Below are 108,609 nucleotides of genomic sequence, written 5' to 3' on the forward strand. Positions count from 1 at the left end.
TATTCTTTGGAAGGAGGTCAGATCTTGCGTGGAGATCTGAAGCGCTACAGTTTGAGAGCAGGCCACCGAAGATGTTTGTTTTATGTTCCAGACTCAATCATGTTCCCTGTTTAAGTGATGTGTGGCCTCACTGGTGATGGAGCTTGCTGGCATGGGTGGGGGCCTGCTGGGAACCCTCACCCTCCGCTCAGCCCTGCTCACTTCATTTCCAAGCTCCTCCAGCACTGCTGCTCCTCCTGCTCTCAGGAGCACGTCCCTTCCTTTGCTGTCTTGGTCCCAAGATGCAGTATTTGCACATTTGATTTGTATACGTATTTCAGAGGAGCTGGAATAAACTGAGCAACGTGGCCAAGTGCAAAGACAGCGGAATGGTCTTATCAACCTGGAGAGCGTTGGCAGAAAGGGGATTGCCAGGGGAATGGTTACCAGTGGAAATCAGCTCCCATGTTTTCCAACCTGGTGCAGCCTGAACTGTGCCCACGGGCCAAGTCCCTGTGTGTTGAGACACCAGCATGCAGCCAGCCAGTGCTGGGGTCAGCAGAAGGGGATCTGTCTTGCTCTGAGCTGAAGGGAGAACATGGACAAGGGGTGCTCAGAGCAGGGCTTGCGTAGTTCCCCTGTGCCGCCTCTGCTCCCGATGACTTGCAAGGGGCTGTGGCTCTGGGGCGGTGACCCCAGAGGGGACGTGCAGGAAGGGCAGGTGATGACCCAGGTGCAGGGCAGAGGAGCAAGCTGTACGGAATGGTTTGAGAACAGGCTGCAGGTAGAGGCAGCTCTCAGGATGTGGCCCTGGGTGCTGCCCACAGACCAGTGTGCGATGTGTCCCTCAGTAGCCTCCTGTGTGGCGTGCCTGTAGCCAAGGGGCTTGCTCAGGGACAAGTCCTGTCCAGCTTCTGGTCATGGCTGCTGCTTGACTTGTAGTTTGGGAGCAGCTCAAAGATCCTGCCTCTTCCAGGCTGCAGAAGACAAATGCTGGGAGGCTCTCTCCCCTTTCCGCATGCTGTGTCCCTTGCCTTGTCCCTCTGGCTTCCCAGGCAGGTGGTCCCTGCTCCCCATCAGGATGCTCTGTGAGATTTCCAGCAGGTTTTTGAGTACATGCTGTGGCAGATACTCCTCTGAATATTCTCTCAATTTGTTTTTCCTACTCAAGGAGCCCAAGGAGCTGGATTTCCATGGCTCTCGCCAGGCGACACTCCCTTCGCGGTTCCTGTGTGTCAGCCTGGACCTGGGACTGTCATCCATCTAGTCCCTGTCGCGGTGGCAGTGAGGGTGCCTGGGCTGGAGCTGGCTGAGGTTGTGGCTGGGGAAGGGTGGGCACCCACCTTGGTGCTTGAACTGGGTCTTTAACCAGCTGCTGTTGGAGCCCTGGGGCAGTGACTGGGTGATCCATAGACTACAATGAGCTGAGATGTCAGAGAATGGGTGGCTGCAGCCAGGAGGAGGGGTTGTGAAGAGCCCTCAGTGTCTGTTCTAGGCTCCTCTCCACCCCGGGGGGGAAGCACTGCCATGGAGGCTTGTGATGGCATTAATTTGATATAATTTGTTTCATTGAGCACTACAAAGCTATGGGGCACCTTTATCTTCCAGCTCACTGGCTCCAGGTCCAAGGAGAGAACACGGCCCCTGCTCTGCTTTCCCTGGCATCCCATGGCCAGGGACAGGTCCTTATGGGAAGCTGTCTCTGTAGACCTGGGAGGTGACTCCAAGCCCTTCTGTCCACCTTGGTGGGGGTCTCCAGGCAGAAGTGCCCAGGCTGAGTAGATGAGCGTGTGGGCCCAGGTTGACTGTGGTGGGTCAGGACCATCTGCAAGTAGAAGGAAAAAGAGGATGGGGGTTGTTTGGGGACCAAAGGCTCCCGTCTAACTCACTGTCCCATTTAACAATGGTGGGACAAACACACCCGTGGGGCAGCCCTGCAGCCGGGCACTGGGGCTGTGCACCCCAGCCCTGGGAGCAGTGCACAGCGCTGCGTTTCACTCCTGAATGCTGCTCTGGCTGCGTCCCTGTTTGCACCTGGAGCCACCTCCCGCCCTCCGAAACGCAGCAGTCCTGCCAGCTCGGAGCGGGTCAGAGCAGGGTCAGTGGGACGGATGTGAGTCTTGGCCTCTCCCTCACAGTGACTCACCTTTTCAGCTCAGAAGGGAGAGCCCAGGGGAATTCTCCACAACCTAAATATAGAGCAGGGTTTCGTGGCACCTCTGACACGCCGCGGTGCAGAAAGGCCACTCGGGTGGCAGGGACCTGGAGAGAGGCCGAGGAAGTGCAGGGTGGTCAGGGAGCAGCTCCCGCAGCGGGGTTTTGCTCCGGCTGGTGCACGGAGCAGGTCTGGGGAGCTGCAGGCCAGCCAGCACATGCTGCCTGCAGAGAGTTGCTGCTGTTCTGACCACACCATGAGCACGGGCTGCTCATGCTTTTGGGGTGTACAGCCTTCCGCAGTGCCCACCACCATGGTGTCGGGCTCCTTCCACCAGCTCACACCGTTCAGGCTGGCCGTGCTGTGGCCTCAAGCTCACGTGTGCCAAACAGAGGCACCACGGCCGGGGAGCAGCGGAATTCTCTGCAGCCCAGCATCTCTGGGCTTCCAGTGTCTCCTTCTCCTAAGAGGTGCCAGTGCAGCTGGGAGAGGGAGAAGGTGTCAGGACAGGGCTGTCTGTCCATCTGTATCAAACAGGAGCAGGCAGGCTGGGTAAGGGCAGCACCAGGGGACAGGCAAGGGCTTCCAGACTGCCTGGCAGGCAGGCGGCTGCCACGCTGAGCTCCACCGGCACCAGCGTGGTACACGCCATCGGCCCAAGAGTGCGTCACACACAGTATTAGAGACGTGTCCTTCAGTGCAGGCAGGTGGGCCACTACCCAGCCCCTCGGGGCACTGGCTCCTTGCCCAGCCCACATAGGGACCCACTCCAAGGGCCAGTGTGCCCGCCGGTACTGCACCAAGCTGAGATGCAAGAACTCAATGAGTTTTTAAAATTAGTTTTAGTTTCTGCAATTTTTTTTAATTTCCCCTCTAGGCAGGGAGGGCAAGAGTCTTGCAGGCTCCTCCAAGCCGGCTTATGTCACATCAATTCAGTCATATCACAGAAGCAATAAAGCTATCAAACAAACTTGGCTGGCCTCTTTCTTCTGCTGCCTTTGGCTTTTTTGGGGGGAAGCAGAGGGATTCACCCACTTGGGCTGTCTTGAGCCTGGTTCCACTGCTGACTCCTCCAGCACAGTAACCCAGAGGCAGCTGCCAGGAGCTGCAGCTGGCCAATGCCACTGGGCTGGCACTGGGGCAGGAGAGGGCTGTGGTCCTCTCTGCAGGTGACCTGAGGGGTAGAAGAGGGGCTCACAGGTTGGGTGCATGTCATACTGGGGGCAGACAGCTTGTCCTGCCTGTGACACTGCCTGCTCTCTCGGGGACTCCCAGTCAGCACAGTGGCTTCCCACCAAAGGTCACAGCAGCAACTGGGCTGGGTGCAGTCCCGACAAAGGCAGGTGTCTAGCCAAGTGACCTTCTCACCACAGCGTCCAGGAAGGAAGCTGTTTAGGAAGCCAGGCGCCGAGGCTGTGACCGACTGACACCTGCCAGGTCCCATTGGGAGGAACATAACCCCATGGGGCTTCCAGAACCATGGGATGAATCAGGAACAGTCCTGTTGTCTGGGGGAATGGCGTGGCTGCTTCCAGGTAGGTGACCTGTCTCCCAGACCTGCCAGCTCCTAAACACAAGAGGTGACTGGCTTCCTGCCAGCACCGATGGAACACTGCAGAGGCAATTGCCCAACCCTCCCTGGTGTGTGGCTGTGACTTCCACATCCTCCCACAAAGGAGATGTTGGAGCTGCTCAAACCCACCTTCCTGCTTTTCTCTCTTCCCAGCCCTTAAAGAGCAGAGCCACCACTTACATGGGGCTGGGCCAGCCCCAGGGGTGACCCATGCCTTGTCCTGGCCTTGGGAGAGGTGTGGAGGGGGAGAGCGCAGAGCCTGGGGCCAGGGCACATGGGGACAGCCCGTGGGAAGTTCAGCAGAGACAGGGACACTTGTTCTGGAGCAGGTGTCCCTGAAGGAGCCCCATCACTGCTGAGATGGAGACAGTGCAACCAGTCGGTCCATCTGTGTCACAGCTGTCCCCAACACGTTTTGTCACACTCAGCCGTGGCCTTGCACAGGCACGGCATCTGGCTGGACCACGTCACCCCCATCCCACCTCACGCAAGGGTGTCCCCTTCAGGGACAGATGTGACAATGAGCTCTGGCCCCATAGGGCTCATTCCAGACCAGGCAAGGTACAGCCCAGCCCTGGGGGTGCAGGAGCACTGGCTAACACAGGATGTGTCTTGGGAGGCTCTAAGCCAGCAGCAGCCAGGGACCATGTCACCCCTCTGTCTGGAGACCTCTGGGGCCTGGGACCCTGCCCTGTACCTCAGCACCCTTTGAACCCAACCCACACTCAGCACCTCCCAAGGCAGAGCGACACTCACGTGTTGGAAAGTATTGGGGGGGATAGGGAGGAGGTGTTGCTGGCAGGACATCAGTGTGGCTGATGGCAGCATCAGGGTCACATCTCCCAGGACAAGGGGCAGAGGAGGGTGCCAGGACCCCCAGGTGTCTGGGATAGCAGCCAGGAAGGGGGCACATGAGGAAGAGAACAGAGACAAGGCTTTGCACAGCCACCCCTTTCACAGGACTGGGGACACAGTGGGCCCACCTGTATAGAGTGTCCTCCCCTCCATTGGCAGCTCCCCCAGGGCAGCTCCCACTGCATGGGCAGAGCTGTGGCCAATTCCAGCCCCATGGGGACAGGCAGGCCACCTAGAGCAGGCCATGCCTCTTGCACAGAAACTTTCCAAGCAGGCAGCCCTGTTAGTCTGCAGCCCCGCAAAGCAGAGGATCCTGTTCCTGTCCCACATTCCCTGCCCCTGGCTCATTCTCCACCCCTGGGGCCTCCAAACTTCTGTTGGGCATCACTTCTGCCAGCTCCCATGAGGGCATCATGGATGGGGGCAGCCTCAGGCCATGATGTGGGGCAGTGCAGCCGCAAGGCAGAGCCCACCCTCCCACACAGTCCCACCAGCAGGCAGGAAGCCACCCACAGCCACAGGCATGGCCAAACTGCCTGTGCTGGGAGCAGGGGGTGACCAGGGCCATGCCAGGCAGGGGCAGCAGCTCTGGGCAACAGGCAACGTGCCACCTCCACTGTCCCTGCTAGCGGTGACAGTGACGGCTTAGCCAGCGTCGCCTGTGTCAGCACATTCCCTGCCAGGTGATGCCGCAGGAGGGACGTGGGAGTTGTCATCCCCGTGCTGGATAATCCGACGAGATGAGACGACGAGACGACCGGCTCCACCGCTGGCTCGCACACACCGTCCAGCCTTTCCCGCCGGAGGGCCGCGGGGTCCGGGCTGCCGTGCGGCGGGGAAGCAGTTAACGCCACGGGGGGGGCCGAGTGTCAGGGCAGACCCCATGGGCGAACTGGGGCCAGCGTGCAGCCGCGGCACAGCCGGCGATGGAGCCGCTGGCCCCGCTCCAGACGGGGAGTTATATAAACCCGGGGAGGTTGCGCCGAGGCGGTTGAGCGCTGCCGGGGCCGATGACACGGCAGGCAGCATCCCGGGGCGCGCCGCCCGCCCGGACGCCTCCGGACCCCGCCGCGGGCATGGCCCGGGGGGCCGGCGGGCCATGAGGGCTGGCCCTGGGGGGCTTGCCCGGCCTGGGCTGTGCCCCGGGGGCCGGCTCCGGCCAGGGGAGCACGTGTGAAGCGGGGCCGAGAGGAGGCGGCCCTGGGATTTGGCACGTTTGCAAGGAGCACTCGAGAGCCCCGGGATGGACGTGGAGGGCCCTGGGCGGTGACGTAAGGACTCGTACGGGCTCAGCTCAGCTCGCCAGCCGGCCCCCATGTCCCCGGGGCCTGCGACGGCCCCGGCGGAGGGAGGCAGGGAGACGGCGGAGGTAAGGAGCCCGGCAGCGGGCGGGGAGGCAGGGCTGGGAAGCCGGACTCCTCCTCCGGCCAGGCCGGACGTGGGCGCCAGGCACACCGGTGGCCCGCGGTGGCTCGGGGTGCGTGGGACGCCGGCCAGCCCCGCCGCGGCCCAGGAGCTGCCAGGGTGGCCCCCGCCTTGTCCCCCGAAACCCATTCCCGCCGGGTCCCCACGGGCACGAGTGGTTCGCTGTGTGCAAAGGGTCCCCGTGGAGCTCTGCCCTCCGACGCCAAGCTTGGGGTCTTCGTGGGGCTCTGGTCCCGAAGCGCTCCGGGAAGGGCTGAACTCGTCCCCAGGGGTGCTCGTGTGTCCGTCCTGCCAGCGCTGTGAGCGGGCTGTCAGGGCAGGGAGCCCCGCTCAGGGGCTTTCCGTCCGTCCCGGCTGCGTGTCCGTCGGCCTGTCCGTCTGCCCGGCGGTGCCGAGAGGTGTCAGCCAAGCCGGGGCTCGGCCGGCGGGCAGGTGGTGTTGGTCGGGTGCCGCCGGGGGTCTGCGGGAGTTCGGCGGTGGTGCGGATCCCGGCGCAGAGCCCGTGCTGATGCGGGTTGGGCCGCGGCGCCTGCTGCTGGCGGGATCCCGGTGTTCTCCTGGTCTCGAGGTGGTCCCGGCGCCCGTACGAGTCGGAGTCCCGGTGCCGCTGCGGTGCGGGTCGGGGTGCCGATCGGGATCTCGGTGCGGATGGGGATCCCGGTGCCCGCCCCGCCGGTCAGGTGACGGCGGCTGGAATTTGACACCGGCGGCCGCGGCGGGAGCGGGATGGAGCGGCCGCTGTCCCGCACTGCGCGCCTGCCCGCCGCCGGCGGCACCGCACCCCAAGGAGCACCGGGACCCGCACCCCGAGGCGCAGCAGGAGCGGCACCGGGAGCGGTATCGGGAGTAGCGGCGGGACCCGGTGCCGGCAGGACAGCGCCGGCCCCCGCCCGCGCCCCGCCCCGACGCGGCGGCAGCGGGCGGCGGGGGGCGGCGGGGAGCGGAGACGATGCGGGGCGGCGGCGGCCCGGGGGATGGTCCCCGCCGCGGGCACGGTGAGTGCGGGCCGGGGAGGCGGGCAGCAGCGTCCGTCACAGCCTGCCGGCGGCGTCGGACCTCAGCGGCGGCTCGTACCGGGGCTTCGGGGCTGACGGGGAGGGGGGGGCCGCTTCGCTGCCCGCCCCCCGCCAAAACCTGCGGGACGGCGAGGGGGCTCGGGCCGCCCCCGGGCAGGTTCCCACCGAGCAGCTCCCGGGGTAGCGAACTCAGTCCGGCGACGGGAAGCGCTCGGGGCTGCGGCGGGGACGGGGTTCCCTGCCCGGGCGGAGAGAGGCGGGACCCCGCTGCGGGTGCCCGGGCGACACGGGGACGGTTTCACCCGCCTCTTCCTTGGGCTCCCGCCCCAGCCCTTTGGGCATGTCGGGTAGGTCTGTGCCCCGGCTGCCCAGGCGGTGGGTGGGGGAGAGCCCCGAGGCGGATGCCCGAGCCAGCAATGCCAGGCGCCCGCCGGCTCTGCTTTCCCCGGGCTAGGGCCGAGGTTTGTCTCGCCCATGTGCCCCACGTGTCCGACTCCGGCCTCCCATGGCTTTGTGGGGCGGGTGCCAGCTGCGCGTCACACGTAGGGTTAATTTCTGACACCCTCGTCACTCCTGCCAGGGGCAGCGCGGTGGGATGCTGGATCGTCGCCGGCTCCACCGGTGCCCGCAGGTGCCCGTGGGGGTCTCCGGGCATCCTCCAGGCTGCCAGGCAGGAGTCGTGGCTGCAGGGCTGTCGCGACGAGCAGTGATGGACCCCCTTCCAAAAGTGAGCACTCCATGAGCTGAGACTCTCATCTCGTGGCTGGGGTACCCGCTGACCCTGCGTGGATGCACTTTGCGAGTGGCTCCTGCCTCCTTTGGCGACCTGATGCAACCCACAGGACACCCACTTCCCAGTGCCCTGTGCACAGTGCGGGCAGCGGGGCTCTCGCCAGAGCTCTGCACGGATGGGTGTGGGGTGACCTGCACAGGGATTACCCCAACACGCTGCTGCTGCTCAGACGCCGGCGGGGGACACATGTGGCGGGGGCTCAGGCATGTCCTCACATGCATAGGCCTGATCCTGATTCTGGAAAGGGCGCATGTGCTTGTTGATGGCTCAGCTGGGCTCTCGCAGCCGTGGCAGGGACAGATCCCAGCCAGATCTCGGCCATACGGGAGCTGGGGGGTCTGCCTTGGGGGGTGCAGGTCTGGCACCCCCCTGGAGTGCCCAGGAGCTTGGCTCAGCGCTGCCCGCGCCGGGGCAAAACACGGGCCGAGCAGGGGTGCGGGCCCAGCATGGGCTGCGGTTCTGCGCGCTCGGGAAACCTGCCCCGGGGGACGGGGCTCCGCGTCTGCCGGAGACAGTGTCGGAGCACGTCCGTAGTCTCGGCTGCGGGGCTCCCGGGGCAAAGGAAAGCTGCCCTCGCCCGGCGCCCCGCCGGCCGGGCTCCCGCCGCAGAGCCCGGGGCCGTGCTGCCGCCGGACGGGAGAAGCCTGAACTGCACCGACCGCTCCGTCCCTTCCCATCCTATCCCGTCTCGTCCCGTCCCCGGGATGCTGGGGCCGAGGGGCCGCGGTGGATCAGCCGGCCGCGGGAGCGGGGACCTGGGGGGCCTCGTTCCCTCCCAACGGGGCGCGGGGACCCTCGCCTGGCCTCTCGGGGGGTGCCGGCCTGGGAAAACCATGACCTGGTAACAGCGGCTGGCGCGGGGCCACGGGCCACCACGGGAGCAACGTGCTGCGTGGGCTGTGCTTGGCCAGGCTGCGGCGGCTGGCGGGGCCGGAGGGGTCGGTGCCAGCTCCGCCTGTACCGGGGACGCATCCTGCCTGGTGCATGGCCCCCAGAGGGGGCACATGGGCCTGGCAGTGCCCGTTGCCGCCCCTTGATATGGTGTGGCGAGTGCAAGAGGGCATCAGATGCAGCAGTCAGGACTTGGGGGACCATCCTCCTTGATGCTGGAGGGACTGGGGGAACTGATTTTGTCTCCTTGTCCCAGCGGTGCCCAGCTGTGTCCCTTCATGTTTTGGCCAGGAGTGCTCTCCTCAGTATGTCCCATCTCAGCTTTGCTGCAGAATCAGCTGGGACATGCAGGAGCAAACCAATGGAGGGGATGAGGGGACTCCCCACTGCAGGATGCCACCAAGCTCCAAGGGTACAGTCCCGTCCCAAGAGACAGGGGATGCAGCAGATTGGCCAAGGAGGGCTCAAGGGCCCTTAGGAGCCATCTCTGGGGGATCCTGGTTTGGGACACTGGGGCACAGGGGAGGGAGGAAGGAGATGCAACATGTGGCTGCAGACTGGGAGTTGCTCCTGCACTTCTGGGGGACATTGCTCTCCTGAAACTGTGCTTGCTGCTTCACTAGGACCATGCACAGCCGGCACTGAATTCCCTTGTGCATGTTGTGGCAGCAGATGCCAGCCAGTGATTTGGGGTGAATGAGTCAGCGAGCCCAGTGTGGTGCCCTGCTGTGTCCCCATGGGATCTGTGTGCCCATTCTGCCCCTCATGGCCTCGTTCACCCAGGCTGCTCTGGGCCTGCATGTCCCAGCTCGGCACGGGCAGCGGGCTGGGGAGCCAGCATGGGGCCAAGGGGTGGCTGCACCCAGGGACCCTGCACTAATGGATTTAGAATTTCCAAGGTCAGGCTCCCACTGTGAGCAAGAAAAACATTCCCAGAGAAGGGCCATGGGAAAGGCCCCCCCCCTGCTGTGATGCTCCCAGCCCCAGCTGCTGCCTGACAGGCCAGCCTGGCATCCCAGGCCACTTGCATGAGGAGGCAGCTGTGTCCCCCTGAGGAGAGGTGCTGGGCAAAGGCTGAATCACCCCAGCAGCCAGATCTCTGGGAAGGGGTGCGTGGGGTGGCAAGGGTGCCTGGCTGTGTGGGGAGGAGGTGTGGGTTGGGGTCACGCATAGGGTGCAGGGGGTGTTTCAGGGTGCTGGGGGGCAGTGAGGGAAGGGATGGTATGCTTGGCAGGGGAGAGTTGTTCCAGCTCCCAGCCAGCTTGATGTCCATTCCGTCCCCTCTGCGTGGGTGCTGACCCCCCCCCTCTGCACTTGCAGCCAGCATGGAGCAGCGAGCGGGGCCGCCAGAGCCAAGACCTGCAGGATCGACCACGCACCCGCAGCCCAAGGTGAGCCACGATGGCTGGGACCACATGTCCCCATCTCCATCCCCAGCTGATGGAGCCTCGTCTCTTGTGTGGGGACCCTGGCCAGGGCTCACCCCGCTGTGCTGTGCTTTTTCACAGGAGGGGACACTGTGGGGACTCCTTGCCATTCTCTCACTGCTGTCTGGGCTGGCTGCGGGCGCCCTGCGAACACCACACTGCAACGAGACGCTGGACGCGGCCCCCATGCCACAGAACATGGCCACCACCAGCCCGGCTGTGGAGGAGAGTGTGGAAGTACCACTCACCGCTGCCTGGAGCCAGCTGTACGGTGTGTGTTGGGGCAAGAATGCCACTCTGGGATGGGGGTGCCCAGTGTCACGCACAGGACCCCCTACATGGGCACAAGTGTGGGCACAGGTGGGATGCGAGCCACTGTGGGGAGCCCCAACCTATGTGGGGCTGCCTCTGTGCATCGGGGCCAGGTGGGGGGGCCTGAACACATGGTACCCTGTGATTTGCACTGCAGGTAGTGGTAGAGCCCTTGAGATGAGAAGACGCTCAGCCAGCCACCTCCCTCACCACCCTGTGGGCATCCAACCAGTACCATAGTTGGTGGTCAGGAGGGGTTGATGGGTCACAATGGGGCACAGGCGGGCTCAGTGGGCCCTGGGAGAGTGGCAGGTATGGGACAGGGTCTGACACTGCCATCGCCTCTGCGTGCAGGGGACAACGCAACGACGGGTCGCCCAGGCACTGTGGAGCTTGCAGAGGACCTGCTGCTGCGTGCTGAGCGCTCACCGCCAGGGGCCAGCAAAGCCAAGAAAGGGGCGCGGAAACCCTCGCGGGGGGCCCGTGGTCGCAACTGCCACATCCGCAACCTGATGGTGAAGGTGCGTGACCTGGGCCTGGGCTTCAACTCGGATGAAATCGTGCTCTTTAAGTACTGCAGTGGATCCTGCCACCGGGCACGGAGCAACTATGACCTGACACTGGGCAGCCTGCTGCGGCAGCAGCTCATCACCCCGGGGCCGCAGGAGCGGGTCCTCAGCCACCCCTGCTGCCGGCCCACCCGCTATGAGGCCGTCTCCTTCATGGATGTGCAGAACACATGGCAGACAGTTGAGAAGCTCTCAGCAGCGGAGTGCAGCTGCATTGGCTGAGGAGGGGGCTGCTGGCTTGGCCGTGGCTCGACACACACTGGCAGACCCTGGCTTGCCACACACAATGTTGCCAGTGCTCAGAGGAGGGGTCTGGTGGAGGAGAATGTCCCTGGTTTTGTGTAGCCACGAGGGACCGAGGCGAGATGGAGCCATGGCGGGGGGCGGGTGGCCAAGCCTCTTCCCGCTCTGTGCCAAGAAGCTGGTGCCACTGGCTGTGCAGGGTCCCGCCAGGGTGCACCCCAGCTCAGCGCTGGAAGAAGAGCTGGAGGGGACACGGAGCATCCCCATTGCTTGCGGAGGTCTGCCAGCCCAGTGTCCACCAACAGCGCCTGGCTTGTCCGTGCCCTGCTCCCACACCCCTGCTTTAGGGGAGCTGGGGCTGTTGCCCAAGCTTTGGAGTGGGACAGAAAGAGGGGAAAAAAACCTCCCTGTCCCCTCAGGCACCCTGGAGCTGGTGGTGGCCAGAGCTGCCGTGCAGGGAGGGGGCGTCCCTGAAGACGAGTGCAGCAGGGCCAAACCACACCAGTGCAGGGTAGGGGACCTGCACTCAACCGGCAGCAGCCCCCAGTGCTCCGCAGGGCAGCAGGGCATGGGCACCTGCTGGGACCCCTGCCGGGACCCCTGCCTTGCTCCCAGGAATTGGCAGAGTCCCCCTGCTGCCCCCATGGTGCTGCGGCACTAAACTATTTATTTTACTCTAAATTATTTATTTATTGTTCTCGAGCGGCAGCTCCTATTTATGACTTTGGGCCCCCGGGGGCCGGGTGTGATTTAACCCCAGCGCTGCTGTGAAGCCCTGGGCAGCGCCCCGTCCCCCGGTGCCCCGTGCCCCCAGCCCCTTTTTCTATTATTTGTAAAATTTGAGGGATAAACTCTATTTTTGTACAGTCGCCTTTTCCTGTAGCAATAAAGTGATGGGCTGCGAGTCCAACCCCTGTGTGTGCCCGTGATGGGGGGGACGACGAGGGCGCCCGGCGTGTTTGACACCTGTGGGCTGGGATTGGGAGGGTCCTGAGCGGGGCTCCTGTCGGCACCGCCCGCCCCACGCGTGGGGAGCAGGGGCGGCGCTCGGTGCCGGTGCCCGGCAGGGGACGCTCGTGGCCCGGGACTACCGGGACTACGAGGACTACGGCTCCCGGCGTGCGGCGCGGCGCTGCGGCAGGTCCCGGGCTGCCCGGCCGCGCCTGCGGGGCAGCGGGGCGAGGCGCTGCCGGAGCGGAGCGGGGCAGCAGTGCCTCTCGGGGCGTCCTTGGGGCGCGTCCCGGCCCGACCGCCGCTGCCCGCCGCGCCGAGCCGAGCTGTGCCGCCCCGGTGCCGCCGCCCTCGTCGAGGCGGGGAGGCGGGTCCCGCCGCGATGCGGCTGCCCGTGCGCCGCCGCTGTCGCCCGCCCGCCACCGCCTCCTGAGCGCCGCCGCAGCCATGGAGCGGAGGGCGGAGGCGCCGCCGCCGCCGCCGCAGGGCCTCGACTTCACCGTGGAGAACGTGGAGAAGGTGAGCCAGCCGCGCCGAGCTCCCCCCAGCCCACCCGCGGCGGTGGCGGGGCGGGGGGACGCGGCTGCGGGATGCTGATGCTGCCGCGGGGGTGCGGGGGCTGCGGCTCGGGGGAGGGCACCTGCTCGGCAGTGCCGGGCCCGGGGAAGGGCGGCGGGGCGGCAGCCCCCCCCTCCCTGCCGGCAGCGGGGGCGGCAGGGACCCGCCTGCGCGCCCAGGGGGGTCCGGTGCGGGAGGTGGCGCCGCTTCTGTGCACCGGGGCATCCCGGGGAGAGTAAATGATGTGGCAGAAATGGGAGCAGAAGGGAGGAGATGTGTCTCCGGCGGGCGTCCGTCCTCTGGGTCGCCGTGCTGCAGCGCCAGGCAGGCAGAGTCTACCGCTCTAGTCCTGGCTGCCCTCGACACGATCAGTTTCTCCATCAAGCAGGGACGGGAGGGCACCCGGGCTCTCGCCAGGTGCTGGGAATTGTTGGGAATTACAATTGGGAAAAGCGTTTGGAGGACGGATGGCCTGGTGATGCCTTTCTAAACCTGGACTGATCCAGCCCACATGCTCCTGCTGATGCTCGAGGTGCTTCTAAAAGCAACTGCAGGGCAAGGGGGGCAAGGTTGTCACTGCTGAAACCCGGGATCCAGGGAATGTCCATGGCAAATCAAGGCCTGCTGGCACGACACTGCTGCTGGGAAGAGCTCTGAGCAGCCTCTGCCTGACCTGGGGTTCATCACGGAGACTGAGCAAGGCACCCCAGCAAACACTCGGGGAGGCAGCTGAGCAGAACCCTTCCCTTGGGCCATCTTGGAGGTGATGGGGGCAGGGCAGCAGAGGATGCATCCCTGAAGGGCAAACAGCAAGATAGCTTCTCCCTTCCACTCACCAGACAGCCACCTGGAGATTGACAGCCTGTCAATCCATAGCTCAGTCCCCAGACAGCTCGTGGGAATCCCAGTGTCCTCATTTTTCCTCGATTAAGAATAGACTGAGTTCCGTGCCAAACGATGCCCACAGGCATGCTGGTGGGCACGTATCTTGTATTTCACACCCATGCCTCCCCAGCAACTTGCCCAGCCTCACGGGAGGTGTCGGGTCAGGGATGTCAGGTTTGTAACTGGGCACCGGTTGCCTTTGTGGCTGCAGGTGAGACAGCTCAGCTCTGCCAGGGAGATGGGCACAGAGCATGGCTGGGGGGATTAACCAATGTCTGGAAAATGCTACATTAATGCAACCTTCTGCAGCTTAATCTGCATATATCCAGGGCTGCTGGATGATTTTGCCTCCAACTTCCTTTCTCTTCTGCAGACACAAACCATTCCTTTGTTTGCACCAACAATGAAGCGCACACTTGCCCGGGGAGGGTGGGCAGTGCCAGGGTGGGGACCGCCAGGCGCTGGCTGGGCGAGGTGGGGCTATGCTGAGAGGCAGCTCACCCTCACTGTGCTGCTCTGTATTTAGTCTCCTGCTGCCTGGGAGGAGGCAAAGATGCCCTCTAGGATGCTTCGGCTCCCCTCCCCCAGCCTGCCCGGTTTCTCCGGGTCTCTGCAGGCTTCACCAGCTGGATGGCGTCCTCTGAAGATGCGGCTGTGGACCACAGTGGGGCTCTGAGCTGCTGGCTGGGGGCAGCAGGACGGTCCCTACTCAGGGGAAGAAATGTGGGGTAGGATCAGAAAAAACTCAGAGGTTCAGCATCTCGGAGCCCTCCTGCCTCTGTCTTTTCAAGGGAGGGCTGTGGGGTGTTTCTGGTACAAAGATGGGCTTTGCTGGGGGCTGGGCTGGTGGGAGGCAGGTGGGTAGGGCTGCTTTGTCAGAGGTGATGCTGCCAGACAAATGATGCTTCTACTGGCCTAGACTCTTCTGCCTGCCAGGTTTTTTCTATGACTCTATTAATAACACTGAATACTGATTAAACTCGGGGTTTGACTCCACTCTGAGTCAGTTAGTGATAAATGCTGGGGTTAGGAACAGCTGGTTATCTCTTAAGTCAGAGGGTCAAAGGCTTTCCAGGTCATCCACAGTGGAAGTCATCATGTGTGGCAGTTGTAGACAGGGAAGTCTCTGGTATGACCATGCTCTTCATGCTCTTTTGATGGTTTTCAAGTCCCTGGAAGACCCTTCCATATCCCTGCTGTTGTTTATTATGTGCTAGGCTGGGAAAACACTCCTGCAGTTTTGCAGGGCTCTGGGTGTCTCTGTAGCTGAAGAGGATCGTTGCCATGTTTATCCAGCATGACTTGTGCTAGAGAGAGCTGGTTAGATCCCTCCAGCTGTGACCAGCGGTTGCAGGGAGGTGGGAGGATGCGGATGCTGCAGGCTGGGCCCACATTGCCCTTTGTCAGCTAGGGGGTCCGCAAGCCCATGGCAGCAAGCAGGCAGCTGCCTCTGTTGCTGTGGGGGTGTCAAGTTCAGGTGTTGCACTTCAGGAGCCACCTGAAAGTTGCTCCATGTATTTTTTTGCTCCATTTTTCCATAGGGAGCTCCCCTGTGACACAGGGAAGGAGCAGAGCCACGCTGGGGCTGAGCCCTTGTGGTACAGTTTCTGTGTCAGTGTTCCCTGGTCCCAGCTGAGGGCTGCTCGGCTGCTTTTTGTTTTCTTCCGAGCCTGACCTAGATGCTGCTCTGGCTTTGGCACAGCTCAAGCAGGCTGGCGTGGCCGTGCTGCATGGACCTGCTGGGCAACCGGCAGCTCTGGGCTGGCTTAGCTTCCCCTGCTGCTGAGCAGGGCTCCCTGCTGCGGCTGGAGGGAAGGCAGGGCTGGGCAAGCAGAGGGCTTCAGGCTAGAGAATGCTCAGCCTCTCCGTGCCTGAACGGTGCAACCTGGTTTGTGACATGCGTGTGCTTTTGTGTGCCCAGGGGCTGTCCCCAGGGTGACAGACAGCCTGATGATGGGGTGATGCTGCCCTGTGGAGGTGATGCTCCTGCTGCAGTGTGAACCCTGCTCTGGTGAAGACGGATTGCAGGCGTTTGGTCCTTGCTGGCTGTGTCCATCTCAGAGGATCAGTGCACAAGCAGGACTTTTGCCTTGTATTTTTTGTTTTCTGCAGGCCAGGGGTGGCAGTGCCTAACACTGCAGGGCTGGACAGGAGAAGAGGAATGCAGGACCCATTTACCTGTTTTCAGTGCAGTTGAATCTGTTCCAGCAATATCCCACCTTTTGAAATAAGAAAGAAGGCAGTGCCATTCCTCCGTGAATTTCCCAAGTGTCTGCTCTTGCCCTCTTTTTTTGTCTGATTCCTTCCAGGTCTTTCCTCCCTTGGCCTGCCTCTCATCCTCTGAGGTGTTTGTAATATTCACTGACATCTTTTCCCTAGCACATTAGCGGTCTGGCATCTCTGGGCCTTCCAGATTGCTGTGTGCCTCTCTGGAGATGCCTGATGAATGCACAGAGTCTCTCTGGCAGGATGGGTAGGCGGCGTGTCATGGAGCTGACATCCGGAGCCTACTGTGATGGGAGAGTGGTGACTTTGATCACCGCTCCTCGGAGATGCTGAGCCTCGGGGATGTGGCAGCTGCCAGGGCTGCCTTATACCCAGGAGGATGAGGAGAAGAAAACCAAGTGCATCTGCTTTCTTCAGAAAATTATTATTGCTTGTCTTTGGGAATGTGAGCAGGAGAATTATGGATATGTCAGGTTGGGGGAATAGCAGCCCCTGTCTGGTGCACTGCTGGCACTGCTTGGCCACCTCTTCCTTAGAGGCAGCCCATGTATGCGAGATGTGGCAGCTGTGCTGGGGATGGTGTGTTAGGGGCCTCTGGAGGGGAGATTCCTGCAAAATTGAGGGAAGCAGGAAGTCACCTTGTTTAGCATTTAAGCAGATCTTCACTGCAAAAGCAGATTCCACCCAGAGCCAACCTTGGCTGAACATCTTGCTCCTTCTTGTGGTGTGGTGGTGATGGGATGAGGGGGAGCACCTCGTGTTTGCCAGGGCTTGGCTTTGCCCTACAAGTGCTGTCACTGGAGCCTCATCTCTACTCTGATGTCTTATGGAGCAGGGATGAGTAAGATTGGCACCTGTGTGCCAGCGGGAGTTCCTCTGAAAACACTTGTAGACTTGTTCACCGAAGTGATGGGTAGGAACACGAGATAGTGGGCAGAGGTGTTTGGATCACCCTTGCAAGTCATTCTGGGCTCTGTGCTCCCAGGGTTCTTCTCTGGTCCTGCTCACTGTTTGCTTGTGCAGGCGTCCAGCCCACCGCCGCTGAGAGCACGTGTCTCCTATAGCCCGTGTCCCTGCTGGGGACCATGCCAGTCTCTACCAAGAGTTGCTGGCAGTGAAGCAGCAGGAGGGATGCTGCTGAGCCACATCTGGGCTGCAGCCCCTTCTAAACAGCCGAGGACTTGATGTGGGCAAGCTGGGCTCAAAGAGGGATGCAAAGTGGCAGCACCTCCCATTAGCTGTGGGGGAATAAAAAAAGGACATTCTTTGGGGCTGCAGGCAAAGTGTGGGTGCCTTGAGCAGGAGCAGCACGACTGGCAGCACACGCATGGCTTCATTTTGCATCCATTTGCTCTCCTCGGTGCTTCAGTGGGCTGCTGCCTTCCCGGGGCTGCTGGCTGCTCAGCCTGCCCGGCTGTGGCAGGGGGAGGGCGGCTGCTGCGGGGTGGGGGAGGCAGGGAGGGTGTTCCCTTCGCTGGCAGAGCCGCGGTAATGGCTGTGCCGTCAGAGGCCTGGAGCGCTGGCAGCGCGAGTGCGTTCAGCTAGAAAGGACAGCGAGAGGCTGCAGCGGGGGATATCCGAGTTGATCCTGCTGGAAGAAGGCGGGTGTCTGCCGAGGGGCCATGGCCACTGCCGCCCCCAGCAAGCCGTGGCTGTGGGCATGGAGCAAGGAACAGAACAGGAGTATGTTTTGCAGCTTGCTGCTTGCCCTGGTGGGTTGCAGATGTCAGAGCTGTACCCATTGTTGCTTCCAATGGCTCAAGCAGAATGGCCCCTGGAGGGGCTTGTCTCCCCATGGAGCCCCCCAGGAGTGGCAGGCAGCACACTCCCATTCTGGGGCTGGAGCCGCATGTCTGGGGCTTCTCTTGCCACCCTGCAAATGGCACGGACACAACACGTCTCTGCTGGGGACCATGTGTTGATGGATTTATGCAGTGCAGGTGAGGAGACAACCTGCACCAAGGGGTGAAGGCTGGGAGATGCTGGGCTTGCAGCAGCTCCTTTTCCTTCGTGATACCAGACTGTGAGCTAATATCAAATCCGTTTGCTTGGCAATAACTCTCTTTGGACCGGTCCCCTTCCCACTGTCCCAAGTGACCAGTGTGGGACCTCTGCCCCTGCCCCAAGACAGCTTACTTCTGGTTTTCTTAAGCAGCTGATACCACTCCAGTCTATCTAGAGCCTGAGACTTTGGCCACAGCTTTTTAGAGCAGGGAAGAACCATCATAACAAGCTTGAATTATTTTCAACCAAACAGAGCTGATGTTGGAGAAAGCTCCTTCCCTGGCCGAAGGGCATAGCTGACAGCTGGGCTGTTTACCAGCTCTCACGTTACTGGTCTAATTGCGGAGGAGGCAGGTCTGGTGGCAGCCACCCTTTCAAATCGGAATGCACAAAGCCTCCCTGTTAGATGTCACTGACCGATTTCATGCCTTCTGCTTCTCCCTCCTGGCACTAACAAGTTCCCCTCATCATCTCCAGTGCTTCCTGATGGGCCTGAGGGCACTGGCTGATGCGGTGATGTCAAACTCCAGCAGCAGCTGGTGCTGGTACCTGCTTCTGGGATGAGGATGGTGCCTTTCCTTGTTGAGGAGGAGCATAGTGGGTGTTCAGGTACCGTTCTGCAGGACACAGTGCCCTGCATCCTCCTGTCCCACGCTCTCAGCAGAGGATGATACTCAGCTGATGTGTGTGGTACACTAGGGAAAGAGCCTAGTCTTCTCCCAGGGGCTTCATCTGCTGCTTTGAGCTGGGCTAGGATGGTTCCAGTATTGATGCCCATCCTTGGATGTCCTCTGGAAAGCTCTTACATGTCGTGTGGAGCACCAGATGTGGTGCACTGTCAGCAGTCCCGGGGCATGTGCTGTCTTGCCTCTCTACCTGACACCCTGAACTTGGACAGAAACAACCATACCCCACCCAGAAGCTGCTGTGGCACCTCCCTCCCAGGCAGAGTGCTCAGGGAAGGGGGGTGAGAAAGCCAGCAGCCATGTTTTTCCAGAATATTCTTCTGCCTTCCAGCAGCTTGCAGCATGGCTCTTCAGCATCGTTCCCATCCACTAAATAACTCAGTGTAGCTGGTAGACTTTGTTGTCTTGCTGCTCAACCTCTCTCCCGGAGGTGCTGAGCAGTGGAGACTCCAGCCTGTGTCCCTGGGGTCTCCACTGGAAACCTCCCCAGAGGCTCCACAATCTGGGATTGTGTTGCTGGGTGATGGATGCCTGTCCGGAGAGCTCGCTGGTGATAGCCAGGTCCATCCTCCACACGTGGTGTGGTCCATGCTATACAAGCCTTGTACTGGGTTAGAGGTTAGGGCTCCTGGGGCATGTGTACAGCTTGTGCCTCATAATATATGATGCATAGTGATTCCCCTTCTCCTGTTTTCTAAGTGTTAGCAGGAAGACTATTCAAAATAGAAGAAATCAATTAATTAGGGAATGTGTGGGAGTGTAAATGGAGAGGCTGGGAGGAAGTGAGGAGGATTCCCAGGCTACGGAGCGGGCAGAGGGGATTGCTGCCAGCCTTTGCACCTTGTCAGGCTGCCCAGCAAGAGGGGAAGGAGAAGAGTAGGCTATCACCGACTTTGGGAACCTCAAGTGAGATTTCTTTTGGGAAGAAAATAAGCAGCAAGCTCTGAGAGCAAATAAGAGACTGAGCCAGTAATAGAGGTGATAGCTGGAGCTCCAGCCCCAGCCCTGCTGCAGGATGACTCAGTCTTCAGCGAAAGAGCAGGGGTAGGAGCCAGGTTCCTACCCCCAGGGGTGGGTGGTTAAGCTTTTAGCATATCTGCAGCTGCTGCTGGATAGTGAAATAAATTGTTGCTTTGATGGGAAGGGATGACAGTGCTTACCTCTGCCCAGCAGCTGAGTGGTGCTTCAAAGACGCTGAGCTAACCAAGAACAGAGCAAGGTTTCAGGTAGCTGCTGATAGCTCGTGAGCTACCCTTGGCCACTCTGTCAGAACAGTTTCTCTCTCCCCATGTCCTGCTTATCTAGGGTTAACCTTTTCTATGTCAGGATGCATCCTATAGTGGGACAGATGCCTGTCCCTCTGCAGCCCGTGTTGGCTGGCTCTGTCTCCTACGACGTACTTCATAACCTCTTTCTTTCTCACAAAGAGGTTATCCTCATTTTCCCTCGCTGCAAAGTCTTGAACAGAGGTATTTCAAATGATGGCCCAGGCAATGCTGCCTCTGTAAGGTTCCTGCCATTTTGTCCTGCTCTTTGGTCTTGTGCTGGGAAGCAGCAGGAGGCACAAGCACTTGCTTGGAAAGCTTGTTCCTGTGCCCCAGGCTGCCAGCTCTGCATGTGTAAAAATAGGGTTTAAATCCTCTCCTGGGTACAAGAGCCATGCAAGAATTTCATAGAGTTTTTAGGGGGGGAAGGAGGATATCTGAGACCTGGATCTAGGGTGGGGACACACAAAATCATCTGCACCTGCTGGAGTCATCCTCCAATTTGATGCTGGGGTGCGACGGGTGCCTGATAGCCTGACGAATACCATTGCTTTTCCTTGCCACTGACGTGTGCAGTCAGCAATTTGTAATGAAACGCGCTCTGCCAGGCAGAAAACCTCGCTGCTGGAAGATGGAGTTCGGGCAAGGAGGAGTTACTCTCTCCCTCTGCATGCAAGGCTGTCACTGGTTACCAGTTGCACCCAGTCAGGATAAGTAACCAATTAATGTTGGCCTTAAGATCCATATAATATTCCTCTGCAAATAAAGCCTTGCAGCATGCGTGAGGCTGTTCACGTGGATCTGAGCTCTGCAAAGCAGTAACTAGATCTCCCAAAGCTGTTGGAGCAGGTAAGTGATGCTCTCCTTTCCATATGGGCGAGACGGAGTGAGCAGCCCTGGACCGTCCTGGGAGGTGGTGGCAGAGGCAGGGTTAGGTGCCAGGTCTCCTCACCCAGGTGTAACTGGGCATTTGGGAATCCTTCAAAAGGACTCTGTGGAGGATTAATCCCTGAGCTTAGTGACTGTGGGTTTCCAGGGCTCTGTACAAACTAAGATATCTGAAGCAGTTCTTGCGTTCCTTGGGCTCCTAGACGTAAGCTTTGTGCCATACGGGCTTTCTGAGAGCTGGTGCATCCACAGCACCTTTCTGAGAGCAGGTGCAGATGGAAGGCAGGAGTGCTGGTGTGCCGTGTCCCCTGCAGCCCTTGTGCTGCAGAGGGGTCCTGCACCCACCCCAGTGACAGCGCATCAGCACAGAAGCAGGTGGGTTTGGCATGACTGAAGGCAAGGATGGGAGATGACTAAGGAAGAGAAATTTCCAGAGTGCTGCATGAGAGGAGAGGGGAAGAACGCTTTGCAGGTCCTTACCCACTACCAGATTGCCCTCACTTCAGCGAGAGCCCAAGGAGGGAGGCCAGCCAATGCAGGCTGATGTGGTGAGGGGGCCTGGCTTGGCAGGGCAGTGACTGGGGGGCAGCCCAGGCTGGGCTCTGTGGTGGTGAGCCCTCCAGGTGTGCCTTCCCCTGGTGGGACCGGCTGTGACTGTGCTCCTCAGCTGCTCTAAGATGCTTCCCTTCTCCCTTCCAGGCTCTCCATCAGCTGTATTATGACCCAAACATCGAGAACAAGAACTTGGCTCAGAAATGGCTGATGCAGGCACAGGTGTCCCCCCAGGCATGGCACTTCAGCTGGCTGCTGCTCAACATGGACAAAGTGCCTGAGATCCAGTACTTTGGCGCCAGCGCTCTCCACATTAAAATCTCCCGTTACTGGAACGACATCCCAGCCGACCAGTACGAGAGCCTCAAGTCACAGCTCTTCACCCACATCACCCGTTTCGCCAGTGGCTCCAAGATCGTGCTGACCCGGCTCTGCGTGGCACTGGCCTCCCTGGCCCTCAGCATGATGCCGGAGGCTTGGCCCTGCGCCGTGGCAGACATGGTGCGCATGTTCCAGGCAGAGGACTCCAACGTGGACGGGCGAGCGCGGTGCCTGGCGCTGCTGGAGCTGCTGACGGTGCTGCCGGAGGAGTTTCAGACCAGCCGCCTGCCACAGTACCGCAAGGGCCAGGTCCGCAGTGTCCTGGCGCAGGAGTGCGGCTCCGTCTTCCCTTTGCTGGAGCAGCTGCTGCAGCAGCAGGACTCCCCGGGTTTCATCAAGCAGAAGGTGTTGAAGTGCTTCTCCAGCTGGGTGCAGCTGGAGATCCCGCTGATGGACTGTGAGAACCTGATCCAGGCAGCTTTCACCTCTCTGCAGGACCCAGAGCTGTTCGACACAGCGGTGGAGGCTGTCGTCAACGCCATTTCCCAGCCCGATGCCCAGAGGTAAGGGCAGCGTCTCCTGTGCACTGCGAGTGGTGCTCCTGGGCATCCATGGGGGATCTGTGTGGGAGAGGAAAAACCTAAGCCTTTTTTCTAGCTACTGTCGGCCCTGGAAGTGATGATGACAGGGCTTGGAAGTGGGAGATGTTTCCCATGGGCTCCTGGTTTCACATGGTTGGTCCTGAAAGGCTTTGCACCATGGTTGACTCGTGGCAATCACATAGTCTTGGGCAGCCACAGCTCATCTCCACCATCCTCCTCCCAAGCAGAGAAGGATGCTCCCTTCTGGTTCCTTGTGTCAGACCCTGCAGTGCCCAGCCAGGGAGCAGATGCCTGGCTCTGGCCAAGGGGAGTTCAGAGACTCCCCTCTGCCTCATGCTGTTGCTCTTGCCAAGGAGCTGATTTGATGCAGAGATAATAAAACCAGACCTGACAGTCTTCTCCCTCCTCCTGGCTCCAACAGCTTGTGCCAGCTGAGGACTTGTCCTTTCTGTGGCCGTGGCTGCCGGTGGTGCAGCTGAGCTGGGAGCCGGGGGTGGGGCAGGTCCTGCTGGGGCCACACTGTGGGGATCTGAGATTGTCTGCTTGGCCGTGTTGCCTGAGCTGCTGTCAGCTCTTGGGACTGATGCCCGCAGAAGGGAAAGTACATTTCCTGCAGTTCCTGTGGCCACATCCCCTCCTGGCTGCTTAGCAACCTTCCCCCCGAAGAGGAGGGTTTCCTTGTAGGCTGGGCTGAGCTGCTGCCGCTGTGCATCCCTGTGCATCGCTGCGCATCATGCTGGCCTGACCCTCTGCAGCGGTGCGGATGCTGCTGCAGTGGTGAGCTCTGCTCCTGCCCTTGGCTTCAGAGCAGGGGCAGCCAGTGTGGGCCCTGGCTCTGCAATAACAAGGGCGTTGCATCTGGACTGCAGGTTCCGGTGTGCAAAGGGACCCGTCAGGATTTTGATGTGTTGCTGGGTGTGGGGTGGGGTTGCCTCATGTGCTAGCATGCAGAAGATTACCACAATCGACTTTTCCTTGTATCTGGCAGAGGCTGTGGGCCAGCCCAAAATCTTGTTCCAGGACTGGTATAGAAAATAGCAGGAATGGTACAGAAAATGAGAAGGTGAGGTGACTTGCAGTTCTAAAATTATGAACTTGCTGCCTTCCTCCTTTCTGTTTCCCTTGAGTCTCGGGAGTCCCATGGCTGTGATTTCCCAACAGCGTGCAGGAGCCTGGCCCTGCAGCACTGTTCTTCAATTGCATTAAAAGCCCAAGCTTTCTGTTGAGTTTTCAAAGTGAGTTTTAGTGAGAAGCATGACTGACAGCAGAGTTTCCTCTCTGCTTCTGTGCTGACCCTGCTGTGCAGTTTCTGGCCCTGTTCGGTCCTGCCACATTGGTGGCTCTCTTACAGCATCACTGGCGCTTGCTTTCCATCCTTTTCCATGGAGGCATTGTCAGCCATGGGAGAGCACCCTCTCTTGTCTGTAGGCATGCTGGCAGTGGCCAGGATGGGACAGGCAGGTGGCCTGAAAGGCTGCCCAGTGTGTGTGAGCCTGGCGCAGCCCCTGCTCCCGGGGCATGGGGACAGCGGTGGCATTGTCACATGGCAACCCTGCCAAGCGGTGTGTGGTGTCAGCTGCTCCAGGGAGGAGCAGGACTGTGCTCAGCGCTGAGATCTGGGAAAGCTTCAGGAGTGGGGTAACTCACAGAGCTCCCACTTCACAGCCCTGGTGGACTCCTTCTTCCCCTTTGTTCCTTGTGTCCTCCATCCTGCATCCCTCCTTCCCTGGTGCTGCCTGTCCTGCCCCTCTGGCCTTGTTGCTCAGCCACAGCAGATCCAGCTCTTTCCTGAGTCCCCAGGGAGTCTCCTGACCTTTCTGTCTCTTTTCTTGACAATCTGGGAGATCCATGCTGCTTTTCAACCGTTCTCTTCCTCTGCGGTCTCTTGCCTTTGTTTCCGCAGGGGCCTGGCTCCCCACTGCCCTTGGCCGCGGGTTCAGAGCATCCTCGGTGCTGGGCTGCCGATGTGGTCCTCTCCAGAGCTTTGTAGAGTATTGTTCTGTGAGAGGGTTAGTATCAGGGCTTCCCACTTCCCACAGGTTCCCCTGAGTGTTTTGGACTCTGTCTTTCCTCCTTACTGCCTCCCAGCTGGCTTCGTTGACATTGCTGCAGAGGCAATTGTGCAGGTGTGCTTCTATACTGTCAGCAGAAGGTTCAGTGGCTCTTGAACTTGGCGCTGGGGTTAGGTAGCCTGTGTGTCATCTTCCCACCACCTTGCAAGGCATCCCTCATGCTACCGTTCCTCACACTGGGAGTAGCTGACTGCCACGCGTCCAGGTGGAGAAGGGTAGGTGGGACTTCATGGGCAAGGATCACCCTCAGAGTGAGTTGCTGGTGCTGGCGGCTTCCATTTCCCTGCCTGCGAGCAGCAGCGGGTGGCTTTCCTACCTCTGAGGTGTTACTAGAGGTGATGCAGTAGAGATTTATAGCTGTGAAGCATCTCATCTCCTCACCTGCCAGGGAGTGCCTAGAGGAGGGGGTGTCCTGCGTGTTGCTGGAGTCTGGACACTGCTCCTGTTAGGATGTGGCATTCCTGAGAAGAAACCTTGGAGCCTTGGCTCTGTGCACATCTCCTCTCTTGGGGGTGCTGAGAAGCTCGTGAATCGCAGGAGGGCAGGAAGAGAGATATTGTTGCATCTCATTTGCAGAGGAGGCTTGTGCTGGATTTTCCATCTCGTTTGAGGATTATCCCCTGGCTAAGCGGGCAAGAGCTCAGCAGTGCGTGCTGCAGGGAAGAGCTGGCGTGCAGCGCTTGATCACGCTCCTGCAGCCTGGCGGGTGGTGTCGGAGCAGGGAGAGGGACCTCCACATGGTGTGTGCCTGCAGTGGGAGTTATGGAGCGTGGGCATCGGACACTGAGGCATCTCTCTAAAAGCTGCAGGGTGTTGCTGCAGTGATGGAGCTGGTGGGATTGCAGGTATTCAGCCCATCCCTTGCTAGTCTTTGCATCTGGTGCTGAATCCCTGACCAGGAATTTCACTACAAGAGTTTTCCAAAAGCTTCATTAGAAACAGGTTTTTAATACATTGGGTTTTCTCATCAGGAGATGTCTCAGATTTCAGATCAGGAAGGATGAGAAAGTCATGTGTGAGCTGCCTGTGTCTCTGCCTTGTAAGGTGCCCCCTGTACTGTGGTGTGCTCTGGGGAGGGTTGTGGGAAGAGCAGAAGGAGGTGCTGGTCCCACGGAGGGAGCTGTGGATGCTGCAGTTCATTGGTTTTGCAAAGGGACTCTATAAAATCATGGAAGAAAAATTTGCCCAGCTGCTAAATACCAGGATGGCAAATCTTACTCGAGGGGGCTAACACAAGTTGCTGGAGGGAAATACATGGAGAAGCATCACCATATGGGTGCCACGTTCATAGACTCTTCCACAGGCATTGCCAGTCATCAGCTGCTGTGGACAGGCTGCTCAGCTGGGTTGGGATGGTCTCGTCCTCTCCTGCCTGGCGCTGGGGTGGGAAGCAGGGGCTGGCAGATGTGGTGTCTGCCTCTGGGGACAAGCTCTGTGCCTGGGCAGGGCTGTGGCACCAGCTGGCTGCTCGGGGATTGGAAGCAGCACCAAGCAGGTGGGGTGGCCTGGGGCTCCATTCTCCTGGATGTGTAGGAGAGGAGCGCAGCTCTGGCCGGCTTGGCCATGGCTCTTTGGTGGCTGGTTAAAACAACTCACCTAGAGCAAGAATTGCCATCCTCCCTGGGGACCCCTATGTCTGAGTTGCCATTAGATCTACATAGGCAGTGAGCAGAGCAAGGTGGTTCACAGGAGACATGGTTCACCCAGCCTTTTCTAGAAGTTTTCACTAACATGGAGCGAGTTGCAGCAGGGAAGCAAATCCAGGTGGTTCTCTGTTGACTGTACAGGGTGTCCAAAGGACCAGCTGAGCTCTAAGCATCTGCACTGTGAGTATTTAATGGTAACCAGCAGAAGCAGGGTCCTTGTCATAAACTCCTGAAGTTATGAAGACATCTCTAGGTTAATGTGAGCCCAGTGCTGCAGAGGAAGGATGGTTTTGCTCTGCACTGGAGCAGTGGAAGGTCCCCTGTGCCTTTTTGTCTGGGAACTGCCCCAGCTCCCTTGGGCTGACCCTGACTGCAGCATCAGTTCCTGGGGAGAAAAGCTGGTGAATTCCCAAGTTCTCCATCATCGCATCGCTCCCACACTGCCACATGCATCACTCATGGGGCATCAGAGGCTTGAAAATGGTTTACACAAAAATACCCATTGCCTCTAGGGGAGAGGGGCCAGGTGGCACATAGAGGGGATACTGAGGTGGCAACTGGCACTGGAGACACCCCATTCCCTCTGTCTTCTCCTGCTGGCCAAGACCGAGAAGCTGCCACCACTGGTGTGGCTCTCTCCCTGCACTGGTGGCACCAATGGCTTCGCTGTCTCCTAAATCAGCCATAGCAAGAGCTGCTGGGCACCCCTGCCTCTGCGGGGTGGACATGTGGCTGTCTTGGTGTCAGTACTCACATTTCTTCCCCGTGGTAGGCACAGGAGAGCTGGCATCACGTGTGCCTCCCGCTCCGAGCATCCTTGGCCCCGCACCTGCGGGAGTGTGCGGAATAGCTGCAGCTCTGGATAACATGCCTGGGCGGGCAGGGAAATGGCAGGGCTGCTCATCAGCCTCCGGCAGGGCCTCTCTCCGGGGGCCCTGGGCTGTGTTTCACCTTGGCTGCCTCCTTCTCGTTGCCCTGGTTACCATCACTTGCAGGCAGTGGCGCAGAGGGGCGGCTGATGTGTGTGATGTGATGTGGGAGAGCTGTGCCGCTGCGGCAGCCTGGTGGGGTGGGGGACCGGGGATGTGCCAGGGGCCAGCATCCTCCCTGTGTAGGAGTCCCCAAGGGTGGCTGCCCACTTCATCCTGGCCAGAGAGGACAATCCACATGTGCCCATGCTGGAGGGTTGTGTGGCTTCCCAATGGCAGCTCTGGCTGCCTCCATGACTGAGAAATTTGCAAGCGTGGTGAAAAGAGTCCTGGGGTCTGCCCTTGCCGCCCTGCTCCCACTCCCCATCTCCGCCAACACTGCTGCGCACAGGCACAGCTCGCTCGGAGCTGGTCATGGCAGCGACAAGTTGGTGCTGGCTGGGGGTTGCTGGCAGCCCTGCGGCAGGTTCGGGTGGGCAGAGGCAGATGCCTACACTGTGGTGCAGTGGGAGATTCACACAGAGCTGATGGCCGCTGGCTCAGCCCTTCTTGTCACTTGCGGAGGCTCCGCTGCGGGAGTGCTGGGGGCTTCAGCCTTCAACCTGGTGCCGCAGGCTGGGAGGAGAGTCCCTGTAAGCCAGGGCTGTCAAACTCATTTTCACCCAGGGCCACATCAGCCTCACAGTTGCCTTCAAAGGGCCGAATGTAATTTTAGGACTATATAATGTAAGCAGTCGAGGTGCCTGGATGCGTCCCATTGCACAAAGCAGCCTTCCAGTAGGGAAATGTGGATGGGAGCCCTGGGAGAGCATCAGGAGGGATGAATGCCGTGGCAGCTGGTGCTGGTGAGGTGATGCCTGGCCCTGATTCAGGCTGTGCTTGCAGGTACGTGAACACCCTCCTGAAGCTCATCCCCTCTGTGTTGGGGCTCCAAGAGCAGCTGCGCCAGGCGGTCCAGAGCGGGGACATGGAGACGTCACACGGGATCTGCCGGATTGCTGTGGCCTTGGGGGAGAATCACTCCCGGTGAGTACTGGGGATGATCCCCAGGAGAGGGAATGAGCTTGGAGCAGCCCTCTGTTCCCCATGTGCTGCTTCATCAGGGCCTGTCCTGTACCCTGTGATGTGTGTCAGGGCAGACAAGCCAGGCTTGCCATGGTGGTGCCACCCTGACCGTGCTCTCTGCTCTCCAGGGCCCTCCTGGACCAGGTGGAGCACTGGCAGAGCTTCCTGGCCCTGGTCAACATGATCATGTTCTGCACCGGCATCCCCGGGCACTACCCCGTCAATGAAACCACCAGCTCCTTGACGCTCACCTTCTGGTACACACTGCAGGTCAGTGGCCATCGTGGGGCAGTTGGCCCAATCCTGGGCTCCAGGAAGGGCTGGGGACACTGGTGCATGGGGATGGGGTCTGACCTGGCCACATTTGCTCCCCAGGGACTTGTGACACCTCTGCTCCTCATCCTACACTTGCAGCTGCTGCAGGGCACGTAACTCAGAAATGCTGGTCCTGTGGCTTACTTTTTCCAACCCGTGGAAGTCTGAGCCAGCCTTTAAGGGCCTCATTAACATAACTAATTAAAACTTCATGCCTTTTTTTTTCCCAGCAGCAGGCCTGGTTGTTTAGCTCCTTGCTGCACAGCTGCACAGGCTGCAGGTGGGGAAGAGGTCGCATGCTGGCTTACTGCAGGCTAGCCCCTGCTGCCGGGCTGGTGGCCGTCGGGGCTGCCCAGCGTGGGGTCCGGCTCCCAGGGCCACTGTTCTCTGTTTGAACAGAGCAGCTCTGCCACATCATGCTCTATTTTTAGCCCCATTCACCCCCCCAGCTCCATCCCTCTGCAGTCTGATGCAGTGTGGCTGAGTGTGGGCAGGGAGGGGGCTGTGTTGGCGCCGTGCTGGCAGCTCCTCTACTGCATGAGGCTGAGCCTCCCACTTTCTCTCGCTGCTTCTCTGAGGGGAGGACATGGCAGGCAATGCTACCCTGCTGTAGCCATGCTGTCCTCAAACACCCCAGGGTCTGCCTGGCTGCTGGGGCTTCTGGCATCTCACCATCTGATAATGCTGCCGCTGCAGAAGAGCTCAGCATCAGGTGGACTTTGTGGAGCTGGAAATGCAACCTCTGAACTGTGACAGGTGCTACCAGCTTGGGGAGATGCCCCTGCACCCCCATCCAATGGGCATGCTGGCTCCATTTTTTATTTCCCCTGCAAGACCTGACGTATTCCTCCTCCTGCTGCCAGGACGACATCCTCTCCTTCGAGCCGGACAAGCAGGCAGTGTACCAGCAGGTCTACAGGCCTGTCTACTTCCAGCTGGTGGATGTGCTGCTGCACAAAGCCCAGTTCCCCTCCGATGAGGAGTATGGCTTCTGGTCTTCAGATGAGAAGGAGCAATTTCGGATATACAGGTACAGCTGGGGCCTGCCTTTCCCCGGGTAGCAGGACTGGGGCACGTTACTCCCTGCATGGATGTGACTTTGGGCTCGGAGGTGGGTTTGCTTGTCAGGCTGGCAAAGACACAGGCAACAGTTTGCCTTCCTGGAGCCAGAGCACTGTGGGGAGGCCGAAGTGCGGACACAGAGGAGATTCCTTCCACCAAGAGTTGCTTTGGCCATGGTGGCAATATAGAAATGAGCCGATATTCTGGGGTGGCACCAATTGCCCTGCCTAGGGAGCCCTGGAAGCGTTCTGCATTGTGCTGGGGCAGTGTGTTTGTGCAGACACACAAGGGAACGCAAGTAATGTGTCTGCACGTGGAGCGCTCTGCAGTGGTTGGGGACAGCATTTGGAGACCCATGCATGTTCTCTCTAGGGTGGACATCTCTGACACACTGATGTACGTGTATGAGATGCTGGGTGCAGAGCTCCTGAGCAGCCTCTATGACAAACTGGGACGTCTCCTGACCAACACAGAGCAGCCATCCACATGGCAGGTGAGCAAGAGGACCTGAGTGGCGGGCTTACGGCCACCATCCCCTCAGGGACCTATCCTCACCGTGGGGCACTGACAGCAAAGTGATGTGATAGTGGCGAGGAGTGTGAACACTTCGCTGGCACATGTGCAGGTTCTCTGGGAGGAGAAACAGGTCTTATTCTGCTTCTCTATCCTCAGCACTGCCCAGGGACCAGCCTTCTCAGCTGGGTGTGAGGGGGCTGGGCTAGTGCCTGGGGCTGGGGTGGACATTGGGGGTCAGTGTGCAGCTCTGACAGTGCCATTCCCACCCTGGCAGCACACGGAGGCCTTGCTCTACGGCTTCCAGTCCATCGCTGAGACCATCGACGTGAACTACTCTGATGTGGTGCCAGGGCTGATCGGCCTCATTCCCCGGATCAGCATCAGCAACGTGCAGCTTGCCGACACCGTGATGTTCACTATTGGTGAGGCCTTTCATATGATCATAGAATGTCCTGGGTTGGAAGAGATCCACAGGGATCACTGAGTCCAACTCATGTCCATGCATAGGACAACCCCAAAATTCACACAGTGTGTCTGAGAGTGTTGTCTGGTTGCTTCTTGAATATTGTCAGGCTTGGGGCCATGTCACTTTGCTCACATGCAGGCTGGGCTGGGGAGGAGGAGCCCCTTTTGAGGCTGCTCCTGCTCAGCAATAACAGCAGTGAAAAGCGAAGCTGAACATCCCAGGACGTGGGGAACAATAGCCCGTGGCACAGTCCTGGGGTCTGATCCCATCTGTGTGCACAGGGGCCCTGTCAGAGTGGCTGGCTGATCACCCCGTCATGATTAACAACGTGCTGCCGCTGGTGCTCCAAGCCTTGGGCAACCCTGAGCTCTCCATCTCCAGTGTCTCCACGCTGAAGAAGATCTGCCGGGAGTGCAAGTACGACTTGCCACCCTACGCTGCCAACATCGTTGCCGTATCACAGGTAGGAGCTGAATGCAGATGGATGTGTGGTGGCAAGCTGGGATGTGCTCTGTGCAAACCCTTTCCTCCACATGGATCAGAGCACGGGGACACAAAGCAGCAACTCTTGCTTGGTGTGAGGCACTTGTCCATCCTGTTCCTAGGCCAGTAGACCCAGGTGACAGGCCCCGTGTTGTCCTGTGAGTGCAGAAATGGTAGGCACTGGCAGACATGACTGCCAAAGGGTCCACTGGGGTTGCACTTGGGCATCCATCCTTGCCCTGGGGTTTTGTTTGCCTTGCTGGGAGCAGCATCCTGCCAGCTCTGCACCCACCAGGCAGCTGGTGCCACTGCTGGGGCTCTGCTGGTGTTCAGGCCTCTCCGTGGAGACTGAGCTGATCCCTGCAGTGCTGGGGGAGGTTGTCCTGTGGCTCTCAAGGTTCGAGGCAGAGGGGACTTGGAGTTCCAAGGCACTAGGAAGAGGGCATGGAAGCAGAGAGAGGCTGATGGAGGGTGCGAGTCTCTGCTCTTGGAGCCTAGGAGGGATGGTCCCTGGGGTAAGGAAGCCCTGGCTGAGGTTGGCTCCTCAAGCTGTCCTGCTGCAGAGCCTGTCCGAGCCAGGAGCACCCCTCACCGGGTGGCTGAGGGGGCTGTCTGGGGGAAGAGCTTACCAGGGCACAAGGATTTTGTTCCCTGCCTGTGGCGGATTGTGGGGAGGCTGTGCAGGGCTGTGTGCTGCTTGTCTGTGCCTCCACTGGTGTCACTTGTCTTGACCTCCTGCATCAGTCCTGCCTTTGAGAAGGGAAGGGTCTTTCTGCAGCACTCACCTTCCTCTCTCTCTCTCTCCCCTTTGCTTTGGCAGGAGGTGTTGATGAAGCAGATTCACAAGGTAAGAGGGGCTGGCTGACAACTCTGGCTGGTTCTTCTTGTCCCCGCCCCATACCCCTTAGTTCTGCTCAGCTGAAGACACAAGGGGTGCCATTGCAGGCTGGGCTGTCTGCAGAGGAGAGCTGAGGGCTGCAGCCATCGTGTGGGACCAGGAGTACCTGCTGGCTAGCTCTCACCACGCGGCTGGCCTCCCACCATGTGTGGGCTGGGGTCACGCTGGGTGCCGTGTCCCCATAAGAGAGGGAAGCCCCCAGAGAGACTTAAGTCTAGCAGTTCCCAGTGCCTCCAAGCCCAAGGATGCTGAGATGGCAGGCATGTCTTCAAGAGGAAAAAGGAAGGAGATAAGAATGGGGACAGAGCCCAGGTTGTGCCTGTGACCAGGATGGGGTGGGACATTGACCCCACAGGGCTGAGACAGTACTGTGCAAAGGATGGTGTACCGAGGGGGGTTGAGCAGTGCCGGCATAGAGATCTCTGGGCACCAATTGGTCTGTCTTTGGCGGGTTGCTGGGAAGAGGCCATGTGCTGGTGGCAGAGCAGTTCCCTGGGTTCTGCTGTGCTGGTAGGGACCTGCCCCCTCTCCTGCAGTGACATGTGCAGAGTGTCCCAGACAGAGCAGCTGCAGCACAGCAGGGTTCTTCCTGGCTTTGCTGGCTGGGCCCCTGGCAGCTGTCTTGGCTGATATGTGTATGATAAGGGCTTCAGGCTGGGCAGTGACCTGCCCTGTTGTGTCTCCCCTCTGTCCCAGACGAGCCAGTGCATGTGGCTGATGCAGGCTCTTGGTTTCCTGCTCTCTGCGCTGCAAGTGGAGGAGATCCTGAAAAACCTGCACTCCCTGATCACCCCCTACATCCAGCAGCTGGAAAAGCTGGCTGATGAAACGGTGAGTGCCCTTGTGCTACCTCCATCCAGAAGTGCCTTCTTCCACTGGCCACATCCCTGGGGATGGTGTGTTGAAGCAGCACTCTTGAACATGGGCTTAGGAGAGAGTGCGGTGCAGGGAACCCCTCTCTGGCACTTGGTCTTTACAGTCCTGGCCCCTCAGCATCCCAAAGGTATGACTGTGACAGCAGTGTGGTCCATGTCACACTTTGGGTTTATTTTCCCTGGCAGCCCAATCCCTCCAACAAGCTGGCCATCATCCACATCCTGGGCCTGCTCTCCAACCTCTTCACCACCCTAGACGTCAGCCACCATGATGATGACCACGAAAGCACCGAGATCAAGAAACTGCCAGCGCAGCAAGGACCCAACCCAGTGAGTAAAGTGGTGGCTTGATGCTCTTTGCCACAGCCTGGCCAAAGCTCTGCTGTGAACTGCTGGTGCCAGGAGAGGGGGATTAGTGGGTAATGCACCATGTACCATGAAGAGGCTAGTGCTGGTGCATTCCAGCTAAAACGTGTCCTTCAGCTTGTCTCACCACTCCTGAGGTGGGCATAGGTGACCTGCAGGGTCCCTCTTGGCCGGGTGCTGCTCTGGAGGGAGCTTCAGTGGGAAGAAAGCTGCTCAGCTTCAGAGGGGGAGGAGGAAGATGCGCCTGTCAAAGTTTGAGTCCACGCCATGCTTAGCCTTGAATCCCCCTGGTGCTGCGGGGGACAGTTCTCTTCAGACCCTTTTGTTCCTTACAGGTGGTGGTAGTTCTGCAGCAAGTCTTCCAGCTCATACAGAAGGTCCTCAGCAAGTGGCTGAATGATGCCCAAGTGGTGGAGGTAACCAGGCTCTTCCCGAGTACTGCCTGCAGCTCTGCCTGTCCCTGCTGACCTGAACTGGGGACAGCAAAGGACAGACTCTGCCTGAAGCCCTATAAGAAGGGTGTCTTACTGGGTTGTCTGGACCAGTGCTGCTTGCCATCACCAGCAGCGTCCAGCCGTTCTTGTCTGTCCTCCATCAGCTCTGCTCCTCTCCAGTTACAGAGGCCCTGCCATCACCAGGGAGATGGGGGTCTACCAAACCTGTGCTCCCTAAGGGGAGACCTCTGCTCTGACCTGGACCTTTGTCATGTAGTGTTTCTGCAGTTTGCTCAGTCCAGTAGCGCCCAGGTGCAGCATCTCACCACCTACTCTTTCCCTTGCCCCTTTGGGAGCCTACTGCTGCAGGGAGGTGTTTCCCAGTCTCTGGGAGCATCCTGTGCTGCAGAGCAGGGTGCCAGAACCAGAGCAGGTCTGAGCCATCTACCTGGCTGGTCCCTATCCCCATTGCCAGCATTTCCCTCTCTTGGGACCCGTCTGTCGAGTCCTGCCCCCCAAAGAGAGGTTTCCTGATGCCCATTGCTCACACCGTCCTTCTCCTGCAGTCTGTCTGTGCCATCTTTGAGAAATCTGTGAAGACCCTCCTGGATGATTTTGCCCCCATGGTGCCTCAGCTGTGCGAGATGCTGGGGCAGATGTACAGCACCATTCCCCAGGCCTCTGCCATCGACCTCACCCGGCAGGTATGGAGCTGCACTTGGGGCTGGGACTGCCAGTCCCTGGGGAGGCTGAGGGTGCCCAGGGACAGCAGCAGCTTCAGTCTTCCTCTCTCTCTTGCAGCTGGTTCACATCTTTGCCCATGAGCCTGCCCACTTCCCTCCCATCAAGGCCCTCTTCCTGCTCGTTACCTCAGTCACGCTGACCCTCTTCCAGCAAGGTATGTGGGATTAACCCTTCTCGCTGGGGCTGTTGTCAGGCTGTTGCATGCATGGAGTCTGGAGGTGTCTTACGAAGAATGGCTGTTTTCACTCCTAGTTAAGCTAATGGGGCCATCTCTGTTTCTTGGATTCATCCCAACCCCTGGAAGGTGGGTACCTTCCCTGCAGGGCAGCACAAGCAGGAAACCCCTGGGTGAGAGTCTGGAGTGCCGTGACAGCCCCGCTTCTGCAGCAGGGCTGGGCATCGCGTGCTGAAAGGGTCGAGCCCAAGCTCCAGTCCTGCTTGGCAGAGAGGCTGTGCTCCCCGGGACATCCCGGGGCTCCTCTGGCGGGCAACGCTGCTTGTAGTGGCCAGGAATCAAGCCCTCGCACGAGGAGGAGGATGTGTGTGTGAACATCTGGGAAATTACCTTTTCAGAGTCACTGCTGGCCAGAGTCATCGCTGTGATGCTGAGGATGCTGGCATCCTCCTGCAGGGCAGGGGCCACTCTTTGGCTTGCTGCCCACCCTACAAAAAACAAGTGGGGTTAGGACAGGCCCCTCCACACTGTGGTTCCCCTCAGCTTCTTGATGACTTGCCCCCATGACAAGGAAAAATGTATCTTAGAGGTGCTGGCTCTGGTCCTTCAGCACCTCCATCTGCAGTCCCCAAGGGCTCTTGTCCTTTGCTCATGGCCGAGTGCTGGGTAGGGTGATGCCGCGCCCCAGTACAAGGCTCAGAGCTCTCGAGGGAGGTGAGGGAGGACCCCTGCTTCATCATCACGCCATGGTCCGAGCAAATCTTGCTGCACTGAGGTGTCACTGGGGTCAGTGGCAAGCGAGCTGGGCTCATCCAGAGATCAGGTCCCCGCTTCTGCCAGCAGCGTGTGGATGTGTCTGTCTGTGCTGAAACCCTCTTGGCTGGGCACCTGGGGAGGTGGCGATGCCTCTGGACAGCAGCAGGCATGTCTGCAGGAGGAAGGGGGAGAGGACAGAGCCCGAGCTGTGCCAGTGCTTGGATGTGAGCTTTGCTCAGGCAAGTGGCCGTCCAGCTTGCTGCGTGCCCAGGACTGTGCTCCCACCCACCCCGTGGGTCCCCTCTGGTGGGTGGCTGGTCTGGAGCAGGGCGAGCCCCTTCTGCTGAGCCCACGGGCAGCAGGAGAGTGGGGGGGACACCTGACCCTGCAGGGGCCCAGACGCATCTGTGCACAGAGTCAGATGCCAAGGTAGGGTGAGTGGTGCTGGCATGGAGGTGTCTGGGCACCAAGCTGGTCTCTCCCAGGAGGACGCTGTAGGAGACCTCCAGGAGGGTCCTGGACTCAGGGTCTTGGAGAGCATCTGGGAACGGGGCGGGAGGGCGACTGTGCCAGGGGCTCCTGAGCAGCTGGTGACAAGCATGTGCACGCCTGAGCCCGGCCAGGCCTGTCAAGCGTTTGCTGAGGTGTTGTCGTTCACTTGCAGTTATCTTCCAGGACCAAACAGTACTCTGAAGACACCCGCTCAGTCCCCAAAGTGCAAAAGCTCTAATTCCCCTTGTGGAGATGGTGCCCAGCTAGCCCCTGCTCCTCCTCCTCTCCCTCCCCAAGGACACGAAGATCTCCTCCTTGGCTCTGCAGCACCCAGGTGCTAGCTGGACACCCTGGGGCTTCAGACCCTTTCGTTCGCAGTTTCTTTCTGTTCTTGGGTTCTCCAAGTTTCATGATTTTTTTGTATGTTTTGTTTCTTTAACTTGCTTCAAGCTGCTCATGTTGCCCATCCCCTTCCCCACACACCCCTCCTCCCTTACACTCCTGTTTTCACTTGTAAATTCTTTCTGTATCACATAACTATATGATGTTGAGTTGCTGTTTGTATGATTTTTCTCTTAAGTTACATCTTTATTATATTTTAGGGCCCAGGGATCATCCTGATATTGTTGATTCATTTATGCAACTCCTGGCACAGGTGTGTTTTAGTTTCTTATTCATTCACTTTCTGTTCTCTCTCTTTCTCTTTTTAATTCAATTTAAACCTATTTTTAGCTTTCTGTTGACAACGTTTTTTTTTTCCTTTTAGTTGAATATCGAGTTTCTCCATCTGTTTCCGTGGAAGTTGAAAACAAAACATTCTCCTTTAGTTCTGGGTTTGCACCATCCCCAGGGCAGTGCCCACCTCTGCAGGGCAGCCTCCAGCTGCCACCCCCTTGCCATGCCGAAGCTGCTGCAGGGCACTTGGCGCTGCTGCCACAGTCACCCTCGCGTGACAAACTAGAGCATTAAGTGGATGTTTTCTGACCCATTTACCTGCCCTGTGACAAATCCTTTGGAGCAGGGATGGGCTGAGCTGGCTGCCTTGCCCCAGGGCCGGTGGGAGGAAGCCTGTGCCCATGGTAGCAAGCAGCTGCTGGGGTTTGGCTCTGAGAATGTGCTTGTGGTGGTGTGTGGACCTGCCATGGTGCCACGCTGCCACCCACTCCAACAGCCTCCAGGGGTGGTGGCAGCTCCTGCAGCCCAGGAACGTTCTTGTGCCGCCGGCTCGGTGCTGTGCGGGGACGGTTTGCATTGGCACGGCGGGGACTGCGGGCTGGCTGGCGGGTCTGGCATTGGTGTCACCGCTGGCGGTGGGCAGGCAGTGCCGTGTGTGTGTATACACTTGTTGGGAGCAGTGGGAGCGCAGCGTGCTCCTCAGCCTGCCGTGCCCATGAGGGAGGAGCCCTGATGTCTTTGATGCTCAGTGCCCCCGTTGGAGATGTGTCCCCCGGCACGTACCCAGGGGGTGGGTCAGTGGCGAGGAGGGCCCTGGAAGAGTTGCTTTCTGCCTCATTTTTGTAATGGTGAGAGTTCTGACCACACGTGCTGCGGTGGCTGTGCAGGAGCACCCGGCCGGGCACTGCCAGAGCTGTGGCCATCCTGCCCTTGCTGGCAGCCCAGGAAGAGTGCCTGGCATGGCCGGGTGCTGAGCCGTCAGCCCCCTCCCACAGCTGCTCAGCCCACATGCAGGTCTTATGGGATGGAGCAGGCGAGGGGGCTGCACCTCAGCCCCCCAGGCACAGAGTGTCCCTTGTGGGTCTCACCTTGATGCCCAGACCCTGCTGAGACCCATTGCATCTCACAAGACATTGTAGCATTTTCCTCCTTGCTTTTCATCCTGGAAGGCATAACATAATCAAGGTTATCAGAAAGCGTTCGCAGCTTTTGCCAGTGCTGGTTTTGGAGGCTGTGACCATTTAACAGGGGTTTTGAACATGATGGGAGGATCGGTGAACGGGGTCTGTGCTTGAGGTTCCTGGAGGTGTCCTTCCCAGCCACTCAGTGCTGGGGAGACCTCTTCTTAAGCACCGTGCCCAGGTTGGGGCTCATTTCTGTAGATATAGACCAGAGAGCACAGAGAAAAGCATCTGGGAACATGGCCACTGTTAGGGAATAAACTGCCTTAGCCTGGGTCTCTGCTACAGGACACCTAGGGAGAAGGAACTTCCCTAGCACCTCCTTGTAGACATGGAGAGAAGGAAGGGCTGATAGGAGCCTGAGGAGATGCATGTCTTAGAGTATGTAAAAGGTAATGTCCCAGTCATAGGTGAAAACCCCTTTTCTGCTCTTCTTGAGTGGGACAAACAGTAATGGGAGAAAATAATGGAAAAGGATGCAGGTCAGGCAGCACGAGATCCTTCTAAGAGTGTGGGAAAGCACTGGAAGGTCACTTGGGAAGCTGCTGTCACTTGGAGGGCTTGAAAGGACTCAAGAAGCCTGTTGTTCTTGGAGGGCAGGTGGAGGTGATTCTGCTGTGGAGCAGGGCATTAGGTGACCCTGAGAGACTCTTCCAAGGCTATTTTATTGTTTCTTTGGAAAGTGCTGTGTTTCTCTCTGGCTCGGGTTCCTTCTCTGTGTCTGGACACGGCACATTTGTGCTTTTTTGAAGAGAAAGGTGCAACAACCATGCTGTACTTCCACGGGGTGTGCTGCAAGAGCAACCACCACCCATCCCGGCTGCTGGAAGCTGTTACACGCTGCCCTCACGGGCAGGATCTGCAGGCAGTGCTGGGGCAGCGTGCAGGCAGCTGGCCCGGTCTCCAGTGTACGGATCTCCGGACAACCTGCATCCTGCAGAGGCCCTGCTGCAGGAACAGCTCAGAGGCTCCTGCCTCCATGGCTGCTCCGTCTTGAATCACTGCAAGACATCTGACTCCATGCTGCCAGCCCACCACCACTCAAGACCTGATGTTTTCCTGGGCTTTTTATTCCAGCAACCCCATGGAGACCAAAGGATCCTATCCACATCCTCTCTGCTCATGTGTAGGACTTGTTTCAAGGTTTCCTTGTCTTCCTTGGCTGCCTCTCTTCCCAGACTGATGATCTGGTGGGGTGCTTTGAAACTCATCAAGAAATGGCCTTGCCTTTCCTGCTTGCCTCCTTGCTCTCAGGACTTCAAGAGCTGTCTAAAGGCAGAGGTAGGTCCAGCCTGCCCTCTTCCAGAAGACCACGCTCTGCAGTGATGCTCTTGAGCATCTGTAATCCAAGGATTAAAGTTGGAGAGACACGTGGATCTCTTCAGATCCAGCTTACATGTGGGGGAGACTGTGTTTTCATGCTAGTCTGCTCCACCTGCAGACCTCTTGACAAAGTAACGCATCTTCCAGAGCAGCAGCAATTTTGGACCCAAGAGTGTGTCAGGGTAGAGACTTTCTCATTTTTCTGATCATCTGCTCTTGTGGTTGATCACCTTGCTGGAAATATCATCTTCCCTGTTTCAAATTTGTCTACCAGCAAGTATTCTCCTACCTTCTGATAACTCAGAAGAAGCTTCTACCTCCTGAAACCTGCACATCAGCCCTCTGTCACCAGCTCACAGGGAGCCATCTCTGCGTGGCAGGACTTCAGTAACTTTACAGTATATTTATTTGCGCTCGATTGCAGCCCCGTTGGTGCAGCTGATCATCCTGCCACCATGTTAATTGGCAATCCACTCTTGATGGTGGTCGACTGATCATGAGAGCGTGCTGGCTTAAACCAAATGTCTTACAGATGCTGGAGACCCTGGAGTTGTTTCTACTCAAAGCGAAGTATAAAATAACCACTCTGCCGCAGCAGCTGGGGCTTCTACCCACGTCTGCATCTGCAAACCCAAGCAGGACTTTCTGGTGCTTGGGAGCTCTCGCCAGCTCCCTGGCCGGTGGGTATCACCAGTGTGCGTGCTCCTGGTTGCAGGTAGGCTTTCGAGGCTCTCCAGCCTGTCTCTCCAGCAGCAGTTGCAGGCACATCCACTCATCCCTCAGGGCTCCATGCCATAGTGGACTTCGGGAGTGCTGCAGTGACCTCTCCTGACAGAGAGCCAAGGTGCAAGCTGGGCAAGTGGGGCAATGCCAGCCAGAAGACACAGGACTGTCCTTTATGATGGCCCAGCAGAGGATGTGGAGTAGGGATGTTTGAAAGCATATAAAGACATGTCCTCATTCCAGAAGATGTGAGCAGAGCTGTTCTGGCAAGAGACAGGGAGGACAGGCTGATAGTAAGAGGCTCCAGAGCTGGAGCAGAGTTCCTGGTCCTGGGAAAGAGCAGCTGGCCCTACCTGATGTCACTTGCTAGTGGGGTGAGCTCCACAGGGCCCCATCTCACAGGGACAAAAAGCATCTGTCTACATTAGGTGTGTGCACGTGTGGCCAGATTGAGCTTGTGCTCTGCACGCCCTTGGTAGAGGTGTCCTACAGGAAGCAGCCCTCCTAATATTGGCACGCTTTCCACCACTGGTGGACTGAGAAGCAGATGCTGCAGCGAGCCTGTAGGAGAGCTTGGGGGGCTCTGCCTGTCACAGGTCTGGGTTGGCTGGGAGAAGCATCCTGCAGGTAGGTGTCAACCTGAGCATGTTGGAACACTCTTGTGCCAGCTGAACAATCTTGCAGCATGCAGAACTCGGGTTAAAACAAGCCCCTTGGACAGGCAGGGCAGAGGAACCTGCAGCTGGGTGGTATCACTGGAGCCAGCTGCCCAGGAGCAGCATCCTGCTGGGGGAGAGGCTCGTGGTCACCTCTCTGGAGCCCACACCAGGGCCCCAGTGCGGGTACTCTCCCATGGCTAAAACTGCAACATCTCTTGCAAGCGTTTGTCCAGTATGGGGCCAACTAGATGGCAGCAGCCATGAGTGGCTGTGTTTCTAAACCATTGCCCAGCGCTAGCTTGCCTTCTGATGTTGGTGTTAGTGCATCAGGAGGGGGTGCATGTGGTCTGTATGTACACACACAGGTAGAATGTGGCCGCTGGTCACCCCTGTGATGGTCTCTGCTTGTGTCTAGCAGGGAAGCAGGTCCCTGCGATTGTGCCACCTCTGCCTGGTACAGAAATGCCTTTGGTGCCCAAACCTGACTCCTCTCTTGAGTGTGATACAAAGAGTCGGAAAGGAGATGGAAGTAACCATGAAACATTGCTTCTTGGCTTTTTGGTCTCCAGCATATGTTCTCTGCACTGGGCAGATGGTCATGGGCTCTCCCTGGAGAAGAAGAAGTGGGAAATAAGTCTGGTGCAAGTAGAGACCATGGCTGTGGGAGCTTGCCATGTGTTGGGGGCGCTACTGGCTGAAAGCTGTCCCTGCTTTCACTGTGGAAGCAGGCTTGGAGGGAGGCAGTGGCCCAGCACACAGCCTGAGGGCTGCCTGCCTTGGGATGCTGCTCTCTGAGCTCCAGGCACAGAGTGGGGCCACTCCAGTGCTGTGGCTGCTGTCCCCTGTGTCACAGTGACAGCAGGGCACAAGCCATGGCCACCATGCCTAGTGCCGGCCCACAGCAGTGGGCATGGTGATCAGGGCATGGATGTGGCCACCTTATATAGCAGGGCTTGCTGTGACAGGGCAGAAACCCTTCCTGTGGAGTGAAAAGTACAGGCTGGAACATCACCCAGTAACTGCCAAGTGCCAGCACAAGGAGGGACCAAACCATTGCACAGGGTGCCACAGCTCTGGGTGTTCCCAGCGGCACTGCCTGAACCCTGCAGCGGCTGGTGGGATCACTGTGTGGCGGAAAACCCCAAAGCTTTTCTGATCTCATACTGGTTGCTCAGGAATTGCCAAGCAATGTTGGCATCTCATTGTCGTCTCTGCCCTGGAGCCCAAGCAGAGCAAGCTGCTGGTCTAGTCTGGGGTTACTGCTGGAACCAGTTGCTGTGACCTCAGGGACAACAGCATCTTTGAGAGGAGCGAAGCGCAGAGGTGGTTGGTCTCTGATGGGCTCTACATGGCTGCCCTTGTCCCTGAGCGCTGCCACCTCCTGGCCTGCTCTGGTGAGACAGGAGCCCTCTGTCCTGTCTGTATGTCCGAACTGTCTGTGTGTGCATCACCTGGCATCTGTCCTCAGGTCCTGGGGTCGATGGTTCCCGAGTTTAGCAAACTGCCTGGCTGTTTGATTGGCATTTTCCTGGGTGGGTTGGAAAGCGATGGTTTCCTGCTGTACTGTGTGAATCTGCTGTTTACTGCGGGTGTGCCCAGGTAAGAGCATCCAGGCAGAGGCTGTCTGGAGCACCGGGTTCCTCGGAGGCTTCCCGGCTGCCCTTGCAGCGCGGGGTTTATGCTGCCTGTCTGTGTGCCTTGCAGGCTCTGAAAAGGAAGCCGGACCTCTTCCTGTGTAGCAACCTGGATGTCAAAGCAGTGTTTCAGTGTGGTGAGTACCACGGGCATGGGCACGTGCTCCACGTCGCTCCGTGGAGAAGCCAACCTGCTCCTCCCGAGGAGCCGGGCACAGACCAGCCAGGGGCTGGGGGCCAGAGGGCAGATTTGGGCTGGTGTGCAATGTTTCTGGCTGTTAACCTGAGCAATTTTCTGCCTGCAGGTGTCCTTTCGCTCAAGTTCCCTGAGGCCCCAACTGTCAAAGCATCCTGTGGCTTTTTTGTGAGTAATACGTGTTGCCTTAAGATGCAGCTAGATCAGATAACCTCAGGTCGCCACTTTAAGTCTGATCATGCTCAATGGCGAGTCTGGCACACAGATTCACAGATGGTATAATATATGGTATAGGTCTGGGCACATTAATGTTGAATTCACACAATTCACGAATAGTGCAGGCCAGTCGTGATCATTGAATCTTCACGCTATACAGTTTCACAAATAGTATAATATACGCACTGCACAGACTCGCAAATAGCATAATATATGCTGTAGGTCTGGGCACATTAAATGAGAAATTCTCACGACTAGATGCACAAATAGTGAGGTCTATTAGCGCAAGTTCTTTTAGATGCTGTTGATAGATACACTGGTAGCAGTCAGTGACCATCTGAAAAGTGTCCCACCACTTGTATTCTCCATCTGCTGTCACTTGTTCCAGAATGTGGTATATTTCTTTTGCATCATGATGGATGGTAATCAAAGTTTTCTGTCCGTTTTCTTTGACTTGTTGCAGCAGTTATGTAGATCATTATGCTGTAAGAGTCCCTTTACCAGGGCAAGATCCTTTCCGATGGGGGTAGGCAGCAGATCATGGATCAGCATGTGGTTAGATTGCAGCAGCTGGGAAGTTGTGACAGGAGCCGAGTAACTAAAAATGCATCCTATGAGTTTACTAAATTACAAACACAAATATTAGAATGACGACTGGTAGCTACTCTAAGTTATCTACAAGTAAAAAAATCACAGACAGTTCTCATAAATGCGTATCCTTTCCCCATATATACAAGTATGGTTTTGCGATTTTCATGAGGATGTGTCACAAAATGGCAAAGATTTTGTTCTATGCCAAGGCAAATGTCCTGAGCTCTGATGGTATTACTTTCACAGATGAGTCCTTGTTGTTCTGGCATAATGCATGCATTGGCCTCAATGGTTTGCCATTTATTTCCCTTTTGTTGAGCCTGTACTCTGTGCTCTATTGGATAGAGTGCCTCTCCAATCCTAATGCAATGATTTGGTATATGGTATATACCGAAGCATTGTATATGGTTAGGAGGAATGCTGTGACAGCACTGTTGGAGGAGTCATAGGTGAAATTGACCAAATACCACCAGAACTGGAATTTCTTCTCAAATTCAATTGCGTTATCCCAAATTACCTTCCGAATTTCAGTGGGTAAGGTGCCTTCTTCACCTTCCCTTATGATGGCAACTGCCATTGATTGTATCCACAATTGAGCTTCGTTACAGCTGGGAGCCAAAGAAACATTACTTTGGGCCACATCAAGTGTGTTTACAATCAACAGGTGATCCTTTTCCTCGATTTCCCCCTACTGAGGTTGTGGATCAGATAAAAGCCATTGGTTGGTCCCCAATGCCAAAAGAGTAGTGGATGATTCTATTCATTTAGATCACTAGTCCCTGTAGCTGGTTTGTTTGCAAGTATCTCAGCATCTATAGTGTTTAAGACTCCCAGTCCTGTTCCTAAAATGGCTGTCACGTCTCTCTTTAGTTGTTTGAGAGAGGTGAGGGTTCATGCACGCAGCCGTGCTGACCATCCTGTGTAAGATGTGTTCAGGAATGGTGAGCAGGTAGGATTGATCATGGAGATGTCCATTTGCATTGATAATTCCACTTGTTTGAGGGACTGTGATGGACTACGCAGCATTTGCTGTTGACCCATAATTTTTACTACATACAGTCCAGTTTTGGATAATTGTGGGGTCAGCATCTTTTTCTTTGAGTGGAGTTATGGTAGGGGCTACTGTGGTGGAAGACCACAGTGGCTAAGTTTAATTATTTACCACTACCATAGAGGAAATGTAGCCTCATACTTCTGGTATAGGCAACATGCGTGTGGGACCATAGCCATCCTGGGCTCCCTTGGGTGCCAGTCAAGGGAAACTGGATGGTTAAGGTAGAGAATAACACCACAAATCCAATTTGTTGGTCTGTCACCTCATTGATGTTGACTAATCCATCTGTCCACGTGCTTCAGGATTCCTGTGAATACAATAAGAAGATATATGCTCGATTGGGCATATAACCGGCAGGATTATTTAAAAAGATGGTGTGATCCACCAGGTGCTGATCCAGTGTGTTTTCCATGGACAATCTTTAGCTTCCCATGCATAGGGATTTTTGGGTGTTGTTAGTATCATTGATACTGTTCCAGTCTGAGGCATTTTCACCAGTACTGGTTGCCTGGTGTAGAATCTCTGTAGGGTATTATCCTGGCTTGGTAGGACCCTTTGGGGTTACAGAAGGAACAGATGTGCAGAAGGCTACTCATTTTGGGGCAGCCATCTGTTGTTCAGTTGGTAGGTGGCACTGGACGATCACAGATGCCACCCAGATTGCACATACTTTAATATTACCCTTGGTGATTGGCATGATTTCATTAACGATGTCTTCCAAAAACGCGTGCTACTTGTGAACTGTGGGTTTCTGAGCAAGGTCAGCAGGTGGTGCTGTACCCTCTCAGCTGCGTTTGGAACTGCAGCAGCTGCAGTGTTAGTGTTTAATTGCCAATAATCTACTACGAAACGCCGCTGCCTGGTCAGTTTTTTTTTTTATTGGCCAAACTGGTGAATTATAGGGTGAATGAGCTCTTTTAATAACACCTCTGTTTTCTAATTCTGTCACCACCTCATCAGTCTCATTGGCCACAGCTGTTTCTTTAGAAATAATTGACATTTGTGCCTGGGTGTTGATAAGAAAGTCTGCTAAAACTTTTGAGGTCTGGTAGGAATTGCAGTGGTAGGTTTGGAAGTTTTACCAGAAAGGCGTTGAGCTGCAAGCCCATGGCGAGATCGCTGAGACTTTATTGCTGACATGCTGCTGAGTCACTGAGACTGAGCTCTGGTGCGGAACATGCAGCATGTCCCGTAGAGGCAGGATGGTTTCTGATGGGATGATTCTCTCCAGCTCTTTTTCCTTCTCAGAGAATGGACTAACAATTGGCGGTTATTGTTGTGCATGACTTGTAAAACTTGTTGGGGTACTCCTGACTCTAATGCCTTACATTTGACAGACGGCAAAATTATTTGTGGTGTACGTCTCTGTTCAGAGAAGGAGTCAGGAGTGCGAATCTGATGAACACAGTGTTATCAGCAGGCTTTCCACTGGCTGAATTCATCCAGCTCATTTGGCACCCGTACTTAATTATGTCTTGTACAAAGTCACCCCAAGTAGGAATGTGTCTTGGTCTCTGTTTTAATCTATACCTCTAATTTATGACCATGAGTGCCACAGGCAGCTTGTTCACGGTCTGGGATGCAATCTTGGATGTTCGCTACCAACATTTTAAGGCTATCAGGGAGATAATGTAGGTGTTAAACATGCTGGATCAATGGGGTACAGCATCGGAGATTTTGTGAACTCCTCTCATTCATACAGAGCTTGAACAAATGCTGCTTTCTGAACAGATGCTGATAAATTGGTAAAATCAGCTGTTTCTAGCAGCTCATCTCTCTCCTGGGGTTCAACTCCCCCGGTCCAAAATGCTGCTTTTGCAGTTAAGGAGTAATTGTGATCTCTGGGCATAGTTATCCAAATTACTCCTGGACCTCAGTAGCGGGGAAGACAGGCTCAGCCCATCAACTGGTCCCAGAAGTCTGAAGATGTGGATATAGCTTTATTCTCAATAAGTGCATCCTTGGTATTTAGTTTCAATAATTTGCCCTTTCAGTAATTACTCCACATCATGTCATCATGCAGCTTCCCCCCAGGAGCAGGGAGGGCAGGAGTGGGGCTGTGGGTCGGGCAGGGGCGCTGCAGCACGGAGCTCACTCGAGTGCGCTGGGTTCTGTGTTGCAGACAGAGCTGCTGCCCCGCTGCGGAGAGATCGCCCCGGTGGGACAGGTCGTGCACGAGAACGGCAAGGTGTTGCTGCAGGCAGTACTGGAGGTAAGAGACAGCGGGACCATGGGCTCCTCACCAGAGCAGGGGCAGCTTTGGGCTCTATTTTTAAGCAGCATTGCGGCGGAGCTGATGGCAGAGAGCCCAGCAGCCTCGGTGGGTGCAGGCAGGAGGTCAGCAGGGTCTGTCTGCTCTGTGACAGGGCATCGGTGGCCAGGCCTCCCGCAGTCTCATGGATCACTTCGCAGAAATCCTCTTTGCCTTGAACAAGCACTGCTTCAGCTACCTGAGCCTCTGGATCAAGGAGGCCATGCAGCAGGATGGCTTCCCCTCAGCCCGCGTCAGCCCCGAGCAGAAGGAGACCTTCAGCCAGCAGATCCTCAGGTTCGCACCCCTCTCCCTGTGCTGGTTGTGCCCCCCATGCCATTGGAATGACCCTCCTGCACAGCCTGGTGTGTCCCTCCTGCTTCATATTTGTCCCCTCTGTCTTAGCAGAGAGCGTGTGAACAAGCGGCGAGTGAAGGAGATGGTGAAGGAGTTCACGCTGCTGTGCCGAGGGCTGCACGGCACGGAGTACACAGCAGACTACTGAGCACCTGGCCAGGACCGCGGACAATTTGCCCTGACCAGCTCTTACCCGCAAGGAAGCCTCCCCAGCCCCCCCGCCCTGCTGCAGTACGGCTCGTAGAATAACCCTCCACCTAGAATTAACCCACTCGGGACGCTCCTCAGCTAGATTTGGTGGCCGCATCTCGGTGTCAGCATCTTTGTTTCCCCCAGCATGCTCCCCCCTCGCAAGGGACGGGAGTGCCGGCTGCAGGAGGCAGCAGCGCGGGGAGGGAAGCCTGGGCAACGCTGCCCTAGCATGGGCTACCCCATGCCTGGGCTACCAGCCCGTCCCCAGCGCTTCCCCATGGGTGCCCGTGCCCACAGCGGGGAGGCTGCCCCTGTGCCCGCAGCAGTGGCTGGCTGGGTGGGGGGGCTTGCCCCCTGCTCATTTGTACGTGTGTGGTTGGGAGGGGGGAGACCCTGCACCTAATTATATTAAGAATATTTCTATGTTGTGGTTGTTGTTATTGCGGTGCCCAGACTTTGCCTGCCACTTGCTTCTGGGAAGAAGCTCAGCAGAGGGGGTTGAATCAAAGCCTCTTGTCCGCTGGCTGCAGGGGGGACAGCAAAAAACAGTGTCCCCAGCTCCCCCTGCCTCTCCTGCCCAGCCTGGAGCAGCTCATGGCGCTTAAACAGTCCTGACCCACGTGAAAGGGGCCAGGTTCCACCCCCACCAAACACAGGGTCTTTCTTCCCTGCAGCCGGGGATGTGCGCACCCCCCTGATGTTCCTCAGAGCAGGGGAGGGGTTTGCTCACTCCCCTTTGCCTGAGTTCCCCAGCCCAGCCTATGAATGCGGTTTCATTGCTGGGGGTCCCAGTTCTGGTTTTAGCTGACACCAGAGTGAGCACCACGATCTGTGTTTTCACTCTGGAACGGTAGAATCATTTTGGCTGGAAGAGACCCTTAAGATCATAGACTGCAACCATTAACCTAACACTGTCACTAAGGCATGCCTCTAAGAACCTCACCTACACGTCTTCTAAACACCTCTAGGGATGGTGACTCAACCACTTCCCTGGGCAGCCTGTTCCAATCCTGGCAACCCTTTCCGTGAAGAAATTTTTCCTATTATCCAATCTAAACCTCTCCTGGTGCAACTTGAGACCATTTCCTCTTGTCCTATCAATTGCTGCTAGGGAGAAAAGACTGGCTCTTGAACAGCATAAATGAGAGGAACTGGCTGTGGGGAGGGTTTCTGAGTCCTGTTATGGCTCAAGAAGTTCAAACGCTTCATTCTTCAGCTGCTGGACATAAAAGTCTTGGTACATTCAATTCCCGCTTTCTGCTGCTGCCAATAAGCAGGGGGGCTTCTTCCTCAGCCTCTTACCACCGCAGAAATAACAAAGATAAAGCAAGCAAAATAAATAAATGCGTTGTGGCTAGAATAGATAATAATTTCACCAGCTGACTATTAAAATATCAAAGCTCAAGGAAAGAATACATAATTATGGGCCTTTGAAGTACAATAAAGGTTTGTTTCACCAACATGCAAAGACAGAATGATAATACCACACTGACATCTCTGACCCACAGAGCATATATTAGAAGGAAGTCCTTTAAGACAGAAACCATTTAGACTGCGGCTGACTAATTATCCTACCCCAAAATGATCTGTTCCTGATAGGAGAACGTTGCTCAGCATAATTTCTATTTTACTCTTGCTATATTTCTGATTTTTTTAAAAGAAGGATTGGCCCAGTAAAAGCAGGTCACATGCGACACTGAAACAAAGGGACTCTACGTGCATAGTCATGCTGGAAATATCCCCAGGTAAAACAGAAGATCTAAATCACCCAATCCAATAAACTGTGACTGAGCTTTATTTGTTTTATCCTAATTTCTGAACCAGAGACACAATTAAAAAGCTTAGCAACAGGTGGTGCAAAACTTTTTACATTGACTCCACCCTATGTTGGGTAAAGAAAGGTCAGCCTTGAGACATCATGCACAGGACACAAGGTCCTGAAAAACCTCAGGTTCAGACAAATCTGAAGATGTCACTGGTCATTGCAGGGGGGTGGGAACTAGATGACCTTTGAAGGTCCCTTGCAACCCACAACCATTCTATGACTCTGTGCTACAACCTCCTTTCAGGTCATTGTAGACAGCAATAAGGTCTCCCCTCAGTCTCCTTTTCTCCAGGCTAAACAGCCTCAGTTCCCTCAGCCGCTCCTCATAAGGCGTGTTCTCCAGACCCCTCACCAGCTTTGTTGCCCTTCTCTGAACTCTCTCCAGCACCTCAACGTCTTTCCTGTAGTGAGGAGCCCAAAACTGAACATAAGATTTGAGGTGCAGCCTCACCAGTGCCCAGTACAGGGTAATGACCACTTTCCTAGTCCTGCTGGCCACACCATTTCTGATACAAGCCAGGATGCTATTGGTCTTTTTGGCCACCTGGGCACACTACTGGCTCATGTTCAGCTGCTCTTGACCAACACCCCCATATCCTTTTCTGTCTGGCAGCTTTCCAGTCACTCATCCCCAAGCCTGTAGCATTGCATGGGGTTGTTGTGGCCCAAGTGCAGCAGCCAGTACTTGGCCTTGCTTAACCTCTTACAATTGGCCTCAGCCCAACAATCCAGCCGGTCCAGATCCCTCTGTACAGCCTTCCTTCCCTCCAGCAAATCAACACTGGTATCACCGCTGTCCATGCTCCTCAGCCCACGTTTTATTCTAGAATACAGCTCACTCACAAGTCCTTTTCAGTTCAGCTTTAGTTATCAGCAGGAGCCCACACGAGCCTCGAGTCCTAGTGCCATCAGCTCAAGCAAAGCTGTGACCTTTCCCACTTGGGCCCAAAGCTGGCCAGGTCTGAGCTAAGCACCTCTCCTGGCCCTGCTGCTGCCCTGGCCATGAGCCCCAGGCTGCTGCAGGCATCCCTGAGCACACGTGCAACTCCCGCTCTCTCACCGCAGTGCTACTGACCCAAGGCTGCATCTGGTGTGGGGTCAGCTGGCAGCAAGTCCAGATCCTTCTGAGACCCACACAGGTCCAAACACCAGTTGCAGGCAATGCCCAGGCCCCCACATGGCCCTGCTCCTGCCGAATCAGGGTTGCTGGTGCCCCTCATCCTCGTAGGCAATGGCAATCCCTCGTCGGCCCTGCACAGCCTTGGAGACAGGTGTCTGCCCCAGCTGCTGCTCCAGGCCCCGCCAGCTGCGGGACTCCAGGAAGGAGGCTGCGAGGAGAGAGAAAGGGCATCGTTACTGGGAGCAGGGGGTGGCACTGCCCCTGCACCAGGGCTCAGCCCCACCGCGAAACCACATCACAAACCAGCAGGGCTGATCTCCATGAGGGCCCGTGTCTGGTCCCTGCAGGCCAGGGCAGTGCTGGGCGGCAGCTGGGGGGCTGGGGGGTCACAGAGTTGGGTAGCACGCATCTCCCCGGTGATCAGTGAGATGTCAGGAATAGCCTCTGCTGCAGGGACGGCCGGTGGGAGCTCAACATGAGCACAGGCACCTGCCAAGAAACAGTAACATTAGCCTGGTGTTCACATCAATCCTCTGATCAGCACAGAGCCAGGGCAACCGTGGCCTCAAGGCAGCGAGCAGGGCAGGACATGCCCTGATCAGGTGTTAGGCAGCTGTTTTCCAGCTGTTACCTGGCAGCAGGTCTCGGAAGTCAGTGAGGTAGTTCCCTGTCCACTCCCGAGCCGGGTTACAGGCCAACTCCAGCTCGTAGGGCGTCACCACAGGCCGGTAGAAGTCACTGGAGTCCAGCAGGGAGTTCTGAGCACAGGCCACCAGGACGAAGATGTCCACCTCCAGGAAGTTGGCCAGCTTGGCGGGATTCGGCTTCCCCACGGCCAGTGTGTAGCTGCGCTTGCCGGCCCGGCGCAGAAGCTCACGGAGGTGCTGCAGTACAGCCAAGTAGCCCGCCACGCCGAGAGTGCCCACCAGAATGCCCACTACCCGGGCATCCCGGGCCCGCTCCACCAGGTAGAGGCGTCGCATCAGCGCCCTGTTGACATTGAGTGTTTCCCGGCGGCCGCAGCCAGTGGCGGGGTCAAAGGAGCTGAAGGGGCAGCGGTTCCAGGTCAGCATGAAGCAGGTGAGGGCCAGGCCCTCAGCTCCCACGTAGAACATGGCGTAATCCTGCAGCCCTCCCGGTGCCTCCACCAGGAACTGACGACCGAACTGCCGCACCTCCCCAGGCAGCGCGGGGCCAGGAGGGCCCCCACAAACCACCCTGGAGAAGACGATATTGGGGTACTCGGGGCACAACTGCTGCTCCAGCTCACCTGCAGAGAGAGGAGTGTGACTGAAACAGAATCACAGAATCGACTGGGTTGGAAAAGACCTCAGAGATCATCAAGTCCAACCCTTGGTCCAACTTCAGTCCATTTACTAGATCATGGCACTAAGTGCCATGTCCAATCTCAGTTTAAAAACCTTCAGGGCCGGTGAGTCCAGCACCTCCCTGGGCAGACGTTCCAATGCCTGACCACTCTCTCTGTAAAGAATTTCTTTCTAATATCCAGCCTAAATTTCCCCTGGCAGAGTTGAAGCCCATGCCCCCTTGTCCTGTTGCTGACTGCCTGGGAGCACACGCCCACAGACCTGCCTTACAAAGGCGGGACAGCTGCTTCGCGGGGAAGGGAGGACAGAAATCAAGCCTGAGGTGTCTGGGGAGTGCCCACCTGCTGCTGCCCCTCCCCCGGCAGCGCTCAGAACAGCAGCACAGACCCCTCCCCTCCCCGGAGCACTCACCCATCGCATGGGCATAGACCACATCGCTCAGCACCACCACGCGGCTCTGCCGGTCGGGGTGGAGCTCCCGGAAAGCCTCTGCACAACACCCGACGTCCAGCGGCTCCTGCCCGAAGACGTGCAGCACCGGCAGCTTCCCGCAGGGGCTGAGGCAGGCGCGGCCGTAGTGCAGCACCGCCCCGGCGCCCGCGTGCTCGGCGGCCACTTCGTCCACACAGCAGCTGCAGGGCGGGAGGAGCCGGGTCGGGCGGGCTCGGCACCGCGCAGCTGCCCCGCTCCCCGCGCCGCTGTCCCAGCCCGGGCAGCTCCGACGCCCCGCGGCCGCGCACCGACCTGCCGTACGTGGTGTCTCCCAGGACGTACATCTCGGCCCCGGTCTCCGCCTCCATCCGCGCCGCCACCGCCGCCGCGTCCGCCAGGAGCTCGTCCGGGAACTGGAGGGCGACCTGCGGGGAGCAGGGAGTGAGGCGCCGGGCACGGGCGGCCCCGGCCCCGGCCCCGCTCCGCCGCCGGCGCCGCTCACCTTGCGGAACCCGCCACCCCGCACGAAGGCGGCGGCCCGGCCCATCTCGTAGAAGCCGTCGAGGTCCCCCCGCGGCGCCGCCGACGGGCGCAGCTCCGGGCGCAGCTCCCGCCGCAGCGCGGCCGCCCCGTCGCTGCTGAAGGCCGTTGCCATGGCGCCGCGGGGCCGGGGGTCCGGCCCGCCACGCGGAACACCCGCTTCCGGGCTGGGGCGCAGAGCCGACCAATGAAAACGCGGCACCACCCTCTCCATTCCCGGAAATCCCGCCCCTGACGGAGCGGGGCCTATCACCCTTCACGGCAGGGCGGAGAGGGGAAGGACAGCCAATGGCAAGAGGCGCCGGTCGCGTTGCATTCTGGTTTATGTAGTTCCCGCGCGGCAGCGCACGCCGGGCAGCCAATAAGCGGGCGCGACGGGGGCGGAGGCGTCGCTCCCTTTCCGCTCGGGCGCTGCGGTTCCGCTCACGTGCCCCCGCGCGGGTCAGGTGACGCGCCCGCGCCCGGCCGGCCCGGTGTCCGCCGCTCCGTCCCGTCCCGCTCCGCGCCGCCGCCATGACGGGGCTCGCGCTGCTGTACTCGGGGCTCGGCCTGGCCTTCTGGACAACGCTGCTGGGCGTCGGTCAGTGCGGGCCGGGGGGCCGAGACCGGGGGGCCGGGGACCGGGGGGCCGGGGCTCCGGGCGTGAGGAGAGGCTGCGGCGGGCGCTCCGGCGGGTGCCCCCGCTGGCTGCTTCCCTGCGGGGCTGTGAGATCCCCCGCGGCTGATGCCGGGAGCGCTGCTGTGGGCTCCTCAGCCTGGGCATCGCCCCCGAGCGGCTCCCTCGGAGGGCTCAGCCCCCCAGCAGCTCCACGTATCCATCAGCCGCTGTTGGACGCGCAGCTTTCGGCGCTCCTGAGCCCGTCTGGTTGATCCCTTTCTGTGTGTGCGGGGGTAGCAAAGCGCCGGTGGCAGATAAGGGTTGTGTTTGCATTTGGTGGGTCAGGGAGGGTAAAGGCAGGTGCCTGGTTTTTCAGGCTGCGACAGCTGATGTCTCCCGCAGAGAGGAGATCGCCCTCCTGCTTTGCCAGGCTGTGGCGGCATAAGGAAACGTGCAGGGTTGTGCGGGTGGGTGCAGAGCTGGCACACAGCTGTGCTGCAGCCCGTGGCAGCCGAGGCGCTGCTGCCCATGGTGTCAGGCTCAGCAGCACTGAGGGTGGCTTTAACGCTGACTCCGAGGGGTAGCGGGAGGATTTTTTGCTGGAGCTGCTGGTTATTTCGTCTTTCAGCACAGAGTGAGGTGGCCACAAGCCAGGCAGAGGCTGGTGGGACGTTGGCTTTTGCCTCAGCGTTTGAGTGAGGGGAGAAGCCAGGTCAGAAGCTGAGGGTGTCTCAGTCCCTCGTGTTCCCTGGGCCCAGGGCTGCCTTCCTGGGCTCTCTGAATCATGCAGCTTGCACCAGTGCAGCCACACGCTGTGGGCTTGAGACCGTTGGAAAATGTTGATGAGCTGAGTCCAGATGCTTTTAACTTCCCCTGCCCTGTTGCAATCCCTTTTCAGAGAAGGAGTGAGAAGGAAGTGGTCTCACTCTGCACGGGTGTCTCTTTGTGCTTTCCCTCCTTGTCCTGAGCCCTGCTTTGGTGCTCCCATCCTGCAGCTCCGGCTCTTTTCTGTCCTTCTGGCTGCAGGGCTGGGAGCCAGAGCTCACAGGAAAGCGTCTTCCACCCTGTTTCTTTTGTATATGAAATCCAAGGCTCCATCTGTTCTTGCGGAGGTGGAAGGTGCCTCAAGGATCTGCCCTGAGCTGGCTGTAGCTCTTTTTCACCACCCCTGGGGAGTGGGGGCAGCTGAGGCTGGCAGGGTTCAGTTCCTGCTCCACAAGCCAAGCAGCAAAGCCAAAACACAAGTCCCAGACTGGCTGGGTCTGGCACCGTAGAGATCATCCCTGAAGGTCACCAGGTGTGCGGACCAGGGTGCAGCCTCCTTCTGCGCTCGCTGGCCGTGGTGCCACCATTCCTTGCGTGTGTGTGTGTTGCTACAGTGGAGAGGGACACTGTGATTCTGCAGGGGGGTAGGAGTGACTGATACTACTACTTCCCATTTTAGGGCCTGCTCACCTGGCAGCATGTGTGAGGTACTGAGCCCTGAGTTGCGTGTGGAGGGGTTTAGCACACAGAGACAATAGGAACATCCCTGCTATGAGGCTGGCAGGCCTCCCTTGCTGTAGCACCGTGGCTCTCACAGGATGAGTTGTCCTCAGGTCTTGGCTGTGGGCAGGGAAGGGCTTTGCCAACCTGGGGTACCTTGTCCTACCCTGGTATTGCTGCTGGGCACAGCGCTGGCTTGCCATCACCCCGGCCTCCGCGCTGTGATTCCAGAGGGAAGGGAGCAGCAGGACACATGTAATGGCCCCTTTACTGCTTTTTAGCATTTCAGGAGTCTCCTGTTTCCTCTTTCCAGCCATACATGGGGTTGGTGTCACACAGCTGCTGGCCCTAGTCAGCAATGACAAAGAGCTGTCCGTCTTTATCTGCTGTGGAACAGGCAATGCCGTGCTGCTTGGGCTTATCTGTTCCTTAGGGCCAGGTCTTTCTCTTTTCCAGCTGTGCGATGCCAGTTATGCAAAGAGCGAGTGTCTCTTCTGGTCTGCAGCCAGCCTTCCTGCTGCCGAGCTCAGAGCTCAGAGTAAGGCAGGGTTTTGGTTCGAGCACCTGTGTCTGCTCCAGCTGCGCGGGGCTGCTGGGTGTGACTCCTGGCTGTGATTCAGTACGGGAGAGGAGCACTCAGGGTACAGCAGGGTGAGCTGTCCATGTAATCCCTCCCTGGAAAGGAAGAGCTTTTCTGAGTTTCTCAGGGCTGTGCTTTGGTGTCTGCTGCCTGTGTTGGAGTACAAATCCCTCTGGAAATTACTAACCTTGGGGGAAACGCTGAGGTCAGCAGGTGTGTTTTGAATATCCACAGCCTTGGAAATAAGGGTGCTGGAGAGAAACTGAAGCTTCTAGTGCTGATGGACTCCTAGGGAGCAGCACTAGCGCTGGTGAGATGGTGATAGAGCAGCATGTGATTATCAGTCAGGGCGCAGCCTCACACCTCTCGCCTCCTGTGTGAGAGAGAACTCACGGCTGGTCACTCGGTGCCGTGGTTTTCCAACGGGGCTGAGCCGTCGTGTGATGTGGATGGGGACTGTGCTGGAGCATAGGGCTGTGGGTGGCTCTTGAGCTCCTGCAGCCCAGCACGGCCTGTGGACACTCAGCATAATCAGGGAACAACAGAAAATGAGTGTGACAACCACAGCAGTCCTCTTCTGGGCAAAGACCAGGGTGGCATCCAGGAGTATGGCAGGTTCAGGCTGTTTCTGTCCTGCACTCATATGAGGGCATTGGGGTTGCTGGGGCTGGACTTTGAGGGGCACATCCTGTTCCACAGCTCTGTACACCTGAGCCAGTCGTCTCAGTCACCCTCCTGCAGCAGCGCTGAGCCAGTAGCTGGTACCTCTCTGAAAGTTCCTGTGTCGCTCTTGCTTTCCAGGGATCTGCTACACGATATTTGATCTGGGCTTCCGCTTCGATGTGGCCTGGTGAGTTCCCTTTAAATAGCAGCATCCTCAGGGCTATGTGAGGAGTTGGTTGGTGTTAGCAGTGCCTGGCAGGGAGCAGTGTTTGCTTTTAAGTGACAAGCAGTGGTCACTGCATAATGGGAATAAGAGCTACAGTGAGCGGGGCCTCTGCTTCCCATGAGATGGGATAGATGCAGCCCACGTGTACATGTGGCTGGCTCCATATGGCATCATGGTGCTGCTGTCACTATTCCAGCCCATCCCCTTTCCCAGCCCAGGCTTCCCCTTCACAGTGGAGGTTTGGGAGAAAGGTCTAGGCTCTCATGTCCCACTGTCTGGCAGTGCCCAGCCCTTCTCAGTCTGCATGATGGGGTAGGGGTACCTGTTGTAGGGCTGTGCACTGTGACGAAGGGGGCTCAGGCTGTGTGCTAACTCAGGGCATTTCTTCCTCTCCAGGTTCCTCACGGAGACTTCCCCCTTCATGTGGTGCAACCTGGGCATCGGCCTGGCCATCTCCCTGTCTGTGGTGGGAGCTGCCTGGTGAGTGGGGTTGCCTCTTCACCAGGCTCCTGCTGTCCCGTCTTGGTAGCTGTGCATATACTCTGGTTTCCCAAGGCAGGGGCAGAGCAGTGTGTTCATCCAGGGATGTGGGGCTGGGTAGGTTGCTGCAGCAGTGGTGCTGAGTTGCTGCAGCAGTGGTGCTGAGTTGCTGCAGCAGTGGTGCTGAGTTGCTGCAGCAGTGGTGCTGAGTTGCTGCAGCAGTGGTGCTGAGTTGCTGCAGCAGTGGTGCTGAGTTGCTGCACTCCTGGGGGATCTCTGGGCAGACCACCTCATGGGCTGCAATGGCAGTGGAGAAGCAGGAATGTCCCTGGCTTTCTGGAAGCTGTACATGTCAGAGCAGGCTGTGCAGTGATTGCTCATGTGCCTCAGCAGTTCTGCTGGTGTAGCTGGCAGAGCTTGCCACCCCTTGTATCCTAGGGGTGGACAGGCAGAGTCCACAGTGTCCCCCAGCTGCATGCCCGATTCTTTGCTAAGCTGGAAGATCCTGATTTCCCTATTGAATCCTTCAGCGAGTGCCAGACCCTCCACCAACCACCCTTGTCTGCCACAGGGGGATTTACATCACAGGCTCCAGCATCATTGGTGGTGGAGTCAAAGCCCCTCGGATCAAAACCAAGAACCTGGTCAGGTAAGTACAAACCTGGGGTTAGTGCTGGTGCCGCGCCCCAGCGGGCAGGACCCAGCCCGGTGCAGAGGCTCCTGTCTCTAGCTGGGTGCTGCTGGCTGCTTGCTGAGCTGCTGATGCTGTTTGCTTTCAAAACAAAGAGCCCTAAAGGAGCCAGAGTGCTGCTTTGAAGAGTCATTGTGTGATATTCATGCAGTGAATAGCTCAGTGTGTTCAAAACAAACACCCTGAGATCACACTTCCTGCCCTCAGTGAGGGTTCCCTTGGCCAGACCTTGCACAGCCCTTCCCTGAAGGAGCAGAAAGGGGCTGGTGGAGGACAGGGCTCCCCGGGCCTGCCTCCCACAGGGTCATCGCAGCTTCCTCAGGTAGCACAGCAAAGCCAGCACCTGGCCTTTGTCCTTGGTGGCTGTGCCTTATTTGAGAGGAAAGCAGTGCGTTGACTGGGCTGTTTTTCTGCCCTTGGCAGCAGTGGGGCAGGCTCAGATATGGCCATGGAGGGGCCTGGCTGCTGGCTGGCTGGGCATGAAGTGATGGGGGGCTGCTTGGGGTAGGGCACTGTGCTTAGACTTTGCCTTTCTCCCACAGCATCATCTTCTGTGAGGCTGTGGCCATCTACGGGATCATCATGGCGATTGTCATCAGTAACATGGCTGAGGTACGGCAGGACCTGGGCTGCCCTGCCAATCCTGAGCTGGCCTCAGGGCCACAGTGGGGACGGGCAGCCAGGCATGTGCCAACGTTGTGAGTGGTGGCCCTCTGGGGAGTTTGAACACTGTTGTGGCTCTTGGAGCCGCTGGGCTGGTGGCCTGTGCAGTGGCCCTTGTCCACACTGGAGAGTGGGTTGGAGAGCACACATAAGACAGATGTCATGAAGCCACTGATGAACATGGAGTTGGGGGCAAGCTCTGGCCAAAATGTGGCTGCCTCATGCTGTACTGGGGACAGGTACCTCTCCCTAAGGTCACAGACTTGCCAGTAACGCAGGCCCTGTGCTTTCTCTCAGCCTTTCTCTGGAGTCACCCCAGAGGAGATTGGAGCCAGGAACTACCATGCAGGTAAGGACTGCTCGGTGTTTGGTGCCATCACTGTGAGCATTGCCACACCCTGACCACTGCCTTCTGACCCACCCATGGCCTGCTGCAGGTGTGTGAAGGACATGTGACTCTTCTGCCAAAAAGCAGCCTTTTTTAGTTGCTTTCTTGATGATCTCCTGCACCCAACTGGGCTGTGCTGCCTGACAGCAGCAATGCTCCTCGCTTAGGCGGCAGCAGATTGCTGTCACAGGCTGGCCTGGTGCTGTGGGAACTCTGGAGCAGCCCTGCTCCCCAAACAGGAGGACACTGCTGGTGCTTGGCAACTCTGGGGCTTCTGTCACCTCAAGGCAGAGGTGCTGCAGTGTGCCCTGGGTGCAAGTAGAAGGGGGTTACCCCCTGCTCTTGCAGCATTCCTCTCTCACAGGTTTCTCCATGTTTGGGGCTGGCCTGACTGTGGGGTTGTGCAATCTCTTCTGCGGCGTGTGTGTGGGCATTGTGGGCAGCGGGGCTGCCCTGGCTGATGCCCAAAACCCCAGCCTCTTCGTCAAGATCCTGATCGTGGAGATCTTTGGCAGTGCCATCGGGCTGTTTGGAGTCATCGTTGCTATTCTGCAGGTATGTGCCTCCTGCGCCAACAGGCTTATGTAAGCACAAGGTGCATGTCACCCTGTGTGCTCTTCAGCTCTGGGGGGACACACCAGGGCTCCAGCAATATCCTCTGCATTGGGGCAGGGCTGTCACAGCTCTCCCCACAGCATACTGTGCCTGTTTGCAGCAGTGCGAACTCTTTTGATGGCCATTCTGAGCAACCATCACCAAGGGTGTCACCTTGGGTGTACCCTGTGTGATGCTCATGTGCTCTTGGTGGGGTTGATAAGCTGTCTGCAGCTTCTGGATGATTCTGGTGTGCTTGGGTGGGACTGGGGTGCTGGACCAGGGTTTATGGGGCATGGCCTAACCTCTCTTCTTTCTTTCCAGACATCTAAAGTAAAAATGGGCAACTGAGCCCTGTTCCACCCAGCCTGTTCCAGCCCGCCCCAAGAGGTGCTGTATATACTTATTTAATGTTTCTATCCTTGACTGGGGTGGGAGCTGCCCAGCTGTGTGGAGCCCCGTCCTGCCGATTGATCGGCCCTTCGGAAGAAACAAATTTCTCTGTGTGAATTCTGCCCCAGCAGCCTGGCCCAGCCCACAGGGCCCCGCTGCTGTGTGTCCCCGGTGTGTGTAGAATCAACCACCAGTGCAATTCTGTGTCCGTGAAATAAATATGGTTCTCGTCCAAGAATGCAGCTCTTCCTCTGCCTGCTGTGTGCCAGGGAGGTTTGCAGAGAGAAAGGACTGACCCCCTGCTTGGAGATGCTGCTTCATGCCTCTGGCAAAGTCCCTGCCTGACTCCAGCAGCCTGGAGGTGTCTTCCCTGTGCGGAGTGAACCTTGCTGCGTGCTCAGCCTGTGCTGTTTGGGCTGTGGGAACACACAGCTCCCCGCTTTGCTGCCCAGAGCAGGTAGGAGGCTGCTGGAGCAGGGAGCAGGCAGCTCTGCGCTGCCTCTACCAGGCTGCTACCAGCACTGCCCCATACAAGGCACAGGCACAAGCTGGTTTGGGCCTTTTGGCTCCCATCCAGGTAATTTAGCGCAGAGGGAACATACACAGTGTCCCCATTGTGCAGCTGGGGAGCACCAGAAGGGCAGAGGAGTAAAGCTTTTGCCCTTTCCAAATCTGCCTTCCAGCCAGCAGCTGCCTTGTGTGACTGTTGGCTGGGTGCTGCCACCTGGGCAGGTGCTGCTGGTTGCCAGGGCCCTCCAGTCTGCAGTGTCCCTCCGTCCTGGGGGGCCCTGGCAGAGGTCCCAGGGGTGGGGACACTTTGTGCTGGCTCTGCTTCCCTCTCCCTGCCTACAGTAATACAGCATGGGGAAGCCGGCTGTGGACAGCTGGGCCGGCAGCTCTTCTGCGGCTTGGGGGAAGGGAACAACATGGTCCCGCTGCCTCCGCTCTGCAGAGAGCCTGGAGCTGATACTTCTGCAGTCTGCTGTACCCAGCACAAGGCTCTCATCCTGCTGTGCTGCCAGTACACCTGCGCAGGGGAAGCATTGATCCCTTGGTGCTGTTAGTGCTATGTCAGAGCGGATGCACACTTGGAGCTATCCCTCTCTCTTCCCCCTGGGATGCAACAGGCTGGGGCAATGATGGGGCTGCTGGAGCTGGAAAAACATTAATGCCTGATGGTTTTTGCCTTTGATACTAGGGCAGCAGCTTCTGTTGGTTACTCAGCTCCTCTCCCTCTTGCCCTGTGTGTTTTGGGATAGCAGTGCCTCAGCCTGGGGTGCAGGAAGGCTGCTGAGGCAAGCCAAGCCAGCTGTGCCGACTGCTCTGGGGCTAGAGGCTGTGACAGGAGCTATGCACACTCCACATAATGACAGGCCCTCCCTGCTCAGAAGAAAGGGTGTCAGATGGGGGCAGAGTTTTGCCCCTCCTGCATGAACGCTGTATCACCAGCCCTGGTGTTGCCACTGCTGTGGGCCAGAGGTGTCTGAAACCCCTGGGAGCTGCAGGGCCATCCTGTCAGACCTGCGCTGAACTCGTGGGGCTGCTGTCAGGAAGGAGGTGCCTGGGGCTGGACAGCCTGTGTTGGTGGTAGAGAAACTGCTCCATTAATTAATCATCTTCCTGGTTAACAGCTGTCTTGAAAGACTCACCCACTTGACCTGCAGTGAGGGGTCTCACCCTACCCTGGCTTCATAGAAGTCCATTTGCTGTCAGAAATCTCCTTCTGCAAGGTGCTTTTCCACCCTCCAAGTCCCACCTGCGCGTTTCATGGCTTTGGCAGGGGAACAGGCTCAGACTAGTCCACAGGTCCCTTGTGAGGACATGAGACTCACCAAAGCTGATCGCATGGTAGCATAGGTGGCCCACAGCCCGTCTCCTGCAGCTGGCGGCGGCGAGGCAAGCATGCCCTACACTCCCTTGTTCTAGGTGTAGGCACTTGGGTGTGCTACATACCTGCTGCTCAAGCATGGAGAAAAAGCTTAAGTGGGGCTCCAGCATCTTGCACCTTGTCTCATTTAGGTGCGGCGGCAGCAGGAGTTGGAAGATGATTTGGTGACTGCGTGTAAGTACTCGTGGGGGAAATGCCACCTACCAAAGAGCCAAATCAAGCTCTGGAGGCAGAAGTTGGACAGCTTTCAGCAGGGCTTGCTTGTAGGCCTGGAGGAGGGCTGGGCTGGTTGGGTGCTGCTCCGGTCTCTGCTGTAAGGTTGTCTTCTGAAGGGAGCTGCCGCAGGGCAGAGGGAAAGCCCTCTCTTGTGTAAACAGCCAGGCACGGGACATGAGGAGAGGCCTCGGAGGACAGAGGCTGCTTGAAACAGGCACGGATGCTGTGGGGTGGCTGGCAAGAAGGGGAAGGCTGCGGACAGTGCAAAAATTACTTGTGGTGGACCCAACTCACAGTGGGACTAGCCCAAGATATTTCAGTGAGGCTGTTGTGGTTGGGAGAATGAAACTCATTGCTAGGAAACACCGAGAAACATGGAAGAGGGGGAGAAAGGAGCCACAAATAGGTTGTGATGGGTGCTGAGCCAGCACCAACACTCGCAGACACGGGAGTTGCCCGGGGTGGGTCAGCGAAAGCGCTGCTGAAAACGCAGCGGAAAGGAAGAAACACCGGCAGACCCTGTCCCAGTGTCCCCGGGGGTGCGCGGAGAGTCCCCGGTGCCAGGCTTGGCGCCAGGGGCTGAGGGCATCGAGCATCCCGGGGGAGCCGCATCCGCCGGGTCCCGGTCCCGGTCCCCGCGGGACTGCCCTCGCCCGGCGGCAGCGCGGCCCCGGAGCGCGGGGCGGTCGGCGGCGGCGGCCCCGCCCGGTGCGGCGGCGGCGGGCGGAGCCGGCGTGCGGGCGCGGCCCCGTCTCCCTGCGGTTCTCGGTAGTGCGGCGGCCCGGCCGGCTGGGCCCCCCCGCAGCCCCGGGCATGGGAGCCCGCGGGCCGGCGGCCGGGGCTGGAGGAGGAGGAGGCGGCGGGGGCCGCTGACCGGCGCCGGGGCGGCGCGGCAGCCCCGAGGCCGCGGTGAGTAGAGCGGCGCGGACAGGCCTGGCCGGGTGGGGGAGGCCCGGGGTGGCCCCGGGATGCGACCCAGGGGGATGCGATCCCGGTCGCTTATGGGTGGCACCGCCCCGACTCGGGAAAAAGCCTCTTTTTGGCGTTGTTTCCCTTTTTTAAACAAGTTTGTGTGTGTGTTGGGGACTGGGAAAAAATCAGGGGGGCTTGGCTGAGCTGAACGTGCCCCCTCGCCCTGCTTTTGGCTGGGAAAGGGGAGGTGCGGGGGGAGCCGATGGCCCTGGAGCCACCTTTGCTGGCTACCATTGGCTCCCCCCATGCCTCCCCTCTCCAGCCCAGGAATGTCCTGCAGGAACAAGGATGGAGCCCGCAGGGACGAGCATCCCCTCCAAAACAAGCATCACCGGCCCCATGGCACACACCACACTGGGGTGAACCCCTGGGGACCAGCTACCCAACCCCACCTTGCTTTCAGGCTCTCACACCGTGCAAAAATGCTGTGGTGTTAACGGGGATAACATTGTATTTCGTTGTCCCCAGCTTAGCAGGTGCTTTTAAGCCCACTCATGTTCATGGCATCCCGTGGCTGCCGATCGATGGAGTGCTTCGCTTTTGTTCCCATGGAGCATCGCGTTCTACTCGCCTCATGGACCGCCCTGCTGAAGGGTCCCTAAACCACACTCTTGTTTTTCCCTAGCACCTCCCCACCTGTCTGTGGAGACGCTGCCCCTCCATGTGCTGTGAGGTTTTTTGGGGAGGGTTTCTGGCAGGGTCTGGGCGCAATCAGCTCGCAACATCAAGGGTTGTGCAGGTGACAGGGCACTGTGACTGTGAGAAGGTTTGGGAGATAACGGCAAAGCTGGCTTCTTCCAGAGAGCGACTTTCTAGGAGAAAACAAGAGGGTGAGGGACTGGGGTGCTCGTGCGTGCTAGGAGACCTCTGCCCACGGGGACCCCGCTCTGCATCCTGTGGAGAAAGAGGGTGGACACAGCTGGGGTATTGGGCTCAGAGCCTTTTCCAGTACCTCTCTGCCTGCCGTGGGCTCGTGCCAGCACCCCACAGCCTGCCAGGGCCAGCCCTGCGGCTGGGAGAGGGCAGCCAGAGTGGGGCTGGGCAGGGGGTCCTGCTCCACACCTTGGCACCGATCCCTGCTCCCAGCCGGTGCTGCCGTCACTGCCGACTCGGTGCCCTGCGGCTCCCCGGGGAGCCCCACTGGCCAGGGCTGGCAGCTGCTGGTGGGCTGGCCCAGGCCCTGGGCTGGTTGCCAGCACCCTCAGGTCCTAGCTGCGCTCTTGCCGGGGGGTCCTGCCACAGCCCCTGGCTGCTGGGGAGCCCTGGGATCCCTGCAGCAGCACTGGACTGTCCCAGGGTCCCCAGGAGCTTGTGAACCCCTGTGGGTGTCCCTTGTGGTTGCCTTGCCCTGTCCTAGCAGCTTCCCTGAGAGCAGGGACCGGAGCAGGGGCCAGGGCAGGAACGGGGATGCATGGCCGTGCTGCGGCCCGAGCCCCAGCAGTCCCAGGGCTGGGAAGGGCCGGACAGTTTGGCTCTGGTGACTCTCCCGGCTGCCTTCCCAGCAGGGCTCTGGCCCAGCTCCAGGTGTCATGTGGGAGATAAGGGGACCCTGGCTTCTGGTGGCTCCTGGCAGTCCCGGGGGGCCTTGGTGCCGGCAGCAGGAGGGAGGACCCGCACCGCTGGCTGTAAGCTGGACTCCCCTGGACGCGGCAGAGACCCCCACCCTGGGGCAGGGACACCCTGCTGGTCTGGGTTCGGTGTCTGCCGTGCAGCTGTTCACCTCGCGGGGTGCCCCGAGCAGGGCCCCCGCTGACATGGCGCTCACCGCCAGCCCCACTTCGGTGCCGCTGATGGGGTGCAGTGTTGTGGGGCGGACAAGATGGGGACCAGATATTGAGCTGGTGGGGGCACCCACGGTGCCCTTGGGACACCCCAGGCTGGCTGTGGTTTGGAGAGTGTGACCTTTTCCAAGGGCCCAGCCTCCATGGAGGCTTTTAGCAGCACTCGTGGGGCTAACCTTGTCCCTTGCTGGGGAGGGGGCAGGGGTGAGGAGTGGGTCTGGCCTGGTCTTGGGCCTTGGAAAGCAGGGAGGACACTTGCTGTGTCCTTGCTGGGGACCTCTCATGTCTCTGCGGCTGTGCCTTCAGAGCAGGGGTCTGAGCGCAGTGTCCCCCGCGGGGAGCTCTCTCCATGCTGTGAGCCCATCACCTCTGCACCAGGCCTGCGTTGCTCCTGCTGCCTCAGTGTCATTCGGACCAGGACTGGGGGCTCAGGCTGGTGGTGTCCTGAGCACAGGGTGTCTCGGCAGGATCGGGACCGTGGCTGGAGCCGTCCCCCCTGCCCCGCTGAGCGCACATGTCCGCCTGCCCATGCCCAGAAGATGACCAGGCTGCTCTTGGGGGTGACCCTGGAAAGGATTTGCAAGGCTGTGCTGCTGCTCTGCCTACTCCACTTTGTCATCATCATGATCCTCTACTTCGATGTCTACGCGCAGCACCTGGACTTCTTCAGCCGCTTCAACACCAGGAATGTCTCGCGCGCCCACCCCGTCTCCAACTCCTCCCGCCCCAACGGCACTGTCCCCAGCTACGGGCCAGCCGGTGCTGAGGCTCCGTCCCCCAGCACCAAGCCCAGTGCCAACCAGACTGCTACTGAGAAGCCCTTGCAGCCCTGCCAGGAGATGCCTCCTGGTTTAGGTGAGATGTGTGGGGTGAGCAGAAGGGGCAGTTGGACTCTCGCTCCCAGCACGGGGCTCATGGGTGGCATCCCCATCCCCTGGGTCGTGGGCATGTCTTCCTGGTGGTCCCAGGGGTGGAGCAGTGGAGAAACCCCAGCCTGGAACTGGTACCAGGACAGCTGGTTTCTTCAGGTTTTGTTAGTGGCTTGTCCAGTCTCTCTGCCCCTATTTGTGAAGGGGTTTGGGCATCCTCTGCCGTCAGCAGTGCCAGTCACCCCTGCAGATCCCCCTCACTGTTTGCCTTACTAGCCTGGCTGGGAGCAATGGGTCACCATGACCCAGACCGTGTCCCATCTGGTGGACATCACCCTGCCCTCCCTCTTGCAGTCGGACGCCTGCTCATCGAGTTCAGCTCTCCCATGAGCATGGAGCGGGTGCAGCGGGAGAACCCTGACGTGCGCCAGGGTGGCAAGTACACCCCCCCGGACTGCCTGCCCCGGCAGAAGGTGGCCATCCTCATCCCCTTCCGGCACCGCGAACACCACCTCAAGTACTGGCTGCACTACCTGCACCCCATCCTGCGCCGGCAGAAGGTGGCTTACGGCATCTACATCATCAACCAGGTGAGGGGGCAGGGGCAAGGGGTTGGTGGGGCTGGTTAGACGGGTGGGCATTGCTGAGCTCTGCCCTGCAGTTCGGTGAGGACACCTTCAACCGGGCCAAGCTGCTCAACGTGGGGTTCCTGGAGGCCCTCAAGGATGACGAGGAGTATGACTGCTTCATCTTCAGCGACGTGGACCTCATCCCCATGGACGACCGCAACCTCTATCGCTGCTATGAGCAGCCACGGCACTTTGCTGTTGGCATGGACAAGTTTGGGTTCAGGTGGGTGCTCTGTGGGGCTGGGGTGTTTCCCTGGGCCGGGCTGGGATGATGCTGGGAGCACCAACTGGCTTGAATTGTGGACATGGGATGGGAGAGAGCGCAGAGCCATGTGTAGGTTGGTGACGCAGGGGAGGGCTGGTGCTTGTCCCTGGGGGTCCAGGTGGGGCTGACACCCATCCCTGCCTGTCCCTGGGGGCTGAGCTGTTTGCTTTCACCCCACAGGCTGCCCTACGCTGGCTACTTTGGTGGTGTTTCTGGGCTGAGCAAGTCCCAGTTTCTGAAGATCAATGGCTTTCCCAATGAGTACTGGGGCTGGGGAGGAGAGGATGATGACATCTTTAACCGGTAGGTGCCAACCCCTCACCAGCACCAGCTGGTTGGGTTGTTCTGGGGGGGTCCCCGCTCTCCCCTGGCACCCTGACCACTACCGGGGTTCCCGGTTTTGCGGGGCACGTGCATGGGGCATGCCACATGGCAGGGAGGGATTTAATTACCCTCCAACTTGAGGACTGGTGACCCTCACAGATTGAACTAGCCCCTCTCAGGGTGTTGGGGGGGCTGGGGGCCACCCATGTGCGTTCCTTGTGGCTGAACCACCCCTGGTGTAGGCGAGCTGTCCCCCTCCTGCCATGGTATGAACTGCACCGGTGGGCTCTGCTCCAGGCCAGGGCCGGGTTGCTAAACTTGGAAGCATCCAGGGCTGGGATGCAAAGCCTGGAAGCGTCTCAATGGCAGCCGTGCAGCAGCCTAACAGGCATTTCTGCTGGCAGCCGGCAGGCCGCAGCACAGCCATGCACAGAGCTGGCGCCGGGTCCCCTCACACACCCCCTGCGTTGGGTGCTTGGGTGCTGGAGCGAGGCGGCTGCTGCCTCATCTCCCACGGGTTCCCCCATCACAGTGCCTGGGCTGGTGGTGCACGATGAGCCCATGTTGGCCAGGCAAGCAAAACCGTCATCGCACGTGCCACGGGCACAGTCACACTTTCCATCCGAGGGCTCAGGATAGGGAGCAAGCAGCATTGTGGAACTCTCAGAGAGATTCAGGCAGCCCTTGACATGTGGGGAGGGCCCCGAGGGATGGGCTGGCCACTGGCATGTGGGGAATGTAAACAGCAGGGGCTGACTGCAGCTGCTGACCACGGAGCCAGAGGTCACCGGGCGGGAGTGGGGCTTTAGGCACGCTCTGCCGTGGGACATGCGGCATCCTGGGTTGTAGCACCGGCTCAGCCATGACCTGGCTTTGCTCAGCTTGGCTTGGCACAGACCTCTTTACCGGGCACGGGTTTATTTGGGCTGGGGGTTGACCCCGTAGGTCTTTGCGCTGGGGAATTTCCCACCTTGGTGCCCACACACTGATCCCTCTCTGCTCTTGGCCCACAGCATCTCCCTGAATGGCATGAAGGTGTCGAGACCCGACATCCGCATCGGGAGGTACCGCATGATCAAGCACGAACGTGATAAACACAACGAGCCCAACCCGCAGAGGTGAGTGAACCTCAGGGGTTTGGGCAGCCGGGACACCGGGCCATCGCTGGGCCACCTCTGGCCACTGGCTCTCCTGCTCTGCTCACCTACATGGAGGTCCGGCACTGCCGGCGCTATGGCAGCCCCCCCCAGCTCCCTCCAACCTCATCCCGCTCCCGTTTCCACCAGATTCACCAAGATCCAGAACACCAAAATGACAATGAAGCGGGACGGGATCAGCTCGCTGCAGTACCGGCTGGTGGAGGTTTCACGCCAGCCCATGTACACCAACATCACGGTGGAGATCGGCAGGCCGCCCCCCCGCCTGGCCCGGGGCTAGCGCTCGCCCTGCCGGCAGAGCCGCTGGGAGCCGGCTCTGTGCCCAGGCTGGCTGGGCACGCTGGGGTTTGCCCCGGCTCGAGAGCCAGGACTGGGTGGGGCTGTTTTCTGCCTACTCTGCTGCCTTCTGGAGATGGCCGCCCCCCCAGCCCGCCCTTGCTCCCCAGGATTTCTCTGTTCCCCCACCCCCACGAGTGTGTTTGCAGGACCCCCGCCCCATACTCGGTGTGTTGGCGGACAAGCCCGGCTGCCCCGCGTGTGGCTCCTGGCACAGAGGGAGGGGGCAGCCCCAACCCTGGCAAGGAGCCCTCTGCCTGCGCCACCTCCTGCTTGCGCCCCGGGCGGGGAGGGTGAGATCCTACTGCTCTGGGAGAGCTGGAGGGGTCCTCACCAGTGCTGCAAGAAGCGGGGTGCAGGCTTCCCCCTTCACCAGCGCTGGAGCTGTTGCTGCCCCGGAACGGGGTGGGAGCAGCCCAGGCCCCCTCAAGCAGGCAGGATCAGGGCGAGGGTGCTGCCTGCACTGCTGGGCACGCAGACATGGCTCGCTGTCTTCCTCTGCTTTAGTCTGGTGCTTAGAGCCGGGCCCTGTCTCAGCTCTGCCAAACAGAGACCTCCAGTTAGCGAATGCCCCTCGCTGTGCCTCAGTTCCCCGAGGGCTGGGGGGTGACAGATGTATCCTGTCCCCCGTCCCCAAAGGCAGATGTCGCGTGTGTGTGCAGCCCCTCTGTCTGCGCCCGCCCTCACCCACCTTTCCCACTTTTTTGGGGCATGGGGCTGATTTGAACGCCCTCAGCTCCTCTTGGTGGGGGCTGGTGCAGCAGGGGCTGCCCCATGGCTCCCCACAGGCAGTTTGGAGACCACTGGGGGTCTTACCCTTCTCCAGTTTCCCCCTTCCTGACCTGGGGTAGGGGGACTGTGGACAGGAGAGGCTGGGGCAGGAGCCCTGTGCCCCTCCAGGGGGCTGGGAGCCCCAGTACCACCCCACACCCCGCGGGGAGCCGGGAACAGTGGGGCTGGGAGCAGGGCAGCATGCCGGGGGGGGCACCGGCGACTTTTGTACATTTGAATGTCTGACCCTTTTTTTGAGCGTACGTTGAATGCAGCGTTCGGTCGTAGAGACCAGGGTTTTTGTATTTAATAAAAGTTTGAAAAGTTTGCAGGGTGTCTGGGCCTGGGGGGTGTCACCATGGGACAGGGCAGTTTCAGCATCTGGGCTGGGGGGGGCAGCCCTGCCTGCCACGTCCAGCTGGGAGCTGAGAGGCAGAGTCCCCCCCAGCTCACCCAGCCCTGGGACAGCACTGGGGACTCCTGCCCTGCAGGGTGCCCATGGCACCCATGGGGCAATGCCAGCTGCTCTCACTGTTCTGTGGGACGCTTGCTGCTTCCCTCCTTGGGGACAGTGCCCTCCCCCTGTGGAGTCAAGCCCCTGTCCCACAGCCTCTGCCTTTGCTCCAGCTGGTTTTGTAGGTCCAGGCCTGGCAAGGGAGCATCCCAGCCTGGAGGCTCTGTGCCAGTCCTGGGCATCCAAGGGGGAAAAGGGCTGCACCCATGGGACATGGTACCCCACTCTCTAAATCCATCCCCCATGGTCCCCAAAGAAGGGCACAGCGGGACACAGCCTCAGGAATATAAATCTCATTAAAATCTAGGATACTTTAGAACTCTACACCGGGAGACACTGGCACAGGCAGCGCTGCCCAGGGACGCGCGCATTATTGCTAACGATTAGAGGTGAAGAGTAGCGGCGTGACACATGGGGCAGGGCACGGGCACCATGCAGGAACCTGCGCCCCTCGCCGCGGCACGGCGGAGGGCTCGGGATGGGGCCGGGGGAGCTGGAACGTCCTGCTGGGGCTCAGCGCCCACCACCTGCCACTGCCGTGCCAAGCCGCGCTTTGTCCCTGTGCCAGCCTCGGGGCTGTGCATGGGGAGCACAGGGCTCCGGCTGGGAGGGGAGCAGCAGGGTGGGAAAGGTCCCACCCCACCTACCCCAAATAGATAGCTCCAAGCCCTTTGCCTGGAGCTGGAAGACAGATTTAAAAACCACCCAGCGTTGCCAGTGCATCTTGCTCCACTAATACTGGTTGGGGACTGAGTGTCCTCAGATGGCTCGGAGCGAGCGGGCTGGCACAGCCCTCCATGTCTCCGCTGGTTCCTCTCGCTAGCAGCAGCTGGGGGGGCCAGTCCATCCTGCTCCCCCTTAGCACCATGGAATGTCCCCCCTGCCTGTGCCAGGGCTGCTAGGGAGAGCTGGACCCCGGCCCTGCCCCATCACCCCTCAGCCAGGCTTAAGTGCTCCCCAGCCTCCTGCCCCACCGCAGGGCAGGCAGCAGTGCCAGGCTGTGCCCGCACTGCTCACGGCTGTGCCCGGCTTTGCGGGCAGTGCCTGGTCACCCAGGTGGGTACCCACAGCCCCCAAACAGGGCTGCAGAGTGCTGTGGGGTGGTGGGGTGCATGGGGAGAGGGGGATACCAGCTTGCTGCCTGCACAGCCCTGGGGTACAGTGCATATGTGCGTGCCCACGTGTGCTGCGTGCATGCCCGTCCGTACTGTGTCTGAGAGGGACATGCGCACATGCACGTGTGCTCTAAGTGCTTGTGTCTTGTGCTGTGAGATCCCACTGCCCGTGCAGGCAGCGTGCCCCCATCTCCCTGTCCGCGACCAGTGCCTGGCACTGTCCCTGGCCATGGCCACTCGTGGGACCCTGCAGGCTCTGAGCCACAGCAAGTGCCTACCTGGGCCAAGGGTCCCTACAGTGCCAACCCTCGACATGACAGCCCTGTGCGCATACAGCTTGGGGCAGCCACAGGCAGCCCCTGCGAGCCCCAGCCTTGGTCCCACCCCACACTATCCCCATGGATAGGCCAAGAGGGTGCCCCACGGCAGGGCAGGCTGCCTGGCTGCAGGGGGGCTGGGAGCTGGGGAGCATCCTGCTCCCCCCCATCATGTGCATCCCTTTGGGGCAGAGCCCCTGAAAGTGCCTCTGGCTCCTGCCCTCCCAGGGCTGTGCCCCCTCCTCTCTTGTCCCAGCGTCTCGCACAAAGGTTACCGTAAACACAAGGGTTAACGAACGCCACGGGGGAAGGGGGAGTGGTTAACCGACGAGGAGGTGGGGGTCTCGGGGACTGGCGCTGAGAGCCCCCCGCAGTCCGGTGCGGCCCGGAGCCAGGCTCCGCCAGCGGAAGGTGCGAAAGTGTCACCGCGCGGGAGGGGTTAGAGGGGGTGCAGGGATGGCGGGGGGGTCACAGTCTGGAGTCCTGGCTGTGGGCTGAGCCGTTGCTGCCCTGCACGGAGGAGGCAGCTGCCACCTCGCTCCGGCTCTTCTCCGGTTGCAGAGGCTGCACCTCCAGGTGGGACTCGGTGGAGGGGCTGCATGCTGGGGCGTAGCGCCCACTGCGGTGCTCTGCCAGCGCCGGGCCCCAGTCCTTGCTTGCCTTGGTAGCATTTTTCAAGCGCTAGAGAGGGAGAAGATGGGGATAGGGTTAGCACCTGCCATGCTCCCCTGCCTCAGACTCCCCCAGGGGTGCCCAGAGGTGGGGTGCCTCATGGATGCTGTCTGCACGCAGCTGCTGCAGGATACCCACAACTCCAGTGGGGTGGGGGACAGCCTTGTGGGTAGCCCCAGGTGGGACACGGACAAGGGGGTCTGGCCCCTGGGTACTCACCTCCAGCAGCGTGTCTCCCTCAGAGCAGCACACTTTGTAGATGGCGTAGATGGGGATGCAGATGACGGAGGAAAGCGCCATGAGGAAGCCAATGCTGATGGCCCAGGTGGGATAGACGTAGTCATTGTAGGAGATGGGCTTGTACTGGATGACTGTGAAGACCAGGATGAACTGGGAAGGAACAGACAGGATCAGCCAGTGGGGAGCAGCCAGCCTGCTCTGTGCCCCCCCAACTGCCCCACTCTGCCCATCCCTGCTGCCCCCCTGCAGCCCAGCACCCTCTTCCCAAGGGTGGGCAACTGGGGGCCCAGGTGAGCTCCCGTCCCCCTCCAGCTACAGCCCCATGCCCCATGGTGGCGATGCTCACAAAGATGATGGCAGGTGAGATGAAGCGCCAGCAGATCTGGAAGAAGAGCGGGGGTGGGAAGCCGAGCATCATCTCAATGTCCTTGAAGTAGTTCTGGTGCCCTGTGGGGATATGCGGCCATCAGCCTCAGTGGGACCCCCAGCCCCCTGCCCAGCACCAGCTCCAGACCCTGGTTGGTGGGACCCACCAGGCTGCTCAGGTCATGGCTGCCCTCATTGGCTAATGGCCTTGCATGCCTCAGCCAGTCAGCACACAGGAAACCTCTGATTGGACAGAAGTTAGCATATGTCCCCTCCCCTTCCCTACTGGTTGGCTGGGGCAGCCCTGCCATCTGATTGGCTGTACATGGTTGCACCTACCATAGATGTACATGATGGCCACGCACATGATGCAGGAGATGACAACCAGGGAGAAGCTGGCGGCGTAGTTATCCATCAGCAGGAGCCAGTAGATGCCCGCCTGCAAGAGGGACCCATTGGCACGGCTGGCCTGGTGGTACCAGCACCATCAGCAGGGCAACGGCACAGCAACACACAGCCTGGATACCGCCCTGGTTGGCATGGCAACGCCTGATGCCAGGGTTGGCATGGCGACACTTAGTCTGGCTACCATCTCCACTGTTGGCATGGCAACACCAAGCCTTGGGTGCCACCACCACCACCACCAGCCCAGTCATAGCAACAATGCGGACATGGCTGATAGTGTGACAAGGACACCATGGCAACAACACCCTTTCACCACAGTCCCATGGTCACCTACCTGTGTGGTGAGCGGGACACCCAGCAGGAAGCCCGCCACAGCCACTCCCAGTGTTACAAAGGTCTTCTTGCGGATGATCCACTCGTTGCCCACCTCGTCCACAATGGCCGTGACCAGCGTCTCCAGCAGGCAGAACTGTGTGGGACAGAGGGGGTAGCATGTCACTACCCTGGCCCCACTCTGCCACCCCACCCCACCACAGTGGCCCCACCATGACCTACCTGTGTGCCCAGCCCCAGGAGGATGAGCATGAAGAAGAAGAGGATGGACCAGAGGGGCGAAATGGGAAGCAGGGTGAGGGCTTCAGGGTAGGCAACAAAGGCCAGGCCAGGTCCGTGGTCAGCCACCTTGGAGACATCAACGCCCAGGTGGTTGGCCATGAAGCCCAGGATGGAGAAGATGACGAAGCCAGCATAGACGCTGGTGGCGCAGTTGGTGATGCTGATGATGATGCTGTCCCTGTGGGAAGAGGAGTCAGGGCCAGCAGCAGGGCTGGGGGGCTACAGGGAGACTGGGGGGCCATGGCCAGGCACTTACCGGTAGCAGTTGTTGTGGAACTTGTTGTAGGAGGCCATGGTGATGAGACCGCCCCAGGCACAGCCCAGCGAGTAGAAGATCTGCGAGGCCGCATCACCCCACACCTGCAGCGGTGGGGTGGTCAGCTCCGTGTCCCCCCAGCCCTGTTGTCCCCCTGCCACCCAGCACCCCTCATCCCCACTCACCTTGGCATTGAGGATCCTGTCCCACTGGGGTGTCAGGTAGTACATGATGCCAGTGAGGGCACCCTCCAGTGTGATTCCGCGCACAAAGAGGATGGTGAGCACCACGTAGGGGAAGGTGGCCGTGAAGTACACCACCTGCGGGGAGGCACCTCGGTGGGGCGGGGCCGGATGAGGGGTGTGGCCTGGGGCAGGGGGTGGGGCTATGGATGGGGGAGGGGCTATGGGTATGGGGTGTGGTTATGGTCCAGTGGAGCAATGGACCAGGAGGAGAGGGTATGGTCCAGGGGGAGGGGCTACAGTTGGGAAGGAGGGGCCATGGCCACATGGGAGGAGCTGTGCCCATAAGGGGTGTGTCCAGGTTGAAAGGGGTGTGGCCTTTCCCAGAGTGGGAGGAGCATGCACAGAGCACTGGAGTGCCTAAAATGAGTGGGGCCACATCCAAGCCCAGGGGGTGGGGCCCAGAGGGGGAACCCACTGGTACCTTCCCCGAGGACTTGACACCTTTGATGAGGCAGAGGAAGACGACGACCCAGGAGACGCCGAGGCAGCCCAGGAGGGGCAGCCGCACCTCGCCCAGGTTCCCGATGTCATCAGACAGGTCCAGCACATACCTCCTGTGTGGGGGACAGCTGGTGTCAGCAGGGCCCTGCCACCACCACCTCCCTGTCCACTGTCCCTGTCCCCAGTACCTCCAGTACTCCTCGCTGGGGCTGGTGCGCTTCTGGGTGGCGTTGAAGAAGCGGGTGAGGTTGAGGGCAGCGCGGCTGGAGAGGTTCCCGTCCAGCACCCCCACGCAGTCGGGTGTGTTCCAGGGGTTGCTGCAGTACGTCCAGGGCAGCACAGGCGTCATGGACACAAAGAAGTAGTAGAAGGCAATACAGATCACCACGTTGTAGTAGATCCCGATGTATGTGGACACCACCATCATCCCGTAGCCCACGCCTGGGAACAGCACCGGGGAGGGGTGAGCGGCATGGTGCAGCACAGCACGGGCACGGCGCGCAGCACAGGGGTTGTGGGGGGCGCAGGCAGCATGTGGCGCTGTCGGCAGCCTTGCAGCCACGCTGCTGCTCGGGGCCCGGCTGCAGCACTGGGTGGGGAGCATCGCACAGCTCAGCCCACCGCTGTGCATGGGGTCCTCTGCCTTTGAGGAACCCTGTGGTGCTGAGGGTCCTGTGGGATGCATGGCAACCCACACATGGCCTGCAAGGCTGTAGGCAAACCCTTGGGGTCTGGAGACCTCCTTGGAGAACCACTGGGTGGGGCTCTCTCCTTGCATGGCCACAGTGACTTTAGGGCTGAAGCTACCTGGTGACAGGTGACAGAGACCACACAAGTATGGGGACATGCACCTAGGCTGAACACACCACAGTGCTGAGCATGTAGGAGAGTGTGCATGAGCTGCCCACGCTCAGACTAATGTGAGCACGTCACCTGGCAGGCAGCGTGCAGGTGTGTGTCGGGGAGCCGGCAGCATGGGAGCACACCGATGTGCCAGGAGGTGCATGCAGAGAGGGGCCCAGTCACGGCAGGGCAAGCTCTGAGCACAGCCAGCACCCACGCACACGGGCACAGCACCCACTGCCTGTGGTGCAGGGAGCGGACCACAAGACCATGCCCACAGCCAGTGGGGACACCCACGGTGTGTTCAGGGAACTTCTGCAATAGTGATGCATTGGGGACATGTGTGGCAGGTGCAGGGATGTGTGTGTAATGCCTGCAGTGGATGCCAGTGCGGGGCTGGGGTATGCGCAGATGAGTTGCGTGTGCGGGGACGTGTGTAACGCGCGCAGGGGAGGCTGGGCGGGCGGCGCGCACAGAGCAGCGCGGCACTGCGTGGGTGTGTGCCCAGGGGACCTGTGCAATGCAGGCAGTGATGCGTGTGCAAGGCGTACGTGTGCAAGGTGTGCGGGGCTGTGCGAGCCACAGGTGCCTGTGCAGGGCCATGCGATGTGCCAGGGGGGTGCGTGCAGGGGACACACAGGGTGTGTGGGGGCCAGACCATGTGGCTGTGCTGGCAGGCACCCAGTGCCAGTGTGTGCTGGTGGGGACGGGCAGCCCCTTACCTTTGAACATGGGGCTGACCCTCCAGACGCCGAGACAGCCCTGGCTGGCAAACTGCCCGAAGGAGAGTTCCATGAAGAAGAGGGGGATGCCACAAAACACCAGCATGATGAAGTAGGGGAACATGAAGGCACCTGGTGGGCAGGAACGAGAGGGTGAGAGTGGGCAATGACCCCCAGCACGGCTGTGCCCCCCACATCTGGCATGTGGGGCCAGCAAGCACTGGATGGGGCCAGGCACACACCCCCACCCCTGCCCAGGGACACCTGGCCCCCTGACACCCACCTCCCCCATTGCGGTAGCAGAGGTATGGGAAGCGCCAGACGTTGCCCAGCCCCACGGCGTAGCCCACGCTGGTCAGCACAAACTCGATCTGGTTGCCCCAGTTGCCACGCTTGACGCTCTTGTCCTGCTTGCCCCGCTCCCCGGGCACGGCGCCGTTCTGCAGAGAGATGCCACAGGGGGAGTCAACTGGGGAGCCCCCTGACAGTCCCATCGGAGGGGCGACGGCTGCTGAGCAGGGCAGAGTGGTCCCCCACATCCTGCCCCATCCCTCCCCCATGCCAGCCCCCCACCCCACCATGCACAGGCAGTGCCAAGGAAGGGGGAGGGCAGCGCTGGCAGCCCCCCCCGCGATGAATAGCTTTGCCTGGAGTCGGGCTGCAGCGAAGGAAGAGCCTGCAACTCATACAAAGCAGGTCCAGGCGTCGGAGCACAAAGGAGCCTCTGTTCCTGTGCCCCCCCTCCCCACAGCCAGCAAGAGAGAGGCCTCTCTGGGTGGTCACTGCCCATGGCTGGGGGAGAATGGTGGGACCCCCGGGGTGAAACAGGGCCCCCCCTCAATGGGGAGCAGGGTGCAGTGACTAGAGCAGGCTGGGTGTCCCCCAGGAAAGGCATCCTGCCACAACCAGGGTCCTGCTGCCGGCTCAGTGCCCAGGGAGAGCACTGTGCTCGGGGCAGTGCAGGGGGGGTCCCGTGCAGGTGGGTCCCCTGGGGACAGCCCGAGCACCCAGCTGTCTCTCACCACAGGGAACCTGGTCGGGGCTGGATGGGGACAAGAAAGGGTGCTTTGTGCAGGCTGCCACACAATGTGAGCTCACACCGGGGACGACAACAACAACAACGAGGACAGGCACCCGTCACCCCCGGCGGAGATGGCACCCATCACCCCATGGCCCTGTCCCAGCACGGCCCCGGGCTCACACTAATGTCCTGCCTAGATACTGTCAAGCTCTGGCAAGTTGAGCTGAGAGCAGACGGCATTTTGGGGTGCTGTAGGCGCCCCAAGCCCTCCCATCCCCACCCGAGGCCAAATGACGGGTGGACGGGATGAGGGTGCTGGTCAGTCCATGGCCCCACAGCACATTTGACCCTGTGGGAGCACCATGGAGTGCCAGCAGCCCTAGGAGGACACTGGAGCTCCATGGTCCCAGTTTCCCCACCACAGACACCCCCATACCCATGCCCACTCATACTGCTCCCCCCCACTACACCCCCCGTCCCACGTGTGCCCCCTGTGATGGCTGATGTGGGCAGTGAGGGGGCCACAAATGGGAGCCGTCGCTTTGGATCTGCTCACGCCGGCGGGGTGCGGGCAGCAGGCGCGGTGCACCTAACCGTATCATTCGATTAGGGCCGGCACAGCCGGGACGTGATGCCCGGCGACTCCAGCACCGCGCTGCCAAACAAAGCCATCTGCTGCAAGCGGGGCCCGCACGCGCCGGGGGCGGTGGGGGGGCTGCCAGGGCGCAGGGCTGGGGGAGAGGGGCGATGCAGGGATCGGTAGGTGCTTTGGGCAGGGTGACAGGGGCTATAGGGGTGATACACTGGTCGTGCCCAGCCAGGGCACTGGCGTGCCCACGCAAGACCCCATGGGCAAAGGCTCTGTCAGAAATGAGCTCACAGCAGCTCTGGGTGCTGGTAGAGTCTCCACAAGGGAGGCTCTTATGGTGGGGTGCTGAAGGAGAACAGGGTTGAGGGGTCTCCAGGATGGGGGAGGACACTGGCACTGTCCCTATGCTGGGGCACACTGCCCGCTCAAGCAGGCTGATCTGATCGGGAAGTCTCTGATTAAGCTGCTCACACTAACGAGGCTCCTTAATGAGCAGAACGGTCAGCAGGAGGGGGGCAGCGCTCCAGCCTCCTTGGCAAAGGGTCTTGTTGGGGGACAACACTGCATGGCCCTGGCTCAGCCTGGAGCCCCAGTGCCCAAAGGAGACCTCATTCTTGTCGCAAAGCCACCCCTCTGCTCAGGTGCCCCCAGCTTGGCTTCAGCCCCGTGCCCAATGGGGCACCCCAGCTTTGAGCCACCTGGCACCAGTGCAACGAGAGCACCAGGCCTCTGCTGCCCCCCCTTCACTTCCCTGCAGCACGGGGCTTCAGCACACTTGTCCCCAGCAAGGGGGCAGCCACATGTGTGCCCATGCGTGCACAAGCATGCACACGTGCGCACACGCTCGCGTGCTCACCCGTCGGCTTGCTACCCATCCCCCCTCTCCCCAAATCTGGGAAGGTTGTCCCGTCCTTTACACTCATTAACCACCCTCCCAACCCCACATGGTAAAAAAAGCAGGGGACACAGAGAACCCAGGCGTCCAGGAAGATGAAACCCACACCCCTGCCCGCTGTGGCGCTGGGACGGAGCTGGGCTGCAAAGGGGAAACCGCACCCCAGCAAGGATGCAGCCTCTGTATGGGTGGGGGTCCCGCTCCCACACCCTAAATTTTACATGCATGTGATCTCATGCAGCTCCAAAGATGCCTGGCTTGGGTGAAAACATTGTGCAAGGGAGGAAGGATGCCCTGGGCACCCCAAATGTACCAAAAGGGGGACAATCGGGGCACCCGGGGCATCCTTCCTCCCCCTTGCCCAGCTCGGCAGAACAGGCATCATCCATCACACCGCCTGGCACCAGAGCCTTTCTCATGCTAAGCAGCATTGCCTTGCACAATGACAGCTTGGCTGGGGTGCCCGGATGCCCCCCACTTCCTGAAGGGGCCCTGATTTATGGCTGGGAAGCTCATGGCGGTGGCGGGTCGATGCTGGCAGGGGATGTCCCCATGGGAGGTATCTCCAACATGGTCACCACCCCGTTTTTCCCCACTCAGACTACCCCATGGAGGTATTTCAGCCCACCAGAAGCTCTCCATAGGACACCGGCTTATACAGCCCCCCTGAGCCAGTGAGGGACCCCCAATTTCTTCCCCAGCCTCCTAATAGGATGTCAGGACTGCTCCAGCAACACAAATGCAAGGTACCAGTCAGCCCCTGATGTCATCAGCCTGATGCCATTGCTCTTCACCATGGTGATGGTGATGCCTTCATAGCTGGGCAAGGCAGGGGCTGCCAGAAGGTATAAACAGATGCTAATTACATCACTTGCCAAAATAGCTGCCTGGGGCAGGAGGACCCCAGCCTGGGGTGGGTGTCCCTGGGCATGAAGGGATGGGGTGACCTGGAGAGCAGTCCCTAGGGACGGGGTGACTTTGAGAGGGGTGTCCCAGGTGCCTCCACTGTCCCACCACAGCTCCTAGGTGCTGAAGTGGGGGGTGTCCCATAATCAGCCCCCACATTCCCTGCCCCTGGCACATGGAGTGCTGAACCCAGAAGTGCCAGCCCCAGGCCAGAAGCTGTCTTGCCCTGCCAGCCTACCCATCCTGGCTCTGCCAGCCCCACGGGCACATCCCACCCATCCCTGACTCTCTCGGTGGTGCCCAGCACCGTGTGTGCCACTGACTCAGTGCAACAGAGGCAAGGGGCATAGGCATCCAGCATGGCATGGGTGGTGGCAGGATGGGTGCCAGGATGGGCATAGGCAAAGGGGCACTCCCAGGGCCAGGTGGATGCAGTGCTGAGGGGTGTGTCTAAATCTCAGGACTCCCCAGCAGTGCTACACAGCTCTGACCATACCCTGAGCACGCTCTGGCACCCACCCGCAGCAGCACCGGCCCAGCCCAAGGTGCCACGTGGAGCCGGGGCAAGCTTCGATATTCCTTGCTGTGCTGATAGCCGTGAAATGGGGTAGAGGAGGGTAAAAAAAGGAGAGGATATACACCAAACTCTGCCCCTGTAGTAATGAGCAAGGCAAAGGGGTGCTGTGTACCCCTCTTGCAATTAGTAGGTTCCAGAGTTAACAAACAACTGTCAGACAAGCTCTTCTCACTCCCAACACAACTGAGGCTATGGAGGGTCTTGGTGCAATGCTGTGCCCTCTCTCCCCCACGGCACCCCACATCCCTGGCTGTGGGACTTCGGGCTGCCTCCTCAGCGTCCCACAGCACAGAGCCGCAACTGTGCCTCGGTCCCGCAGAGCCATCGCCCCAGAGCTGGCACAAAGGGACTTGGAGAGCCACGGCAGTGGGGGGACGGCACTGGTATGGCTGCCGTCCAGCCCGGCCCCTGCTCTGCCCCTCCCCGGCCCCGCTCTCACCTCCCCACTGACCTGCCGAGGGGGCCGGGGGGGGCCCAGCTGCCTGTGGCTGCCATCCGGGGGGCCAGACTGGCCGGCTCGGCTAATCCTCAGCTTCATTGGCACCTTGAGCTCCGGCGCAGCAGCCACACGCCCGCCTCCCCCCGCCCGCTGCCTCTGGTGCTTGGCACCACTTCCCGCTTGCCTCCCGGCCAGGCTCAGCCCCTCACCGCCCGCCCTGCTGTGGCACAAGTGTCCCACCACGCCACCCACCCCAGTGCCATCCCTGCCTGCCTCATGCCACAGGGACCCCCGTGCCTCAGTTTCCCCCCAACAAGCCGCGTCCTCACGAGGCAGGTGCCCCCCCCTGCATCAGGCGCAGGCAGGGCAGGCTGTGCAGCGGGCTGAGCCCCATCCTGCTTAATGAGGCCTCATTAGCTGGGTCCAGCTGCTCAAAGCTCTGCACGCTCCGGTGGGCAGCACTGCCCTCCCCATGGGCACTGCTGCCCGTCTGGCTGGGGCAGGGACCTGTATTTGGAGCATGGCAGAGAGCCCTGTCCCCTCAGTGCCCCCCATTCCCACACCCCAATGCCCACAGCCCCACACATGCATTCCTGCCACTATGCCCATCACACACGTAGCCGTCTGGCCCCACATACCCGACCCCAACCCAGGGCACTCAAGGGCTGAGGGGACTGGGCATGGCCCTGTTGGGGGATGGGGGTGCAGGGACAAGCCTGGCACACCCCCAGCTTGGTGCCATGCTACTTCACTCTGATGTCATACCACTGGTGACATCATGAGGTCTCCATGGCAACCCTCGCAAGGTCACTGCCCTGCAGGGGACCATCTGGCTAGCAGGAGGGCTGTGCCACGACCCCCATGCCGTCCAGCCACCCTACAGCCTTCCCACTCAACCCCTTGCCAGTGTGGGGTGGGACCCTGGTGGGGTGCTGTATCCCATGGGAAGGTGGGCATGGGGTGCTCCTCAGCCAGCCTTGGGGTGCCCCAGCTGCTCTCAGCCCTGCGCCCTGGCTGGGGAGCGCAGCCAAGGCGCCAGCGAGGCGTGATGGCACACCGAGGGTGGGGGGGACGGGCCGGCGCTTTCGGGCAACCATCTGGGGTCCGGGCAGCGGTGGCCGTGGGCGCACACGTGAACATCACACGTGTGCGGGGCGGGCGCTCAGCCCCCCACGTGCCAGCACCCAGTGCTTGTCCCCATCCCCTCCTGCATCAGTCACTTGTCAGTTCGGGATGTGACCCATTCATGAGATGGCAGCACCCAACTGTGGCCCCTGGGATGCATGCAAACCCAGAACCACCCCACACTGTGGCAGCTCCAGTGAGCCTAGCCCTCCCAGCTCAACCTCTAGCCCTGCCCCACATGCAGCCATGTGCCCCCCATACCTCAAGACCCCACAAGATGCCCACACAAGAACCTCTTCCTGCCCCGGTTTGGCTGCACCACCTTGGCTGGGCCACCTGCGTGCCATCATCAAACACCCTGCCCTGGGCACGCTGCTCCCCATGCCCCCCAGCAGCCTGGGCAATGACCCGCCGCCCCATCCCAGGGATGCTGGGCTGTGTGCCAGCCCATGGGAGCACAGCCCTGCTCTCCTGGCAGCCTGGCCGGCGGGCAGAGGGGACTGCCAGCCCCACAGGGACATGCTGCTGGAAATGAAGGGCCCCCAGCGGGACCCTGACCTCCCCTGGCACCCCATTCTCTAGCCCAGATGGCTGGCAGTGCTGGGGCCACACCAGCGAGGCAGGGGTGCTGGACACATTTGGGGTGGCTGTGGGTCTCCTAGTCCCCGCCACCTCATCCCCAAGCAGGGCTGCACAGACGATGCCCACAGACCTGCCCCAATGCCACCATCCCCTTGCCGGGCTCTTCCCGCCGGGACTGCCTTTCTCTGGCCCCATTCTCCAGGGCAGACATGATTCTCCTGGGGCGTTCAGGCAGAATAATCCCCCGCCAGCCCCCCCATTGCTGCCCCTTGGTATTCCGTGAAGGGCTCCTGCAGCCAAGAGTCACTTCCGCAGCTCCGCTGGCCCCCATGCCCGCGGCACCACACTGCTGGGGGTGTCTGGGACAGGCAGGGCCCCCTCGCCCTTAATCCCTGACAACATGGTGGGAGTGGTGCCCCTGTGTCTGCCTGGGGTGGGCTGGGGCAATGGTAGGAGCCCAGCTGAGCTGGGCACCCGGCTGTGGCCAAAAGCTGCCCGGTTGTGCCAGACAAGGCAGCTCCAGGAGTCAGGAGCCGCTGGCACTGCTGGAGCCCAAACAAAGTGCCCTGAGGAGGACAAAACAAAATGTCCTTAAAAGCAAAGGGAGGGAGAGGCTGTCAGACCCTCCCCGCTCCCGTGTGGCCCCACAGGGAGCCCCTGCCTGACCACACAGGGACTGATCCAGCTCCTGGAGCTGGCCTGAACCCTGTTGGGCATCCACTGGGTTTTGGGGGGACAGGAGGGTGCCCTGTTCACTCTCCTGCCTGTGGCTTTGAAGCAAGCATGCAGAGCTTCCCAGGTGCATCCACAAAATGCAGAGGCTGCAAAAGCAGGACACGACACTCTCATCACATCATCACTGAGGCACAGCTTCATGTCACCCAGCTGCTGCCTCTGTCACCCCTGTCTCTCTCCAGGCAGGACACAGAAGGCACTCCAAGCCCCACCATAAACCTGCCCAGCCCCAGAGGCTGCACACACACCCCTGGGCAGCGGCTGTGCCACAGGAGGTTAGCTGGACTGGGAGCTCTGGCAGCAGGAGCTGCACCTGCAGTCAGGGATGAGAGGGCAGGTAGGGACAACTGGGTAGGTACGAACTGTGCTTTATCAGGTGTCCGGCACGGCACTGGTGGCAGTCCAAGGAGATTAGCTCCCTTCCCCAGTGACCCAGGTAGCACAGTAGCCAACACCCATCCTGCCACAGCTCCTTCTGAGGGTCTTGCAGCTGGTGTGGTGCAGGGATGTTCCAGGAGCCGGGATGCTCTCACGGGGACCTGCCTTCTTCCTCACAGCCCTGCATCAGTCCCCCAGCACCCCTCCATGCAGAGGTGTCCCCTTGACCCACAAAAAGTGGAGCCACAGGCAGAGGGCTGTGAGCCAGGGCAACCCCCACAGTATGTGCCAGATCCTGTGGTGCCCTGTCCATCCCCACCTCTCCACATGCCCCGGCCCTAGGGTGGGCTGCTTAGGTACATCTGAGAAGCAAATTAAAGACTGATTTGGAACAGATGAGCACTCCCACACCTGTCTCCCTGCCACAGGTGCCAGGCTTGGCCATCACACCGGTGTGACACCGGCTGTTCCAGCCAGGGCAGGGATGCAGCGGCAGCATGGATCCACAGCAAACACCTCAGACATGCAGGGTCGTATCACTGTGACAGACCCCTGACTGAGCCCAGATACATCCCTGTTCCCAGCCAAGAGCTTCTCCTGGAGAAATCTGCCTTCTCATCCCACCAGCCACCCTGACCACGCTAGGCTGCCCGCTGTGGGCAGGACGGGTGCTGTGCTCCCCGCTGCAGGCACAACAAGCGGGGCCACGCTGGGACACGCAAGCGGAGGAGCCGCAAGCATGCTGGAAGTGCCTGCTGGAGCATGCCGCTCCCCTGGCTCTTGGCTTCCCAGGGAAGTCCTGGCTCCCTGCCCTCTGGCTGGAGCGTGCAGCTATTTCAGGAAGCCCCCCGGGAAGGGGAGGGCCCAGTGATTGTGTTGGTCCCAGCGTTCAGCTCCCATCCATTGGGAAAAAGGGAACAGCGGAGCCCAGCCCGGGCTCACCTACCCAGCACAGCACAGGAGCCCAACAAGGGAACCCAAGCTTGGGGCTCCCAAACCACACACTGCAACAGCAGAGCTACCATAAGCATGGGGCCATCACAGCCCTCCAAAGAGGATGCACACTGAGTACATCCCGCATCTACTCAGGGCACCCAAGTCGTCCCTGACACAGGCAAATGCAGGGCAGCATTCAGCGTCCTGCGACACACTGCTTGGAAGGACAGAGGGTCAGGAACCCTACCTGTGCCTGGAAAAACCCGGCTCTGCCCACACACCATCCTACCAGCGCAGTCCAAGAGAGCCCAACAGATGGAGGCTGAGGGGAAGCAATCACACACCATGCCCCTCTGGGGGCACCCAGCACAGAGAGGCGCCCACACCCTTTGCCGAGAGCAGGTGGAGGAGAAGCCTGGCCGGGGCTTTCTCATCTTTGTTGCCCGCCCAGAGAGCTGGGGCAAGTGATAAGGCCAGGCAAAGCGCCTGAGATGGGCGATAGCATCTCCAGGCACGGCAACACACCGCACCCAGGGAGCCTCACACTGCAGGCTCAGGGTGAGCGGCAGCCAGTGCCTGCCCATGGTCATCATGCTGCGAGAGCACGGGGGTGGCACAAGCCCGGACAGGGGTTCCACAGTGACACCAAGCCCTACAGGAGCCCAGGTGTTCTGCTCCCTGCACCGGGTGCTCTAGGTCCCCAGAGCAGTGACCCACACTAGCCCAGTCCTCACACCCCGGCACTTACCAGCAGCCCCTCGCTGCACTTATCGGCCATCCCTGGAGGCTGGAGTATGGTGCTGGCTGCCCGCTGTGGGGTGCCTCGACTGCCCACTCTCTGTCACGCTGGTTGCACCACTGGTACACTTCAATCCACCGTCACAGCAAGCTGGGCAGGGGAAGAGAGACATCAAGAGAGACATGACTGGTGGGATGGGCACATCCCTGCTCCGAGCCTCCCCCTTCCTCCAAGATGCAGGGAGCTGTGCCAGGCGGGTTGTTCCCCTGTACCTGCCCACAGGCACACAGCGGTGGGGCTGGCGACAGATGCAAGACCTGGCGCTGGGTGGACTGGCAATGATGTCTCTTCCTGCTGGCTCCCACCCTCTCCAGAACCTCTGAACCTCCGGTACCCACTCAAGTGGCACCTCCCAGACGTCTTCCAAGAAGCAGTTAAAGATTTACCCAGTGTGGAGAGACGACCTTGCAGGCAGCTGGCTGCCACCTCCCAGCAGGTGGGTGTTGGGGGCCGTGGGCAGGAGCCGGGGTCCCGCGAGCTCTCCCCCAGTGAGAGCTGGAGCCGAAATGGCTGCAGTACACGGCAGTGCCGGGACTGGGCACTGAGCAGAGCCAGCTCAGGGCTCAGCTGCCGCGCAGGACACAGATGGGAAACGATTGCCTTCTGCCCCGGTGCATCGCATGCACGTGCTGTGCAGGGGGGCTGAGCCACTGCGCTCTGCCAGGCGCCAGGTGCTGCTGGACAAGGCATGGGCATGGGCAGCCACCTCTCCTGCCCTTACCCCTGCCCCAGCCTGGGGCTGCTGGAGGCCCCAGGGAAGTTCTGGGACCTCACCACACCAAGAGGGACAGTCGCTCTGGTGAAACACCAGTTTGCTTGTCTGTGTGACAGTGCCAGTGTTTGCAAATCCTACACTAGCATTTGGTGTCCTTACTGGCTGGGGAACAACCCCCGACCCCCACCAAGGGTCCCCAAACACTTCCACCACCACCGCTGAGCACTACAGGGCCCATCCCAGGCTGCCAGGGGTCTGGAGTGATTGGCAGAGGGGCATGAGGCTCTGAAGCTGTGGGGAGGAAGCATGAGTGGGTGGTGGAGATAAAAAGCAGGAGGCCAGAGGATGCTGGACAAGCCCCCAGCCCCAGCAACAGCCTCTTAGTGCAGGCAGGCTGCAACCAGCAGATACGACAACGTCCCACCGCCAAACTCCTCCCCAAGAGCAGTTGCATTTCTAAGGGGAGCTGAGATGTCACTGCCACAAGCCTGGCTCCTTGCATTGCACAGGGACCTCTCAGAGGTGTGAGATGTAGGGCTGGCAGCCAGACCTCCTCCTCACCACACACATATTGCCAGTCAGACAAAAGATGCCAGCCTGGTAGCTCTGGCCCTGCGTTCAGCGCAGGGATGCATCCTGTGCCCTGTGAGAGGACAGCGCCTAAAGGGATGGGCCGCCCCTCCCTTCAAGGTCTGCCAGGCACTGATAAGGCTGCGTGCCTGCATCGTGCTGCTGGCTTCATCTCCCAGCCTGCCAAGGAGTCGAGTGTGCAAGGTGCAGGGGAGTATGGATGCAGGGATGCCCGAGGCTGCAGCATCCCCTGGGACAGCCAGGTAGGGATGGGGATGCAACACATGGGTGCTAGAGGGTGGCTCTCCCAGAGGTGCAGGATGCCACGACAGCTCAGAGGGCAGGGCAGCTTGTACCTAGATGGGATGGGTGGCATCGTGGAAGTGGGGACACCTGGGCACCCACGGGATCTCCCAGCTGGGGTGATACATCCCGGCAGGGAATGCAGCCCATAGCACCCAGGGGAAGACCACGGATGCCTGGCCGCAGGATGGAGCTCCCCCATCCCCTCGCATCGGCGGGCGGTCCGGGACGCCGTTGCAGCCGCTGCCACCTGCGAAGCCATTTCGTCTGCCAGCATCCACCGTACCCGCCGCAGCCGGGGCTCCCCGGTACCCATGGGAGGCGGGCAGCGGGCTGGGTTGCTGCCGCCCTGCCCCCTCCCCGCCGAGGAGGCTCCGGCCGCAAACCCGCGGTCAGCTCCACCGCAACGCGCCCGGCACCCCCCGTCGCCGCCGCCCGGTGCAGCACGGCGGCGGGGGGGCTCGGTTACATCAGCCGCCACGTGGTGGCTGCTCCGCCGCCCCGCCCCGGTACATGCCGGTGGAAAATTACCGCCAGTCCCGCCGCCCCGGCACCGGGCCGGGCCGCCCCGGTCCCCATCGCCCCCCTCGGGTGCATCGGCGGGCGGGCGCGCTCTGCCCGCCGCGTCTCCGCGCTCCCTCGTTACCGCACCGCCGCGCCGGGAGAGCAACAGATGCGGGACCGCCCCGCATCCCGCTTCCGCCGCCGTCCTGGCGGGGGGGCACCTCCCAGTGCCATTGCCGGTGTCGTTTCTGGTGTCGCTCTCGATGGTCCCGTCTCCACCGCCCCGGAGCCCCTCGCCGCCCCCGTCCCCTCCCCGGTAGCACCCTTCCTCCCCGCCCCGGTCCTCCCGCGGCTGCCGGCCGGGCCGAGCACCCGGTGCCGGCGGAGGTGCGAACCTCTTACCGTGCCCATGCCGCCGCCTGGCCCCTCCCGCCGCGCTGGGTGGGCCCGCAAGGGCGCCGCCCCGCCGTGCCCGGCCCGCTGTCGGTACCGGTACCGGTGCCGGTGCTGTGCCAGGCCGGGAGCCGCCGCCGCCGGTGCTGCCGAGTTAATGAAAGTTTGGAGGTCGGTGGGGGCTGGCACCGCCTCTCGCCCCCGCCGCCGCGCTCCGCCCCCCGCACCGCCACGCTCCCCAGCGCCCCGCTCCGGTACCCGCACCCGCACCGGGGTCTCGGGCACCGCCGGGCACTGCGGGGACTCGCAGGGCAAGAGAGCGCAACCGGCACATGCGGGCACACGTGGTACACAGGCACACGCGTGGGCACACGGCACACAGGGCTCACATGGGCACGCTGCACACACGAGTGTGCACGGGGAGATGTGGGCACACACGGGCACACCCTCCACTTGGCAGACTTGGGCACACACATAACATACTTGGCACACATGGGCACTTGCAGCCCACAGGCATGCGGACACCCAGGGGCACGTTCGGGCTCGCACAGGCATATAGAACATGCGAACATATATGGGACATGTAGTCACACACAGGCTCATATAGGCACATGTGCACTCGCACGCACGTTTTGACACAGACAGAAACACCGCACACAGCATGCACACGCACAGATTCAGACCACCAGGGCACAGCACCATGACAAACCCGCGCAGAGGACTGCCTGCAGGCCCCGGCCAGGAAGAGTGAGTTTAGTGTTGTACATGTGTATGCATGTGTGTGGCTTTCGCACACGAGTGGGTCCACATGCACACAGTTATGTATCCATGCATGTGCATACTGCAGCGAGATTGCTGGCACATGTACATGTGTATGCATGCAAATCTGTACATTTATACCTATGTATTTAGGTGTGTGTTTATGTTTGTGTACACATGTAAATGTGAATGTCTGTTTCTATATGCATACACATGGATGTGGGCATCTACATGTACGTACAAACCTCCATGCCTGTGTACGTCTGTGTACACATGCATGGGTAGATACATACACACGAACTTGAGTGTACCCAAGTGTGGATGTATATACTGATATACACATACTCATAAGTACATATGTGCTTGTGTGCATCCCCATATCCATGTGTGTGCCGCTAGCACACACCCCCGCAGCCCAGGCCAGATGTTTCCAGTAATGCATGATGGGTGCACTGGGGGCCGCCCCTTGCCTGGCCCCTTGCCGAGGCCTCCCCTCTCTCCTCTCCTTCCCCTCCCCGCCCTCCTCTCCCTCCCTTCCCCTCCCTTTTCCTCCCCTTCCCTTGCCTGCACCCCAGCACCCTGCCCTGCCCCCTGGACACCTCCCAGCTCCCAGGGCAAGCTGCACACTGAGGCCTCGGCGTGGCTGTGAGGTGCAGCAGGAGCCTTTCGCCCCACAGCTCAGCACCTCAAGTGCATCAATAGCACAACCTTTCCCACATCCCATTGGGTGCTCTCTGGTCCTGACCACCTCTGCAACCCCACATCTCATGCCAGGGCTGACCTCATGGAGCTCCACCCAATTTGGGGACCATCCCTTACCTGTCTTTCCACAGATCCCCGTTGTCCCTAAGGTTTTCTGCCTGATTAAGAGAATCCTCAGCCCTGGATGGAGTGGAGGTAAGGGCCCCAGGGATGTCTGGCCAGCTACCGTGGGCTGTATCGCTGCAGAGTCGACAGGGTGCTGGGCTGCAGGATGAGAGACGGCGCCGGCGCACACCCTTGCTGACACTGCTTTCGTTTTGCAAGTAAAGCCGGAGTCAGGGCACCCACAGCAGGAAGGGGAAGGCAGCAGTGAAACCAGCCGGTGCTTGGGTTTTCCCACACCCTCCCAGCACCCGTGCATGGCTGCTCAGCACCAGGAGCCAGGCTGCTTGCTAGCACCCTCGCTCCCAGCTGCACATGGCCTCACGCCCCAGCCTGCAACCCAAATCCAGCACCCAGCACCTGAATCCAGAATTCCACACCCAGCATCCCAAATCCAGCATCCCACGCCCAGCATCCTGCGTCAGAGCCAGAAGCCAGCTGCAACCCACACCCCTGCCCCAGGGTCTGGGCTTTGGAGAGGAGCTGTCAGCTGCGGAGTTGCAGAGTTGACCCTCAAGGGATGGATTTCTATGGCTGAAACTCATGCTTTCTATCCCCCTCCTTTCCTGTGCATCTCCTCTGTGCACTCTCCCATGCCTCAAATTGGGGAAACAGAAGGACGGGCACCACAGCCTCTGGCAGGTCAGCGAGGGACTGCTCCTTGCCCCCCCCAGCCTCCAAGGTGCTGCAGTGCCCTTACAGCACCCTACACCTGGGTGTAAACACCTCCTCCCCAGGAGCCTGGGTGCTTCACACACTTGTGGCTTTGGCCATGGTCCTGCTATGCTGGTCAGGAATTCCCCGGTGTCTCATGGTGCCCAGAGCCACAGCAGGGGCAGAGGCCAAACAAGGTCCGTGGGGTGGGAGGCTGCAGTGCCACAGGGGTGTGGGATGGGTGCAAGCCTCCAGCCTGTGCTGGTGCTGCCTTCAACCATCTCTCCCCATCATCCCCCCATTCCCTATTTTGGGCCACCCAACTCCTTCCCTCCTTGCCATACCTCCTCTAGGCTAGCAGGTGTCACAGAGCCCCCAAGTCCCTGCAGGTGGTGGGGGTGATGCCACAGCACCTCTTCCCCAGTGCCATTCGAATCTGTGGGACTAGTGGCTTCCCCTCCTGAAGACAGCTGCAGTGACCTCATGGCAGCTGTGGCATCTCTGTGGGGGACACAGGTCAGCACATGGATGGCATCGCAGCCTCGGCAGCACAGCGTCTCCTCTCCCATCTCCATGGGTGCTGTTGCCTGGGAAACTGCCAGCAAGACGGGCAGGGATCCAGAGAGATGAAGGGTGGGGAGGAAATGCCAGCTCCCAGCACCTGAGAGCGGGCTGGGCCAGCTGAAACACTAGGGATCTCCGGAGATTTCATGTGTGGCAGGACTGCAGCATGGGTCTGTGGTGAATCCCGAGTGCTCGGAGCCCTGGTGCGGTCCAGAGCTTGTCCTTGAGGTTGTGGATACACCAAATGCAGTGGGATTTAATGCTGTCTCCCTCAGGCACCCAGCATGGGGACTGGCTGTGCACCTCTCTGGAGGGACTCGGGAATTGTGTCCCAACTTGCTTCCCAAGCACTGTGAGCCCCAGTGCAGCCGGGTCTGGATTTGGCCCTGAGGCCTCCCTGCTGGCAGGATGCTGTGTGCAGAGCTGGGTGCTCCTTGCCCTGGATCACACCCAGTGATTGTGTGTGTCCTGGTGCGGGAGGCAGAGGGAGGGCAAAGTCCAGCATTGGCATGATGGTACTTCACCAAAATCTTTTAAACCAGCTTATCAAAAGCAGCTTCCAGCTCCTCAGGCTGCAGGCCAGCTCCTGAGGGGACTGGGCTGCCTGTCGAGCTGCAGAGACTGGGGGACCACGTGCTCTGGGGTGACCCTTGTCCCAGTCATCCAGCTTCCCACCTCAGCACTGGAGCCCAGAGAGGGAGTGGGCTGGCAGGAAACACCCACTGTCATCGGGATGGGGAGATGGAGGTAGAAGTCCCCACACATGCTGGATATGCCCTCTCTGGGGACAGCATTATCAGGAAGGACCCTGCAATGTGGAATGGGAAGCTCCAGGCAAGAGGCATGAGCTTGTGTTTTGCCCTTCTAGCTTTCTCTTTCATTTCTCCCCAGCATGTCTTCCTCATCCTTCCCAGCATAGGAAGAGAGGAAGTGGTCCATGACAGCATGTCATTTCCCTCCCCATGGCTCCCATGATGGTATAAGAGCACTTGGAAAGCCCCCCAAACTGTCCCTGATTTGCCAGCAATTTGAAGCCATGTCATGAGAGCCCCTTTGCTCCCTAGCAAAGACCTGGTATGGTTGCAATGCCATGTGGCAGTGCCATACTCCTGCCCTGGCACACCCCTGCATCCCAGGACCCCTGTCCCTGCTGTGCTGAGAGCTGCCCCTCTCACCCAGTTCCAGGCTTGGTTCCCCCCCAGGTCCTGCCGTGCCCCTGCCCGGGGCTTTGCCAGCAGCTCACACCCCCTCTGGCTCCCCGTTTTAGCTGGGCAAGTGCCAGGGTGGGTGGGTGGTGTCAGCCATGGGAGGAGATTCTGTGGGCATCGTTGCTCCCAGCCACAGGGATCGGCGACACCAGCAGCACAGGCACAGCTCCTGGGGACTTTCCACTTTGGTGCCCACTAGTGGCACAGGAAAAGTCCCTCGTGGAGCATCCAGCCAGCCTGGAGGAAGCTCTGGCTTGGATGGACAGTCAGATGGGTGGGCAAACCCACAGTGTCCCACGGCAGTGGCTGCAGGGGATGAAGCTGGGCTGCCGCACTGCCCTGTGCTGGCCCCCTGCAGCCTGCCTCAGCAGCACTCACACGGCACCCAGCTCGCAGCGCAGGGCTTGTGTTTGACACTGGAGACGTGTGGCTGGCAGGGACAGCCTTGAGTGCAGACAAGGGCTCCGAGGCTGGGAGCTCATACTTCAGCTGCAGGTCCTGAGGCTGTTGTTCCTCCCTCTGCCCTGGTTGCACCTGTCTGGGAGGCACAGAACTGTCTGGATGAGTTTAGCTTCATCCATGTCAGCTCTGCTCTGGGCTGCCTCATCCCTGGGATGTGGCTCTCCTCTGGGTGCAAGGGGCAGAGGGGTGCTGGGGACCTTGTGGGAAGTGTGTGCATCTCCCCTAATGCTGGCCAGGACAGTACCCAGGTCCCTGCCCCAGTGCAGGCTCTGTGCTGCAGAAAGCAGGACAGCTGGGGTGCCTTGGGCTGCCCAAAATAGCTGTCCCCACTCCCCTCACTGCCTGGCTGCTGGGAGCTATCCCATGACAGTGCCCCACAGACCTGGAGCAGCTGGAGGTGGCTGCCATCCCGCTGCAGCACTCAGCCCACCACCCATGGGCTGCTGACCACTGAGCACCCCAGGCTGGGACAAGCACTGCCCCAGGGACTGTCTCCCACAAGCTCTACCCAGCTCCAGTGCACCCATGGGTGCTCTGCCTGGGGAGGGTGTGCAGCTGCAGCCCCGAGGCTCTGCAAACACAGCGTTGCCCCTGGACAGGGATAGCTGGTACCCAGAGGCTGGGCAGGGCTTGCAGAGCTGCTTCCAGCTCCTGTTGCAACTTGGCAGCCAGCCACTTGCTGCGGGGTGTTCCCCCAACCCTATCCCTGTTCCTGTCCCCATTTCTGCTACACCACGAGCCAGCCATACACAGGGACCAGGTTCACATCTCTCTGCTGCTGGCTCCCCCTTCCCAGTCTGGCCAGCCAGCTCTTGGCCCCTGGCAGAAGGGGCTGGTATTACTGCCCTGCCCAGGCCAGTGCCAGGTCCCCTGGAAACAGTGGGCAGGCAGGGACCCCATGGTAAATCAGGTCTGGCTGCTGGAACTGGGCTGGGCAGCATCTGTGGGGTGCAGGGTTGTGGCATTCCCACAGGGAGCGCACGGGGGTGAGGGATAGGGGACAGTGGTTGCACCAGTCCAGGAAAGCAGCAACCAGCACTTGCCCACATATGACATTTGCCAATGCAGGTCCTTGGGGACAGGCTCCAAGCCTGTCTCCTCTGCATCTTTAGGGCAGCAAGGAGGAAGAGGTGCTGCCGGCTGAGCTCACACTGCAGTGCTTCGTCCTGCGTGACACAGGGGTTTCGGTTCCCCTCGGGGCATGCACGTGGTGTAACCATCCATGCCAATGTGTCTCCTCACCCATCCTCCACCATGTCATGCCCCAGACCGTGCTGAAATTCCCCATGGGGAATTCAGCCAGGCATCCCTGAAGCGGGACCGTGGGGGTTGCACAGTGATGATGTGGGGCTGGGCACCCTGGGAAATAGCAGAGCCCCCTGCATCTCTGACACCTCTCTCCAGCCAGGGTGCTGCAAGGTCCTGGCCAGGAGACTATGGTATGCTGAGGAGTTAGTAAACTGCTTAACAGCAAGCCTGAGCAGGGCCAGACCTGTGCTGTGGGCACCTTTTGGCTGCGGGGTAAGCTCAGCCAGGTTAGAAGCCGGGCTGTAGCAGAGGAATCTGCAGGGAGCTCCTACCTGCTCTCTGCCACGTACGTATCTGTGTCTTTAATCTAAAATAGCAAGAAGTTCTCATGGGAGAATCTTACTCTTTGGCAGTAGAAATAGTGAATAACGCTCTTCTAAGAAATTCTGTGATAGCTCAAATGACTAAAATGGGGTAACCCTTTCCACCAACGGGGTCTACATGGTGTGGTGTGTGTGGATCAGAGGTCTGTTTGACACTGTACAGCTCAGGCTTCCTGCATCTGAAAGCATCTTAGTTTATCTGTAGTAGTCTATAGTGTGAGCTCTAACGAATAGCATTTTAAATGACAATGAAAGAATCTGAGTGCCTTTCTCACTGGGATAAAGACAAACCAGCACCTCCTGGTGCAAAACAAACACCAGCTGTGTTTGGAGTGGGGGTCACAGCGTGGGAGAGGGCAGCTGTAGGACTTGGTGGTTGAAGTTCATGGATGACAAGATGGGAAGAATTCCCAGTGCTGGTGGATGTGAGTGCTACTGCTGCTGTCTGCAGGCTCGGCCAGACACAAGCGCTGGGGACCCCCTAAGTGACGGGGGGATCTCCCCAGTGCAGGTGCAGAAGGACAAAGGCAGGGGCACCATGTGGGCACCGCACAGTGGGACCCCACCGTGCCCGGGAAGGATCGCTCCTCTGCCCGCCCGACCCTCTGCTCACCCCCGCTCTGCGGAGGAGACCCCGGGGGACCCGGCGGGTGCTGAGGACCCGCACTCCCATCTCACTGGAGGAGGGGCAGGGGGAGCTGCCCGCCGGAGCGGGGCGATGGAAGCGGACGGGGACGGGTGCCAGGCTGTGCCCCCGCCGCCGGGAGGGCTGGGAAGGGGCCGGGCTCCCTCTGCGGACACCTGCCGCTCACTGCAGCCGCCGGCGAAACAGTCGGGGCCGGATCCTGCCCGGCTCTTGTGACACCCTCAGGGAGACTGTCCCCTGCGGGCAGTGGGGACAGCTCGGCGTGGGTCCCCTGCGCCCCCGCTGCTGGCAGAGACAAGGGCTGTCTCCTCCTGCAGTGCCCCATGCTTTGTGTGTGCCGCTGCTCCCCTGCAGCTGGGCACCCACTGACCCCAGCATTGCCCATGTCGCTGAGGAGAGCTTGCAGGAGCTTGGGGCCTGTAGTGGCTTCGTGTAGTGCTGAGGGGTGACTCCCTTTGGGACCATTCACGGCAGATAAAATCCAGATATCCCTGCACTGTGCTGCTGAGAGCATCTGAAAACAAGCTCTGGAGTGCCCGCGAACACGTATCCTCCAGGCACAACTAGTCTCTGCCATGAACCTTTGCAGCATTTAATGTGACCTGGCAGCAGTAAGGGAAGCAGGGGACAGAGGGGAGAGCTGCAGAAGGCTGGAAGGGATGGGCTAGGCCAGGGGAGCACCCAGGTCCGTGGTCCCCATGAGGTGGGGTAGTATGCTGAGGTGATGAGCATGCAGACACTGTTCACACTGGCCAGCCCTGAGCTCCTGCTGCTCAGAGGTAGAGTTGTTCAGGACTTATTTTGGTCCAAGAGGCAGGGATTTTAGGACAAGCTGGAGCTGAAAGACACAGTGTCAGAGCGGGATGAGGCGCAGCAAATTTATAGGAGAACATGGGGCTGTCTTAACTGTCAAGAGTAATCACAGGCTGGCTGGCATCACATCTGTCCTGGAGAAAAAGGGGAAACTGAGATGGGATCTAATGAATAAAGACTGAATGGGCAGGGCATGTTGCCTTTGCCTCGTGGAAACTTGGCCCCGCCTGTCCAAACCTGTCGGGTCCCTTTTTGAGACAAGGAATTCACTTGATAATAACACTAGGCAGACCAGCAAGTGGTCTAGTGAGATGAGCACAGTGGCACGTCCACACAGCACAGGGCTGCAGGCACTGAGCGATGCTCAGGGGAGCGCCCACAGCACCTCACAGAGGGTCCACGTAAGACATGGAGCAGCCAGGCCTGTGGGTGCCTGGAGGTTGCTTTACACTTCACCAGAGGGCAGGGGCCATGCCAAGCCACTGCTGACCAAGCTCTGCAGACCCAGCCCTGCAGACGACATCATCCAAAGTGGCGAGGACCGAGAGACACATTGAGCAGCTGGAAAGTGCGTGGGAACAACATGCCGAATTTCACCCAAAGCTGGATGGAGGGGAAAAAAGGAGCAGCGGGCCTGGCGGTCAGGGGACAGTGCTACCTTGGTGCTGAGGGACCACAAACCCCGGAGCTCGAAGCGCCAGGGAGCGGTAGGGAGAGCGGCGGGTGTCCCGCTGCCGGCAGAGGGAGGCAGACACCGCGGCGGCGGGGCGGGCGACCAGCGGCTGGAGGGGACAGGGAGACTGCGGAACATGGGGACAGGGGCCAAAACCTGCGGAGCCGGAGTGGCGCAGCGTGTCCCATGGCCCCGGGACTCTCCCAGGCCAACCGTGGCTGAGCTCCGAGCCGTAATTTCAGGACGTAGCCCCGAGGTTGTTTCAGACCCCATAACCAGCACAGCAAAGCCCTGAGCACTGGCATGGGAAGGTACTGGCTTAGCCCAGGGTGCTTTGGGGTGGGGAGATGTAGACTTGCCCCAGTGGCACCGACGTCCTTGCTGCATGGGCATGGAGCCTGTGTCATCACCCTGGGCAGCCCTGTCCCTCCAGGGGTGCTGACCTCATCCTGCCCCCCAGGAGAAGCACTGCCATCCCCACAGCCGTGCTGCTGTACCTTGTGCCCCATGGTGGGTGTTGGTCCTGGATGTCCTGGTCCTGGGGCACATCTGGTGCCACTGGTGCACTCACCACCCGTGCTGATGCTGGCTGTGCTGGGAGCTCCTGCACGGCCGTCAGCACTGGATGGTGCTTGGGTGTGTCCCCAGCTAAATTTAAAGGACTTTGCGGTATAAATATCCTCGGTCACAAATAAACAGAGACACTAGATGTTTACTGGGGCCTTCCTGGCAGCATGTCTCCAGCTCCAGCGTGCTGGGTGCCCTGTGCATTCCCTGCAGTCCTCCCTGGGCTGTCCCCTCTGCTGGCAGTACAGCCAGGTCCTGTGCTGCCCAACAGGGATGGTGGACAGGGTCCTGCCCCAGCTCCACCCCTGCCTGCCCGCCACAAGTGTCCTGGCATCTCTGCTGTGGAACCACCCCATACTGAGACTGACCTGTGCACACCTGGATGCATTTGCCCCCTCCCACACTCAGAAGCTGGGAGCTCTGGGGCTCTGTGGGTGCACCCTGGGAATGAGGGCGTTCTGTAGGATGCACAGCCTCTCTGCGGCTGGTGGGAAGACATCACAGGCAGAGCAACAGCTCTGTGCCCCCACCTGCCCCTATCTCTGTACTCTGGGACAGGCTTTTGGCCAGTTCCTCCCAGTCCTTCCTGGGCTGCCCATTTCCAGCCCCTGTCCCGCACCCTGCACGTCCCAGGGTCTCCCACTGCTCATTTCCACCTGGTCCCAAGCAACCTGCTGGAGCTGTGCTGCATAGCCCTCTGCTGCATGGTTCCCAGCATGGGGTGCCTCCAGCCTGCCTGCCACATACAGGGGCTTGAGCATCCCTCCACGAGAGCCAGCAGCTCCTTGGTGTCTCATGACTGTCCCAGGAGCATGGGCTGAGTTGGGTGGGATGCTCTGATGAGGATGCTGCCTCGAGCAAAGCCCCACTCTGCTGTACCATACCATGCTGTGTGGGTCGGTGGGCATGCTGGACTGACAGTGGGTCGGCCACACCTTGCAGAGGTGTGAAGGAAACCTCTGGCACATTGGCACCTGGTAAAAGGTCACCAGAATTTGCCTGGAGCCAGTCCCCAGCACTGGAAAACTGTTCCTGGCTGGCTCAGATCCGTCCTCATCACCATCTGCAGCCTGGGGTTAATGAGTAGCTCCAGGGTACACAACTGGAGAGCCATTAAACAGCAGTCGAACAAGCCGGGGCTGCCAGCAACACTCAAACAAAGGGGGCTGATTCACTGTTTGCCCTGCAACAATATTTACCATGGCTGGGAGTGAGGGAATGTTTGTGTGGAGCAGGATGGCGGGGCAATACAGGGACCAGCAGGTAAGGGCAGCCGTGCCGGGGAGAGGATCGCACACACCGCTGCAGTCCTGCCTGCTGCAGGCAGGCTGCCTGGTGTAGAAATATGGTTTCCCCATGACCCCTGGTGTGTCCATCCACTCTGGGGAGCTGAGGCCACCGAGCTGCATGGGGCCAGGCTCAGAGTCAACCTCCCCCAGCCCAGCAGCCTGCTCCAGCATTCTTGCTGGCCCGTTGTCCTCAGGAAATCGGTCTGGTCACAAGGAAGGCAAGGAGCTGTGGATGGGGGGGACAGGGATAAGGGTACCTGGCTGGAGATGGTGAAAGCCCCTCCAGCTCCCTCCAGGAGACATCTATCCCTGACACTTTGTGTGAGGCTGCTTGTGGTCCAGGGGTAGCTGGCAGGGATGCTGGAGGGTGAGCTGTGTCTCCCCAGCTCCTTACTTGTCTCCTTTTCTGTCTCCAGAAAGCCAACACAGGAAGGTTGCTTGCTTATTAGCTCACGACCTAATTAGCCCCAACTGAAAGGGTGTCACGTGCACATACTCTTACATATGTGTACACGCACATACGTGTCTGTGCACACTTGTCAGCTCCAGGGCTGGGACACACACAGGAGAACATGCTGCATCCTCTGGGAGACAAGAGAGGTGTTCTGCAAAGATGCTTCTTCATGCCAGGGCCTGCCATGCAGCCAGCTTCCCTAACGCAGCCGTGATAGGCCGAGGCATGCAGGTTATACCATCCCCATGAGCCCTCGAGCCACTCCGGCTCCCGGTCCTCTCAACACTGCCCAGCACAGCCTCTTCCCAGAGCACCACACCCTGCCAGGATCACCCTCCCACCCATATGCTGAGATGGGAACTGTTGGTGGCTGGTGGTCGTTGGGATCAGGAAGCACCTTCCAGCTTACCCCAGCACGTGTCCCCAGCATAGGGACAGTGCTGACCGTGACAGGTGGGCATGTGCAGCTGCAGGGTGGGTGAGCAGCTGGCACCAATGCCAAGCTTCCTCCCCAGAACCCACTGTTGCATCCAGACTTGCATCTATGGAGCAGAGAGCTCCCAGTCAGGTACAGCAGCACCCTGAGTGCCCTCGCCCAGCAAGGGGGCTGCCTGCGCAGGCTCATAGCTCAGTAGCCCACCTGCACACCCCTCCCTGCCCCTCCGGGCCCTGCAGCCTCCTGGGCTGAGAGCGAAGGGGGGCAGATTCTTTTCCAGGTGGAGGATTTTTCTCCTCAGGAGCAGTGAATTATCCCCAGCCCATCGCACGCGATTTGTCTGCCTCTCCACCCACCCACTTGCCAGGCTGCAGGCACAATGCCTGCCCGGTGTGCTAGATGTACCAGGGTCCCACCGCAGGGTTCTGCCTGTGCACACCATGTCCAGCCTGGGCTCCCTGTGTCCTTGCGGTCTCACAGGGTGCAGGACCCTGGCAGAGCTGAAGCATGTCTGAGTGCTGGCCTTATGGGTACCTGCATTTCTGTCCCCAAAGGCCTGAGAGCACCCTCAGCACCCACAGCAGGGTGGGAGCTGGTCCCACTCCTCTCCCTGCTCTTGCCTGGCTGCTCCCAGGTACAGCATCCAGCTCGGCCCATGCAGAGCCAGACCCTGTCCCTGGGTCCCAGCAGCCATGGGCTTGAATATATGTCTGCAATGGTGCCAGCTGATGTCTACCCATATGCTGGTCCCTGTGTGGGCGAGCAGCATGAGATGAAACTGGCCCCATGTGTCTCTGTACTCCATGCTGCTTTGGCTTGGGGCTGATGCAGGCTGGAGCTCACTGTCCAGGCATCCATCCCAGAAATATAGTGTCCCAAGACAGGATCTAATGGCTGGATGGGTTTCCCAGCTGGGACCAGGATCCCCAGAGGTGATGGTGCTGGGTTGTCCTAACACTCTGGGGCTGGGCAGCCAGCCAGAGCCAGGACTCCTGGGTCCCTGACCAGGCTCCAGCAGCAGAGGCATCCCCTTAGAGTGACACTGCAGGGGGGTGGGAATGGCCAAGACTTGCTGAGTTCAGCCCTTTGGTACCCACTCTTTGCCTGGGGCACCGTCATCCACCTGTCTCTGTCGGGGGCAGGAGCAGAGGGGACAAAAGCCTGTCATTACCCATCCCAGGCAAGCCTCCCTGTGCCCAGAGCCAGCCCCCTGCCCCGCTAATCACGGTCCTCTCATTAAGTAGCCCCTCATTCAGCTCTGATGAAGGAGAACAGCAGGGAATCCAATTAGAGCTGAAATGACAGGCTGGGGATGCTACTCTACCTGTCCTGGCCCCAGGCAAGCATCATTTACGGGGTGACGACAGGACAATGTGGGGGACAACAGGGACACAGTGAGCTTGTTGAGGTCCTTGTGTCCAGCACCTTTACGTTAGACACTGCTGTGATCTGCCAGCGCTGGAGCCCGGGCAGGGGTCCCAGATGCTGCTGTCATGTTGCTGTAGGTGATGAGCTCATGCTCTGCACAACCCTGTGTGTGCCAGGCATGTACAGCCCTATGCATATCCATGTGCAGGTGTGCCAGGCTCTGCCACCCTCTTGTGCCCAGGTCTACATTCCTCCAATGATTCAAATCACTACTGTCTCACCTGGGGAACTTTGGGTCTCCCCAGCATGGCCGTCCCCTAGCCCACTCCCCAGCACCACACAAGCTGGGCACATTCTGGCCCTGCTGAGGCATCTAGACTCATCAGTGGTCCCAAAGTCAGGGTCCCTATGTCTGGTGCATCCTCACCCTCTGGGTGCCGGCAAGGAGAGGGTGTAAGGCACGTTGTGGGAGCCCAGGCAGGGAAGGGTTATGGCCACAGCAGGGCAAGGTTCCCTGCACCTTCCCAGCGGGAGCTACAGGGCCCATTAACCAGATGTCAGTGACGGGGATGGGAGGGACATCATTAGTGACTGAGAGCTGAGCTCAAGGGCCGAGCCTCTGGGCATCATGGGGCTCTATCCATCCTACACCAGCCAGGATCTGGCCTTGTTTGCTCACGGAGGAGACCCTGGCTCAGCAGTTGGGCTGACCAGCCTCACTCCTACATCCCATGGACTGCCCCAGCAGTTCCCCCTTCATTCACCTCCCGCCCTGGCACCCAGCACCCTGTGCAGCGGCTGCCAGGACACCACACCCGATGGGCTCCTGGAAAGGCTTGGGATGAAGGAGCCCTTCCGTCCCTCTGCTGGGAATGCAGCCCCTGGGTCTGGCAAGGGTACCAAGGGGGCTTTTAGCCTGGAGGTCCCTCTGTCTCCCTGCCGGAGGATTGTCCCTCCAGGACTTCAACTGCCCCTGTGCTCCCCAGGCAGTCCCTGTGCCAGGCAGGGAGAGCTGCAGATGATCACAGACCCTGGCAGCAATGCTAATCACTGGCTGTGGGAATAATGGAGCAGGTTTGTGTCCCTGGGAGCCTGCACCTCCCCTGTCCCAGTCAAAAGCCTGTGTCCTGCCTGTGTGGACAGGAAGGCATGGAGGCACAGTATAGAATGGCCTGAAGGAGGATGTCCCCAGGACACTGAAATGTGTCTAGCATAGCCATGATACCTGAGTCCCACGCTCCAGCTCTCCTCAAAGGATGCTCTGGGACTGCGCAGGGCTGGGCAGGGCTGCTGGCTCAGTGCCCGTGCTTAACCCAGCGCGTCTTTCATCTCTTCTGCCACGCTCTCTGCCATGGTTTCCCCATGTGCAGAAGTGGGTGGGGTGGGCATGAGCTGTGGTGGCACAGTCTGAGTTGTCCCAGGCAGGCTGCGGGAACAGGGAGGCATGGCAGGGCTTGGCACAGCATGGCAAGTGGCTCCCATGTGCCCGCCTGCGGCCACGGCTACACCCTCTGCTCAAAACTACATCCTCAACCCCTTTGTGGAGCTGTGGGTGGCTCTGGCAGGAAGGAGTTTTCCACGGGCAATGTGAATTTGGCCAAAAGTCTGGCCTCTCACCAAGGCTGAGCATCCCCATGTGGCCAGTGCCATCCTGCACAGTGGGATGGAGAGCCTGGCTCACTGGAGCCATCCCAGCCTGGCTCTGCCTGCCCGGCTTCCAGCCCCAGGCAGCCTGTGACCTGCCGTCTGGCCGCAGTGGGCACTTGTCCTCAGGCTCTGGTAGCAGGAGATGGCTGTTCCCACTAGCACCAATCCTGCCGGCACGTCCTCCAGCTGCAGCGGTGAACGAACGGCACCCGCATTGCCCGCCTGAGCCTGACTTGCTCAGCCAGTCCAGCTGCCCAAACCGCCCAGCACAGAGGCGGCAGGTTTTTCCCCACACCACCAAGCCCTGGCGTGACTCAGTGCCCACCTGCTGCCGGCACTCGCAGCCCTGCACTCTTGCCACCAACCCAGCATCACCCAGGCAGGGTGGCTGTGGCACCGTGGAGGCCAACACTGTGGCAGGATGCTGGAGCCAGGGCACGGAGATGAGGAGGCTCGGCAGGGGCCAGGGCAATACGTTGCCCTGGCTTGATGCTCCAGGAACTTGCCCATCCGGACGGGGAAGGGCAGGTGCCAAGCAGCCGTTCGGGAAATTTCAACAAGACCTGACATGACTGGCTTGACAGGCTGGGAAACAGGCGGAAAGAGACAGCTCAGCCCCTGTGTCACGGCTTGGAGCCACCATTTCAGGGAGAGGCTCCAGGAAGGGCTTGGGGCTGCACCCCAGCCACCTGCTCGCATGACAGCTCACCAGCCCGCTGCTGAGTGAGCCAGCGGTGCTCAGCGGCACCCGCTGCGCGCTGGGAACTGCTACTGGGGACACTTGCATATGTATGTGCGGTGCAGGTGGACAGGCACATGCCCTAACACCACACGCGCTTTGCGGTGCACACAGGCATTGCGCCAGCCTTTGGGAATCCCTGGTACAGCTTTGCTGGGTCCTGGAGTGGATTTGGTGAGTGCCATGCCAGGAGGGACAAGCAGGCCGCAGGAGAGGCATGTGCACTCCTTGCTGACAGTGAGCCATCCCATATGGCTAGCGGGGGGGGGGCATGTAGCGTGGAACCCCATACTCTACACCCCTCCCTCTATACCCCAGCCCCACCTGTTCCCCAGCACCCAGTGCCATGAACTAAGCACTTCCCATGTGCCCAAGTCCTTGGTTGCGGCTACTTTTGCAAGTACTGGCCATCCCCGGTCCTGAGAGGTGACACTCCTGCTGTGCCTGGATGGGGACGTGGGGCAGCGCAGGTGGCCCCGAGCAGGGGCCGGGGCCGGGCTGGGCTGGCTGCCGGCAGGGTGAGGTTGCTGGCAGCACCGCTGCACTCTTCGAAAGAATCATGTCGAGCTGGTGCAGGAGGTGACAGGAGGTTAGTGAGGCTGCATGCTGTGCCCAGAGCCTGGGTGCTATGTCCCTGAGCAGTGGCATAGGGTACAAATCCCTCCCCCAGGCTGCTTGGGGGAAGGGGACAAGGATGGGTGCTCCCCAGCTCCCCATGGGGTGCAGGACGCCCAGCACCAAAGCTTTCCTGGGGCGGGGCAGGAGTGTTTCCCTGTGTTGCTGGGGTCCAGGGTGGGAAACCCAGCCCCAGGGCAGGGGAGGGATCCCCAGAGGGTTGGCACTGAGACAGGCGCCCATTGCCTAGCACGCAGCCGCGCACAACCGCTGGAGCTGGCGTGGGCTGTCGGCACGGCTGGGTGCGGGTAAAGATTTTGGCAGCGGAGGTGCCGGTGACTCAGAGCTGGGAGGAATGTGGAAAATGCAGCCCGGCCGCTGCGCCACGTGAGTTACAGGCAGGGCCAGGCCTGCCAGCACGGCCGGGCTCCAGCGCCGCGTGCACCGCGCTGCGCACAGCGACGCTCAGCCGGGGCAGCGCGGGTGCCCTGCTGACGAGGCACCGCCAAGGCCCTAATTAGTGCGTGGGTCTCCAGGACGGGTTCAGCTCGCCCTCCTCCGCAGCATTGAGCAACCATGTGGCAGGCTGGCACGATGCGGCTGCCTGCCTGGCTGGCAGCAGCAGCTGTCCTGGGATGCTTTGGGAGCCCAGGGGCCATGGGCTCAGCCCCTGCCCACTGCTGCCCTGCGCTGGGTGACAGTGGCGGGTGGCAGCTCCACGGGTGATCACTAGTGGCTGGGTAGGGTTAAGAAAAGCTGCCTGAGCTTACAGGGTGGAGGGGCATGGGAAGCGGGGACCCCAGCTCCAGGCTTGTGTCTCCCACTGTGACATGCCACTCTCCTAGTACCCATGGATACTGTTCATGCCCCCACTTCCCTCCAAGCCCCCTAGCCCAGCCCCAGGTGTTTTTGCTCACAAACAGGCCTCATGCTGCTGGAAGAAGCTGCCCAGTGACCCCTGGGTCCTCCTAAGGTGTCATTTGGAAGTGGCACGAGCTACTTCTGCACTCCCAGGTGCCTCCAGTCACCCTGGGACATGCAGAGGACAGCTCTGGAGACCGGTTATTGCTGACAAGACCTGGAGCACCAGCATTTGCAGGCAACATTGCCTTCAGCTGGGGATGGAGAAGATCCCACAGGAGCAGACAGCAGCAGTTCCCAGGCACCCACATTCTTCACCTGGGGCAGAGCTTGCAAGTCCCTCTGGGCAGGGCCAGCATGTTCCCCAAGGGAAACAGCCAAGGGATTTAATGCCGCAGGGAGAGGAAAAGGCTGCAGGGAGGTGGGTCCCTACCGGTGGCTTTCCTGGAGTTTCCTGGGAGCACAGGCAGGACTTGGGCTGGCAGCAAGGGCAAGAACAGGACCAGCTACAATCCAATTAACCACGGTGCTCAGTCATCAGGTCAAAGCTGGTAGAGTGAGGCCATCAACAGAATGAATGGGCAGGGTCTCGGTCCAGGCTGCAAAGCTCAAGGGGGGCTTTTGGCATCTTGTCTTCCACCTGTGACTGTGCTGACAACCCCCTCCTGAACCAAGGGCAGGTCTCCTTGGGGTCCAGGTGAGATGAAAATAGTGTCCAGAGATTTGTTTTGGGGGACACAACCGTGCGACACTTGCCTGCTTGTCACCATCCTACCAAGGGACAACTCAGAGAGGCAAAGACCCAGGGGGCAGAGGGGTTCAGGAACTGGGGAGCACTCCCAGTGCCGTGTTCTCATGGCCAGGGAGGTGTTTACAGATGGCTGGAAAAAGGAGTGAGAGCCAGGAGGTGAAGCTATAGGGACATCTGGGGGCAGAGGGCACCCTTCAGACCACGGGCAGTGAAAGGCAGAAGGACAGGAAGCTGTGGGGTCAAAGTGAGTCAGGTGCGAGTCACGGCCAAACAAAAGGTGAGATTCTTGGATAAGAACCGCAGCTGACTCAGAGATTCCATGTCTTCCAGAGGGTGACCACAGGAGAGATCCAGGGACCAGCCGGGACCCCCTTCCGCATGCATGGAGTCAGCGCTGGGAGGAGGTGGCGATCGCACCCTGATGCTTTCAGGATCCCAGAGCCCGGACCTATGGGAAGGAGCAGCAACTACTGCTGCCCAGGACCCCCATCCAGCCCCCGTGTCCTATGGCACAGAGGGTCCCAGGGGGAGACCAGCAGCCAGCCTGAGAACCTGGGCTGTGAGTCCAGCCTTCCTGGAGTGCCCAGGCAGAGGCTGTTTGCATTAAATAGGAGAGATTTCCCCCTTATTAGCAGGCTATTAATCACATTCAGTTTTTTTAAAACTGAGCTGTTGCACAACAGGTTGAGTAACAGCCTAATAACAGGCTGTAAATCTCAGTTTGCTCTCCGGGAGATTACAGATGTTAATAACAGATAATGACCCACAATTCACGAGCTGCTCCTTTCCCCCGCCCCTTTGATCCCTCTGCTCTGCCCCTTGCCATACCCAGCCCCTAGGATGAAGAGAAGCTGCAGGGAGACCCCCAAAAATGCAAACTGCCAGCTAACCCACCCAGCAGAGCTGAGATGCAACTGCCCAGCCTGCAGAAACCAGCCCCCACTAACCATATCTTCTCATGCAGCTCCCTACCAGCACTTGTGCTGTCACCCCACAGTCCTCTGGTGTGCCGATTTTGGGGTCCTTTGCTCCATGTGCTGGTTTATGTGACCCATTTTTAGTCATGGGAGTATCAAAGCATTGGTGCCCCAAGCTTGCATGCTGCCAGACGCTGGGCATAAATCTCCCCATCCCACGTCCTTCCTGCTGCAATCAGTGGAGCATCTGGGCCTCATGGATGCTCAGGGGCTGCTCTTGGGCTTGCTGCCACCCCAGACATGGCAAGACCAGAGCACACTACAAGGGACCATTGCACTGAGACAGGTACCTCCTTGCTGCAGCAGCCACACACAGGAGCTAACCCCCACAAAACCTCCTGGGGAGGCTTCCAAAGTCAGTCTCCTCCCCATGTCCTGCCTGCCGCCCCATCCTTACCTGCCCACTCCTGGGCCCAGAGCACCCTTCCCGAAATGGGATCAGACCAACGTTCCATCCTCCCTGGATGCTGCCTGCATCCTTTCTCTGGGATATGTACACTCCTGCAAGACCTGGTGTTGGCTGCACAGGGCTCAGCTCAGCCCCAGGCGCTGCTCTGGGGAGCAGGACAGTCCCAAAAGGGCTCCCCACCTCCCTGCCCATGCACTGGCCGGGACCAGGAGAATGGAGGGACCCCGTTGAAAGGGTTTGGGTGCGTATTGCCCCAGGGGTGGGGGGAAGGTGGGAAAATGGAATGGAGGGCGACTTTCTCCTGACCCTGTCCTGGGTCTGGCACCACTAAGCTAGGGCACAGGAGCAGGGTGACAATGGTGCAGCCTTTTCCACAGGACACAGGGTCCCTCCATTCCCAGGCCCAGGGGACATTCCCCGTGGGTGGCAGGTGTCCCCACCAGCATCCTCTCAGTGCCCTGCAGGATCTGGGCCTGCAGCCATTGCTGTATGGAGGGTACGGGGCCAGCGGGAGCCATGGGATGGGGTGCGGGAGGAGTCGTTCAGCAGGCTGGGCCGGTGAGGGCAGTGAGTCACCGCTGGCTTTCCCTGCCAGGGTGGGACCGCCACAGCCACCCAGCATCCCGCTGCACTTGCCGGTCACACTTGGGCAGCACCAAGCAGCCAACAGGCACAGCAAAACCCGCTTCCCTGACCCAAGGGCACCTTCTCCAGCATCTGGGGGGCTCCTGGCACTTGTGTAGGCCCATCACTTGTGTAGGTACCTGAGGTACCACACTCTGTTCCTTGCAAAAGGATGCAGAGGGTTGGGGGGTGCTGGGTCCCCTTGAGGCCAGGCAGCCCACTGGTGCAAGCACTCCTGCTGTACTGTACATACCCAGACGCTGTGTACACACCAGCACCATATGGCAACAGTCACTGGCACTGATGCTGGCACCACCGGCAGGTTAGGAAGAAGGATGGAGAGGCAGCTGTGTTTGCTATGAGAGGTAACTGCCGGCTGGGAGCCGTGGGCCAGCACCCCAGACGGCGCCAAGCCAGTGCAGGCAGTACCCCGTGCCACTGTGTAGGTGTCCTTGTGTCCCTCCAGGAGCACCGTGCCATCCCTTCAGCAGACCTGCAACACTGCTGTAGATGGAGACTAGGAGAGCTACAGCCAGGACCCCATCCAGAAAGGGCTTGGTCTCCATCACCTGCCTATGGCAAGGATTATGCGGTGACCTGAGGTGGCTCTAGGGTCCTCCTGAGCAGGAGGCGTAGGGCCACCAGCCTGTGGTGTGGGAGCACTCAGTGCATCCCTCTGGATGCAGAGGTGGCTCAGGTCTGTCTCACCTGCAGGTGCAGCGTGATGCCACCTTGAGCTGTGGGGCAGTGTCCTCTCCACACCCATGGCAGGTGCTCTGGGGAGGCCCTGCGGGATGCAGGGAGGATGGGCAAGGAGGAAAGAACTTTCCTAAGAGGAGATGATGGTCAATCTGCAAGCACCCCTTGGGGGATGCAGCAGCCACAGCCAGGCCACCCAACCCAGCCTCCAGTACCTGGTGCCCCGTTAGGCGGGTGTCAAGTGGTGCTTGCCCTGCCAATACGTGGCACCAGGGCTGCCAGTCCTTTCCCTAGGAACACCTCGCAGAGGGATGAGAACAGTACCACTCCCTGGAGCGGGGAATGTGGGCCAGGGCTGCCCCAGCCAGTTTCCTTTGGGATGTTGTTAGTAACCCCACATGTGAGTCACTGTGGTTGTGGGTGTTCTTGCCCTGTGTTGGCCCCACAGCTCTCCTGTGCAGGTGGTGGGGGCTGCAGCCCCCTCCTCGGCCTGCCCACGGCCACGTTTCTCCACGACCTGCATGGAGACAAAACTCCTCCATGCAGCCCTGCAGGGGAGGAAACCTCAGCAGTGGGGTGCTGGAGAGGGGTGCAGGCAAGAGCGCAGCAGTGGCTCCATCCTGGCACCTGGGGAGGGCTGGTGGCCCTTCTCCATCCCTCTTCCTTGGGCTTCCCCGCAGCCAGGGAGCAGCGTGACAGCCACCCTGGCAGTGATGAAAGGTGGCCGAGGGGAGGTTTGTGGCCGGGAAGCTGCTATAAGAGGGCCCGGGGACCTTTGATATGCAGAAGCCTCTGGCTCCGCTGATTGCGTTAGCGGGTTTAGTGCCTGAGCAGGCAGCCAGCCCCTGCTATCAGGAGCAGACAAGCTGCTAAAGGGTCCAGCTCCCATTTTAGATGCAAATGACCCTGCAATTGTGGACTTGGAGAGGAGAAGAATCCCCAAATCACCTTCGGGTGGAAGCAGACCTGGCTGGGGACAAAAAGGTTCCCAGGCAGCTTGAGTGGCCCCATAATTGTCCCATTGATGCCTCAGGTGCAGGCATCACAGCCTCAATGCCTTCCCGGAACCAGCCCCTTTATGGGAAGTGCAGATTCCCGGAGAAATCCCCCACCATCCCCACCACCATCCCGGGCTGCCCGCATGTCCCCGTGCCTGCCACTAATGTCCCGAGGGCAGGCTGCTCCTGCCCGGGAGCCTGGAGCTCAGCTACCTCCCGGCTTTGAAGTGCATCAGATTGGGCTAATGGGGAGGTGCAAAGGGGCTGGGGGAGGCTATTCCCCACCCTGGGCAGTGGTGGTCCGGGGGAGGTGACTGGGCACAGCCGGAGTCCTCCAGTGTCCTCCAAGCCCCGGTGTCCCCTGAGCCCCTATGCCTGCTGGGACCCCATTTGCGCTGGCTGAACTGGGGCAGAGTTCCTGGGTCAGACCTGGATTTGGGTGACTTTAGGAGCACCTCAGCTCCCTAAATCCACACAAAGACTCAGAGCAAGGCTGGGCCACTGTCCCTGCTGGGAAGTGGCAGACCCCAACCCCAGGGCAGTGAAGAGGGCTTTCCTTCCTCCTCCTCTCAGCACTGTCCTAGTGCTTCTCCACTGGCCCTGGGCACCTTGTGCCATCCCACACGCCACCCCACACTTGTCCCCTAAGCTGATCTGAGCCCTGCCTTGGGCAGGATGGTGTGGGGGGGCTGCCCACCACCCCGTGGCTCCTTACCTCCCACCCCTGGGCTGTAAGCCTGGAAGGGCAGAGTCCAAAAAGTCTTTGGCACAGGGAGTGCCTGGGCAGCAGAGCTGGGCTCCCTCCCTGTGTGGACCCTTACCCACTGCCCTGGGGGCAGCCCCACACACAGCCCAACAGATCCCCTAGTCCCATGGCCCACAGGGGCTGACCCAGCCCCATGGAGAGCTTCACAGCCCCAAAGAGCCCAGCTGCAGCCCTGTAGAAACCCTCCTTGCCCCTCAACAGCCCCAGCCCCAGAGGAGGAGGGGTGTGGGGCTATGCAAGAAGGACAGCAGTGAACCAGGATAGACTTGCAGCCCCAAACTCCCAAAGATCCCTTCTCTCTTGCCCAGATTCTGGCCTCTCTGTGGCATGGGCATGGCCCATGTAGCCTCCTTGCTCTCACCTGTGCCACGAGTTCAGTCAGGTCTCATTCACGTCATGTCTCTGTGAGAGGAGGTTGCTTTGGGGTCATCAGCCCTGGGAAGGCCCTCCAGGTATCCCCTGCATCCCACAGTGCATAGGGTACCAGGGAAGCAGGAGGGGCTGAACTGGCATGGTGGGGAGCAGGGGACTTTGAAGTCCTGGGTTGTCACTTGTTCACAGTCACCACTGCTTTCCAAAACAAGGAGGCAGGCAGGTGCGCAGGGCATGTCCTCCATGTCTGTCCCTGCAAAATCACGCGGCTCTGCTTTGATTTAGGTGGAAAATTCCCTTTTTGGCTGGGAATCTGGGGGGCTGGGGTGTCCAACACCAGCTATGCTTGATGAGGAATTAAAAACGTGTTTTGTTGGAAAGATTTTTCCTCTCCTGACTGGGGAGGTGACATCCGAACCTTATTTTCCTTTCCACATTGGGACACGTGCCAGGGGTGCTGAGTGGTCCGTGGGGACCCAGAGGATGCCGCGGCTGCACCGAGCCCCTCGCCGGCACGTGGGAGGTAGCGACGGACCAGGACTGAGGCGCAGCGGGGAAGATGGAGCCGGGAAAATGGAGGCTACCAGAGGCTGGGTTTGTGCTGGAGGCTGTTTGCCTCTAGACCAAACACGTGCTGAGGTTGGGCAGGGAGCCGGCTCGGCTGTGGATTTTAAAACAGCAGCTCATCTGCCAAGGACCCTCCTACTCTGCCACGGGCTGGGTGGATCCTGGCCCCGCTGTGCACCTTGTGCTGCTGGCGAAGCGCTGCACGCCCGGCCGGCTCCGCTCCAGCGCCGCAGCCGCTGCGG

General features: G+C 59.7%; 6 protein-coding genes and 1 long non-coding RNA gene across 15 annotated transcripts; 5 read left to right on the forward strand and 2 right to left on the reverse strand.

Annotated features, from left to right (window-relative positions):
- Positions 1 to 6,936: 6,936 nt before the first annotated feature.
- Positions 6,937 to 11,217, forward strand: ARTN (artemin; the record flags this gene model as incomplete). Its single annotated transcript, XM_080348852.1, has 4 exons — positions 6,937 to 6,982; positions 10,008 to 10,078; positions 10,196 to 10,385; positions 10,781 to 11,217. 4 exons carry the CDS (start codon positions 6,937 to 6,939, stop codon positions 11,215 to 11,217), a joined length of 744 nt encoding a protein of 247 aa, XP_080204978.1.
- Positions 11,218 to 12,434: 1,217 nt separating this feature from the next.
- On the forward strand, positions 12,435 to 46,945 carry IPO13 (importin 13). 6 transcript variants are annotated; one of them, XM_080348538.1, is made up of 20 exons: positions 12,435 to 12,708; positions 21,401 to 22,137; positions 27,709 to 27,849; positions 28,017 to 28,158; positions 29,067 to 29,233; positions 29,638 to 29,758; positions 30,056 to 30,203; positions 30,529 to 30,710; positions 31,551 to 31,577; positions 32,325 to 32,459; positions 32,690 to 32,833; positions 33,205 to 33,285; positions 33,870 to 34,007; positions 34,105 to 34,201; positions 36,073 to 36,125; positions 41,736 to 41,802; positions 41,971 to 42,029; positions 45,845 to 45,934; positions 46,089 to 46,270; positions 46,379 to 46,945. In XM_080348538.1, the coding sequence occupies exons 1-20, from the start codon at positions 12,637 to 12,639 to the stop codon at positions 46,476 to 46,478; spliced, it is 2,883 nt and encodes a 960-aa protein (XP_080204664.1). In that variant the 5' UTR covers positions 12,435 to 12,636; the 3' UTR covers positions 46,479 to 46,945. The 6 variants fall into 6 exon arrangements, 3 of the variants coding, with proteins under 3 accessions (XP_080204664.1, XP_080204665.1, XP_080204666.1); XM_080348539.1 differs by having other exon boundaries at positions 46,382 to 46,945; XR_013922419.1 differs by lacking the exons at positions 46,089 to 46,270; positions 46,379 to 46,945 and adding an exon at positions 39,182 to 39,329 and having other exon boundaries at positions 45,845 to 45,917.
- A 1,763-nt stretch (positions 46,946 to 48,708) lies between these two features.
- DPH2 (diphthamide biosynthesis 2) lies at positions 48,709 to 51,918 on the reverse strand. The gene is made up of 6 exons (XM_080349137.1): positions 51,730 to 51,918; positions 51,540 to 51,652; positions 51,207 to 51,427; positions 50,099 to 50,737; positions 49,771 to 49,956; positions 48,709 to 49,675 (listed from the first exon to the last, which is right to left on the reverse strand). Exons 1-6 carry the CDS (start codon positions 51,880 to 51,882, stop codon positions 49,545 to 49,547), a joined length of 1,443 nt encoding a protein of 480 aa, XP_080205263.1. The 5' UTR covers positions 51,883 to 51,918; the 3' UTR covers positions 48,709 to 49,544.
- Positions 51,919 to 52,210: 292 nt separating this feature from the next.
- ATP6V0B (ATPase H+ transporting V0 subunit b) lies at positions 52,211 to 58,766 on the forward strand. 3 transcript variants are annotated; one of them, XM_080348584.1, is made up of 8 exons: positions 52,211 to 52,347; positions 55,232 to 55,280; positions 55,716 to 55,799; positions 56,371 to 56,448; positions 57,033 to 57,102; positions 57,451 to 57,502; positions 57,906 to 58,096; positions 58,460 to 58,766. In XM_080348584.1, the coding sequence occupies exons 1-8, from the start codon at positions 52,281 to 52,283 to the stop codon at positions 58,484 to 58,486; spliced, it is 618 nt and encodes a 205-aa protein (XP_080204710.1). In that variant the 5' UTR covers positions 52,211 to 52,280; the 3' UTR covers positions 58,487 to 58,766. The 3 variants fall into 3 exon arrangements, with proteins under 3 accessions (XP_080204710.1, XP_080204711.1, XP_080204712.1); XM_080348585.1 differs by having other exon boundaries at positions 52,218 to 52,347; positions 55,130 to 55,280; XM_080348586.1 differs by lacking the exon at positions 55,232 to 55,280 and having other exon boundaries at positions 52,253 to 52,347.
- Positions 58,767 to 61,383: 2,617 nt separating this feature from the next.
- B4GALT2 (beta-1,4-galactosyltransferase 2) lies at positions 61,384 to 68,063 on the forward strand. Its single transcript, XM_080348620.1, has 7 exons — positions 61,384 to 61,541; positions 63,853 to 64,240; positions 64,609 to 64,844; positions 64,916 to 65,106; positions 65,329 to 65,451; positions 66,486 to 66,590; positions 66,759 to 68,063. Exons 2-7 carry the CDS (start codon positions 63,925 to 63,927, stop codon positions 66,907 to 66,909), a joined length of 1,122 nt encoding a protein of 373 aa, XP_080204746.1. The 5' UTR covers positions 61,384 to 61,541; positions 63,853 to 63,924; the 3' UTR covers positions 66,910 to 68,063.
- Positions 68,064 to 68,527: 464 nt separating this feature from the next.
- Positions 68,528 to 86,103, reverse strand: SLC6A9 (solute carrier family 6 member 9). Of its 2 annotated transcripts, XM_080348618.1 has the most exons (14): positions 85,964 to 86,103; positions 83,419 to 83,559; positions 74,771 to 74,927; positions 74,488 to 74,619; positions 73,111 to 73,363; positions 72,903 to 73,035; positions 72,422 to 72,556; positions 72,237 to 72,340; positions 71,921 to 72,158; positions 71,700 to 71,834; positions 71,300 to 71,399; positions 70,941 to 71,041; positions 70,574 to 70,744; positions 68,528 to 70,363 (listed from the first exon to the last, which is right to left on the reverse strand). In XM_080348618.1, the coding sequence occupies exons 2-14, from the start codon at positions 83,446 to 83,448 to the stop codon at positions 70,151 to 70,153; spliced, it is 1,902 nt and encodes a 633-aa protein (XP_080204744.1). In that variant the 5' UTR covers positions 83,449 to 83,559; positions 85,964 to 86,103; the 3' UTR covers positions 68,528 to 70,150. The 2 variants fall into 2 exon arrangements, with proteins under 2 accessions (XP_080204744.1, XP_080204745.1); XM_080348619.1 differs by lacking the exons at positions 83,419 to 83,559; positions 85,964 to 86,103 and adding an exon at positions 82,918 to 83,054.
- On the forward strand, positions 84,940 to 103,471 carry LOC308042868. The gene is made up of 3 exons (XR_013922427.1): positions 84,940 to 85,017; positions 87,547 to 87,610; positions 103,286 to 103,471. It is a non-coding gene; the product is annotated as an uncharacterized lncRNA (long non-coding RNA).
- Positions 103,472 to 108,609: the final 5,138 nt, after the last annotated feature.

The sequence above is a fragment of the Nesoenas mayeri genome, assembly GCF_963082525.1.
Source record: "Nesoenas mayeri genome assembly, chromosome: 8".
Classification (NCBI taxonomy): Eukaryota; Metazoa; Chordata; class Aves; order Columbiformes; family Columbidae; genus Nesoenas; species Nesoenas mayeri.

Excerpts from the sequence above, each read along its gene's own strand:
- B4GALT2 (XM_080348620.1), top strand. The coding sequence starts at position 63,925 with ATGACCAGGCTGCTCTTGGGGGTGACCCTGGAAAGGATTTGCAAGGCT. Across the intron at positions 64,845-64,915 it reads GCATCTACATCATCAACCAG|TTCGGTGAGGACACCTTCAA; the intron begins GTGAGGGGGCAG and ends TCTGCCCTGCAG. Across the intron at positions 65,107-65,328 it reads ATGGACAAGTTTGGGTTCAG|GCTGCCCTACGCTGGCTACT; the intron begins GTGGGTGCTCTG and ends TTCACCCCACAG.
- IPO13 (XM_080348538.1), top strand. The coding sequence starts at position 12,637 with ATGGAGCGGAGGGCGGAGGCGCCGCCGCCGCCGCCGCAGGGCCTCGAC. Across the intron at positions 32,834-33,204 it reads CGCAGCAAGGACCCAACCCA|GTGGTGGTAGTTCTGCAGCA; the intron begins GTGAGTAAAGTG and ends TGTTCCTTACAG. Across the intron at positions 36,126-41,735 it reads TTATGCAACTCCTGGCACAG|GCTCTGAAAAGGAAGCCGGA; the intron begins GTGTGTTTTAGT and ends TGTGCCTTGCAG.
- DPH2 (XM_080349137.1), bottom strand. The coding sequence starts at position 51,882 with ATGGCAACGGCCTTCAGCAGCGACGGGGCGGCCGCGCTGCGGCGGGAG. Across the intron at positions 51,428-51,539 it reads GGAGACACCACGTACGGCAG|CTGCTGTGTGGACGAAGTGG; the intron begins GTCGGTGCGCGG and ends CCCGCCCTGCAG. Across the intron at positions 49,957-50,098 it reads CTTCCGAGACCTGCTGCCAG|GTGCCTGTGCTCATGTTGAG; the intron begins GTAACAGCTGGA and ends GTTTCTTGGCAG.
- SLC6A9 (XM_080348618.1), bottom strand. The coding sequence starts at position 83,448 with ATGGCCGATAAGTGCAGCGAGGGGCTGCTG. Across the intron at positions 74,928-83,418 it reads AGTGCAGCGAGGGGCTGCTG|AACGGCGCCGTGCCCGGGGA; the intron begins GTAAGTGCCGGG and ends ATCTCTCTGCAG. Across the intron at positions 71,400-71,699 it reads GTGTCCCGCTCACCACACAG|GCGGGCATCTACTGGCTCCT; the intron begins GTAGGTGACCAT and ends TCCCTCTTGCAG.
- ATP6V0B (XM_080348584.1), top strand. The coding sequence starts at position 52,281 with ATGACGGGGCTCGCGCTGCTGTACTCGGGGCTCGGCCTGGCCTTCTGG. Across the intron at positions 55,800-56,370 it reads TCTGTGGTGGGAGCTGCCTG|GGGGATTTACATCACAGGCT; the intron begins GTGAGTGGGGTT and ends TGTCTGCCACAG. Across the intron at positions 58,097-58,459 it reads TCATCGTTGCTATTCTGCAG|ACATCTAAAGTAAAAATGGG; the intron begins GTATGTGCCTCC and ends CTTTCTTTCCAG.